At 46.0% G+C, this 123,083-nt stretch overlaps 1 protein-coding gene across 1 annotated transcript; it reads left to right on the plus strand.

Annotated features, from left to right (window-relative positions):
* The first annotated feature begins 24,635 nt into the window (after positions 1-24,635).
* On the plus strand, positions 24,636-106,449 carry LOC309356215 (heparan sulfate glucosamine 3-O-sulfotransferase 6-like). The gene is made up of 2 exons (XM_081887467.1): positions 24,636-25,408; positions 104,347-106,449. The coding sequence occupies exons 1-2, from the start codon at positions 24,873-24,875 to the stop codon at positions 104,963-104,965; spliced, it is 1,155 nt and encodes a 384-aa protein (XP_081743593.1). The 5' UTR covers positions 24,636-24,872; the 3' UTR covers positions 104,966-106,449.
* Positions 106,450-123,083: the final 16,634 nt, after the last annotated feature.

Raw genomic sequence — 123,083 nt, forward strand, 5'->3', positions numbered from 1 at the left:
AACCAGTTTTCATCACGGTGCTAGTTGAATTCTCTAAACTAATTTGAATCAGCCTGTCAGATCTAGGTCTGAAAGTTTGGAGTCTCCAGACACTATGAGTCCTGCAAACCATCTCCATAATCTCTTTACTCCTGCCACCAAATATTTGAGCCCAGGTTGAGGGAGATAATGTGCAAGGCAAGAGCCCCTATGAAGGATGCGGAGGCTGTCCGATGAGGAAGGGGAAAGGCGCTCACTGGCAGACTGAACTTTTAATGGCACCCAGCCAGTTAAAAAATCCCCCCTCCACCCAAAATGCCTCTTTAGCTTTGATCTCACTGCTTTGGAATGCTTCTCAATGGGCTGGAAAGTTTAAGAGTCAGATAATAACCCCTTAATGCCGTCTCCTCGACATATCCCCCAGTCACAGGCCGACTGATCAAAACCACACAACCCAGCTCCCGACTTAATCCATCCTTTCCGCAGACAGAGATGGCTCGTCTTGAACTTGGAGGCAGAGGTGAGGCATCCCTGCATAGCAGATGGCCGAGAGGGTTTTGAATTAGTGGTGAGGAAGGTCAAAGAGGCGCAGACCTCACAAGGGCTGAGAAATCAGGGTCTTGCTGAACGCAAGCAGGCAAGGAAAACCTCTGGGTGCATTTGTCGTGTTCGGAGCCCTTTCTAAAAAGTCAGAGAGAACAGAAGTGTATAAAATTGTGCCAGGCATAGAGGAAGTGGATAAAGTAAAGTTTTTCTCCCTCTCTCATAACACTAGAACTTGTGAACACGAAGATGAAAGCCGGAAGATTCAGGAGAGACAAAAGAAATGACTTTTTCATGCAGCGTACAGTTAAATTGGGACGCGGGTGGCGCAGTGGGTTAAACCACAGAGCCTAGGACTTGCTGATCAGAAGGTCAGTGGTTTGAATCCCCGCGACATGGTGAGCTCCCATTGCTCGGTCCCTGCTCCTGCCAACCTAGCAGTTCGAAAGCACGTCAAAGTACCGCTCCGGCGGGAAGGTAAACGTCGTTTCCGTGCACTGCTGTGGTTCGCCAGAAGCGGCTTAGTCATGCTGGCCACATGACCCAGAAGCTGTACGCCGGCTCCTTTGGTCGATAAAGCGAGATGAGTGCTGCAACCCCAGAGTCGGCCACAACTGGACCTAATGGTCAGGGGTCCCTTTACCTTTACCTTTACCTTTACAGTTAAATTATGAAGCTTGTTCCCTCAGGGGGCAGCGATGGCCACCAACTTGGAAGGCTTTAAAAGAGGATTGGACAAATTCATGGACAGGAGGGCTATTGTGCTCAGGTTCTGCTTGCAAGATTCCCTCAGGCACCTGGTTGGCCATTGAGAGAACAGGAGTCTGGACTAGATGAGCCACTGGCCTCGTCCAAATGCTTTCTTAGGTTCCACCAACATTCCTCAGACAAAAATAGGGACATTTCTCACTCCCTGCCAACTGACCCTCCTCAATGCTCCATTTTTGTCACCCATCCGTTCCCCCTGCTTAGGTCATTCTAAGCCTGGCCTGGAGACACCATAGAGGACTGAACCCGGGAGTTCTTGCATGCAAGCAGGTACTCTACCCCTGAGGTGCAGCCAGCATGGTGTGGTGGTTAAGAGCTGTGGATTCATAATCTGGTGAAACAGGTTCGCTTCCCCGCTCCTCCACATGCAGCTGCTGGGTGACCTTGGGCCAGTCACTCTTCTCTGAAGTCTCTCAGCCCCACTCACCTCACAGAGTGTTTGTTGTGGGGGAGGAGGGGAAAGGAGATTGTTAGCCACTTTGAGACTCCTTAAAGTAAAGGTAAAGGGACCCCTGACCATTAGGTCCAGTTGTGGCTGACTCTGGGGTTGCGGTGCTCATCTTGCTTTATTGGCTGAGGGAGCCGGCGTACAGCTTCCGGGTCATGTGGGGTAGAGATAAAGCGGGATATCAAATCTAAACTCCTCCTCCTCCTCTTCTTCTTCTCCATGAAAGGAGGAACCTCTGGGCCATGTCCCTGGCACATATGAGAAAGCCGCTGCCTGCATTCATCTGTGTTCCAAAAAAACAGATGTTAATGGCTGTTTCGCAGGTGAATCACTCAGTTAATGCCTATAAAGTAACAGCACAGGGATGCCCTCTGGGTGTGTGGGTAAGGGAGGGGTGAAAGAAGTGGGGGGGGAGAGGAAGAACCTTAAACATTCTGTACTTTATTAACTCCGGCACTCTTGCTATTGATGGCCATCCAGACAAGTGCCGGCAATCTCTCTCCTCCCCCACCCCCCGCCACATCCCTTTTCTGCATCCAACACCTGCCCTTGATCGGCGCAAAAGACAGAGCAGCCCCAGGGCTCAAGGAACCAAAATGTACTCTGCTCCCTCTCGTAGCTGGAAAGGGTCCAAGGCTCTTTCTCATGATTAATTTAGCATGTGCATCTCCTGGGATGGGAGCCATGAAACATCCTTCACTCTCTCTTTTTTGTTGTTTATTAAAAAAAATTAAATTAAAACAGGTACATGATCAACCCCTAAAGCGGTACACTGTTGCACACATGTGGAGCGTCCCTGCCCAGGGATTGCTTGGCAAGAGGTTGGCAGTCAATTTAGGGGAGAGGGAAGAAAAACTTGGAATATCACGTACGGTTCTGGCTACTTAACTCAAAACGCTTTGGGATGGCTTCGAAGGAGGAAGAGGCAGATTCATGGAGGAGGAGGCTCTCAGAAGTTGCTGGCCATGATGGGAACCCATTACTGGGAAATACTGGTGGACAGAGTCCTGTTGTTCAGTTCCTACTTCCAGGTTTCCCAGTGGCAGCTGTTTGGCCTCTGGGAGAACAGGATTCTGGACTCAGTGGGCCACTGGCCTGATTCAGCAGCTCTTTGTATGTTCTTTTTTTAAAAAAAAAGAGAGAGAGAGATTGTAGAACTGGTAAAGTTACAGAAAAGGCCATTGTTAGTTAAACCTTGGAGTGTATGGATCAGGGCCTCAGCACTGGTCTCCATGAGATATTGCAGGCCCTGGTCCTGAACATTCAGGCCGTTGAAAATAAAGTCTCTGCCCATTTTCATTAGGGGAGCCTCACACCTGGAGCGGGGTCCAAATAAGGCCCTCCAATCCTCTTAACTGGCCCTTGGGGTTTTCTTCAGGCCACACCCCCTCTGCCCAGGCCATGCTCCTCACTTGCTCACGCTTCCCTCCTTCCTCAGGTGTTTTGGGCCTGGCTAGAATGTGCCCTTGAATCCTGAATCTTCCAGCATTCAGCTTCACAGGATGTCTATGGGTTCTAGCATTATGGGTGAGGGAGAAAAAGCTTTCTCTATCCACTTTCTCCATTTCTCAGAGATGGGTGTTTGCACTAGAAGAAGTCACCGTGAGCATGGGGGCCGCCCACCTTGTCCAGCTGCATCAGTTACATGCCTTAGTGGGCATCCCAGTCTTGAGAAGCTAATTCCCAGCTGCCAGGGAATCGTTTTGCCAATAATTCCAACTGCTCTGATTTAAGACCTTGCCACGAAGTATTCAACGATTCAGGGAAATTAGGATTTTTATCTAATTGCATTCATTACCTGCTTCATTATGTGTTCATTACCTGTTCTTAATGGGCCTTGTTTCCCCCCACCCCCCACAACCACTCCATCGGTTGCAAAGTTGCATGAAGTGCATTTATTTATTTGTTTCTCCAAAGCCGAGAGTAGAATAGATGCAATCATTCATTCAGCCTTTTAAAGCTGGGCGGAAACTAACTTGAGAGCCCAACTTCCAGCAATGAAGCAAAGTGTTCCATTGACTGCTAGTCCATGCTAAAAAGGTTAGGTTCTCCTCAAAGATGAGCTGATTTTCACAAGCTGCATAAATTGCCTGCATCAACTGGAGCTGAAACCCAGCAAAACAGAGCTAAGTGGTTCCCTTATCCAGGTAACTGATTATACAGCCTGCTCTAGATCAGGTGGCCCTCCCCCTGAAGGACCAGGTCTGATGCCAGGAGGTACTCCTGGCTACAGCACAGTGACTTGAGATACAACAGCCTGCAGTGGCAAGGAGTGTCTATATAGTGCCAAAGTAAGGCCATTTCTAAATCGGGGTATACTTGTCCTGCAATCATGACATTGTAATCTTAGGCTGAGACTACTGCAGTGTGCTCTACATTGGGCTGCCCTTGAAGGCTGTCGGAAATTGTATCTAGTGTGGAACGTTGCTGCCCAGATAATAATGGGCACATCTGCACACTTTAATTATACAGTGGTACCTTGGGTTACAGACGCTTCAGGTTACAGACGCTTCAGGTTACAGACTCTGCTAACCCAGAAATAGTATCTCGGGTTAAGAACTTTGCTTCAGAATGAGAACAGAAATCATGCGGCGGTGGCAGCGGGAGGCCCATGAAGTGGTACCTCAGGTTAAGAACAGTTTCAGGTTAAGAGCGGACCTCCAGAATGAATTAAGTTCTTAACCCGAGGTACCACTGTAATACTGATTTTCCGGGCGCTACCCTGGCTGCATGTACTGTTGGGTCCAATTCAAGGTTGCAGTATGAGCGTTAAAGCCAAGGACCCAGCTACAGTGGCGTAGCTAGCCTCTCGGGCCACCCATGGGGTGGGGCAAGCCAGGGCAGGGTATGCTGCATGGAGCCAGAGCCTGCATGGAGTCCGCTCTGCCCCCCACCTCCCCCTCAGTTGCCACCCAAAAAGGCAATGTGGGGCTCACACCCGCTTCCCACCTCCCTCTCAGCTACAGGGCAGACGGAAGAGAGCCCCATGCCACCTTTCTGGGTGATGCCTGCAGATGCCTGAACCACCATGTCTCTTCCAGGAGAGACATGTGGCTCGGGAGCGCTGCAGGCACTGTGGTAAGTGCCGCCTCCGCAGTAAGTTGCTGCCCAGTATGCCTCACCCCCTGCCCCCTGGCTACGTCAGTACCCAGCTCTTTGTCAAAATGCCTGCTGCATGCCACCCTGATCTCCAAGCAGTGTGAGATTCCAGCTGCTTGCCTAGAGGTTGGTTTCTTTTGAATGAGGGGCAGCGTAGACTGTGGTGTCTTTATGATATATGGTTTCTTTACACATATATATAAGCTGATCTTGCAATGGAGGGGTTCACAGCATTAACACCCAAAGAGGGTCTTGCTTCCCCATAGCCACAGTCTTGGATTCAAGCAGAAATCAGGCATGGTTATGCCTCTCCCAGCTGCCCAGTTTCCAACTTCAAGCGCACAGCATCCGACATCTGGCCTTTGTCTTTCTAACTACCAGCAAGGTGAGGGAGGGGACCCCACCCATTTGCTGTCTGGCACAGAGCCACTTCCTTTGTTTCCTTAATAGCCCATACTTAGAGGGCCATTACCTCACCAGGAAGCTAGCCTGGCTATGCCAGGAACTGGATTCCTGCGAGATCCAGGAATTAGAATGGGGCTCAGGCATACAGCCTACCTCCATCCATACTCATAACATGCCTCTCTCTGTGTTGTCCTTTTCAGGCTTTGGGGTCAACGGTTTCTGCTGATCAATCCTGTCCTCTCTGGTATTTGGAGTATATTAATAACCACTGTTTTGTCTTATGCTGTTGCTCTATTGCTTCTTTTTATATTTTTTTGTATTACTGTGCGTTCCTGGAAACTTTCCTGGGATTATTTGTTATGTTGAAGGCTGTTCTACAAATTGGAGGAATTGAAGTATTTGCATGTGTTTGCATAACTTTATCTCTTTTCTGCATAACTCTGCATTCTCACAGTTTTGAACAGCCAACAATTTGGATGGCTTTAAAAGAGGATTAGATAAATTCAAGGTGGATAACACTATCAATGGCTACAACAGCAATGGCTATGTTTATGCCTCCGCAGTTGAAATGCAATATCCTTCTATTTATTAGTTGCTGAATAGCAGATTATAGGTCCAATTCAGCCCTCATTTCCAAGTTATTTGCAAAGAGATATTGTTATTTGCAAATAGCAATATTTCACTATATTTCCAGAAGCGGAAAGTGAAAGCTTAAATATATTGCAGAAATTTGCAGTTAGGGAAACGTTGAGAAAATGGAATAAACTGGCATTTGAATGCAACCTAATTTTTGCAATGCAGTTCTTTTGACCCAAAGTGCATACAAAGATGCCTGAGGTAGTGCAAATGACCCGCCAAACGACATTCCGCTAGTGAAAATTGCTTGCATGTTGCAGGCAACATCATGTACAATGATGTGTGTACAAAAGCTGGGTGTGATTTTTTTGTGCAAACGTTTTTAAAGAAAAAATGGCAAAGGAAAAGGAAAGTACTCTCCTTGCGCAGGGCTGAACAGAAGTCCCTTCATGTGGTCTTAACAGGCCAAAGGAGAGAGGGTTTCTCACTTCCCCGAGACCCGGAGACAAAGCTTCTGTTGACACAACTGAAAACGATCTTGGGCCCATTGAGTGGAAAGGGTTGTGACTGGATTCAAACACAAATCCCGGGGATTTGGCTAAGCCTGTAAGTGGCAAAGGGAGCTGCAATTTTCTTAGCGTGGCAAAAGGGCAGAGGAGCCTGCCAACGTTAATGTTTAATCCTTTCACTATTCCATCCTTCCCACCACGCAAGCCCAATGACAACAAGCCTTCTTTCTTATTTCATCCCCCCCTCCCACCCCGCCCGGCCTTGCAAAATAACCCAATAAATCAATAATAAACTGACATTTGGAACTCTGCCTTCTAACTGGCACCAGAAAGTGCTTTGAACTCTTGTCTTTCCCCCCACTTTTAACTTGGAAGGACAATCTTTGGAAGTGTGTGTGTGTGTGAGTCTGAATGTCAGGCTCAGGGCCAACGTTTAGATTGCGTGAACCCAGAGTCGGGCCACCCTCCACACCCTCCCTTCCAGTTGCATCTCCTTGCCTGGTGGATAGTCTCCCAGTGAGCAAATCAAAACCATCTTCCACAACGAATTAATACAAGGTGCTGAGTTGTTGGGTAAAGGCTGGAAAATGAGGCTCTTAAATACAGGTTTTGGCTAGGAGTTCAAGACGTGTGAAAGACAAGCATTGTCTTTCTACACACTTTCCCTTGCTTTGGCATTAGCAGAAATAGCTGAGAGTTTGAACATTTTCATCTGGTGCAGAGAGGTGAAACATCTCAATGTGCATTTTATTAACTTTTTTTTTGTATTGTTGCCGTGCTCTTTTTTATATAAATAAATAAAATAAGTAAAAGTAACAAGCAGCAAAATGGAAACTAGTAATTAAGCCCCCCCACCTCAAAATAGGAACTGACTGAGGAGAACCAAGAATGCCACAACCCTGCAAGGGAACAGGAAGGAATTAATTAAAGGGGCAGAAGTGTTATGAAGGAAGCTATTAGTTAAAGGTACCATAGCCTCCCTGCTTTGCCAGTCCACACAGGGCAGTCTTCTTGGGAGTGACGAAGTGGGCACTGGCCCATAAATGCTGATGCCACCATACCTTTAAGGTGTTGCTTCACCCTGTTAGTCTGTAAAAATGGCAACAAATAAAGCTACTCCTTTACAAATCATTTTAATACAGTGGTACCTCATGTTAAGTACTTAATTCGTTCCGGAGGTCCGTTCTTAACCTGAAACTGTTCTTAACCTGAAGCACCACTTTAGCTAATGGGGCCTGCTGCTGCTGCCGCCGTGCCGCCGGAGCCCGATTTCTGTTCTCATCCTGAAGCAAAGTTCTTAACCTGAAGCATTATTTCTGGGTTAGCGGAGTCTGTAACCTGAAGCGTATGTAACCTGAAGTGTATGTAACCCGAGGTACCACTGTATCAGCATCCCTAATGTTCACATCCCTAAATGCTTGTCAGAAAGAAATATTCCATAGAATCATAGAATTGGAAAGTTGGAAAGGACCCAAAGAGTCTTCTCGTCCAACGCCCTGCAATGCAGGAATCTCAGCTAAAGCATCCAATAAATATTATCTACTAATTAAGCTTATTAGTCCCGTCCCTTTTTTTTTTTTGCAAAAGCAGCTCAAAGCCACTTACAACAATAATTAAATAACATATACATTAAAACCAGCATAAAACAGAACAGATAAAAATCTAAAGCACATTTGTATTGTTATGAGGCAGGGTGAAAACACCTCACCCACTGAAAGAGGCCACAGATAATTAAATGCCAATAACCTGGTGGAAAAGAAATGTTTTGCCTGGCGCCTAAAGATATGTAATGGTGGCACCAGGTGAAGCTCCCTGGCAAGAGCATTCTGCAGGTGGGGAGCCACCTGTTCTCATGTTGGTACCCTCTGGACCTCCCAAGGACAGGGTGCGTGGAGAAGAGCCTCTGATACTGATCACAAGGTCTGGGTCAATTTATACCGGGAGAGGAGGTCCAGACTCCCCACTATTTATTGCCATATGTATTTCAGACTCAACTCTTCTGTTTTCAAGAACCCCATTTTCAGGTTCTAAACGTGGATTCACAGCTGTCCTTGTGACTTTTACTTTGCTTCTCTGATGTGTGACAAATCCAGGGGTTCAGAGGTGCGCAATTGCATGCCAAAATCCCTTTACAACTTCCAGGAATCAGATTTGGGTCTTTCTCGCCCTTGTAGTCTTCATATAGGATCCTTCTGCAGCTATTTTTCATTTATTCTTTGCAGAAGAGGGGAAATGGATTTGGATTCTTCTCAGATTCCCCTCTGCGTTAATAGCATTTTCCATAGCGATTAAGCAAGGAGGTAAACCCGAGAGCAACCCCCCCAAAAAAATCCTGAAAAATGCTTTCCCCCCTGCTAATGTTCCTTGCTGATGTTGATTTATTCCTCGCCACGGGGCACAAAGTCTTTGTATAAAATAATGGAGTGTGTTTTACAGAGCCATTATTTTCTGGTTTTACCAATGGCCCAACAGCAGATGGTGTCTTTCAAAGACATCGTTTAAAAACATGACTGCTGGTGTTGAGAACTGGTTTCTTTCCATAGCCTCTCGGGACTTTCTAGTCTGTAAACCCATTGCATTTGTTGCAATCCAGGGCCTGCTCTACCATTAGGTAAATGCTGACAGGGAAAAGGGTGTTGAGCTGTTTCTCTGGCAGGAGATGCTGTGGGGAAGGGAGAAGCCAGAAGCCAGAGCTGAGTGTGCCACCTGCTGTGCCCTGCACCCCTTCACGGGCAATGGAGGATGTTCTCCTGTTACTAGGAATGAAGGAATAAGATTCAGCTGCCACCCTGGTCAGCTTCTGGACCATCAGTGGTAGAGCATCTGCTTCCTATGCAGAATGTCCTTGTTATGTATTCAGTGGTCTGTGTTTGCCTGAGCTTGAGTCTGGACTAAGGATTCTGAGCCCCTGTGTTCTGTTTCGATACATGATATCCAATCACAGAACACTTCAGGATTTGGGCCTCTGCCATTGGCCCTTAAACTCTGAGTTATAATTCGCAGCTTGGAAGATTAGACAGCCAATCACGTTGGGAGTGGGTGTGGCCCAGACCTTCAGAAATGTATATAAGCAGTTGCTTTGCCCGTTGTCTAGTTCTGTTAGTTCAATAAAAGTTATTGCTGTTATCACTGTGTTTTCCTCATGGGAACCCTTCAGCCCCAATCTGGTCTCTACACACACACACACACACACACACACACGCCTCTACTCCAGGGCTCAGTCTCACACTTCAGGCCAGCCCCAACCCAACCTGGGACAATCAGAGGCTGGCTGACATAGATCCATGCCCTGAATCAATTTGGGGGCCAGCCCTAATCTTTAAATGCATAAGAACATAGGAAGAGCCTGGTGGATCAGGCCAGTGACCCATCCAGTCCAGCCTCCTGTTCTCACAGCGGCCATTCATTTACTCCACAAGCAGGATTCGAACACAAGAGCCCTCTCCCCTCCTGCAGTTCCCAGCAGCTGCTATTCAGAAGGATTGCTGCCTCCAACTGCGGAGGCAGAGCCGAGACATCATGGCTAGTAGCCCTCTCATCCATGAATATATCTAATCCTCTCATCAGACCTTTGGCTCTTAGTTATCTGTGGGATGTTGTAATCCCGTCTTTTCTTTTCTTTTTAAGTCTTGTCTTTTCCGTTTTTCTCTGCTTTTTCTTTTATGCTGTTTTTAAGGCACATGCTTATTTATATATTGTATTGAGTTACTTTGGGTAAAAAACAAACAAACACTATAGCAAATGGGGCGCTCATTCTGCCTTCATCCACCCCCCCCCCCATTGCCTGCCTTCTTACTTCCATCCAGTCCAAGGGGCCGCCCTTCTTAGTCTCAGTGTAGCCCCTTGTAGAATATGGCAGGGCGGGGGATGGAGGCCAAGCTAGAATTTGTTGCCTCTGACCCTCCGTTCTGTTTGGGCTTCCTGCATTCCACCCCACCAGTCCCGTGGGGCACATTCATAGAGGATAGGGCACCCAGCCACAGTGCCTGTGTTGTACTCCCAACGGTCAGTTGCCAGGTGCTGGGGATTGCTGTGGCACTCAGGTTTAGAGGAGAGGAGAGCACTCTTGTGCTCAGGTCCTGTTTGTGGGCTTCCCCTTGTGGCATCTGGTTGTCCCGGACACTGAGGTCCAGCACCGAGGCCCTTCTGGAGGTTCCCTCACTGCGAGAAGTGAGGTTACAGGCAGAGGGCCTTCTCGGTAGTGGCGCCTGCCCTGTTGAAGGCCCTCCCAGCAGATGTCAAGGCAATAAACAACTATTTTACTTTTAAAAGACAACTGTTTAGGGAAGTTTTTAATGTCTGGTGCTGTATTGTTTTTAATATTCGGTTGGAAGCTGCCCAGAGTGGCTGGGGAAACCCAGCCAGATGGGCGGGGTATAAATAAATTATTATTATTATTATTATTATTATTATTATTATTATTATTATTATTACTGGCTACTGTGAGAATAGGATGCTGGACTGGATGGGCCACTGGCCTGATGCAGCAGCTATGTCCTCCTGATACTCTTATGTGATGAAATTGTAGCACAGGGTAAGTTTTGCTAACCATTATGGAGAGGGGGATCTCAACATGGGTGGGGTGGGTTTGCCCTGCCTACCACAGTCTGGTATTATCTTGCCTGGTGGCAAGGGAACAAAGGGACACACTTCCCAGTCTTTGGGGTTTCTGGCTTCCTGCTACCTCCTGGATCCAGCTTTCCATTATTCCACCCAGGCCTCATCCTTCCCACCCACCGAGGCAGCTTTGCAAAGGCATCAGCTTTAACAAAAAAGTGCATGTCTGTTTGCATCTGGAAGTCCAACTCTTTCTCCCCCCCACCCGCTTTTATTAGTTTTTGTGGTTCGGCAATATTTCACCCAGCAAGACAGTCTGGCTACATTTTATTGCTCAGATTTCTTTGGGAAGGATGCTTTCTCAGCGGGAAACCCAACCTCCTCGCCTTGCAAGTGCCGTTATCAAGAGCTGGAGTCGCTCCCTGAGGGTTTCCATCCACGCATGCGCACTCCTGGTCATGCACACACACAGAGAGAGATTCTGTGGCTGCTTGGAAATGGATGTCAGTGGATCTGAAAAGCGGGACTTCTCAGAAGACAGCATCTTGTGCAAATGGGCCCGGGGCCAAAGATTTGTGGAGCCCGGAGATCTGTGCCCACACCACGTCCCCCAAAATGCTGATGTGCCAGCAGGAGAAGACTTGCCTCCATCATGGGCTGAGAGAGATCCAGCTGTTCAGCCTCACTCCCTTGCTTCAGAGTGGACATCAATGGCAGCTGCTGCCTAGTGGGCAGAGACCAAAGGACAAGAGGTTACTTGATGGAAGTGTATGAAATTGTGCATGGCACAGGGGAGGCAGAGAAAAGTTCTTCTCCCTCTCTCATAACACTAGAATTTGTATACATCCATGTTGGAAGATTTGGGACAGATAAAAAGAAGTATTTCTTCCCATAGCGAATGATTAAACTCTATCCCGCAGGAGGCAGTGGTGGCCCCCAAGATAGCTGGGTTTAAAAGAGGATTGGACATATTCGTGGAGGAGGAGAAGGCTATCAGTGCCTCCTGGATGTAATGGCCATGTTCCACAGTTGGAGGCAGCAATGCTTCTGAATACCAGTTGATGGGAAGTGTAGTTTCCCACAGGCATCTGGGAACAAGATGCTAGACTAGATGGGCCATTGGCCTGATCCAGTAGGCTCTTCTGATGTTCCTATGTCAACATCAGTTGAGAATTATGCGGGCAGGAAATGCTGCCCGAATAATCCTGGCACCATAGGAAGCTGCCATATACTGACTCCAACTATTGGTCCATTGAGCTCAGTATGGTCCACACACAGACTAGCAATGACTGTTTCTCCCAGCCGTAACTAAGGATGCCAGGAACTGAACCTGGGCCCTTCTGCTACAGCATGCTCTCTCAAGGGAGGAAGTTCCATAGACTTCGGGCTACTGCTGAGAAAGTCTTGTCTCTCTTGCCTGCCAACCTGCTCTGCTGGGTCTTGGGACTCACAGGGGAAGATGAATCAAGAAACAAGTCCACCAAAAGATCAAAGCAAATCAGGACCCTGGTCAACTCCCTGTGAGTCCTGCTGGCAAAGGTTTGGAAGATGTTGTCTCAGCCAATGCCTTCTTCTCCTTGGATTTTAATGGCATTGCAGGACCGTAGGAGGGTTTCTATCCTGGCCACCTGATGGCTACATTTTTATTGCTTCTCAATTACAATCACTCATCAAGTTTGGCTTCTTAATGATTTCCATAAAGCCACCAGAACAGCCACCTTCTCTTCATGCCCAGATATTTCTCAAGGTGCTGAGAAATATCAGACTCTTCTCAACTGCCTCAATCCTGTGGGGCTAAGGGTAATTGGGAAGATGCAAGGCAAGAGCGGTGCTTCGTACAGATATGGTGTGACCACACTCCTCTGTGCATGACTGCTTTTCTCTGACTTACTCATTTCTCTTAGCACACCATTAAGGGAATGAGAGACATGTACCCTGAGAAATCAGCGAATTGAGGAAAGGTTGCTGAAAACTCAAAGCAGCCATGCACGGAGGAGTATGCCCACTTCATCTCTGCATGAATCACCGCTCTCACCTTCCCTCAACGTCTGGTAGTCTGGAAATGTCTGTCCATCCTGACCAGAAACCTTTCACACCCCAACGCAACCACAGCAGCTGATGTTTCTTCTATGAGAGACAGTTTAATCCACTTTCTCTGTCTTTGCGGTAAAAACCCTGCCTGTTAATATGGATCAAAGAGAAAGAACTCACATCCCAGAAACAGGTTTGAGCTCTCTGATTATTTCGTTTTACTTCTCACCACGTTCCTTTATAAAGCCATTTGTGATCTGACTCTGACAGAAAGACCCACGAAATCCACAGGCGAGCATGGATGGCAGTTCTGCCCGTGAGGTTACAAAAGACTTCTCAGCATGGAAACTCTTGTTTGCACTTGCTCCAAACACATCTGTCTCCGGAGGGCCAACGTCTTCCAGACTTCGCTGCTCCCTGAAGGGGGATTTCTCTGCTTTTATTTAAGAGACAAGATTTAAGTTCCCATCATCCACGATGTTTTGGGAATTCCAAGAGAGCATTGGTTTGACACAGAGCATTTTCAACAGAAATAAAATGGAAACAACAGCCATCAGTTTGGATGCTTTGAAAAATGGCAAGTCAAATTCATGGAAGAGAAGGCTTTCAGCAACTACTAGCTAATGATACCTTGACAGTCAGAGACATTAATATTGGGGCTTGCAGGTTGGGAGAGTGCTGTTGCACACATAGTGGGGCATGGCTGGAAGAGAAAGTGGAGTCTGGAAGCTTCGTGCAGGAAGCTGATGAAGGTTGAAAGGGAAGGGATAGGACATCATTCCAGCCTGAGGGCCACATTCCCTTCTGGGCAACCTTCCATGGGCTACAGGCCAGTGGTGGGCAGGGCTGGAGACAAAAGTGGGTGGGGCAACAAAGGCAGTTTTTCCTATGCACAGCAGTCTACTTTCTTCATGTAGCCCTTTTGCCAGGAGTGAGCCAACAGTAAATTACACCGTGCAAGTGCAAAAATAATACCTCCTTAATCTCCTCTCCAGGTCCGTCCCCCCCAAGCAATCGGAGACCTTGTCTGTGTGCAACTAATCTCTCCTCTACCCTTTTCAGGCCTCTTCTGGTTCTGGCAGACTAGAGGGGAGGGAGCAGCAGGAGGGAGAGACACTTGTGCCTCTTCAGCAGCCAGACTCATCTCTGTCTCTTGGCTTCCCTCCTCCCTTCTCTCCTGCTTCAGCCACTGCCTCTGATTCTGGGCTTCTCTCTACCACAGACTGTCCCAGCTCACTAAGCCCTTTTACCTCTTCTTCAGCTTCTGACACCTCCTCCTTTCAGTCTTCTCCCTCTGAACACGCATCATTGTCCACCACCAGTACCCAGGCAGCCGAGCCTTCTTCCCTTGGGGGTTCCCTGGCTCATTTCTCCCACCATGCCTCTGCATCCAACCAGTCCAGGACACCTCTCTATTGTACATCCAGGATAGCAAGAGGCATGGTCAGGGTTTGTGGGCACATCCCAGGCAAAAACACTCAAGGATGGTACGAACCAAGGTCAGGAAGCCCTGGAAGAGTCCTCGGGGCCTGGCAAAGAGGTCCAGATAACTGCATTTTAGATTATCTCATCACTTATCAGCCTGCCAGGAGGAGCATCTTGTAATTACTGATCATATGGGGAAAAAATTTAAGCTGGAAAGTGAGATTCCCCTCACCACAAATAAAACAAAGCAAAATAGGAACTGAGAGCAAGTGCGGTGTAGTGGTTAGAGTGCTCACCTACGGCCAGGTAAGATGCAAGTTCAGTTCACTTCTCCCATCAGCCATGAAGCTCACTGGGAGGCCTATGGCCAGTCACTATCTCCCGGGCTAGCCTACCTCACAGGGTTGTTGTGGAGACAGAATGGGAAAGAGTGAGGCTCTGTCAGCCAGCCTCAGGATGGTGGGAGTGGGCAGCATTCTCCCACCCACCCACACTACCCCTCCCCACACAATGCAACAGGTCTGTCCTTTTCACCATAGGCAATCTGTGTGGGTCTCTGGGATATCTCAGTTGATAGAGCAGGGTTATGGGTTTGAGCCCCATGTTAGTCAAAATATTCCTACATTGCAGGGGCTAGACTAGATTATACTCAACGAATCTATGATTCTGCTTGGACTCTCAGCATCATCAAAACACCCTCTGGATGCAGCAAAGATTGCTAATCGAATAAGGTGGTCTCCGTCCATTTCATTGATTAGGGGAGAGCTCTGGAGCCCATCTCTTTCATCCGCCACGTCAATGTGCAAGCCATATTTCCCCTTCTCACCTAATTGGATTGTTTGGAAAGAGCTGTTTGCCAATCAGCGGGAGAGCAGGGAGCTTCTTTGATCATAAAGTGCTTCTTTCCCTTGGGACCCCGACTCCTCTTTGCTCGACATAGAAAACATGACTTAAAAAAAACAACCACCCCAGAAAATCAAATGCTCCAGTGTGTCACCTCATCAGGCTGCAACTCGCTAAGGGAGTCTGCTCTGAAGGTGAATCCAGCACAGGAGCCACAGGGAGAGGCATGCGCTGGCTGGCTGGCTTTCATCTTCTTTATTGATTTCTAGTGGGCAAACATTAGGGAAGAAACAAACACTGAATTGTGGAAATCAGGGTACGGCATGGGACAACAGAGCTGAAGGTCTCCCCACCCACACCAGTTCCACTTCAGAACAAACCATGCCTCACCTGAGACCCAGGACTGGAACTAGGGATGCTCAGGAAGGACCCAAGGGTGCTGTGCCTGAGAATGGCTAAACCTGTCAATTTCAGTTTCATAGAATCATATAGTTGTAGAGTTGGAAGGGATCTTAAGGGTCATCTAGTCCAACCCCTTGCAATGCAGGAATCTTTTGCCCAACATGGGGCTTGAACCCACAGCCCTGAGATTAAGAGTCTCGTGCTCCACCAGCCGAGCTGATAGGTAGGTTTCTCTTCATTTCCCCTTTCCCCCCAGTCTTAAGGTCGGTTTTCCACATCACTGCATCAGTTTGTGATTTCCTTTTTAAATCATGGAAATTCATCTGTGTTTTAGTGGGAAAGGCTGTAGCTCAGTGAGTAGAGTATCTGCCTTGCATGCAGAAGTTCCCAGGTTCAATCCCTGATGTCACCAGGTAAGGCTGAGAGACCCTACTTTTCTGAAACCCTGGAGAGCTGCTGCCAGTCAGTATAGACAATACTGAGCTAGATGAGCCAATGGTCTGACTCAGTTAAGGCCTGATACATTCATTTTTGCTACGTAGTTCCATGAAACAAATGCATTTCTGCATGCTATTTTTCACTCATACGAACAGTTTTATCCACACACCCCAGCTTCTGCACTTCTGCACGCATCACTTGGCTGGAGAAATACACTGCAAAATTTGGAGAAATCTGTGAATTTTGAAGGGTGCCTGTCTTTCGCTTTGCAAAACACTGTTTCAGAAAGTGTGAATTAGGTAGATTCCTCTCTAAATGTGAACTGAACTGAATTTCTCCCCATTCACCAGATGCAAACTTTGGTAAATGTAGCACACAAGGTTCTCAGCACCTCTGCAGTTCCCAGCAATCCTCTTCAGGATTATGAGTAGATCATTGTCTTCATCTCTGATTAGTATTGTAAACATCACAGCTTCTGCTGGGGATTGGTGTGGTTGTTTAAGGTAGGATTTGGAGCTCTCAGGATCTGCAGACTAACATCCTTTCCCTAATATTCCTTTTCTTCTCCCCAAGGCCTTTGGATAACAAGCAAAGTGAGCTGGGAACTTCATCTAGTCCTAATGCAGTAGCTCCTATGTCTTCCCATTGAAAACCTCCTGTGTACTTTTTTTGCATTGTTAAGTCCCTCAGCAAATCCCAGCAGCTAACTGGGTGTGTGTTCAAGCAAGCTTCTACTTGCCCACTGGGGGGAGCCGTTTCCCCCATCTTTTCCCAGGACTGGGAAATGCAAGAGCTGTAAAAATGCCCTTTGGACGGATTGCCCAACGCACCGTTCCATATTTCTCAATCCTTGCTAATAATAATAATATCTCCACTTGGGTTTTATAATCTGCATTCCCAACCCAACGGACTCGCAAAGTGGCTAACGGCATGTAAAATCATGCCATAAAATCAACACTGTCAATTAAACTAATGGAACAACAAGCCGAAGCATGAAGTTGCTGGAAAAGAAAGGAGAAGTCTGCCTCCAGTGAGTAGCCGGAAGACTTAAGCGCTCTCTTAAAAAAGTCCTGATGCAACTGGTCAGGTGGACTGGGAATTCAGGGGTGGGCAGGGCAAAGTAGTGCTGTAACTAGTAAGGCCTCATCTCAACTCTTCCCTGCCCAGGAACCAGGAACAGAGCAAGTTCAGAATGGCTGTAGAGCAGGCGTTCCCAAACTAGGCCACATCTTCCAACATTTCTTAGATGCAAATAGGGACATTCTCTTCCACATCAGGAGGGTTCTCCCATGTTTGATCTCCCCGTGCACATAGTTGTCATTTACACATCTACATCTGTCACCTTGAGCCAACTGCAACCTCCCTGCCTAACCTACTGTTGCACAAAGCACACACACTTGTGCACCTGCTTGGTCACCTGCTGCCCAGTGTCACCTGCTTCCCTTTCCCTCTTGTAGGATTTGGTTTCTAAAAGCGCTTTGCTGAGTCAGGCCGTATGCATAGAGACTGGCTGCCTTGCCTCGCTAGGCCTTTTTGGGTGACAGAATGTTTATTCCTTTAATAACTGCAGTTTGCTAAGAGTGCTGGGAAGTGTAGTTCTGTGAGAGGTATACCACAGTTCCCAGGATTCTCTGGGAGAAGCCATGAGCTTTAAACATGCTTTAAATGTAGGGTGTGTGCACACCCTCAAAGAGTATGATGTTGAGCATCTTCAAAGTATGAGATGGAAGCTGTCCAAGAACCACTTGGAAATGAAGCGGCCAAACAATCTGGGATCCAACTGCGTGAGGAATGGTATTAAAACACTTAAAAAAAAAAAAGGACTTGGCAAAAAAAAGGACTGAAGACATGAAGCATGGACAGTAGTGATTGATTTTTCAGAAACAGAATTCCTGAAGTCCCCTTTTGAGGTTGCAGTTAACTGCATGGAACTTTTAGGCCCCTTGTTCCTGTTTCTGATCCATCTCTGCCACAGACTCAATATTCAGGGAAGTTTTTAATGTGTGACATTTTAGTGAATTTTTGGTCTTTGTTGGAAGCTGCCCAGAGTGGCTGTGGAAACCCAGCCAGATGGGCGGGGTACAAATAATAAATATATTATTATTATTATTATTATTATTATTATTATTATTATTATTATTATTATTATTATGTGTCCTTGGACAAGTCACTTTCTCTTATTAAGATGGAGACATGCCAAAGGTGAAGAGTTGTATCCAGCTAAATCCTACCAGATTAAATTCATGGGAATGAATGGGCCAGCTTTTGTCATGTTCATTGATTTCAGTGGGTCTCTTCTAAGCATAGCCAGCAAGCACTGAAGAAAACCGCGAGAGCAAAACAACCAGCTGACTTCAAAGTGCTTTACCGAAAAGTGAGACTGTTGTTGCCCCCTCCCCCCACATCCGCTCCATCTCTGGTCTCCATATTTGAAAGCACACTAGAATCTTTGCTCCCTTGCCATCTGCTGATAATGTCCGCTGCAGATCCTTTTACAGAGCTGTGGATTTGGAGCTGAGCAGCAAAACATAACCCTCCACCTACCATTAGGCAGAGTGAAGCAGTTGCTTCAGGCAGCAGATCAGGGTGGGGAGAGAGATGAACGGCTAGATGTTCCGTTCTGGTTGCCTCGCCTCAAAACAGAGACTATTGTAGAGTTGGGAAAGGTTCAGAAAATGGCAGCCAAAATGATCAAGGCAACTTCCCTATGTGAAAAGGCTGCAGCGTTTAGGACTTTTTTCAGTTTAGAGAAAAGGTGAGTGAGAAGGAAGTTTATATAAAATTATGCCTGGCATGGAGAAAGTAGAAAAAGTTTTTCTGCCTCTCACCACTAGAACTCGTGGGCATCCAATAAAACCAAATGTTAGAGGATTCGGGGCAGAGAAAAGAGCATCTGTCTTCATGTGGCACTTAGTTGAAGGATGGAACTTGCAGCCAAAAGAGACAGGGATGGCCACCCACTTGGCTTTGAAAGAGGATTAGATAAATTCGTGAAGGAGGAGAGGTCTATCGGCAACTACTAGCCAGGATGGCTCTGCTCTGCCTTCATGGTCAGAGGCAGGAGTGCTTCTGAATCCCAGCTGCTCAGAAGTGCAGGAGGGGAGAGCGCTTTTGTGCCTGTGGGATTCCTTCAGGTATCTGGTAGGCCACTGTGAGAACAGGATGCTGGACCAGATGTGCCATTGGTCTGATCCAGCAGCCAGGCTCTTCTTACTTTCTGAAGATGTGTAAAGATGGAGCTGTGTGTGCCATATGGCCTCGCGTATCTACACCCCTAAGCTAGCCTGCTCCCCTAAGGTATGGTGAATATACTGCCCCATTGCTGAGTGTTGTGGTAAGAACAAAGTGCCCCAATGGGTGGCTCATGTTATGTTATGGTTTTGTACTTAATTCGTTCCTGTTCTTAACCTGAAACTGTTCTTAACCAGAAGCACCACTTTAGCTAATGGTGCCTCCTGCTGCTGCCGTGCTGCCACAGCACGATTTCTGTTCTCATCCTGAAGCAAAGTTCTTAACCCAAGGTACTATTTCTGGGTTAGCAGAGTCTGTAACCTGAAGCATATGTAACCCGAGGTACCACTGTACAAGCAATGAGAGCAGGCACCTTCTCCTCCTCCTCCTCCTCCTCCTCCTTCTCCTTGAGCAGCCAAATGTTTTGGAACATCCCCGTCCTCCACATGCATAGACAAGATTCCTCTGAATGCCAGAACTGGAGACTAACAGCAGACAACCATCACTCTCATATTTTGCTCCTGAGTGGTCAGAGTGCTGGGCTGGAAGGAACGTTTTCCAAACTGGCTCAGCAAGTCATCTGTTTTGGAATTGTTGCATAACATCAGAAGAGCCTGCTGGATCAGGTCCATCATCTTGTTCCCCTGATACCCATGGCAAGCCTGCAAGCAGGACCTGTGTGCAGCAACAACTCCCCCCTCTTGTGATTCTAGTGACTGGTATGCAGAAGCCCCCTGCCTCCAACTGAGGAGGGAGCATGGATCCACTTGCTGCGTGGTGACAAAGACGCTCCCTTCCTCCCCCCCAAAGCCATACATCTTCTTCCCTCTATGCTATCACTTGGGAGATTCAGAAGTCCTAATTATATTCAAAACAGATAATTATATTAATGGGCTAATTAACGCTTTTGCTGATTGTAGCTATAAAAAAGGATGGCACAAAATGGGGATTTGGTGCTGGGAAGCAGATGTACAGAAGCAAACAGATGCATTTCAATGAAGACGAGAGTGGACGGTGCTTTTGTAGAATACTGTTGCGCTCATGTCCAGCTTGAAGGCTTTCCAGAAGAGGCATCTATCTGGTTGGCTCCTGGGAGAACATTCCTGGATGTTGGACTAGATAGCCTTTGGTCTGATCCAGCAGGGCTCCTCTAGGATCTTTCTCAGACACAGAGACTTTCCGGACACAGTCCAGTGGGAACGTCTCCTGCACAAACCACAGCCGTGATCTTGGTGTTGGACTTGTCCATGGGAATCTTCTACTGGATTTTACTCTCTATACTCCACAGGGTTACATTTCTAGTTTTGTGAAAGATAGAAATGGCTCCATGCTTCCATTCCTATGACCGGTGGGTTGTTTGGGACAGCCTTTATTGGCTCAGTACCCTTCAGAAAAGGGAGTCCTGGAGACTCCTTGTGAAACACCAAGGTGTTTCAGATACGCAGCAGCAAGTGTACACCCTGCCAGTCCCACAACAATGTCAGCTGGATCCAGCTCCAACATTCCTGAGAGACCACCTCCTTCCCTACAGACCATCCCTGGTGTTAAAATCAGCTGAAGGAGACCCCTGGTTAGCTCCACCTCCCACAGAAGTTTGGAAAACCCAAGAGCATTCTCCCCTCCTATGATTTCCAGCAACTGGTATTTAGAACTGCAATATACTCAGAGTCGAGTGTTGATTTCATGCTCTTTATTCAGCTCATAGTAGTGAGGAGGAATGGAAGTTCCCCCAAAATGTCTGCTTTATATACATTATTTACACAATGGGCCTCACGTGATTGGGTAATTCCGGGATTCTCTTGTAGGCCAATCAGGTTGCGGATTCACTTTCACCTGGAGTTGGATTGGGTGGCTCCTGTGGACCAATCAGACTGCTGCATTCTGAATTCTATTTTTCTAGGACCAATTAGACTGCTGCAATTTGGATCCTATTCAACTCAGTACATAACAAGAACATAGCCATTGTGGCTAGCATTCTCCATGAATTGGTCCAGTCATCTTTTAAACCATCCAGGTTGGTAGCCATCACTGTTTCCTGCAAGAGTGAGTTCCATAGTTCAACTATATGCCGCATGCAGGACTTTATTCCCTTTGCTCTGAATATTCCAACATGCAGCTTCATTGAATGTGGACGACTTCTAGCAACATGAGGGAGAAAGAACTTTTCTCTAGCCACTGTCTCCAGTCTTATGCACCATTTTAAAAAGCTTCTATCATGTTGCTTGTTACTTGCCTTTTCTCTAAGCTAAGAAGTCCCAGATGCTGCAACCTTTGCTCACAGGGTGGAACATTTGAGACTTGCGAAAGAACATTTTTCTGACAGAATGTGTTCTTCCCCAGCAACTAACATTCTCCAGCTGAATACCCCCCCCCCAAAAAAAAAAATTGCTCCAGGTCACCAGGCCTTTCCTTTAAACTCATTTTTAAATTGATGGTTGATAATGGAACTACACGCATTCAATCTATATAATGCATGTATTTGTGTGTCTATGCGCACCTACACAAAAACTCCTGTACCTCTTTAATTAAAGCTGACATTTGTGAGGGCTAATTGTTAATTGCCCAGCATGTGGCTATCATCAAACTAATTGCTGTTTATTTATGACATGTTTCCCATCTTTGATTTAAAACTCGGCAGGGAAAAAGGCGGTCTTTTGTGGCAAATCACTTCCCATGAGGCAAGTGATTTGAAACAATAATTACAGTCCCCCAAAATGTGGAGGTTGTTGTTGTTGCTGGCGGTGGAAATCAGATGTGAAAATATTTGTTCATTGTATGTAGGCTGTAAAACATCCTCTCCCCCACCCCCTCTCAATTAACCTAGCAGTTCTTCTGCTCAAATCTTGTTTGATCTTCCTTTAATTCCAGTTTTGGGTGGGGGCAGGGAAGTCATAAAACTAGTAAAGACACATTTGTCTTTGATTTGTATCGTTTCCCATCCTGAAGGTTCAAGACAGATTGTAAATTACATATTTTGTAACATGTTAAAATGATCACCTTTGTCCTGTTCCTCTAGAAATAGAAAGCAACACACACATACACATACACATACACACATACACACACACAGAGAGAGAGAGAGAGAGAGAGAGAGAGAGAGAATGAGTTCCCCCTAGATTTTCAATGCGCTTTATGTTTACTTTCAGAGATCATGGGTCTTCGTGGCATTGTGACAGATCATTCTGGAGACCTGCTGTTCAGGTGTTCTGCAAGATGGAAATAATATGGCAGTAGTCTCACCTTGACAGATGACTCCAGCCACCTCCAACTGCCCCCAAACCTCAGAATTCACTTTGCAGTCCTCCGTGATAATAGAGAGCCATCTGGAGACTCCTAGACATACTAAAGGTCAGTAGGTGTTTAAATTTAAGAATGTAAGATGCACCTCCTGGATCAGGCCAATGGCCCATCTAGTCCAGCATCTTGTTCTCACAGTGGCCAACCAGATACACTAGTGGGAAACTTGCAAGCAAGAACTGAGCTGAACAGCACTCTACCCTCCTGTGGTTTCCAGCAACTTGTATTGAGAAGCATGACTGCCTCTGCCCATAGAGGCAGAGCATAGCCATTGTGGCTAGCAGCCACGGGTAGCCCTCTCCTCCATGAATTTGCCCAATCCTCTTTTAACGCCATCCAAGTGGGTGGCCATCACTGCCCTCTGCAGGACCAAGTTCCATAGCTGAACTATGTGCTGCCTGACACTGGAGCCATCTCCAGGGGACAGTGGGTGCTTTGGCACCCACAATAATATATTTGTGGGGCTGCACCCCCCCCAAGTCAACAGGCAACATTGAAGCCCTTCATTGTGGGCACCTACAATCTTTGGTGCGAGATGGCACCTATGCTGCCTGAAGAAGTCTTTAATTTCTAGCTGATGTGCCTAATACCAAAAGGCATCTAGATGGCCCTCCAAATGTTGCTGGACTACAACTCCCATCACCCACTGACCTTTGGCCATGGTGGCTGGGGTGGGGCTGTAGTCCGAAACATCCAGAGGGTTGAGGAAGACTGTACTGAGCTAGACTCCAGTTACAGATAGGTAGCCGTGTTGGTCTGCCATAGTCAAAACAAAAAAAAATTCCTTCCAGTAGCACCTTAAAGACCAACTAAGTTAGTTCTTGGTATGAGCTTTCGTGTGCATGCACACTTCTTCAGATACACATGTATCTGAAGAAGTGTGCATGCACACGAAAGCTCATACCAAGAACTAACTTAGTTGGTCTTTAAGGTGCTACTGGAAGGAATTTTTGTTTTGTTTTGACTGAGCTAGACTGTTGGTCTGTCTCAAGGCTGCAAAACCTGTGGTCCTTCAGATGTTGCTGGACTACAAATCCCATCATCCACTGACTTGGGCCATGCTGGGTAGGGTTGTCCAGCAATGTCTGGAGGGACCACACATCCACCCCCACCTCAACTGAGGAAGCAGCTAATTGCCATCAATCCTGAGCCTACGTCCAATTTCACTGAATGTCTAGTATCTGGGTCAAAGTAAGTGGGAAAGAGGGGAAAATGCCCTTCCATAACTGGGGGTGGTGGGGTGGGGTGGCGGGTCAGTGGTGCTTTGCTTTATTGGCTTTTATTACTCCATCCTTCTCCAACCCGATGCCCTCCAGATGTTGCTCCCGTCACCCCAGTTCCAGTCCAACCCCATCTTGTGGCACCCCTAGTTAAAGAAGGTCGAGTTGTCCTCTTTAGCACCCTTCACGTCTTATGGTGATGCATTTTGAAATAATTCAACCACACGAAAAATTTAAACAGTAAGTTCTTTCGCTGTGCTCTTTATCTGTTACAAATGTCGACGCTTCCGGACCACTCTCGGGGCTGCAAACCTGTATCTACTTGAGGGAAGGCGCCTCCATTGAAACCAACGAAGCCTGCCTGAGCTCGGGCTGAAACGCGCGTCTGCTTGGCGAGCTGACAAATTTGCAAAGTTTGAGAGGCCCGTTCCATACTTACTAGGAAGTAACCCCTCTTTAAAAATGGAATAAAAACCGGCGGTGTTTTATCCTGGCGCATGGAAACCCAGCCTCGCAGCAGCCGATCCTACGCGCGCGAGCAGTTACTCAAGCAGGCGCCCAGGATCGCCCAGGATCGCCCCTTTGGGGGTTCCCGGGGAGATGGCAGGCGCTCCTGACGCGCATCTCCGAGGGACTCTGGGCTAGTCCGTTTCCCGGCGCGGCGTCTTCCTCGGGAGCCGCGCGAAGTGAAAGTGACCAGCCCTTCGAGGGGGCGGTGCCAGCGGTGGGTGTGAAAGTGACCGGAGCCTGCTGAATGGTGCCGGGAGGGAGAGAGGCGGGGGAGGGCGCAGCTGACTCTCCTCGCGGAGTAGGGGGGGGGACCTCCTCCGTTTGGTGAGGAAGGAGACGGGGGGGGGGGAAAGAAGAATCGGGGACCTTCTGGACGAGGACAGGCGGGCGCAGGCTCCACTTGGGCTGAGACTGAGAGCGAGAAGAAGGAGCCGCGGGAGCCGCGGGAGGGGGGACCTTTCCCGGGGCGGCGGCGGCGGCTCCCCGAAGGAGCGATGTCCCCTCCGGGCCGCGCTCCTGCTCCTCCTGCTGCTGCTGTCGCTGCCGCGGGTGGCGGCGCCGTGGTCCCGCGTCCCCCGGGGCCGGCCCCCCATGGGATGTAGCCGCGGCGGGCTTCTCCGGGCGCACGTCGGGGGGCTGCTGGGTGCGCGCGCCCCTCCCCGCGCCCCGCTGCTGCTCACCATGCTGCTGCTCTTCAGCTACTTCTTCTACTGCCTCACCGGCTCCTGCGAGTCCCTCCGCCCGGGGGGAGCGGGCCTGATCCGACAAGCGCAGCCGCACGACGAAGGGAACCCCCCGCACAAGCTCCTCTTGTTGCTCCCGGGACTGGCCGGGGACGCAGCCGCCGCCGGGGAGGACGAGGAGTCGGCGGCCGGCGGGGTCAGGCTGGAAGAGAAGGACAACGACGGGGGGGACGGCCGGATCGGGAGCCCACCGGCCGGAGGAGGCTTGCCCGTGGCCAACGGCTTTGGGAGTAAAAAGTTTCCGCAGGCCATCATCGTGGGCGTCAAGAAAGGCGGCACCCGGGCGCTGCTGGAGTTCCTGCGCATCCACCCGGACGTCCGAGCCGTCGGGGCCGAGCCGCATTTCTTCGACAGGTGCTACGAGAAAGGGCTGCTTTGGTACAGGTAAGGCAGGTGCCTCCGTCTCCACCGAATCCTTTCCCACGGTTTTAGGGGTCATCCGACACGTGCGTGCACAATTCACACACGAGGGTGCCAACTTGAATAAAATATTGGGGGCCCCAGGTATGTCCCGCCCCATGTTTTATTTGGGGAGAGTGGCGAAGAAACCTCGGCCTCTAGGAGTTGGCTCCTATCGACACCCACACCAAGGGTGTCTCTCAGAGTCCCAGCACAGGCAGGCAGGCACATGTCCCTAAGCAGAGTCCTTTGCATTTCGTTTTTCTATCTATATATGAAGTCCTCTTTCCACTTTGCTACGACCAGATCAGAGTTTGTTCACAACTCTGGGGTGAGATGAAACAGACATTTTAAAGCAGCCCATTGTCTGAGGGGTGGAATAGATTGGCCTGAGTAACAGGATGGTCAGTTTCGCACCCTCTCAACCTCCCTCCTGAAATCAGAAAGCATGGAACCACAGAGTCAGGCCATCTAGCTCAGAACTGTCTGCACTGACTGGCAGCAGTTGACCATCGAGGGGCTCCAGGGAGGGAATGAACCGGAAGCTGTCCATCGCGGGTCAATCTTGAGTTCTGTCACTGAGCTACAGCCTCCCACCCAAAGGTCAGAAATGAATCTGAGCATGCTAGGCAGGCATCAACATTGGCACACTGGAAGCTGCCTTGCACTGAGTCAGACCGTTGGTCCACCTAGCTCAATGCTGCCCACACTGGCAGGCAGCGGTTCTCCAATGTTTCAGACTGAAGTTTTTTTCCTAGCCCTACGTGGAGAGTTTAAACCCATGACCTTCTGCAAGCAAACTAGATGCTCTACCACTGAGCTACAGGTCTTCCCTTTATCCATATTAAAAGCTCTATTATTTCAGAATAGTGCATCAGTGTATTAATTAACTCGAAGTAATAGTCCTATTTCTGAGCTGGAAATGGCTACTTGGGGTTGATATTTCCTCTTTGCCAATAAGAATCATGGCTTGAACGGACGGGGAATTTTGCCCCCAATTAACTAGATTGGAACACAAACTATTGATCTAACATTAGCCTTAAAAAAAAAAATCTGCTTAAATCTCTGAGATTTTGGGATGCGAGAGGCAGAAACTAAAAATAAATAAATATGGGATGTCCTTTTTTTGATCATTTGTTCCCCACCGTCACACAGAGCTTTCCCTGTTCAGCACACAAATTTATAAGTGGAAAGCAACCTCAAACAGACCCGAAGTGTTGTTTAACGATGGAGGTAAATTTTGGATCAACGTATTGGAGCTGGAAAACTGCTGGTACAATATGTATGTTAATCCAAATTAAAACACAGCTGTTGTCCCCTCCCTCTAGGAATTCCGATAAATCCTTTCCATATTAGGGCTGCCTTTCCCGGATGGTGTACTCATCAAAATATTTCCCAAATGTTTGGGTCGCCATTGTCTCCAGAGTTTCCTTAAAAGCGTCTTCTTGTTCTGCATAGTCAGTGCACACAGGCCACAAATTTAACAGCCAACTGCACACTCCAAATTACGTGAGCAAGCCTCTTGTTTTTTATACCGGATGAACTCTCCGGTCTTTCTCCCTTCATGTTACCATCTCCCCACCTTTGTGCCTCTTTTATGAAACTTTCCATTATGGGATAAGGTATGAAAGACACTCTTAACTTTCCAAGTGGAAGGCTGTCTTCGTTTGAAGTCAATGGCGGAGACTCTGCCTTTATGGACTTCAAAGGGGTCTAGATTTCACAAAGACCAAGGTAACAAAAGCTGACCGACTATTGAAAATGCTTTTTTTAAAAAAATCCCCAAAGCGATTTATCAGGGTTCAGGTGCTGCCCTTTCATGCAGGACTCCTGTGGGCTGGAAGGCAAATCACAAACTTTAAAACAAATGAGCTGGGGTTTTTTCAGTGTCCTTAGACCAGGGTACCTGCCCAGCTCCCAAATGTTCAAATGTCTCTTTTGAATACGATGCAGAAAGTTTCTGTACTAGCTGATATTTCCCCACTCAAACTGCAGTGAGACTGACATCACAAGCCCATCAATGTTCCCCAGCTGACACTCTTTCTTCACCCCTCCTTCCTTTCTTCTCCTTCCTTTCTTCTCTTTCCCCCACTTTAAATTTTAGCATCTTTTGGGACTTTTGAGCAAAGCCTCCAGTGGCAGCAACGGCACAGGAAACCACAGTTTAAGCTGAGTTTGGTGTCCCTCCTATCTTGAGAAAGACCATCACAATTAAGCAAATCTTCTAGATCTTTGTAGACCAGAGACTAACAAAGCATCTTTTTTGGGAGACACAAGGATAGGACCTCCATGCTAGAATGAGTCTGATTAAAGTGTCTCTAATTTTTCCCATCCTTCCTTTGCACCCTCACTTTGTATATCTCTCTGGGGATAATAGGGTTTCCCGCCCGCATTGCTTCCTCTTCACAGCCACTAAGATAGGCACAGAACCAGCCCATCGCCCTGTCAGAAAGTGAGTTGATGTGTGTAAAGGGGGCATCAGCTGCTTTTTGCATCCTCTGTGGTTAATGGCACTCTGACATGAGTCTCGCCAATGTACAATGGCCATGATCCACTTTAAAATCTTCTAGCACAAGTCCCATTGATAAGGATATCCCAAAAAAAATGGCATGCAAGAACGCATTAGTGGAATCACACAGTTCCTGCATCAAGTGGGCCATTTGCAAGAGGCTGCCAAGAGAAGTGACTTGTTTCTGTTGTTTGGTATCCATTTGATTCTTTTTTTGCCAGCTGAGCTCCTTTCCTGTTGGGGTCTTGATGGGATCCCGGAGTTCATCTGGCTTCTTGGCAGGCTTGTGCTTCAAGAAATACAGATTAAAAATAGAAAATTAAATGCTGGGAGTTCTGTGTGTATGTTGTTTAGCCTAGCTTTATTTATTTATTTATTTATGTATGTGTCCTGATCTATGTAGTCCATGGATGCTTGGAAGGGCAAGGTTACACAACAAAGCAGGTCTCTGCCCCAAAGAGTCTACAATCTAAAGGCCAGCAAAAGGGGGTGGGTGGAAACAGTATGAAGGGGCAGAGTTGGAAAGGGAAGCAAATGTGAGGCCATAAAGTTATGCTTCATTTTGGTTGGTGTGAGGGCTATGGGACTGCTACTCCTGCCAGGCTGTTGGGAAGAAGCAATAATGATGCAGAAGCAGTTATCCTTGGGTGCTGCCTCCTCTACTTTAGCTTTGGAGTAGATGGCGGAGACCCTAATCTTTTGGGAGCACCCGCTGCACAAACCCCAAGAAAAGGACAATTGCATGCCCTTTCCTTTCAACGGAACACTGGGAGGCAACAATCTCATTTGACTTTACAGAAGGCCCTTGCAAAAAACAACAACCCTGGGTAATTCTGGGTTGAAATGCAGGTTTAACTGTTTACAGCTTTTTAATGTGTGTGTGTGTGGGGGGGGGGTTGGTAATGGTAAATGTAAGGTTTTATTTTTTAAAAAGTGTCGCTTATTATTTTTATTTATTAAATTTCTATACCGCCCTATACCTGCAGATCACAACATAAAACACACAAGTCCATTTTGCTGGAGGTGCAAGATTTGCCTAAGTTACGCAGTCCTCATATTGTGTATTTGAAAGCAAGTTCCCTGGTACTCAATAGGTTGTGCCTCCTAGCAAACATGCAGCAGATCTTGCTGCAAGACATCTGGAGGGTGTGTAATGGAAAACTAACAAGATCTAAACTCTTCTCCTAAAAAAATTCTGACAACTAACCTATGTAAAAAACACACCAAAAAACTCCTTCCCCCCACACAGCACCCCCTGGTTTTGGTAAGCGTAACTATTATGTCATACTTGTGCATCTTATCAAGTGACATGAATGTGCATATGTTTTTCAAATTTATAGGAATTAATATAATTAGTGTCTGCATATGTTTGAACGGGTGCTCCAGTACACATAGGGGTGTGTATTACTGGTTTTCATTTCTTAGGTATGAACCCTCAGTCTTTTAAAATATTTTTTAAAAGAAGGATTGCAAAACTTGATCTTTTCTAGCACCTGAAAACGTTAGTACAAGCCAGGAGATGGGCATTTTTCAAAATCTGAGTTGGGTCCCTTATGCAATTAAATTGCGATGAGGTGGAATTGATCCGGGATATATAACACTCTAATAGCACAAATGAACTCTCCTTAGGCAGCCCAGCTCTGAGAATGTCTGACTACTGTTCATATGCTTAATATTAAACCTTCATCTCTTGGCCAGCTGGGTAAATGTCTGGAGCAGATTTATCTCTTCTTAGAAGTCAATTATTGTATCCGGTACATTATCTTAGAGGGGGCAGGGAATGGGGCAAAAAGCAAAGACTTTAAAATGGCTACCTTTTTAAGTGTCTGAACCCGTTTTCTTCCCAACCTGCCCAGTCTCCTCTGGAGCAAATCAGAGTAATGGAACTGATCCATGTAAAGGCAATTGTTGACTAAATCCCATGGGGAAACAAGAGGTCTCATTTAAATTAGCTGTTAACTCAATCCCATTATTCCCAATCAAATATGCAGCAGCTAGACCCCCAAATTTACTCTAAGTAAGCCCCACTCATTTCAGTGGGACTCATCGCTGCCAGTTAAGCATGTACGGCATGTAAGCCTTTAGCTGGTTCATGGCCAATATTTTTTTAATTGTACATATTCCTAAAACGAGGGTTTTAGTGTGATGACAGCTTACCCTAGCTCTTACAAATGGGTGGTGGTCTAATACCTTCTGCAGGAATTGTTATTTCGAACATCTGTGGCTTTGCTGAGAAACTCTAACTTGGAAGTCAATTGAACTATAGAGTTAAAGACACTTTAAGCACTACTCAGATTTTGCTTCTAAAAGTATCGTTGCAGTTTTCAAGGAAGTATAACTTGCATGCTTCTCTCTCTGTGTGTGTTCTTAATGGATGGAACAAAAATTTTTATGGTAATCTCTAATCTCACTCCTTAGATTTGTGCCTACCTGTAATGCTACAGGGACAAGTCTGATTAAAACAAAAACACAAATGACGAGGTAAATGTAATGGGCTTGGCTCATAATGATAATAGCATTTAATTAAAACCGCAGCATCATTTTAGTGCCTATGGGGCTATCCTAAGGTAAATGTTAAGAATGAGTATGAACCATTTGCTTGGCTTCTGGGTTGGTCTTATATTTTCATGGGCTATTGTCCATTGGGCCTAGCTGCACCTAGATCAATTAGACATGTAAGGTGGAGGTGGTGGTTGTGATGGAGCCAGCTGTGAACAGTTGCATTATTTTTGATGCAAAAGGCGGAGGGTTGAAAGGCAACAAACATTACCTGCTTTTAAGGCTCAAGTCCTGTGTGTTCTGGGTATATGCCCTTTTTGAAACCAGTGGTCTTAGGACTGAGTAAGCATGCATAGGACTGTGCTGAAAATCTGGCTGGTTTCATCAGGGAAAAGTTTAAGCAAAGACACACTCAAATCTCTGGTTGAAATTGCTGAAAACTTCAGTTGGACTGAAATGTGTAGAAAGCAACCCCTTTTAAAAAAAAAAGCAAAAATAGCCTTCCACATGATTATGCTTACTGAACTCCTGTTGTTTCACCCTTCTTCTTCCCCTCCTTTTTGGCAGAGAGAAAACAACATGTTTCTTAATTGGGGTGTATTTGAGATCACATATGATTGCAGGTGCTATTTAAATTTGGGGTGTGCGTGTGTATGTATTGGGTGAAAGAACAAAGGTTGAGCTCCTCTTTTTTTGCTCCTGGGAATCTTTCGCAGCAGTGTCAACATTTCTGAAATAGTTGACTAAGCCAAGAAACCCCAAACCGGTGCCAATAGCTTTTAATTGCCAACATCTTGGGGCCCCGAGGCACCTGTGGAATTGTTCATCATCTTAAGTACATTTTTGTTTCTTCAAAAAAGCGGGGAAATATGTCGAGCAACAAACTCCCTCTTTGCAATATAACCCTCTTTGTATTTTCTCATGCAGTGTTAATCCCAGTTGGAGTTTGGTGGCTCCGACTCTTAGATTTCTTATATCTTTGGCTTATGATTGGCACCTGGCATCCTTTCAAGCAGAAGTTATTTCAGTCGGTGAATATATAAAACCAACAAAAGCAAAATAGGAGCATCTCTTTTTTTTCTTCTACGGACATGTTTTTGATTCCCATTTCCCTGCCCTACCTCTACGGGAATTTGTCTCTTTGTTAAATAACAAAAGAAATGGGTGGTTTAGAAAGCCAGAAGTAAATCTTCAGGTTGTGAAACCCTTTAACTCTTTAATGTAGAGGCAGGGGAAGAAGGAAACTGGCTTTCAGGCAAAGGGCCATAGAGCATCTGCTTTGCATGCGGAAGGTTCCAGGCTCTCGAGATAGGGCGGGAAATGGCCCTTGTCTGAAATCCCAGAAAACAGCTGCCAGTCAGTGTAGACCATACTGAGCTTGGTGGACCAGTGCTTTGACTCCTCTATATAAAGCAGCATCAAGGAAGGACAGCAACTTGATGGAGAGCACATGGTTTGATTCATCCCTGGTATCTGCAGGCATGGCAGGGAATGTTGCCTGCCTGAAATCCTGCAGAGCTGGGACCAGTCCATGCATAGGCAATATTGAGCCAGATAGACTATAAGGCAGCCTCTCATGTTCTTTTCCTTTCAATGCGGTAACAGGAATAACATAACTTAAGATTTTTTTTACAAGAGAATTATTATTATTCTCTCATTTCAAACCGCAACTAAAGCAGTTAACGCAGCCCCAGTCACAACGCCCACAGCACATCACAGGGGAGAAAGGAAACTCAATTCTTTAGAATTGTTTTCCAGGGTGAAGATGTGTGTCTCTCCAGCAGCTTTGAAAAGATGGTGCCAGGAGCATCTCTGTGTGAAGAGAGTTTCTTGGGGCCATCACCAAGAAGGCACTCTCAAGAACCACCAGCTGTTTTGCAGTCCAAAACATCTGGAGGGCAGCAGGCTGGGTAAAGGCTGGTGTAGGTTATCAATAATTGCGTTTTAAAAGTGGGTGGGGGTATAGTCGTTTGCCACTTGTACCCAGTTGAACAGGATGAAGCATATCTATCTATCATCTATCTCTATCTATCTATCATCTATCTATCTATCTATCTATCATCTATCTATCTTCTATCTATCTATCATCTATCTATCTATCTATCTATCTATCTATCTATCTATCTATCTATCTATCATCTATCTATCTATCTATCATCTATCTATCTATCTATCTATCTATCTATCTATCTATCTATCCATCTATCTAAACTCACCTTCGACATAGGATTAAACTTGACCTTTGTGAAGTCTGATTTTTCTTTAACAAACATGCAAAGCACTGAGCTTTAGCCATTGGTTCATCTAGCTCTGTATAAAGAACCTCAGAAGAGCATGTTGGAGCAGACCATTGGCCCACCTAGTCCAGCATCCTCTATTCACAGCTGCCAACCAAAAAAGTGGCATCACTTTGCCACCCTTGATAATCGGAAGAGCTTTCTCTAGTCCCGAGCTGCCATTTGATAAGTGAAGCAGCAGTGCATTGTGGGACCGTGATAAGAGTCTTCAGCTGCCATGCCCTGAACTAATCAATGAATGCTTTGTCTCCTTTGGCAAGGGCAAGGGACTCCCACCCAGGGGTGTGAACACTTGGATATGGGCCAGTGCATAGATTTCTATAGATACCAAGTCTTGGTATGCGCCGTTGAAATCTCATCAGCATTTAAGTTTTGCTCTTTGTATGCCATTGTCTTATGGTTGCCAGGATGTTTCTTTAGCAAACATATTAGGGCAACATTGCAAGGAAAGAGAACCAACTATCTTTAAACACACAAAATATCCGCAGAGGCTAGCCTTGGAGGCAATTGATGGAGGCTTGCCTCTTCCACGATGAGCATGAAAACTTTTCCAAGGGTTACCTTTTCTCACTCTCTTTCGCTGATAAACACAAGATTGGCATTCCATAATTGTTTTTCTTTTGTTTGAGTTTGGTGGCCACTATCCTGGACATGTCCGTTTTATTTTAGAATCAACAAGTCCCATTTAAATCTGCTTGAGACCCCACTGTTTGAATGAATATCTATTCATCTTGCACAGTGACATCACCTGTAGCAAGGCCTTTGAAAATGGCCTCAGTGCCTGAACCACTCGTATGCTGAAGTCATCTTCAAATGTGCTTTTGCAGATCTCCCCATGACCTGCGATGAGGCAGGTGGCATTTGGGAAAGGGCCTTCTGTGCTGTAGTACACAATTTATGAGTTTCTCTCCCTAGATAGACTTACCTGGTGCTGACATTAGTGTTGGATTATTATTTAAAATCTGGTTTATTTGGGGTGGTTCATTGGCCCTGGCTCCACCTACTGCTGGTCTCCCTGCCTTCATCCCTACCATTTATCATCAAACCTTTATTGGCATCACTTACAAACATTCAGAATAAATAAGCCAATGCGATCTCATTGCCATTTCAACAGTACAGTCATTTGCCAAAGGGAAGAAGAGGCGAGCAATCTATTTCACCTCTGTGGAACTCCAGCAAGGGCAGGGTCCTGTAGTTTCTTTGGCGGCAGAAAATCAAATACAGGAACTTGGCTACTGTCTTGGTGAGCTCCTGGTCTCTCCCCTGTAATAAGAAGCGTATAACCTCTGTCTCTGGTTTCCATGTTGGGATACATAGGTGGTCTAAGAATTGTTGGCGGAGATCATATATTTTACTATTAAGGGCCATGTGAGCTAGAGTTTCCACCAGGTGGGCATCACATGGGCAGAACCTATCTCCTTCTGCCATACCCGCAAACCTACCCCAAAGGAGGTTAGAAGGATTACAATTGAACCTAACCAGTGAAAAAGAGGAGGAGGAGTTTGGATTTGATATCCTGCTTTATCACTACCCTAAGGAGTCTCAAAGCAGCTAACATTCTCCTTTCCCTTCTTCCCCCACAACAAACACTCTGTGAGGTGAGTGAGGCTGAGAGACTTCAGAGAAGTGTGACCAGCCCAAGGTCACCCAGCAGCTGCATGTGGAGGAGCAGGGAATCGAACCCGGTTCACCAGATTACAAGTCTACCACTCTTAACCACTACACCACACTGGCTCTCTTAGCCTTCTACCTACCATTCTTTCTACCTACCATTGGCCCTAGGATATGAAAAATATTAAATGCAGGGCATGCCTGATTTCAGAGATATAGAGGTTTGGTTGTGCTTGACACTTCTACGTGAAGAAGAACCATGTGTGGTCTAAACATCTGCATAATCCTTTCCCAGCAGAACATAGCCCATTGCAAACTATCTTCACACCTGTGTGTGTATTTATTTTGTTTCGCAGAATAACTGTTTCAATATGTGATGCATACTGATGTGACCCTTAAGTTGATTCTCTGCTGGTGAAGAAACGAACACGTTCTCTCTCGAAACTCTTTCTCCAGCTTTCCTGGTATATGAAATATCATAGTTTGCTTCTGTCCTTGGAGCCTTGGAGAACTTGTTTGTTTGTTTTGCAATTCCAAAGGAGGAGCGCGTTTTGCTTGTCTTTCCCTGCATGTCAGAGTTTGAACATCATTACTCTGCAGAATGTTTCCTCTGCTATCATAAGGCATAAACAAACAGCGGACAGGCCTTAACCTGTGCCATTTACCAGAAGCAGTTTCTCTCTCTAAAGCAAATCCAAAATTTGGATTTCTGTCTCAGGTGAAGCGTATGTAGGATTTCTGGGTAGGTCTGAAGAATTTTGTAAGATTTAGCAAAAAAAATACTTTTTTAAAATTAAGTGGTTATTTGCATACCAACTTCATAATGAAGTCAGGAGTGAGCAGTGATGTAGCCAAATGTGTGACTGCAGGTGGTGCCCATTTACTTAGGATACTGAAACCCAAAATGGACCAGCAAAATCTCTCCAAACTGAGCACACCGGCAGGAAAGTAGCAGATGAGAATTAATGTAACTGCAAAGTGTCACACACTCAGAAAAATGAACCCTAACTTTTAGGGATGGGGGAGAAATTAAATTCAGTTTGCATTTTATGTTTAACCTACCTGATTCACACTTTCCAAAGCAATACTTAAACTGACACACAGCCATCCTTTGAAATTTGCACTTCTCCGAATTTTGCAATTCAGTTCACTGGCAAAGTCATGTGTACAAAAATGCATATACTAGTGTAAAGTGTGCATGCAAACTGCATATAATAGGGAAAATGATGCACAAAGTGTGCTATATTCAGGAAAATTGGTTTGCAAACATGTGTATATTAGACAAAAATGCACTGAAAAATGGGTATATTGGGAGAAATTTGTGTTAAAATGTCGACGAATTTGCAAACTGATGTGGAAATGTGGCGAATGTAACACTGGGAAAGTGAGAAAATGAAATTGACAGATCCACCCATCCCTATTCTGCATATTCACCAACAGTATCAGGTATGACTGGGAAAAAGATATCGGGATTGTAGTAGTTGGCTCTCCCAAAAAGTCAATTCTTTGTGCAGTGAGAGGGATGAGGGGGAAAGCAACAAAACCATTAAGGCAGGGAGTTATAAATAAAACATGGTGTTGTTGTGGGGGTTTTTTAACAAAAAACCCCCACCCTGATGGGAGTTGTAGTCTAAAACATCTGGAGGGCATCTGGTTGGCAAAGGCTAATCTATTGTGTAGTCGAGTTTGGAATCCCATGTGCGTTACTAGTGGCTCTGACTCAAAAAGGATATCTCAGAGCTAAGGGAGAAAGTGCAGAAAAGGGCAACATAAATGATTAATGGGCTGGAACACCTTCTGATGAGGGAAGGCTCAGCTAGCCTTGCCAAAGTTGGTGCGCCACCAGATGCTGCTGAACTACATCTCCCACAATCCCTGGCCGCTGGCCATGCTGGCTGGGGCTGATGGGAGCTGTAGTCCAGCAGCATCTGGAAGACACCAGGGTTTTAGTTTTGGGGCAGGGATGGGAACATAACAGGGGTTTTTATAAATGTATGCTATGAGTGGATCATGTGCATAGAGAAAGCACTTTCTTCATCATGGCATTGCCCAGTTCAGTTCTCCCTGCTAAAGAACATAAGAACCTGCTTGACACCAACTCAGATCATTGGTTCATCTAGCTCAGTATTGTCTGCACTGGCTGGCAGTTGCTTTCCAAGATTTCAGGCAGGAGTCTCTCCCAGCCCTACCTGGAGATGGCAGGGATCGAACCTGGGACCTTCTGCATGCAAGGGTGATGCTGTACCACTGAGCTACGGCATTTCCCCAAAGGAAGCACACATAGGGAAACTTGTGAAGCGCAGCCACAGGGTGGCATTGATTCCCACTTGTGTTAGAATATGAATTTGTATCTCAATGGCTCTGGGTCATGATAGTGTGTTAGAACCTCCATGTGCCTTGCACACCAGCAGGAACTGGTATTCAGTGTACCTCTGAATACCAGTTCCTGCTGGTGTGCAATGCAGAAGAGTTGCTCAGTGTTTTTATGCCCTGCCTGTTTATCACTTCCTTGGAACCATCTCAATGGCTACTGTTGGAAGCAGGATATGATCCAGCAGGGCTCTTTCCAGAGGCTCTCTGGGGCCGATCAGCAAATCCCCTCCCCTCCCCCCCGTCAATCAAGGTGCACAGTTGCCCTCAACTTGAACAGAATTGACTATAAAGTGTTTTATTTGTTGCATTTATATCTCACCTTCCCCCCCAGTCAAGATGGTGTCTGTGGTTCTCCCCCTCTGCCGTTAATCCCTACCACAACCCTGTGAGGTAGGCTAGGCTGAGAGGTCATGACTGGCCCAAGGTGACCCAGCGCGCTTCATAACTGAGTGGGGATTACTGCCACAGAGTAATCACAGAGCCAGAGCATAGCCACAGTAGGCTAGTAGCCGGGGGGGGGAGGAGCCAGGATTTTTGTTGGGGGGAAAAACGGGCCTTTTGTTATGGGGGCAGAACCAATGTGATTGGTCAGTTAGTTAAGTATTTCTATTGTCTTAGACCCCCTTGGCTATGACCATGCAAGTAGCCATTGATAGTCTTCTCTTCCATGAATTTGTCTAGTCCAGGAGTCAGCAAACTTTTTCAGCAGGGGGCCGGTCCACTGTCCCTCAGACCTTGTGGGGGGCTGGACTATATTTTGGAGGTGGGAAATGAACGAATTCCTATGCCCCACAAATAATCCAGAGATGCATTTTAAATAAAAGGACACATTCTACTCATGTAAAAACACACTGATTCCCGGACCATCCACGGGCCAGATTGAGAAGGCAATTGGGCCAGATCCAGCCCCCGGGCCTTAGTCTGCTTACCCATGGTCTAGTCTTCTTTTGAAGCCATCCAAGTGGGTGGCCTTCACTTCCTCCTGTGGGAGTGAGTTCCAGAGTTGAATTAGACATTGCATGAAGAAGTGCTTTCTCTTATGGAAGTCCATGAGTTGTAGTGTTATGGGAAAGGGGGGGGGAGATGACTTCTGTCTATCCACTTCTCCAGGTTTCTGAAAAGCCAGTATGGAGCCAGTGTGGTGTAGTGGTTAAAAGCGGTGGACTCATAATCTGGTGAACTGGGTTCACGTCTCCGCTCCTCCACATGCAGCTGCTGGGTGACCTTGGGCTAGTCACACTTCTCTGAAGTCTCTCAGCCCCACTCACCTCACAGTGTGTGTGTTGTGGGGGAGGAAGGGAAAGGAGAATGTTAGCCGCTTTGAGACTCCTTCGGGTAGTGATAAAGCGGGATATCAAATCCAAACTCTTTCTTTCTCTTTCTTTCTTTCTGGGTCCATTTTCTCAGTGGGCTGATTGATTTCCCTATGGGTGTGAAAGGATCTGGTCCTCTTGGCTGCGAGGACAGCACAATTGTCCAAACCCTGAAAGGTAGAAGAGGTACCTATTCATGTTCTGCTGCTTGGCTGATTCCTCTTCCCCCATCATCGCTTTCCCTCAAAACCTGGCAGCTTTATAAGTTAAGAGATGTCAGGAGAGCAAGAGTCGCCGTTAATGGTGTCAGCTGCAGGCAAATGGGAAGCTCTTCCTGAAACATTTGTTCCAAGCCTGCTCTCGCTCTCTCTCTCTCTCTCTCTCTCTGTGTGTGTGTGTGTGCATGCATGCATGTGCGTTTAAATCATTATTTTTAAATAATAATTATGCCACATTTGCTCGGAGAAGGAAGTGGGCGACTTGGCGGAAGTTGGGCTGGGCCAGGGAGGCAGAAAAAGTTAATTGGAGAGGCGGCTTAAAAGCTTATGACTGACCTTTTGTCAAATGGGGAGGTGGGGGAGAGGGGGAGAGAACTTTTTTTCCAGTGTATTAAGCCTGGGTGGGGATTGAGAAGTTGGCTAATGAAAGGCTTGGTTTAATACCAGGATTTAAGCTCCTAAATGGCTTTTGAAAGCACTCTGGGAGTCTGTTTCTGCGTGGAGAGCCCATCAGCAGTAGGTTGCGGTTGTCTGTTTCTTCCCCACCCACCTCCATTTCTGCCCCCCCCCAAACTGGAGGCCTCTCTCCAAATTTGAAACCAATTCGTTAAAGCCATCTTTGAAAGCCAGGTCACACTGGGGAGCCATCTCGTGTTCTCTTTCTATCTCCTCCTTCTCAAAGAATTTTAGAGACCCGATGGAAAGCGTAGCCATTTGCTTTTTTGAGCTAAATATGAGAGTTTGAGCTAAAAGAAATCAGAATGGCCTCACTGGATGAGAGAATGTGCCCACCTGCCTAGAGTTAGGAAGGCCATGTCTGCATTGCTCCAAAAGCGGACACAGGTTTGCATGAAATCTGCAGCTGGAAAACCAGCTGTTTATACTCGACTGCTTCTTTATTGCCGCCTAATGTTCTTTCGCTCAGCTTTGGATACAAAATGTTTGGATATAATGAATGTTTATGTAATTGGGATTTTTAATGGGAGGTATGCCCCAATAACTTGGAGGTGGGGGGGACATTTAAAATTCCCTCGAAAATGCTTATATTGGACCCACGTCCATGCTAATTTTAGAGTTCAACTCCAAGACAAACTGAACCCTGCATTTCTGTCAAAACGGTTTCAACAGCGAGGGACGAGGGGGTTGGCGTGTGTCAAAAAATTGTGGCCTTTATCGGAAAAGCTTTAGGGGCAGCCCTTAAACTTTCCCTGGCATCCCCCCTCCCCCAAAAAGAGCTGCAACTGTTCTACCAGAGCAAATTGATTACAAGCAAGAGGAGAATTACGTTAATATACTTGCTTGTCACTTGGGCCGTATTAGTAATCTCTTCTCATTAATCTGCGGAGAATACGGAGGTGACCTTGTTAAGCATCCTTGCAGATGGGGGAAGTCTGACCCGGCTGCTATTGATTTACTACCGTGAGACCCATAAATGCCCTCTTGGCGCACCCTGCATTCCAGCCGCAGCAGGAGCATCTACAGCTATTTTGGGGGAAGAGTCAGGTCCTGACATGCCCCACTTTGTGCTTGATGTGTGCAATTCAGACATCCCTTTTTGCACTTGCAGACTTTTTCTGCAACATTCAAACAGAGAAAAGAAAGTCCTTCCTCATGCAGAGCAAAGATCAACTGTGGAACTCTCTTCCACAGGAGGCAGTGATGGTCATCAAATTAGTGGGGTTTTTTAAAACTATCAAAATAAGTTTATTGTACTAGCCAAAGGCCACAACAATTCCATGCAATAACAATCAATTTAAAATATGACAACTGCAAATAAAAACAGTGAACATATAATGCAATGTATGCAATAACAAGGATGCCTCTGTGTCTACATTGAGTTTTAATTTCGTGCTCTGCCCCTTACAGTTTACAGCTATTTTATCCAGCTCCTGCTTCCTTTTCTTTTCTTTTTCGCCTCCAGAGCAAAAGGGCCCACCTTATGTGTCACTGAAGCCTCTCACTTGGGGAGAACCTGCTATTCTGTACAAACAGGGGGTTCAGAAAGCTCCTCCTTGAATCTGCACATAGGGGGACAAGATAACATATAATGTGAAATACCTTCCACCTGGCCTTGCCAACAAATGCACAGTCTGCAACTGTTTTTAAAGAGGAGTGTAAAATTCATGGAGAAGGCTTTCCACAAGGTCAGCCGGCCCATGAGGCAGACAGAAGCAGCCGCCTTGGGTGGCAGAATCCCATGGGGCTGCACTCTGGTGTGTGTTGGGGTCGTGCGGCAGCAGCTTCCAATGATATATTGGTAAGCGAGACTTGCAGGGGGCAGTGGCAGCAGTGGCACCATCCTGTATCTCCTTGGGCGGTGAAATGGGGCGGGCCATCCCTGGCTATCTATCCATGGCTACTAGCTATGATGGCTATGTTCTGCCTCCATAGTCAGAGGCAGTAATGTGTCTGAATACCAATTGGTGGAAACCACAGGGAGGAAGGGTACTCTTGTGTTTAGGTTCTGCTTGAGGGTATCTTACAGGCATCTGGTTGGCCACTTTGAGAACAGGGTGCTGGGCCAGATGAACCACTGGTCTGATCCAGCAGGCTTTTCTTGTGTTTAACAATAGGCCCTGATGAGTGATATACTTGCTTCTCACTGGGCCAATACTTGGCACTTGGGAGAGAGGGGATGGTTGAAAGCCAGCATGTACCCTCTTCCCTCCATGGATCACCACCATCTTCTGAAGCTGTCTGATGCCAAGTCAAACTCTGTATGGTCTACACTGCCTGGCTGCGGATTTCCAGGGTTTCAGACAGGTAGTCTTTTCCCAGCCCTAACTGGAAGTGCTGGGGATTGATCCCAGGAACCTCTGTATGCTGTGCAGTTGCCCTACATAGCCTAAAAATAAAGTAAGATTCTAGTCCTCATGATTCTGAATAAGGGCAGAACTAAGTGACTGTTGGGGGACGCGGGTGGTGCTGTGGGTAAAACCTCAGTGCCTAGGGCTTGCCAATCGCATCGTCAGCAGTTCGAATCCCCGCAGAGGGGTGAGCTCCCGTCTTTCGGTCCCAGCTCCTGCCCACCTAGCAGTTCGAAAGCAACCTTAAGTGCAAGTAGATAAATAGGTACCGCTTTATAGCAGGAAGGTAAACGGCGTTTCCGTGTGCTGCACTGGTGCTGGCTCGCCAGAGCAGCTTCGTCACGCTGGCCACGTGACCCGGAAGTGTCTCCGGACAGCGCTGGCCCACGGCCTCTTAAGTGAGATGGGCGCACAACCCTAGAGTCGGACACGACTGGCCTGTACGGGCAGGGGTACCTTTACCTTTAAGTGACTGTAGAACACAGCAAGCTGTCTTCCACCAGCTCAGGCCACTGGTGTGTTTAACTCACTTCTGATTATACTGACAATTCAGTATTGACTACTCTGACCTTCTGCATGCATAGCAGCTGCTCTATACCACTGAGCTACAGCCCTTGCCTGGCATATAAAATGATGGCAAACCTGCTTTTGAGTTCCAGTTACAGATAGGTAGCCGTGTTGGTCTGCCATAGTCAAAACAAAAAAAATTCCTTCCAGTAGCACCTTAAAGACCAACTAAGTCAGTTCTTGGTATGAGCTTTCGTGTGCATGCACACTTCTTCAGATACACTGTATCTGAAGAAGTGTGCATGCACACGAAAGCTCATACCAAGAATTGACTTAGTTGGTCTTTAAGGTGCTACTGGAAGGAATTTTTTTTGTTCTGCTTTTGAGTGTGAGGAGGTTTCTTTGGGAGCCCATCTCCCTTCCTTTCCCACTATGAAGCCTTACAGTCTAACTCTCTATTACCTCCCTCCCCAAAATGGAAATGTCTGGGGGAATGAAGGCGCCTGGGAGGGCTGGATTTAAAGCCACGGCCAAATGCTTGGCCGCTGAGCTCTTTTTGCAAGCTGAATTAGCCGTTCGTGCTGAGAACACAGCGCCCCTTCCAGCAAACTGCCAACGTTTGGGCTTTGAGCTAGAAGATGCTCCTGGGAAGTAGGAAAACAAGGAGAAAGCAGAACCCCCTTTCCCAATCAGGTGCTTTCCAGATGTTTTTTGGACTGTGGTGCCCATCAAGCCCAGCCAGCTGTGGTCTACAACATCTGGTGGGCAAGACTCAAGTCTAGAGATCCTGATTTGTATCCAGACCCAGAGTTTTGAGTGATGGATGCAGAAAACTGGCATGGCTTCTTGTTCCATTAATTCCCAGTGGGATTTTCCCACAATGTGGCTTGGCTGGCTTTAAAAGAGGATTGGACAAATTCATGGAGGAAGAGAAGGCTATCAATGGCTCTAGCCATGACAGCTATGATCTACCTCCACAGCAATGCTTCTGAATTGCTGGGAACCACGGGAGGGAAGAGAGTCCTCTTCTTCTCAGTGAGTTGCTTGTGAGTTTCCCAATGGGACATCTGTTTGGCCCCTGTGACAACAGGATGCTGGACTAGATGGGTCGTGATCCAGCAGGCCTCTCCTTATGTGATGCAGGTTCCTCCCTTCTTTCCTACTGAGGAGAACTCCCTGAATGTGTGGGATCCAACTAGTCAATTCTGTGTGGCTCTCAGCCACCCTTGGTGATGCCCCACCCTTGGTGATGCTCCTCCAAGCTCCTTGCCAGCCTCAGTCCTCAGCCAAGTCACTTCTTATTTTGCAAGAGAGGAAGGGGAATAATATCTGCCGGATGGATCTGTAAGCATCCCCGTCTCATTGCCAAAGGGGACCCTTCTGCATTTAATTTGCACTGTAATTCTGAGTGACAAGTTGTCTTGGGTGACGTCCTGACAGAGTGAACATCGATAGCCCTGGAAATGAAATGAACCCCCCAATTACCGTCTCTCAAGGAGAAGGGTGGGGCCAGCCATCGGGGGATATGATGAGGGCTCAATAAACGGCATTGATCCGAGCGTTGACGAGGCGTTCTCTGGGGTGTGTCAGCGTACGAACCCCCTCATTACTTACACTTGTCAATAGATCCTGGCTCAGATGCAGGAATTGGCAACCCATTGACTCCCATGCCAATAGCACCACTGAGCTTCCTCTTCCTCTTTCTCTGTGTGGCTGGCTTCACAAGAAATGGCAAACTCCACAGTTATCGAGAGACAAGCAAGCCTTTTTGCCTCCAAGAGACCTCCTACCTCTTCCTGAAGTGACAGCTCCTCCCTGGTTCAGATTTCTACTAAACTCCATCATTTGGCTTCCCCTGAAATCTCCTGGTGCTTTGTCAGACGAAAGCACTAGAGCATCACAGTTTGTTTGTTTTTTTAAAAATAATATTTATTAAAATTTTAAAGGTTACAAAATTAGAAAAGAGAAGACACCAAATTAAACAAAAACAAAACAATACATCACAATAAGAAAAAACAGAAAAAACAGAAAAATAAAAACAATTAAAAAACACATGAAACCTTCCCATAACTTATCTTTCTTTTGCTTGTTTCCTTGACCTCCTCACACCTCCCTTTTTTGTATTCTAGTTCGGTTAGCTATTTCAGCAAATCCTTCCCATCTTTTCCAATTTTTGTCCTGTAATTTATCTTAATATCAATGTAACTTTACTTTCCCTCCTTTCACCAATTAACAGTCTGTTTTTTTCCTAAACCTTTGTAACATTTCTGCTAAAATCACATAAATTCATTCCAACATCATTCTAGCATTTATTAATTTTACAATGTTTCTGTAAATAGTCTTTAAATTTCCTCCAATTTTCCTCCACCGACTCTTCTCCCTGGTCTCGGATTCTGCCAGTCATTTCCGCCAGTTCCATGTAGTCTATCAACTTCATCTGCCATTCTTCCCGGGTGGGTAGATCTTGTGTCTTCCAGTGCTTTGCAATAAGTATTCTTGCTGCTGTTGTAGCATACATAAAGAAAGTTCTATCCTTCTTTGGCACCAATTGGCTGACCATGCCCAGGAGAAAGGCCTCTGGTTTCTTCAGAAAGGTATATTTAAATACCTTTTTCATTTCATTATAGATCATCTCCCAGAAAGCCTTAATCCTTGGGCATGTCCACCAAAGGTGAAAGAATGTACCTTCAGTCTCTTTGCATTTCCATAGAGCATCACAGTTTGAGCAATCAAGGAACTGTGGAGTTGGAAGGGGCCCAAGGGTCATCTAGTCCAATGCCAACTTGTGATAGGTCAGTTCCAAGGATCAATGTTTTAAATGCCAACTTTCACTGCCATGCTGGATGGGGCTGATGGGCGTAGTTTGATGACTTTAAAAGAGGATGGGATAAATTCATGAGGCTTTCAGTGACTACTAGCCAGGATGGCTCTGTTTTGTGTCCACTGAGAGAAGCAATATGCCTCCGAATAATAGTTGATGGGAATCGCAGGTAGGCAGAGGGCACTTGTGCTGAGGTCCTGCTTGTGGGTTTTCCATGGGGGTATCTGCTTGGCCACTGTGAGAATAGGATGGTGGACTAGACAGGCCACTGGACTGATCCAAAAGCCAGGCTCTTCTTACAGTCAGACATTATTGCATTCTGAAACATGGCCATGCTGGCTGTGGCTGATGGGAGCTGGAGGGCACCAGGTTGGCAAAGGGCAGGGCTTTTTTCCAGCCGGAACTCCCTGGAGCTCAGTTCTGGCACCTCTCAAGTGGGCGCCATTTCCATTATAAGGGAAGAAGGGAGGCGTTTGTATTGAGTTCCGGCACCTCTTTTTCTTGAAAAATAAGACGCAAAGGGTAGATGATTTGGTCACCAAAGCCTAGCGCAGCTTGTGCTCTCTGCAAGTCATTGGGGTTGATGAGCACATCCACCAACCATTTCTCTCAGTGCAAAATGGAGAGGGCTAAATTTGGCATGTTGACAGGTTGGTGGGCCGATCAAAGGAGAGGCATTTTCTGCATGTTGGGGTTATGCAAGCTGTTGACATCCCAATCCCCGGAGGGCGGCGTGTGAGTTGGTTACAGCTCAGCGAGAGGGAGGGAGGGAGGGAGGGAGGGAGGGAGGGAGGGAGGGAGAGGGAGTGCAGCTGGTTTGGTTCTTGTGAACACCTTGGGGAACAATCAAGTAGGGACCTATCCCGGCTGCACCTCTTGTGCAAGTGTGCCAATGCGGCGAGATTGCCCACTGGCCTGACCCAACATTGGGCTTTTGATCTTGAACCAAGCAGGGAAAGAGAAGCATAGCAGAGGCGGAGGCTGGTGGAGCTGCTCCCCTCCATTAAAGACCTGGGACAGAGAAATTACGAAGCCAGTTCGCTGTTCCGTATTATTATTAGATTTATTACCCACCCCTCAACAGATGGTCCCAGGTTACAGCAATATAAAATGCAGCATTAAAAACACTTTACAACATATGTAGCCTCTTTGCTCTGCTTTTGTGACATTGGAGATACAGTGGTACCTCGGGTTACATACGCTTCAGGTTACAGACTCTGCTAACCCAGAAATAGTGCTTCAGGTTAAGAACTTTGCTTCAGGATGAGAACAGAAATCGTGTTCCGGCGGCGTGGCAGCAGCAGGAGGCCCCATTAGCTAAAGTGGTGCTTCAGGTTAAGAGCAGTTTCAGGTTAAGTACGGACCTCCGGAACAAATTAAGTACTTAACTCGAGGTACCAATGTATCTGTCTGTCTGTCTATCTATCTATCTATCTATCTATCTATCTATCTATCTATCTGTCTTTCTGTCTGTCTCTCTATCATCTATCTATCTATCATCTATCTATCTATCTATCTATCTATCTAATCTATCTATCATCTATCTATTTTCCAAGGTTGCATACAAAACACATATTTAAAGCAGATTTCAAGCACTTCTACCTGCTTCTCCAAAGAATTATGGGCAGCGCTACAATTCCCAGCACCCCTAACAAACTACAGTTCCCAGAATTCTTTTCTAGGGGGAAACGGTCTCTAAATGTATGGTGTGTATGCAGCTTAGGAATGCAGAGGTGAGTCCTTGGTCAAGATCGGTGACTCCAGCTTGCATTCTCCCCCCCCCCCCCATTTCCTGGCCTCCTCTGTATCATTTTCTTCCCCTTCCTTGTCTCTCTCCAGCCCCATAATGAGAGACACCTGAAGCACATTAGCCTGTGATGGAGATGGAGGGTTTTGTGTGTGTGTGTGTTCTTTTCAGAGCCAACCTGGAGTGTGCAAGCAAGCTCCCATTTCCAGAGTTGTCTTCCTAGCAGAAAGGGAACTTGCCCTTGTGAGCTCCAAGCGGTGTCAGGGAAGGAGAACCCGGCCGAAGCATTTCAAAGGCCTCCGATAGGCGATTCCGCCCCAACGAGAAGCGATGATGATTTATGGTGTGATTAAAAGGTCACAGGAGGAGAAAGGGGGAGTGAGAATGGTATAACATTGGTATCTAAAGTTCTTGGCGTTGAACCGGTGGGGTGGGGGGAGGTGACCTGCAAAAGGGCCCAACAGGGACCAAGGCAGGTAGATGGCTCTGACAGAGCTCCCTGCCTCTCTTGCCCCCGGTCCAGCATCTGGCAACACTTGTCCTGAAACTTAAGACTCTGCTGATGAGGCCCCATTAAATGTAACCAGCAACCCAGCCCTGTCAGGAGACTTCCTCAGCTGCCTGTTGTCTTTTCGGAATATCCTGCAGAAGGTAGAAAGATCAGCCCAGTCGGTTCAAGTAACTGGTGAAAAGCTACTGGCTACGGTTTACTGTGGGCCTGGCAAATACAAGACCAGGTAGCACCAGGAGGACTAGCTACTTAGCTTCAGCATGTGAATTTCTGGAGGTGTATGCACACACACGGACAGAATGCATCCTTGAATTCTGATCCTGCCTTTTGCTTTCTGGGATGGAGGACAGAGAAAGGGTGTGTGAGTGTGTGCAAAAAAATAATAATCCTACTGTACAACGGTAAGATTTACATTCCTGGCTCTGCCTTCTTTTGCTCCTGGCTCTGCGCACCACTGGGAGGCGGCCCTTGAAAGGCTGTCCAGATGGGAATGTAGCCCTGTTGTATTCATTGCAAAATAATTCCTATCAAAACACACATTTTGATTGGGACATTTGTTTTCTCAAAATATGTACAATGGACGCTCGGGTTGCGAACATGATCCATGCAGGATGCACATTCGCAACCCGCAGTGTTCGCAACACATGTCTGCGCATGCACAGGTTGTGATTCGGTGCTTCTGCGCATGCGCAAAACGCAATTTCGCGTTTCTGCGCATGCATGACTGTCAAAACCCGGAAGCAACCAGTTCCGGTACTTCCGGGTTTTGGCAGTCCGCAACCCGAACAAACGCAACCTGAAGCGGACGCAACATGAGGTATGACTCTATTTGGATACACTTAAATGGCCCATGGTAAGAACATGAGAACATAAGAAGAGCCTGCTGGATGCATCAGGCCCATAGCTGTCCACTTTTCCCACGAGGAATCCTATTCGGAATAAGGGAATTTCCCTTTAAAAAGGGAAACGTTGACAGCTATGATCAGCCAGTGGCCCATCTAGTCCAGCATCCTCATCTCACAGTGGCTAACCAGATGCCCGTGGGAAACCTGCAAGCAGAACCTGAGCACAAGAGCAACCGCTATGCTCCAACATTCCTCAGATGAAAAGAGGGACATTTCTCACTCCCTACAACTGACCCTCCTCAAGCCCCCAATTTTAGTGCCCCCTGTACAGCAGTTCCTATCAGAAGAAGGGCGAGTGCCTGAAAAAAAACTACCCTGAATCCCAATTGTAGTTTATTTTACTCTTGGTAGATTTACAAAAAGGAAAACACACACCAATAAATACATTTTAGAAAGGGGCAAGATGCACCAATTTTTATTTTTTTAAAAAAATCAGGGCTCCTTGCTTTCTGCTCTGCTCCCACTTTCTTCCTGCCCAGGGTGGTCCTGCCTTCTGTCTGCCCCTCGAAGGTGGTGTGTGACACATGGGATTGGGCCACAGCGGCAGCAGCCTCCCTCCCCTCTTCTCTAGCAGGAGGCTGGCATCAACCACAGAGAGGCAACAGGATGCTCCCTCACAGCCACCACTGCAGCTCAGGACAAGCACCGGCTCAACCTCCCCGAGGCAGCACTGCCAGGGGAAATAGGGAAATGCCAGGATCAGAAGCCAGGACGGCAATTCCGGGACTGTCGCTGGGAAATCAGGACACTTGGAGGATACGGTACTCTCCCCTGTTGTGGTTTCCAGAAACTGGTATTCAGAAGCATTGCTGCCTCCAACTGTAGAGGCCATTGCGACTAGTAGCTATTGATAGCCTTATCATCCCTGAATTTGCCTAATATAAAAGCCTAGGAAGATATTCAGAGAATTGCCAAATCCAGTGGGTAGCAAAGCTATGATCTGGACATTGGCCCGAGAGGTGCTGATCAGGCCTTTTCGCATAAGAATTGGCAGGCCCGGATCCATCAAGCATCGCCGGTCTGAGTTCCAGAAGCATTTTTAAACCTTTCCCATGCAGTCAAGCATGTGTGTTATTTGGTGTGGGTGTGTGTATTTTATTTCTTTTTAAATGGGTCCCTGTAAAGCACAAAACTTCCCCTTCAGTTGTGGAAAGGGAGGAAAGATAGGGGGGGTTGAGCAGAAGATCCAAAACCACAGTGAGGCATCAGGGAGGGAACGGCCAACCTTGGGATTTTTATTTGATCGTGAAGCAGGAAGTCAAAGCATTTGATGGCTCCAAAGTCTGCAGACCTGTAGCCACCCTGAAAGTTAATGTGGTTGGATTTCACAAGCCAAGTGGGATGTGGGGCGGCCTCATAGCTGGGCTAGGCAAAACCAGCTTAGACGAAGAAGAGGAGCTCCCATGAACTTTCACCTGTTTTTAAGAGTGGAAACTTCTGCACGGCTCAAAAACATTCCTTCTGGTTTCCAAGAAATTTGGGTGTCCCGTGGAAAAAGCCAAGCGTCAGAGTAAGCTCCTTCAGGGAGCGAAAACTTTAGTCTGTTCTTGGGGAATGTGTGAGTGCAGGAAATGAGAATGACTTCCTTTTAAAAAGCCATGGATTCTATCCCAGATTTTCCCTAACCTGGTGTCCTTCAGAGGTTTTTTGGATCCATTCACTTTTGGAATTGAGAGAGCCAAAATGGGCAGATCCTTCCATTTTTAATCTTGATAGCAACAAGGTTAATTAGGTAAAAAGGTGGACCAGCAGGCCCATTTTTATCACCATATTGAAACCTGAAAACATAACATATGAACCCTCTCTGTTGTATTTCTTATTGAAACATAGTCCTTACAGTGGTACCTCAGGTTAGGTACTTAATTCATTCCGGAGGTCCGTACTTAACCTGAAACTGTTCTTAACCTGCAGCACCACTTTAGCTAATGCCACCGCGCCGCCGGAACACGCGCCGCCGGAACACGATTTCTGTTCTTATCCTGAAGCAAAGTTCTTAACCTGAAGCACTATTTCTGGGTTAGCGGAGTCTGTAACCTGAAGCGTATGTAACCCGAGGTACCACTGTATTTCTATACAGTCATACCTTGGATCCCAAATGCCTTAGTACTCGGACGTTTTGGCTCCTGAATGCTGCAAACCCAGAAGTGATTGTTCCAGTTTGCAAACATTCTTTGGAACCCGAATGCCCTATGGGGCATCCGTGGCTTCTGACTGGCTGCAGGAGCTTCCTGCAGCCAATCAGAAGCTATGCTTTGTTTTCCGAACATTTTGGAAGTCGAACGGACTTCCAGAACAGATTCCGTTTGACTTCCAAGAAAGACTGTGCTTGAATCAGCATGTATACCTTGGCATATGCAAATAAGTGCCTTTGGTTTTGCCACTGCTTAAGTGGCCAAACCAGAAGGGAGAGTAGAGGAAGAAATTGGGGGGCGGGGAGTGAACCCTGCAACTGGATCCCAGATGTCACCTCTTCCAGACTTCTTTTTGTGCCATGTTTCTAGGCACAGGTTGTGCTTTAAAGCTCCATGTCTGAGCGCTTTCCTCCACTTCCCCACAAAAACCTGTTCTGTACTGCTGAATTGGAGGAAACAGCAATCCATGGGAAACCAGAACTGCCATTTGTTCCAATTTAGCGCTAAAGAGCCAGTTTTCCTGGGAAAGCAGAAGAGGGTGGGGAAGTACTCAGACACTGAGCTTTAGATCTTAGACCTGTGCCTAGAAAGCATGGGGCAAAAGGTAATTGTGGATGAGCCCAGAATTCATCGGTGGAAGAATTCATGAGTGGGAAAGGGGGGGGGGGGTTCTGTCCAGTTCCAAGGATTAGGCTGGGCAGCCTCATATTTTCTCAAGGGCCTCCAAATGCTCTCAGCATCCCCATCCTGATGGGATTCATTTTCTGAAGTTTGAACCAGCAGCTTGAAAAAGCTGCCCATTTAATTCTAGCCCCCCCTCCACCATCAAGTCTCCATTCAAGAATATGAGTTCCTAGGGAATTGCAGATGGAGACGTTTTCTGTGTTTGCTGGTAACAAATGTAAACTGTGGCCACTTAGAAATTTTCAGGAGCTGTTTCTGATTAATTTCTTTTGCTTTTGACAGTTTCCGTCCAGCATCTCTTGTTCTTTGAGAAGGAAAGAGAGATGTGGCTTGCTTTCCCCTTCCTTCCTCCCCTCCCTCCCTCTATATTTTGGATAATGTTTCTAGGTTTGCAGTAAGGCTAAAATAATCCATCTTGCTTATTATTATTATTTTTTTAAAAGAGGCAAAAGGAATCTTGAGTGAATAATAAGTTCCACTGACCCAAGAATATCCGATTGCCATTGAGGACTGCAAGGGAATTTTTCAAATGGCTGCCTGATGAAGCTGTCAGGGCTGTCAGGGAGCAGAGCGTTCCAGCCCAAACCATTTTCTGCTGTAACTCTTTTTAAAAACTATAATAAAAAGCAAAAGCCGAAAAGCTATAAAAGCAGAAAACTGGAGAGGAAGAGATACGGAGGGCTGAGGTGCCCAGAGAGATGCTGAGAAGTCTGATCATCCAAAACCTGGTTTGGCTTTCCTTTAGATTCTGTGGGCCAGCCCTTCTCAACTTAGTGCCCTCCAGATGTTCCAAACTACAACTCCCATCAGTCCCCCCCCAGCCAGCACAGGTGTACTGCCTGACCCATCTGGAGGGCACCAGGTTGGGGGAGCCTGCTTTAGATGCTTTTTTTCTGAGCCACATTCACGCCATACATTGAAAGGACTATGAGACCGCTTAAATACTCACAGCTTCCCCCAAAGAATTCTGGGAGCTGCAGTTTCTTAAGGGCAGACACCCAGAGCTGCAGTTCCCAGAGTTCCCTGGGAAGAGGGTTTGACTGCTAAGCATTCTGGGAATTGTAGCTCTGGGAGCAGTGCAAGATTAAACCCTGTGGAGGCCCCCTAGGCTGTCAAAATTTCAGGGCGGGGGGCCCTCACAAATTATCTCCTAAAACTAAGAAAGCTTGATTGCAATTTTCTTTCAAGATCAAATCAATATTATTTTGATCCATTGTCACGAGGCCCCTAAAAGGCCTGGAGCGGGCCATAGTCCAATGCCTACTCTGCCTATTTAGTAATCTGGCACTGCCTGGGAGGGGTCATTTCGCCTGATTCAGCAGCCAGGCTCTTCTGATGTCTTGTTGCTGGGAATCCTGCGTGGAAGAGTGACACTGTGCTCCTGTTGCATTTGCAGGCTTCCCACTGGGGCATCTGGTTTCCACTAGGATGCTGAGCTAGATGGCCCACTGGCCTGATCCAGCAGAGCTTCTTCTTACTAAAGCGATAGCCGTTATCTATAAATGTGCATCTATGCACAAGCGGATTCGCATATGCAACCCTGTGCCCTCTTTTCTTTCTTCTCGGTGATTCATTTCCTCTTTTGCAGCAAAGTGTATGATGTCAGAAGTCGCACTGCCTGCTGTAGCCCTCTAACAAATGCTTTGAGTGTAAATGTATAAATAGATTAACTTCTTATTTTTCTTTTTTGCAAAGGTGCTCTAAGCAAGGTTGTCTCTTTACACAGAACATGCATACCTCTGTTGGACGTCTTAAAGTATTCAAGTATTCAAGCTGCTTTTGCCTCACTTTCCTTGAGCCACAGAGAGGGAGAGAGGATGAAGCTTTGCAACGCAGCCTTGGTCGCTGATACTTTCCCTCCACCTCTCCTGGGCTCTTGATTTTTCACCAGGCATTCATTGGCCATGTAGCTTTGACCTTATTGGAAATAAGGGCCTGCTTAGCCATAGGCCTAGAACCTATTGCATTTTCAGAAGGAAAGCTGGGGTTCTAAAGTGACAGAACTCTGGATCAGATCCTTGCCTCTTACATTTGCATATGCAAGGAATTCACACCTTCTTTGTCACTGTCTCCTCCAAAGGTCTCCTGACCCAAGAACGTTATTCTGAACAGCTTAGACTTCGAGTTTGCTTCCAGTTGTGAGGTGGGGACAGGAGGGGGGGAGGAACTCCACCATATGTGAATAATGGACAAATCATGGAACTCAATATATAGGGCGAACTTCACATCTGCATTTTTTGCTTTTCTCATGTCTTTCTGAGTCTGCGCAATGGAGTCTGAAACTGCTTTCGATTAGAAAAAGATGCTCTAATATTTTTTCTGGAACCCTTTGCACAAGCGGTTCCCAGGGCCTGACAATGAACAGTGGATTTCTCTTCCTGCAGAAATGGTTTGGGCCTCACTGAAATAATTTCGTTTGGCTGTGCCTATAAACCAAGCCAAGTGGAAACGCCGGGATTTCAGATGCTTGACTCCAAAGCCGAGGGATCTAGTGTCCCCTTAATGGCTGATCCCTTGGAACTGGTACCTCCTGGAATAGGGAGAGAGAGGCTGGCAGTGGACAGGGCGGGAAAAGGGCAAGGGAGACGTCTGTGCTTTGAGCCCACACTATTTAAACCAGCCTTCCCCAACATGGTGCCCTTTGGACGTTTTGGACTACTGGCTGGGGCCGATGGGAGTTGTCATCCAAAATAACTGGAGGGGAACCAGGTTGGGGGAGACTGGTTTAAAATGAGAGGGTTTTAGCAAATGGGATGGGTGAGCATGAGCTTCCAAGGCAACCCTCTTTCATCACCAGGAAAGACGAGCCACATACATTTAATACACTAAACCACTAAGAGAAACAGCAGAACGGATGAGCTTAGGAGCACGGAGGCACGGATGATGATGGGCTGCGTTCAGGAATAGCATCTGCCCCTGTTCCTTCTAATTAGGGTTTTGTGTCTCTCATTGTCTCCCCTGCCTGAAAGCTCCCCTCTCCCTTCGCCTCTCTTCCTGACTCCAGCTCAAGCTCCTCTGCAGCTTCACTCCATGCCATCTCCCTGCTATCTCCCCTTATTTCACACAGGACCCATTACCTCCTCTGTTCAGACTCCTGACATGGCTCTGCCATTAGGCAAAGTGATACAGCAGCCTCAGGCAGCAGATGCAGGGGTCAGCCACAGTCCCACTGCTGCCACCTTTTCACCTGAATCCTGTAAACTGGTGGGCCACAAGTTTCATTCAGGTTGCCCATGGCATGTCTGTGGATTTGTTCTCGGAGACAGGAAACGGCACATCTGTCGCAGTAAATATTCATATAGAATTGTATTTTTGTTGCATCTTTCATTTTTTATACCATGTTACCGTTTGCATTCTACAGAATTCAGGTTGTAATACAATAAAATAAAACATAAGAAATAAAGGAAGCCATAAAAATCCAATTAAAAGGTAAAGGTAAAGGACCCCTGGATGGCTAAGTCCAGTCAAAGGCGACTATGGGGTTGTGGCGCTCATCTTGCTTTAGGCCGAGGGAGCTGGCATTTGTCCACAGACAGCTTTCCAGGTCATGTGGCCAGCAGGACTAAACCACTTCTGGCACAACGGAACACCGTGATGGAAACCAGAGTGCACGAAAGACCATTTACCTTCCTGTCACAGCGGTACCTATTTATCTACTTGCACTGGCATGCTTTCGAACTGCTAGGTTGGCAGGAGCTGGGACAGAACAACAGGAGCTTGCCCCATTGTGCGGATTCAAACCGCCAACCTTCTGATTGGCAAGCCCAAGAGGCTCAGTGGTTTAGACCACAGTGCCACCCGCATCCCAATTAAAAACCACCCAGCATCTAGCACAGTGCATTGCAATGGCTACAATGGGCAGGAGAATCATTAAGTGGTTCACCAAGACCCTCAGCAATTTTCAAGTGGTCTGGAGAGCGGGGGGAGTTTGAGAACCAGTGCCCTAAACTAGTTTTCTTTGCACCTTCTAAGCTAGCCTGGTGCTCTCAGTTGCTGTGGAGAATGTTGTCCCATCACCAATGTGGAAATACGATTTCATCTATCTTCACCCTTAGCATGTAGTGGGAACTAGGGGTGAGAGAAATAATCAGTTCCCCAAAACATGCATGCAGACCCTTCAAAATCTGTACTTCTCCAAATTGTGGAGCAGTTTTCCAACCAAAGAGGATGCCCAAGCATGCACAGATTAGTGAAAATAACTTATAAAAATTCACTGTGTTGGTGGAAGATGGCTTGCAATTTTGGGTGTATTAAGTGGCATTGTAGAAAATCACGTATATTAGTGCACACTGGTGAGTTTTCACAATGACTTTTAAAATCATCAGCATCACCAGGCATCACAAACCGATGGAAAGCATTTCAACCGCACTGGAAAAACGAGAAACCAAAATGGACAGATTTGCCCGTCCCTCGCCAGAACCGGCTGTGTTGTGTTGTGCATGCCGACAGTCCTCTGGGGTGTAATTTCCCACTTTTCTGATGTGGGGGCTGGTTTCTGCAACTCTCCTTCTGTTGCTAATTTGAGTGGCTGAGATTTGGCAGCAGAGAGCAGGGTTGTTGTTCGGGGTTGTGCATCCAAGATTGCAGGCCCCTCGAGTGCTGTTCATCCCCCCGCAGAGCTGTCATTACGCTTGTTCCTAGGAAAGCCTTTGACCACCACTGGAGAGCCCTTGCCAGGAGGGGAGAGCTGCAGAAGGGCAACGGGTTGCAGCTGAGCTGAGATCATATCCCACCTCCACCCCCCTCTCTCTTTGCCTGGCTTAAAATAAAATAAGTAAGGTGAATGGAAGGCAGCAGGAAAAGCATCTTGGGATTTATGCAGAATATGGACCATTCTGTGCAAGAGATGTGGGGTGTTAGGCACTAGTTTCTTTTGGACTCTGTGTAAGTATTTTTGCAGCATTTTCATGACATAAGGGCATAATAAGAACCTTCTGGATCAGGCCAATGGACCATCTATTCCAGCATTCTGTCCTATCAGTGGCCAACCAGGTGTCCCAAAGGTGAAACCTGAAAGCAGGATCTGAGCACAAGAGCCCTCTCCTCTCCTGCAGTTTCCAGCAAGTGGTATTCAGAAGCATCGCTGCCTCCAGTTGCAGAGGCAGAACAAAACCATCATAGCTAATAGCCATCAATAGTGGTCTCCTCCATGAATTGGTCCAACCGTCTTTTAAACCACCCAGGTTGGTGGTCATCACTGCTTCCTTCAAGAGTGAGTCCCATCGTTTAACTATGTGCTGCATGAATAAGGACTTTCTTTTATCTGCCCTGAATCCCACATTCAGCTTCAATAGAGTTCTAGTACTATGGGAGACAGAGAAAGACTTTCACCTGTCTGCTTTCTCCAGGCAAAGCACATCTTTATAAACTTGCCTCTTATTTTCTCTAAACTACAAAGTTCAAAACATTGCAGCGCTTCCCCAGAGGGGAACCACTCCATCTCCTTAATAATTTTGGTTGTTCTTGTCTGAACTATCACCACCATCCAACTACCAGGCCAAACATTTTTCCTTCAGGGTTTATTTTTTAAAGATTTAACCTGCACTTCACATTACCAAAGAAAATCTGGTAAGTACAAAAACAGCCCATAATAGCAGGGGCTGGGACCACTGTAGCTGCCCTTTCGGGTGCTCCCAAAGCCACAGTCCTCACCTGCCCAGCTCTGGCCCTCTTGGAGTGTTGCTATCTGAGGGATGCAAGAGCATGTATAGCTACTAGCCTGCTGTACAAAGGTAACATTTACATTTCTTGTTTTCTCCACTTTTGCTGCTGACCATGCCCTCTACTGGTATGTGGCCCCTGGAAGGCTGTTCAGAAGGGAATGTGGCCCTCAGACTTAAAGCAGGGTCCCTGTGGCAGGGACTGGCCCAAGGGCGCCTAGTGGGGATTTGAACCCTGGTCTCCCAGGTCCTAGTCTGATGCTCTTTCCACTACACTACACTGGCTGCCGCCACCACCCCTTATGTCCATTTGCTGCTCACCTGAGCACAATCTGGCCATTTCCCTCCCTGCAGCCCTCCAGACCAAAAGGCATGATCTAGCGTTATTGTAGTTTATCGCCGTAATAAATTGACATTATAGCACCATAGCTCTCTTTTGTTCAAAACAGCCAGAAAAGTGTTTTTGCGATAATTAAAAAGATTGATTTCTTGAAAAGAAATAAATAGGGGGTCATAAAATGGCACTCACCCTTGGGGGCTGTAGCGAACACGTATGGAGAATCAAAGGGCTCCATGCCTACGGGGGGTATGGGATGTGCAGAAAGAAAATTTGCACCAGTTCCCATGATAGTTTGGAGAGCTGGTTGCAATTCCACTTGGGCCTTGAAATGGAAGAGCAGGGGTTGGGAAGGGGCCATTTCCCCAGATCAGGAAGGCTGGCCCTTGATAGCAGCAAGAGACGCCCCCTTGCCTGGGAACATTGGAAGAAGCATGATGCCAAAGCGAGCTTTTCCTCTCCCCACCTGGAAATGCCAGAGATTATTTTTTTAAAAAAAATATTTATACTTTTCAGATATATACATTTCACTGATTTTACAGTCATTTTGACATTTTAAAACTTGACTTCCTTTCCTCTCTTTCTGTGGTTCCTTCTGTTTATTTTTACTATCTTCTGCACATCCAAATTAACTTAACTTGCTCCTTTATTTATCTTCTTTTGGAAATGCCAGAGATGAAGGATGAGTGGATCTGCCCATTTTAGTTTTCTCATTTTTCTGTTCTTAACCTCAGTTCTCCATATTTCTGCATCACATTTTTAATAATAATAATAATAATAATAATAATAATAATAATAATAATAATAATAATAATATAATTATAGAATTGTAGAAGGTACCATGAGGGTCACCTAGTCCAACCCCATGCAATGCAGAAATATTTTGCCCAACGTGGGTCTCGAACCCACGACCCTGAGATTAAGGGTCTCTTGAGCTCACTTGGCAATTTAGTGCCCATTTCCCTTAATAGAAGAACATTCGAAGAACCCTGATGGATCTGGGCAAAGGCCTACCTAGTCCAGCATCCTGTTCTCACAGTGGCCAACCTGATTCAAGCATGACAGCACTCTGCCTTCCTGTGGTTTCCAGCAACTGGAGTTTACTGCCTTCGACTGTGGAGGCAGAGCCTCCTCCTTCTCCACCATTATCGTTTTTTTAAAAAAGCCATCCAAATTGATGCCCTCACTGACTCCTGCGGGAGTGAGTTCCATAGTTGAACTATGCATAGTTTCAGTTAGAGAGGCTTATTCCTACTTAGAGATGCTGGGGATTGAACCTGAGATCTTTTGCATGCAAAGCAGCTGCTCTACTACTGAGCTTTGCTGCATATCCAGACATAGATACCAAACCTTCTGTGGATATTTGGCAGCAGTCTGAATTTTCAGACTCTTAAGCCTTTACATTTGCTTGCTTTTTGACTTGGTGGTTCCTGGCTGGGATGAATGCAGGACCGGCCCACCCATGAGGCAAGGTTGAGGGGTCAGGATCCCAAGTCTGTGGGTGTGTTGCTGCTGCTGCCGCCGCCACCGCCTCCTAAGCAAGATGCAACCCATTGCCTGGCTTTTCCTGCATCGAATCTCCAGCATCCCATCCTCCCTCTCCACAAATGCACACGCCTCTCAAACGGGGGCTTGTTCTGAGATTTCAGTCCTGCTTTGAAGACAGCTGTAACTCAGTTGCGGAGCTTTTGAGCTAAGCTGCTTCAAGCCATGCATGGAATGATCTGGTTCAGTTGAACACAGAGGCTATCAGCCACAATGGCTATGGGTCTGTCTCCACAGTCAAAGGCAATAATGCTTCTCAATAGCACATTGCTGGAAAATGCAGCAGTGGAGAGCTCTTGTGCCTGAGTCCTGCTTGAAGGCTTCCCATGGAGACATCTGGTTGGCTGCTGTGAGAACAAGATGCAAGACTAGATGAGCAATTTGTTCAAAAAATCTCAGGACCATACCTGAATGTAGATCTCATAATTGCTGGGTAAGCTGAATGTGAATTAAGCCCATCTTGTGGCAGTGAGTTCCCTAGTCTATGTGCTGTGTGAAGAAGTACCTCCTTTGGTTTCTTCCCAAAAGTTCCAGCTTGCAGCTTCATGGAATGGCCCCATTAGGTTGCGGCATTATTGGAGAGCGTTATGTGCATGAAGTGATGTGGCCTTACCCAGAGAGAGTGCCACATATTAAAATCTCTGTGTGGTCTCCCTGCTTCCAGCGATGGCAGCCTGGTGTTTGGTGATTGCTGGGCATGGAGTGCTTGCACCACAAAAATGTTTGCTTGGCCTTCCTCCCCTCCTCCCCCCCCCTTTTTCCTTTTGGAGAAAGTCTGTTCTAATTCAAGATCTTTATTCTGGTGACCACCATTTTGCCATTGAACGTACCAACGGCAGGCTATTCCCTGCTCCTTTTTCTCTTGGCTCAGCTGCCTGTCTGGAGAGCTGTTTCTCCTGGCCCTGTTCTCCTGAGCCCATCCCAGAACTGGTAACCCAAAGCTGGGCCCAAACCACAAACATCATCCCAAAATCACCAACTGTAATTTACTCCCAGAGCGTGTGTGATTTTCTTTCCTGCCAGACTTGCAAGGCAGAGCAGAGCTGACACATGGAAGCATTTTGCTGCTGATAAATTTAGGACGAGGAACAACACTCTCCGGAGCAGTTCAGAGGGGCTAAGGCGGGGAAAGTGACCCGTTTATCTCACCAGGGAGCAGGAGACATTGATTTGAAAAAGAGCTGCACTTCCTGGGATTGACCAGGTTACCTTTTCAGTTTATATTTGGCAACAGATGAAGCAGTTAATGTTTGCAAGGGGAGTGTGGGGTTGGAGAACTCTTGCAATCGGGTTGCTTTTGAATCGCAATGAGCTTAACCTTTTGCAATTTGCTCACTAGGGATCACTCTGTCCCTAATTGCAGTGTGAAATTTCCCCTTCCCCCCCTTGCCAAATTTTTTTATATATAATTTTTTATTAGTTTTTTTTAACATATCATTTTCAACAGTAATTAAACATACTTTTACATATTATTCAAATTTTTGACTTGCATCAATCCTGTCTGAAAATTTTCTAATCTAATCTCTCAGTATGCATTTCTTATCTTTCCTATTACATTTCAAACTCATAACCAATATCTCTTTTTCTACTTCGTAACACTTCGTATATTTCTCCTTACAAAACTTCTTGTAGTCCTACTAGCGTAATTTGTTGATTACAGTTGCTCTTCAAATAATTCATATACTTCTTACAATCTTCTGTAAATCTCTGGTCCCACAGGTTTCAAATCCTTCCTGTCATTTCGTCCAATTCTGCATAGTCCATTAATTTCGTCTGCCATTCTTCTTTCGTCGGAATTTCTTCTTGTTTCCATCCCCCCTTGCTAAATTGATTCCCCCAACCTCCCATCACCTATGCTGGTTTTCAGCGTTCACCATCAGTTAGAATATTAGGAACATTCCATGCCTACCCTGGGAGGACAACAGGTCTGGCACAGAAAGTGATGGTCTTTTTTCAGGACAACATAGATAAAAGATAGCATCCCCCGCCCCCAGGTTCAAACCTGCAGGCTGGCTTTGCAAGAGCCAGGTGCCAGTGTTCAAGAGTTAAGATTCCTACATTGCAAGGGGTTGAACTGGATGATCCTTTTGAGTCCCTTCCAACTTTACAGTTCTACGATTCTGTGATTCTGCCATGGTGGTCTCAGCAAAGATGTGGCAGTTTGCAACTTCCTACTGAATAAAAATGAGGTTTAGGTTGTGATTTCTACAAGGGATGGAAACTAGGGCTTGGGGAGAGATTTGCATTTAAATGTGAACCTGATTTTTGCTGAACTTGTGCCAAAAAAAACAACCAGGCAAAGTCATGTCAAAGTGACATTTTGGTCCACCATCTTGATTCAAAATGGCGGCTGGCAGCCAAACACCGATGGCTGCCAAACCCAATTCAGGAACCCTCATGCCAAGTTTGGCAACAATATCTCGAGAGGGAGCCAAACCTATGGAGACCAGATGAAGAGATAGACAAACTACTTTCCAAAACATATAGTAGCTATAATATAATGTAATATCATTAATATAATACACACACAAACACAAATATCCCTCTTCTTTCTAAAAAGACTGCTAAAATTGGCGTCTGGAAATGGAAACGAAAGCAAAGTAGGTGTTCTAGACTTGTCCATTTGGCCAGAAAATGCTGAGACTCATCAAGTGTTATTTGGTCTGGGCGTCACAGTGGAGCGGATGTGGAAAGCCAGCAACAACTTTATTTTCTGGCAGGATTCTGGACTCTTGAGTTCCTGCACCTTCGCCAGGCTGTAACTTCTGAGGATGTAGCCTCTGTCCAAAATTCGCGATACAACATAGGATAACTCAGGGCCAAGTTCTGTAAAGCTTTGAACTCCTCCCCCCTCGTATATATAAATATTATTGTATCCAGTTCTGAGTCTGGGGTGTGAACTAATGTGTTTTCCAGATTGTTGCAGGGAACAGGGAGAAATGGTTAAACTTATAGTAGGCTCAGGGATTAAAAAATATATATCCTCTGCCTTCTCCTTGAGTTCTTTTTTTGCTTGGCTGCAAAGCTTTGTTGAAGTGCAATGCTTCTGGCTCTCCTAGAGGAAAGGGTGTGTGGTGTAGAAATCTCTTGTCCTTTCGTGGGGTTGGAGTGGCGCCCACTCATGGCTTCTCCCAAAGAATCCTGGGAATTGTAGTTTGCTATGGCTGCTGTGAGTTGCTAGATCTTATTCCCCCTTGTAAAGCCACAGTTCCCAGAGTTCCCTGAGAAAAGGGGTTGCTGGTTGAGCTACTCTGTCTATGTTTTGCAGTAGGCTGACCTAATTCAACAGTTTCAAACGCATTTGTGGATTAGAACACAGTTCCCAATTGAATTATGCACTTTTCTAGATTTTACTATGCAGTTTTGGTCTATACAAAACTACATACAGTGGCACCTTGGTTCTCAAACTTAATCCGTTCTGGGAGTCTGTTCGACTCACAGAATCCTTCATAAACCAAGACACAGCTTCTGATTGGCTGCAGGAGCTTCCTGCACTCAAGCGGAAGCCGCGTCGGACATTCGGCTTCCGAAAAATGTACGCAAACCGGAACACTTACTTCTGGGTTTGCGGCATTCGGGAGCCAATTTGTTTGGCAGCTAAGCCGTTCAGGAACCAAGGTTTGACTGTACTGTGCTGCAAATATGCCTGCAAAATGCATACTTTAACACGCACACCTATACACACACACACACACACACACACACACAACATATGCAATTTGGGGAAAACACATTCAAAAATGTGCAGAGAATTTGAATGAGGACTTTTTGTGTGTTCAGACAATTTCTCAAAAACAGGACAGAACTGTGTTTCCTGTCATTGAAACTGAAACGGGACAGAATTCGGCAAGTTTCCTCTTTGGTTCAGAGCTTCAGCCTTTCACCCAATGGCTCTGGTGCTGGCAACTGGTTTTGAATTATCTGCACCGGCTGAAGGGTCCCTCCCAGGTGGGTTGTGGCCTTTTCACAGCTGATCTGCCCCCTCTTTAAAATTCCTTAAACAGCTGCTCAGCACAAAAGCGTTGATTCCCCACCGCGGTTGCAAGGGAACAGATGTTGCTTCCGCCATCCCCGGGAGTGCTGGTCGCAGTCAAAAGCTTCCGCGGTGGAAGGCCCTTGGGTTTTGAATCCTAATGTACATTGTTTGCATGACTGCTCCGGAAACCGAAATAAGCACCTGCACAGGGAGGAAAGGATAGGGATCCTCTCCTCCCCCCCATCCCCAATTCAATAAAGAAAAGTGAGCATTAGAGGCAACTTGTGTTCCACTCCCCTGTCTTTTTCTAAAGCAGATTGTTAAAACAGCTAAAATATGCATACAGGGGAAGGAATATTATAGTGATAATCCTGTGCTTCATTTAAGGAACTCGGGGAGCATAGTGCAGGGTTTAACCATTACAACCTCATTACAACCCTGCAAGGTAGCTTAGACAGAGCAGCTAAAATGCACATTTTTGTATGCAATTTATACACATTTTTGCAACGCATATTTGCTCTAATATATTTCACTCGATTTTGCTGTACAATTCTCCAGCCAAGAACAAAAATGCATACAATAGGGTAAAGTGTGCACATAAATCCATATATTAGTGAAAAATAACATACATTATACTAGAGAAAATTGTTTTGGAGAAATATGTGTGTGTTGCTTAAATCTGCTTACAAAAATGTGTCTATTAAGAGAAATTTGCACTAAGACCCTGGTGAATTTTCACAATAGCTTTTTGAAAACAGAAATCCAGGGTGCTGCAAAAATGAGAAATGGAGAGAAAGCATAATGAAGAGATTCTCCCAGCCCCGAGTGCAGGCAGTGGGGCAACTGAGTGCTTTGCCTTCAGACTTCACAGCCAAGCATTAGCTTGGATGCTGATCTCAGTTTCTTCTTGTGGGGGCTGATGAAAGGCACATGGTGGCTTCTCTCATCTGCCTCGAATTAGGGGCTTGCCTTGTGGTGTGGGGCTGGGGCCCCCTTTTCTCTTTTCCAAAGTGGGCTTTCTGGCCACTTGGTGGAGAGGAGATTAGTTTGGAACAGAAGTGCTAAGTGGCTTAAAAGGCATCTGTAGCAAGCCTTCACTTAAGCTGTCATCAGTTTCTTAATACGCTCCACTTCTAAGGCCCCAAAATTTGCACCGACTCACACTTTTCCTACTTCAAGGTTTCATCTAGAGGAGTCTGATGGACTGGAAGGTCTGGCGTCTTTCTGCTTTCCAAAATGCCTGCAGTCCTGAGTGCCTCCGCTCATGTAAAGAATGCCATTTCCCCCCCCTCCTTTTTTAGTAGAGCGTAAAAGCACACGCCCTGTCCCAACAGCTCAGAAAAGAACCCTTCAGTACAAGATAAAAATAAAAGGAAGCACTTGTTTACACTGCCTCTAGTTAAAACTATGGATTCCACAACTGCAAGGGGTGGTGATCAGCACCAGTTTGAAGGGCTTTAAAAGAGGATTAGATAAATTCATGGAGATGGAGGAGGCTAGTGATGGCTGCTACCCAGGATGGCTGTCCTCTGCCTCCATGGTCAGAGGCAATAATGCTTCTGATGCCTTTAGACTGTAACTCCTGTCTGACCCCACCAGCATGGCTCTGGGCACTGAGGCTGATGGGAGTTGTAGTTCAAAACCTGGCTGTGCTGGCTACACAGCCGGCCTCCTGATGAGGCAGGGTGAAGCACCCGCCTCAGGTGGCGGGAGCGCAAGAGCAGGCGTCCCATCCACACCCACCACTGCTGTTGCCTTGTGGAATGCTCTTGCTGTGTTCGGTGAAAGGGGACAGTGTTCTGGCAGGTGGCGGGAAAAGGGGGAAAGCAGGGGCACATTCCCATTTCGCCTCAGGTGGTGAAATGGGATGGGCTGCCCCTGGCTGGCTGAGGCTGATGGGAGTTGTAGCCCAAACCATCTGGGAGGCAGCAGTTTGCAGGCTGTATGTGAAGGTCTTATGTGTGTGTGAGTGATTTGGTAGCACCCGAGACAGTAGCACAACTTGAAGCTAAGAGGGCGTAGATGAGACCTCCAGGACACACACACACCCATTTAAATTGCTTAGAGCTTTCTGAAGACTGTATAAAATGGATAATGAAATGCATAAATCCTAAATATTTCCTTTAATGAATCAGGTGCTGGGAGGAGAGGAGTCGCGACAGTTCAAGGGAGTTTTCGGATGCCTCATAGCAGCAGAAGTCATCCGCCTTGATGACTAAATTTGCATGCTACAAATTATCCAGTCAGCTCAATTAATTATCCCAGTTGGACCTGAGCCACTCTCCTTCATTGGATGCCTGTCATGCTGGCGAGAAGCTCAGTGGGAAGCTTAAAAGCAGGAGGAAGACTTGGGATAGCTTTTCAGAGACCTCGCTTTGCCCTGATCTTTTGCCACTGAGCCATTAAGCAATTCTTGTAAATAGCTATTATTCCAGCAGTTTGGCAGTGGGGGGTGGGGACACACACACACACATACAAGAAATAAAGCTGAAAGCAGTTTGGATTCTTATCTGTTCTGAAATGTCCTGGAGGGACAATCAGCAGCAGTTTACCCAGGTGTGGTCTGACATCCAGAGTAATATTTAGGTTTCAAACAAGTTTGGCAGAATTTAATAAGGTTAGAAGAGCCCCGCTGGATCAGGCCTGTGGCTCATTTTAGCCCAGCATCCTGTTCTGACCATGGCCAACCGGATGTCTGTAGGAAACCTACAAGCAGGATTCGAACATAAGAGCTACTCTCCCCTCCTGTGGTTTCCAGCAACCAGTAATCAGAAACATTGCTGTCTGACTAGAGAGGCAAATCCTCACAATTCACACTTCCAGAACAAGACACAAAGCAAAAATATTTTGAAATCCAAATTTTGTGGTGTAGTTCTCCAGTCAAATAATTCAAAGGGGAGGTGTTTCCATTTGGAGAAGGTGTGCATAAGCATGCATATAATGGTGAAAATAACATACAAAAATACATTCTCTTAGGGGACGTTGCTTGCAAAAAAAAAAAAAAAGAGGTCGCAAACTAATGCAGATTTGTGCCATGTTTCAGACTGCAGATTGGTTTGGAAAGTTCCCACTGAAGGTCAATTCACAGTGAAATACTAGAGCTCAACTTAGGTCCAGGGTACCTCAGGGATCACCTGAACTCTTTTATCCCAGCTCGATCACTGAGATCATCCGCAGGAGCATCATTAGTCGTTCTCTGCATTGGCAAGGCTCGTTTGACAACAACATGAAATGAAGCCTTGAGTGTCATCAGCTCTGTCTTGTGGAATACTCTGCCAACACAGATTCAGCAGGTGCCTCCTTCTGTTTCAGTTTCTAAAAGCATGCTGAAAACTTTTCCATCAGGCTTATGCAGGCCATTAAGAATACATCTTTCTGCAATAGTTGGCTGATTTCTGATTTCAGCTTTTAAAATATAGAATCATAGAACACAGAATCACAGAACTCTAGAGTTGGAAGGGACCACGAGGGACATCTAGTCCAACCCCCTGCAATGCAGGAATCTTTTGCCCAATGTGGGGCTTTCATTATATGGTTTTATGCACAATTATTGGAAACTGCTTTGCTGTTTTCTTTATGAATTAGTGGCATAGAAATATTTTTATAAATAAAGAAAATTTTTAAAATGCAAGCTGGGCAAATTTCTCCCCTCTCACTGTTGGGCAACTTTAAGAAAAAACAATTCAGGCTACGAACTTTTCTTTGTAAGACTGTGCTAGAGGCAATGGCTGCCTGGGAGAAGCATCCACTCGTTTGCTTGCTTGCTTGCTTGCTTGCGATTTCCCTTTGAGAGAGAGCAAGGGAGCCAGGCCCGCCATGCACCCTTTTAATTGCGTGCAATGGAGGTTGACAGTGGGGGTGTCTGAAAAGTCTTTAAAGAGGAGAGCCGGGCCTTTAATTCCCGAATATATCATCTCCACACGGCTGCGCCTTCATCTGCAAGCTGTTTGGCGCTGCTCGACATCGTCATTGATGGCAAGGGTCACTGGGCGATCACAGCCTTCGCTTGACCCGGGTCACAGGCATGACACCTGTCACTGAGCTGCCCCCCTTTCTTCCCTCTTCCCCCAACCCTCCGCCGCCCAGTGGCAATACAGACCTGTGAATCAAAGGGACTCCAGGGAGTGAATATCAATAAAAGGATTTCTAATTGCTGCTTTTCCAGACACAGTTCATGCTGGGGGCTGGGGAGGGTTTTGGTCCATCTCATTCTTCCTGCTTTCTCCCGCTGCTGCTGTTGCCGCCTCCTCCTCTCTCTTGCTCAGCTCTCCGTAAACATGCTCATTCTTTTCAGGATTTGGGGCTTGGAAATCAGCCCTTGGAAGAAGTTCTTATTTTGAAAAAGACAGGAGCATTGGGAGGAGAGCATATCACCCTCTTCGGTTAAAAAGAATCTGCTGGTTGTTAGCAAAAATAGAGGATGATTTCTGCAGAAATAAACCGCAGCACATCGCAGCCCCCACCCCACCCTGCCACACACAGCATGGAAATGAGAATGTTAGGATTTGTGCTCATAAATGGAAAACCAAATCAGGACTGAAACAATAAAGTCCTCTGCAGAGTCAAAATAATCTAAGTTGCATTATAGGGTGGCAGTCTTCCTTAACTGGCCAGCTCCAGATGTCTTTGGATTCTACCAACCCAACCAGCATGCCCAATGGTCAAGGATGATGGGAGTCACAGTCCAACAAAATTTGGAGAGACACAGGATCCAGACCCCGGCCCTAAGCCAGGAGTAGCCAATGTGGTACCTTCCAGGTGTGGTTGGAGCTCCCATCAGCTCCAACCAGCATGACCAGTGGTCAGGGGTGATAAGAGTTGTGAGTCCAATGGCAGATGGACTAGCGCTGATCTACAGGGATGGAGAGACTTCACAGGAGTTTTTTCTCCAAACCTGTGGTGGTTGGGTGAAACTGGGGTGGCAAAGCACATGGGCCAATTTTAAGGAAGGAGAGATTTCTCATTAACCTTTGGGTAGGGTGACCATTTAGGTATTATCAAATCAGAGGAAGTGGATCGTCAAAAAGAGGGCAAAAGAGAGCACAGATTTGCATAAGATTTGTGCATGCAAATCTACATGTACAAATTTATTTATTATTGTTGTTTGGATTTTTTCACCAATGAAGTCCCAAGGCAGGTTTAATGGAAAAATAAATTTTCACATTCTTCTTTTGTGAGGATGACTGAAAGCATGATTTTAAAATTATTAAAAGCCATTTATATACTACAGTGGTACTCAGGTTACATACGCTTCAGGTTACAGACTCTGCTAACCCAGAAATAGTGCTTCAGGTTAAGAACTTTGCTTCAGGATGAGAACAGAAATCGTGCTCCGGCGGCACGGCAGTAGCAGGAAGCCCCATTAGCTCAAGTGGTGCTTCAGGTTAAGAACAGTTTCAGGTTAAGAACGGACCTCCGGAATGAATTAAGTACTTAACCCAAGGTACCACTGTACTTAATATTTCAAAAATCTAACCCTAACCCTAACCATTCAAATTTAAGCAAACACCCCAGAATTACAGAAGCCATTCCTTGCTTCTGATTGGATCCTGGAATGTCGCACTTTTTGGTCCGGCACTTTGGCACGAGTCAGCTAGTTCGTGCCAGAGTACCAGACCAAAAGTTGTTCGGTTTTTTTGTCTTGCTCTAATGCAAAACAGCTGGCTCCCAAAAGAGCTCAGGACCAAAAAAAACTACCGTCCCAATCGGGAGCACCCAGATGTTGGAGGGTATCATGCAATGTACAGTCTAAAACAAACAACGTATTATTAAAACATAGAAATTCAACCTTAAACCAGCAAAAAAAGCAATATAAAAACACCTGCTTCATTTGGATGGAAAACAGAGAGAAGCAGAGTGCCTATTTTGTAAAATTTGTATTCATTGCTCTGCCCAGGGTTGCTTCAGGCCCTGCCCACCACTAGGATGAAGTCCCCTGGAAAGCTGCTTGGAAGGGAATGCAGCCACCAGGCTGAAAATGGTTCACCATCCCTGGTTTGCATGGACTGGGGATGGCAGGGGTTGAACCCTAGACCCTCATTTATGGCAGTAGCAGCCTGAACTGTATCTGAGCCAATGGTTTCTCCTTCCCCTGGCCTCAGTCGGGCTGTGCATTGCCCTGATGCTGCTTGTAGGAGAAGCTCACAACTGATTCTCCAATGTGTTTGCTAAAACGGCCTCTGCCCATAATGATCTCGTGGAATCAAAGTCTGGCTTTGGGGGCCTAGAAAGCAAAACATTCTAATTCCTCCCCCAGGAGCCGAGCATTGCTCTTTATCGACTCCTCGCCAGCGTCTCCGGGGGCAGAAGCCAAGACTCACTCCACCCTCTGGGAACTTTCTCGTTTTCACAAGCAGAGATTAAAAGAGAGCGTGCGGGGATTCCAGCGCTTAGGTCTGTGGCACTTGGGAAGCAACAGCAAAAGCAAATCAATAGGTTCGATCGGAGGTTTTTAAATTTTGCATGTACATGTGCGCAAAGCATTTGGTTCAACGTGGAGGGGTTTGTATCGGTCAGTTTGTGAGACTATGCCCTCGGCTCAGCTAAGAGAAATTTCCAGAAGAGCTGGACCAAATTTGAAAAGCTGGGGTTTTTATGGTCTTCTGACATTTTGGAACCATTTCCAACACTGATGGCTTGGATTGGAATGGACCAATTCATGGTGGAGAAGACTATCAATAGCTACTAGCCAGGATTGCTATGCTCTGCCTCTACATTTGGAGGCAGCAATGCTTCTGAATACCAGTTGCTGGAAATCATAAGATATTTATTTATTTATTTATTTATTTATTTATTTATTTATTTATTTATTCATTCATTCATTCATTCATTCATACCCCGCCCAACTGGCTGGGTTCTCCCAGCCATTCTGGGCAGCTTCCAACAAAATATTAAAATACAGTAATGCACCGAACATTAAAAGATTCCCTAAACAGGGCTGCCTTCAGATATCTTCTAAAAGTCTGGTGGTTGTTCTTCTCTTTGACATCTGGTGGGAGGGCATTCCACAGGGAGGGCGCCACTACCAAGAAGGCCCTCTGCCTGGTTCCCTGTAACTTGGCTTCTCACATTGAGGAAACTGCCAGAAGGCCCTCGGAGCTGGACCTCAGTGTCTGGGCAGAACGATGGGGGTGGAGACGTTCCTTCAGGTATACTGGGCCGAGGCCGTTTAGGGCTTTAAAGGTCAGCACCAACACTTTGAATTGTGCTCGGAAACGTACTGGGAGCCAATGTAGGTCTTTCAAGACCGGTGTTATGTGGTCTCGGCGGCCACTCCCAGTCACCAGTCTGGCTGCCGCACTCTGGATTAGTTGTAGTTTCCGGGTCCTGCTTGTGGGTTTCCCATTGGGGCATCTGGTTGGCCACTGCTAGAACAGGATGCTGGACAAGATGGGCCATTAGCCTGACCCTGCAGACTCTCCTTGATTCCTACTTTCCTGTTGTTGTTGTTTAGCTGTTTAGTCGTGTCCGACTCTTCATCACCCCATGGACCAGAGCATGCCAGGCACTTCTGTCGTCCACTGCCTCCCGCAGTTTGCTCAAACTCATGCTGGTAGCTTCGAGAACACTGTCCAACCATCTCGTCCTCTGTCGTCCCCTTCTCCTTGTGCCCTCCATCTTTCCCAACATCAGGGTCTTTTCCAGGGAGTCTTCTCTTCTCATGAGGTGACCAAAGTACTGGAGCCTCAGCTTCAGGAGCTGTCCTTCCAGTGAGCACTCAGGGCTGATTTCCTTAAGAATGGATAGGTTTGATCTTCTTGCAGTCCATGGGACTCTCAAGAGTCTCCTCCAGCACCATAATTCAAAAGCATCAATTCTTTGGCGATTCTTCCCTACTTTCCTAGGGAATAATAAAAACCAGAATCTCAGGGGAATTGCTTGAGGGATTGCACCCAAATTTGTCACCACCACCAAAGCATCTCCCAATGGCTCAAGTTGTCCAAGAGCAGTCCATCTCTCTCTCTTCAGTGTTTGCCGTGACGCCGATTAACTTTTCCGTCTCACATGGGGCTGTTGCTACTTGACATTCAGGAGCTCAAGCCTCTTGTTATCTGAAGTTAATAACCAGGTCACTGAATCAAACTATTTAATTTAAGAGCAACTCCAGCTGGAAATAATGTTGGCTCTGAGTCAGGATTCGGAGAGTTCTGTCACTCCAAATCCCTCCAGATCTTTAAAGTAAATAGCTGGGAGAGAAAGAGAATCTCCCCCTCTCCCCCCCCCAGCCTGCTTGAGTGTTCACAGTTGTGATTAGACACTTCCAGGTTGTGACCTCCAGTAGTGATCGTTGACTTGTGTGTACTTTACAGCTCAGATTGTTTAAACTTCATTCACTTTGATTAGCACTGAAGCAAAGAGTGATTGAAGCAATGTCTGCTGCTTGGGCGATGCCCACTAATGCAACCCCCCCTTTATGCACACACGCACACAGCATGTCGCTTTCAGAGGGGGCATCAAGGGGCTCACACGGCACCGATTAGGATAAATTTTGAAAAGGTCACTAGCGTTTTCAGCCCAAAGCTCTCCAAAGAGATGCTGAATTGTTTGGTAGAGATGGTGGTCCAATGAGTCTGGTTCCTTGTTGTTTTTGTGTGTGTGACTCTTGTTCCGTTGACCAGCGGATGGGGCCAGAGTTTCTTTTGCCCTCGCTTCTGCAGTCCCAAGCAAAACAAGGAGATGGAGTCAAGGGCTCTTTCTGGGTGGGGATGGCAACTCCCTATAGCTGCTCCGTCTCTGGCCAATGAATGAGCCAGGCTAGTTTCCCCCTTGCCATTATATTGCCAATATATATATTGCTGGGAGTCAGGGAGTGGAGTCTCTCAGTGGCCACTTGATATCATCCTATTTCTGCATTAATCTGCAGATTTGTTTTTTTAAAAAACCACACAAAAATTGTGCATGGGTTAGATATGCATTTTCTCTCAAAATATGCTTTTCTAAGCATATTTTTCACTACGGCGATTGAATTCATCAAGCATCCATTCTTCTTAATATTTCTGGTGATCCTGCAAACTCAGCTTGTGGTTCTACATCCAGACATTCTCACTCGCTCTTTCTTCTTCTCTTCTCTCTTGTGTTTGGTTAGTGGTTTTCGGAAACTTTACTTCTCAAATTAGGATCTGTTTTAAATTTACCAAGGGAATCGAAATGGACCTTGTAACTTAGGTCAAAGAGGAGGAATCGAAATCCAAATTTCAAAACCTGGAAAAGAAATCCAGTGTTTAAATATTGGCCAGGAATCTGGATACAGCTTATTGTGGAGATTTTCATTTGTAGAGAAATGCTGATTGGGTCTGCAGTCACTGGACCGTGATTCTGCTTTTGTATAGAGCATCTCCTCCTCTTTCTTGCATGAGAGAAAGGGCTGGTGCTTTGAAAGGTTCTTCCTCTGGCTCACAGCATGGACAAGAGATGTCAGAGGGCACCATATTCCATTTTTCACTGTATTTGCTGCATGAAGCCCTGTTTCTTTTCTGCTGCAGTCTTCTGCCAATAAATACATTGTCTGTCTTGCTGTCCACTGGCAAAATTACACAACTTATTTAATTATCATATTAATCACATTATTCCATGCAATTGTTTTTCAATGCAAAGTGAAATGCAATGCAAGTTGGGGTGGAAGCTTATTCAGTTGCATATCATTTCCAGGCTGAAAGCAATGATGGTGACACTTGTCAATCATATTAACTGGATTTATTTCCATTCTGAGCATGGAGTGAGTAAGTGGGCACTGGCAATTTCTGCTCCCGGTTCTGTCTTCGTAGGGATTCTGACACCTCTAATGTGGACCCCACTGTATTTCCTTACTTCTTCAAGTGGCAGGAAGTTTCAGAGGCAACTACTACAGGGTACATTTCGTTGGAAGGAAGGAGCACTATGATGGCTCTGCTCTGCTCCCACAGTTGGAGGCAGAAATGAATGGCAGTTTCTGGAGGGGAGAGGGCTCTTGTGATCAGGGCCTGCTTGTCGGCTTCCATTCGGAGCATCCGGTTGATCACTGTGAGAACAGGATGCTGGACTAGGGCCGGATCTAGACACATTTTTAAAAAAATGTTTCAGGAAAACACGTTGTAAGCCTCGTAAAGGGAAATTACGTTGGCAAAGACGAATTCCACAGCACCATCTGGTGTCACAGTGTTATAACACATTTAAAATGCTTTTTCTTTAGTAATGTAACTGAGTCCTAAATGGGGCATGGATCTGATCCAGCAGGGATCTACCAGAGATAAAAAGATGTCATGTTTATTTTTGTTACTTCTGCTAATTCACAAATGTATGGTGCGGAAGCTGCAAAACACTGACATTGGCCTCCTTTACTGGCTCCCAAACTGTCTCTCTCCAGACTCCCAGAGGATTGGGAGCGCCGCAGTTTACCGTAGCTAGTAGCCACCAGCCATTAAGGTTCATTTAAGCGAGCATCTTCTGTCCATTAAAACATCATCTTTAGCTATTAGCTAAACCAAAGGCTGGGAAAGCTGGGGAGGTTTATCGCTTCACATTATGCTACATAATAGCTTTTCTATTATGCTATTTAATTACTGTACAGTCAGGTTTAACTTCGCTAGAAGTTCCCGATCCTGATCGTAAGTCTAAGAAATAAAACAAAGCCCTTTGCTAGCCTGGTGAGGGTCTCCCAAGACTTGCCAACCTTTTTTGGGCCTTGGATTTATGGTGAGTTTCTGGAGATACTTTCTTGTCTAAAACTCTGGAGAGCTGCTGCCAATCAGTGTGGACAATACTGAAGGCTGGGCTTCTGAAGGGAAGGTCCATAACTCAGTGTTGGAATGTCAGCCTTGCATTCAGTGAGCTACATCCCAGACATGTAAAATAAGAGGTTTCTGCACAGACACATGTCCATCCTCTCCTTTGTGGAAAGGCCTTGCCTCAGTGGTAGAACATCTGCCTTGCATGCAGAACGTCCCAGGTTCAATCCGCAGTGGCATCTCCAGGTAGGGTTGGAAAGGACTCCTGCCTGAAGCCCTGGAGAGTGGCTGCCAGTCAGTGTGGACAATACTGAGCTACCGTATTTTTCGCTCTATAAGACACACCAGTTTTTAGGGGAGGAAAACAAGAAAAAAAATATTCTGAAGTGAGAACAGCAAGAGGGATCTGGCTTCTGGGATAGCCTCTTGCTGTCCTGGCTTATGTGGTAGCTGCACGCAGCCTCTCCCGGGCAGCGGGATGAAGGGTCCCCCTGTCCAGAAGAGGCTACGGGCGGCTAAGGCAGAAGCCAGGACAGTGCACAGCCCCTTCCGGGCAGTGGGAGGAAGGCTCCCTCAAGAGCCGCGCTCCCTTTAAAGAGCTGCATGGAGCATGTGTGCGGTTCTTGGGGGCTTTCCCCCAAGGTGGGAGAAGGGCAGCCCTTCTCCCTCCTCAGGAAAAGCCCCCAAGATCTGCACACATGCTCCACGCGGCTCTTTAAAGGAGTGCTGAGCAGAGCCTCCTGCCTGCATTCGCTCCATAAGACGCACACACATTTCCCCTTATTTTTAAGGAGGGGAAAAGTGCATCTTATAGAGCGAAAAATACGGTATATGCACCAATCATCCATCTCTGTATAAGGTGGAATCCCACAATCACACCCAAGAGCTGAATGGTGAGAAAAAGGCTTGGTAGACGCGCTCAAAAGGACTTCCGCATTTGCCAGGGCTTCCAGATGCTTCCGTCTCAGCATTCAAAGGGCGTTCTGGGGCTGAGCCCCCACTGACATTCAGCTCTCAAACTCACTGTTGTTTTGCTCGCCTGCCGGTCTTGGAGCAGGAAGGGGAGGGCACGAGGGGCGCAGTCCTCACTTGCCTCCGGGGTGTTTCTCTCCCACCCCCACCCCACCCCGATCTCTCTCCCTTGTATCAAACTCTAATTAGGTATAAAGGGCAAAGGATGGGGTTGGCAGAGGAGAGGGCGAGGGGTGCTAATAAATTATTCTCCTTCTTGTTAATTGTCATGTCTCAAAACTGGGAGGTTGTGCAGCCAAGAGAAGGAAGAGGCATTCGTGCCAAGGACGGACGGGCCGTATCATAAGCTCACGCTGGCCTCCATTAGCATGTATGGGGTCCGGCCTCTCAAAGCCAATTAGCTCATAGACCAAGCTTGATTGGAAACCCACCGGCTTCATTGGCACGTTGGAATCGTTGAAAGAATAACAAACTCAGAGCGTGGGGGGGGGATCTCAATAAAGACGCCAGTGGGGGACTCGTTTCCGTAGCTGCTTTTGTGAGAAGAGGGGTGGGGAAATGGCTCGAGCCTTATGGAGGCGGGGGGGGGAGGGGAGAGAGAGAGAGAGGCAAGTACCGTATTTTTTGCTCTATAAGACTCACTTTTTCCCTCCTAAAAGGTAAGGGGAAATGTGTGTGCATCATATGGAGCGAATGCAGGCTGCGCAGCTATCCCAGAAGCCAGAACAGCAAGAGGGATTGCTGCTTTCACTGCGCAGCGATCCCTCTTGCTGTTCTGGCTCCTGAGATTCAGAATTTTTTTCTTCTTCTTTTCCTCCTCCAAAAACTAGGTGTGTCTTGTGGTCTGGTGCATCTTATAGAGCAAAAAATACGGGAGGGAGGGAGCAGTGGCGTAGCGTGGGTTGTCAGCACCCGGGGCAAGGCAAGTAATTTGCACCCCCTAACCCGTGGATTTGCGCCCCCTAACCCTAACCCCCAGATGTTGCGCCCGGTGCGGCCGGCCCCCCCTGCACCCCCCACGCTACGCCACTGGGAGGGAGGGAAATCCTATGGCTGAAACTTTGAGCCGCCTGCTTGGCTCAAAGCGTCTGGTGTGTTCCAACCTATGGACCACTCCACCATCAAATCTTCCATTCCTCAGCCTGCCCACCTGTTGCTGAAACCATCCACAGTCTCCCAGGCAGATCACTCAGACATCATTCTCCAATGGAGGGGCAGGCCTGCGGGCCACATCCCCCTGTGTCTGGCATTCTAGGGCGAAAGAGCTTGAGGAGGGGGGGTGGACCATTTGGGGTGTGGCCAAAGAAGAGGGTTGTTGCCTGGGGAGGAGGCGTGGTCTGTGGAAAGTCCCTAGGGGCCAGATATAGAGGCTTGGGGGGCATTTTTGTTCCCCCAGACCTGAGCTTTCTCTTCCCTGTTGTAGAACAAGGGTGGGCTGTGGTTGTGAAGGCTGCTGTTCTTCTGAAGGTGGTCCTGGTTTTTTGCTGCACAAATGGACCTCTCGTGGATAGCTAGGCACATTAGAGAGACAGCATAGGGTAGGTGTCTGAATGTTGGGCTTGGAATGGCGAGACCCACATTCCCACTGGGCCACGATGCTCAGAGCCCCCCCCCCCCCATCACAAATTAACCTACCATACAGGGTTGTTGTAAGGATAAAGGAGGAGAGGGGTCCTGTCCTCCTCAGAGTGTCAAGCCCTGCCACCTTCCTGCCAGAACCAATCTGGATTCAGATGAGGCCTGCTCTGAAAAGTCAATCAGCTGTTATGGGGAACGGAAGGGGCCAAGGGAGGATTCAGCCCATCCTCCTGCTGCCCAGGGGTGTCAGGACAATCCCATTGGAAATGAATATAGGAGCAGCGATTGCCCAAATTTGCATGTTCGCCTGAGGTCAGGAAGGAGGTGGTGGAAGCAAGTAAGTATCAGCTGTCGCTGGGCTTTTCTTTTTCTTTTCTCCAGTCTATGAACCTGGCATAAATCACTGGGTTGTTTTCTGTGTCATTTTTGACATTTCCCTTCCGTTGAAATGTGTTGGAGTTAATTATGTAATTGGCAACATAATTAATTACGTTAGTTTCGGCCATAGTGGATGGCGAGACAAATAATGTAGGTTTGAGCAGACGCCAAAACTGCTGTGGTAATGGAAACAGCACCGATTGTGATGAAAAATGGAGCAATGGATCCAAACTACAAGAAAGAAGATTCCACCTAAACATTAGGAAGAACTTCCTGACAGTAAGAGCTGTTCGACAGTGGAATTTGCTGCCAAGGAGTGTGGTGGAGTCTCCTTCTTTGGAGGTCTTTAAGCAGAGGCTTGACAACCATATGTCAGGAGTGCTCTGATGGTGTTTCCTGCTTGGCAGGGGGTTGGACTCCATGGCCCTTGTGGTCTCTTCCAACTCTTCTATGATTCTATGAAAACACAGAGCGGGAGGGAGAAACTGCTGCCTGCAGTGGCAGAGTTTGCCACTCGAGATGAGCCATGGCAGGGCGCAAGGAGCCTGTGTGGTGTCTGCCTCCCCCTCAGCTACTGGCACGGTGCCCACATGCGCCCAAGCCACCATGTCACTCCCAGGAGAGACAGGTGGCTCAGGTGCGCTGCAAGCCCCCCGTGGTAAGTGCCGCCCCCTCAGCTGCCCTCGCCATCCCCCAGCTATGCTAGTGGCTGCCTGCTTACATCCCTAACTGCTCCCTCTCTGAAAGCACTTGTTACTACTGCTGGGCGGATAGAATCATGGAACTGTAGAGTTGGAAGGGATCCCAAGGGTCATCTAGCCCAACCCCACAATACAGGAATCAGAGGGCTGTGTGTGTGTGTGTGTGTGTGTGTGTGTGTAGACAGTCAAGAGACTGTATGCATTAGCTGAATAAAGCCCTCACGACAGTGGCGTAGCGTGGGTTGTCAGCACCCGGGGCAAGGCAAGTAATTTGCACCCCCTAACCCATGGATTTGCGCCCCCTAACCCATGGATTTGCGCCCCCTAACCCTAACCCCCAGATGTTGCGCCCGGTGCGGCCGGCCCCCCCTGCACCCCCCACGCTACCACTGCTCACCTAGGTTAGTCACATGGAATGCCTGCCTGCATCCCTTGCTGACTTGGGGTGCCAAGGTCTCCTACCATCCCTCCCTGCAAAGAAACCCACTGATAAGACCACCCTCAAACTTCCTGCTGCCTACGAGGCATGGTTCCAGCGCTGGAGAAATGCAACAGCCACATTCCCAGCAGGAAAGGCATTTGCAAATCCCCACCTCAGCCCATGAATGGCGACGCCTTCCTTGCGCAATAAAACTGCTGTCTGGAAAAGGCCATTTTAGCCCCAGTTGAGCCACTCTGGAGAGCTCTGTTTCCCCTTTCGACAAAGGCCTCCTTGTTCCTCCCTGATTTTATTCTCTCTCTCTCTTTTAAGAAAGAAATGGCAGATAGGCCTGCATATTGCAATTGATATGCAGATCTGGGAGGTTCTGCGTTTCCAGGCTGAGGGGATAAATCTACACGCATCTCCTCACTCTCCGCTCCCCTTTCTACTCCCGTCCCCCGCATTTTTATTTTTTTTGTCATGGATCTCGCCTGCTTTACATTTTTATACAAAAAAGGTTCTGTCCCCTTTAATCTGCGTTCTGGGGGCAGCCTGTCACGCTGCCTTTTCAAAAGGGGGTTGCGTCCGGACTTCATTGAGAATGTCACCCTTGCCGACCGTGTGAATTAACAGGGGTGGAGCAGGGGTGGGACAGAGGCTGAAACAGACACAGAAGTTAATCTACCTTTCCTTTAGTTGGCGTCCCCCCCACCCCCACCAAAAAAAAAAAAAAAGTTCTGCAAAGTTATCCAAGTCTTACGGGTGGTGCTTCATAGCCCAGAAGGCTTCTATCAACCAAATCACAGTATTTTGCTTTTAATTTGCCTTGGCTTTCTTCAGTGCGTGAGTGTGTGTATTCCCATGTCTCCTCATAATTCAAGACAGGTGGGAGTAGCAAGACATTTCTTGTGAATATTCCCCAATGGGAAAGAATATACTGTGTCTCCTTGATGGTAAGTCACTTGCTCTGGCCCTTAGCATAATAGAATTTTAAATTTGGAAGGGACCCAAGGCTCATCTAGTCCAACCCCCTGCAATGCAGAAATAACAGTTAAAGAATTCCTGACAGATGGCCATCCAGCCTCTGTTTAAAAATCTCCATTGAAGAAGAGTCCACTACCTTTCTGAGGGGTTCTGTTCCACTGTCAAACAGGCAGTGATTTAATCCTTGATTTCATCTAACCTCAAAGGGGACAGGAGATGCTTTTCGGGCCATATCTGGCATTCTCTGTCCAGCAGAGCAAGGGCTCTTGTGCTAGTGGGTGGTTGCGTTTTCATGTTGCATAGCACACCATAGGAATCCAATGCAACAGTTGTGCTCGTGGGAGTCTGTTTCACCTCAGATGGCTCAATCTGTCACAAAGTTACGAGCAACCTGCTTATGCGTTCTCTTGCGTGACAATGTTCCACTGGCACAAAATATTTAGCCAGAGGAAGAACAACACCTCTAAAGGACTTTAAGGTCCCCACCCACACTATACATTCAACTTCAAACTGTTATGGGTCCCCCTTTCCCCCAAAATAATAATCCTGGGAGCTGTGGTTTGTTAAAGGTGCTGAGAATTGTTAGATGACCTCCATTCTCTCTTACAAAGCTAAAGTTTCCAGACTTCCCTGGGAAGAGGGATTGAATGTTAAACCACTCTGTATATTGTAGCTCTGCATACCCTCCAACATTTATCTGATGAAAATAGGGATGACCCATTCCATAAGGATAATTTTACTATTTATACACCACACATCTTACTGGGTTGCCCCAGCCACTCTGCATCTTCCAAAATATGTAAAAACATAATAAAACATTAAACATTTAAAAAAACATTCCCTATACAGGATTGCCTTTAAACAGCTCAGGGGTCAGATAACTCCATACCCTCCAACATTTCACCAATGAAAATAGGGACCTCCTAAGGAAAAGCGAAGGGATGCGGGTTACGCTGTGGGTTAAACCACAGAGCCTAGGACTTGCCGATCAGAAGGTCAGCGGTTCGAATCCCCACGACAGGCTGAGCTCCCGTTGCTCAGTCCCAGATCCTGCCAACTAGCAGTTTGAAAGCACGTCAAAGTGCAAGTAGATAAATAGGTACCACTCCGGCGGGAAGGTAAACGGCGTTTCCGTGCGCTGCTCTGGTTCGCCAGAAGCGGCTTAGTCATGCTAGCCACATGACCCAGAAGCTGTATGCCGGCTCCCTCGGCCAATAAAGCGAGATGAGCACTCACGACTGGACCTAATGGTCAGGGGTCCCTTTACTCTTTACCTTTTAAGGAAAAGCAGGACATTCCGGGATCAAATAAGAAACCGGGATGGCTTCTCTAAATCAGGGATGTCCCTGGAAAATAGGGACACTGGGAGGGTCTGGCTCTGTGGGAGGAATAGGGGTCTCCCGGCAACTCTCAGCACCCTTTAACAAACTATAGTTCCCAGGATTATTTGTTATTCTTTGGCCAACTGGGGAAGCAGCTTGACAAACAAATATATTTTAGCCATTTGTTACATTTCTATCCCACCCTTTGAATGTGCTTATGGCTGCATACGTCATTCTTGCTCTCCATCACAACAACCCTGAGAGGTAAGCTAGTCTAAGGGAGAGGGACTCCGAGGACAGTCTAGGCTTGTGAACCTGGCGCTCCCTAGTTCCTTGTCTAGACACCACGTGGTCTGTTTCCCCCCAAATATGGATTATATTAACCATTCCAGCAATTTAGGAACATAGGAAGCTGCCTTATAATTAGTCAGACCCCTTGTCCATCCAGTTCAGTGTTGTCTACACTAACTGGCAGCTGCTCTCCAGAGTTTTGGAGAAGGGGTGTTCCCAGCCGTACTTGGAGACACCAGCCGATTGAACCCAGGAGCTTCAGCATGCAAAACAGATCCTCTGCCACTGAGCTACAACTCGTCCCCTATTTTGCTCAGGGGAAATACTTCTATATGACAGGTCAGCCAGTCTGTTGGACCTCCTGGGAAGGCATTAAAGTTCACTTTGCTCTTTTAATAACAAAGTAGCTGGTGGGGGGCGTGGATCAGTCACAGCCTCCATGGCCTATGGCTAGCTAGTTTTGGGTGGTTTTTTAAGCACCGGGGCTCAATGCTACTTGCAACCCAGCCTTTTTAGAGCTTGAAACACTTTGGGATTGGCTATTATAACTCTGCAATGGCTAGGAATGCAATATTTATTTTCCCCAGTTCCTCCGTCTCCAGGTAGTTCAAGGTGTGTGTGGTGCTAATTCACATTAGGCTTTCTTTCGGGCACCTGAGAGAACCCTGGGGGGAAAAGAAGTTTGTAAAGGAGTCCTGGGAGTGGCGAGGGCCTGATTTATGAGAAGAGATTAATAGTGGGAAATACGTTCCGCTTACCTAAGCGGTAATTCATTAGGAAGGATCAGGAGCTGGTGTGTGGAGGGTGCGGGGGGTGAGCATGTTAAATGTCTGGAAATATTTGAAGGATATAAACGTTGACGTTGGTGAGAAGAATTATGGGAGCGATAAAAGGGGGCTTAACTGGGGCAAAATTAAGAGGAAATTCAGGCGTATATACACACACATGCACATCATGACACCAGTGCTGTTAATCTTCCAAAAAGATGCTGGAAATTATTGTCAGCTGAAGCCTTCAGACCAATAGACTGGGCCACATTACTGGCTGTTTTAATTCCACTCATCTTTCCCTCTACATTACAAAATCTGGGGCATCTGACTTTGTTCCTTGGGGTTGTCCAAAGCAAAATCTGGCAAATCCAAACTCATCCACAGGATACACTTGAGGCCCATTATATACTTTTAAAGCACATGACTTCTCCTAAAGAATAATGAGAACTGCAGTCCATTAAGGGTGCTGGGAATATGTAGCGCTGTGAGAGTAAATGACTGTTCCTGGAATTCTTTTGGGGGACCCATGTACAGTGGTACCTCAGGTTAAGTACTTAATTCATTCCAGAGGTCCGTACTTAACCTGAAACTGTTCTTAACCTGAAGCACCACCTTAGCTAATGGGGCCTCCTGCTGCCGCCGCGCCACCGGAGCCCGATTTCTGTTCTCATCCTGAAGCAAAGTTCTTAACCTGAAGCACTATTTCTGGGTTAGCGGAGTCTGTAACCTGAAGCGTATGTAACCTGAAGCGTATGTAACCCGCGGTACCACTGCTCTTCAAATGTGATTGAAATGTATGGTTTGAATGTGTCCTTAGTCTTTGTTGGGATGAATGTGTTGTTGATGCCACAGATGCACAGCGGGGGGACGGGGGGACTAATGCATATCTAGGCTGCATCAAAAGATGTACAGACCAAGGCTGGTTCTAAACAGCTATTTAAAACTCGGGGGGGGGGGGCAGTTATAAACGTTCACAATGGAAATTATCATCATCATAAATTTTATTTATATCATGGACTTTGGATTTCAGCTCTACAGCGTCATCTGGTGTCACATTGTTATAATGCATTTATAACATTATAAATCCACTAATGTAGCTGAGTCCCAAGTACTACTATATTCTGCCTTGGTCAGAACCCACCTGAAGTCCTGTGTCTACTTCTGTGCACCATAGCTTAAGAAGGATATTGACAAACTGGGACATGTGCAGAGGAGGGCGACCAAGAGGATCAAGGGTCTGGAAACCAAGCCTTATGAGGAATGGTTGAGGGAGTTGGGTATGTTTAGCCTGGAGAAGAGGAGATTGAGAGAAGATATGAGAACCATCTTCAAAGATCTGAAGGGTTGCCACATGGACGATGAAGCAAGCTTGTTTTCTGCTGCTGCAGAGGATGCAACCCAAACAGATGGATTCAAATGACAATAAAGGATATTCTGACCAAATATTAGGAAGAACTTTCTGAGGGTAGGAGCTGTTCAACAGTAGAACAGACTCCCTCAGAAGGTGGTGGACTCTCTTTCATTAGATGTTCTTAAACTGAGTTTGGAGGGCCATCTGTCAGAGATTCTTTAACTGTGATTCCTGGGTTGTAGGGGATTGGACTAGATTGGACCCTCGTACCTACTGGACCGCCTCTCCTGGTATGTCCCACGGAGGACCTTACGGTCTTCAAACAAAAACATCTTGGAGGTCCCAGGCCAGAGGGAGGTTAGGCTGGCCTCAACCAGAGCCAGGGCTTTTCAGCTGTGGCCCCGATCTGGTGGAACGCTCTGTCACAAGAGACTAGGGCCCTGCGGGACCTGATATCTTTCCGCAGGGCCTGCAAGACAGAGCTGTTCCACCAGGCCTTTGACCAAGGCACAGTCTGACCCCCCCCCCCTCCTTTGGTAATCCTCACAGAACTCTAGCCCAATGGTTGCCATTAATCTGATTTTGAATTGATTTTAAAATGAATTGATTTTCGAATGCTGTGTTACTTCTATTGTTGTTAGCCGCTCTGAGCCCAGCTTCGGCTGGGGAGGGCGGGATATAAATAAAATTTTATTATTTATTATTATTATGAAACTCAGGATCCCTCCCAACTCTACAATTCTATTATTCTTAGGGTGCTTTTCAGTGGAGTTCCTAGGGGAAAGCAAGAGTTCTGGTGCAAGAAATTATGCCTCCTGAGGTGCAGCCACTTCAACCAACCCGCATCCCTTCTCTTTATGGTGGTGGCTGTCCAACCCCCATTCCACTTTCTTATTTTCTGGGCTTCTGCTGCAGTGCCAGCAAAGTCCTCTGCCTCCTCCCTCCCTGTCTAGCTCTGGGAAGGGCCAAAGTCCCTTCTTAAAGCAAAGCATTCTGGGTGGGGTGGCCTGAGCCAATGGCATGATTTGCTTGGTGGCCATGATGTCTAAAATAATGGGTGTGGGTATGTGGAGATGTTAAAGTTTCAGTAGCATTTAAACTTTGTTTCCTTATTGTAAGCCTCCTTTTTAGCCAACACAGCAAACCATGATGGTGTGCCGCAGGCACCCAGTTCGTTTGGCTCCATTGTAGATTTCTGGCTCATCAGAGTTTAAGCATAATGTCTTGTCCATGATCCTCAATGATCAATTGTTCCTCCTGTAATGGGGGCGGGGGGACTTAAGGTGTGCTTTGCCCCCAGGCAGATTCCATTATTTCATCTCAGTCGGTTCATTTGGATAGGGACAGGGGAGGCCTGTTTATCTTCCATAATTGAGCATCTTCCTGGAGAGCCATTAGGTGTCATTACAAACAGCCCTCGTGCATCCTAGCTCTAATGAGGGAGCCTGATGTGAAATCAATCCTGCCTCGTAATGAACCTGGACCTCTGGCCTCTCCAGAACTATAGCCACCGATGTTTCGGGAGAGAATAAAATTAGGTGCCCTCTCACGTTCTTTGCCAAACCTGCCCCTCCGGGCTGGTGGCATCAGATGGAAGCTTGACAAGGCTGCTTGCCCAAATGCATCTGTCCAACTATTGAGAAGAGATGGCTGGATTTGAATGAGACCTTGCCCAGAGAGCCTTGAGGAATACCAGGTTCCTCAGGTTTCCACAGGATTATATTTTCAGTTCAAAATGGCAGAACTGACATGTTTCTATGTTTGTTCTGCAGTTCTAAAGATTCAGTCCTTCAGAGGGGCAGCACCTACTCTTTGGAACTCACTGCCCCTTTTTTTTTTTGAAATTAATTTTTATTCAAATTTCCAATAACCAATCCATTTATAATTAAACATCCAATTTAACTTATACATTCTTTTTGACTTCCATCAGCCTATCTGACAATTTTCATATTTATCACAACATCTCACATTTCATACATTTATGTTGCACTTTAACAATCCCTATTTTATCTTCTCTTTTAAGCGACATTCCAGTTTATTTTTTCACAGAGCTTCTTGAAATCCAACAAGCGTTATTTCCTGATCACACACAGTTTTCATATACTCTGTAAATTTGTTCCAGTCCTCGGTGAATCTCTGATCGCGTTGGTTTCGAATTTTCCCAGTTAATTTGTCCATTTCTGTGTACTCCATCAGTTTCATTCTCCATTCTTCCTGTTTCCACCTTTGGGCCAATAAAATTCTGGCTGCTGTTACTGCATATCTAAATAACTTCACATCTTTCTTTTCAACATCTCTCCCTACTATACCAAGTAAAAATGCTTCTGGTTTCTTTACAAAAGTATATCTCAACATTTTTTTCATCTCATTATAAATCATTTCCCAAAAGCATTTCACTTTCTTACATTCCCACCACATGTGATAGAATGTCCCTTCTTTCTCTTGACACTTCCAACATTTATTACTAACTTTAAACATCTTTCCAAGTTTCACAGGAGTTATATACCATCTGTATATCATTTTCATGACATTTTCCTTTATCGTAGTACATGCGGTGAATTTCATTCCCTCTCTCCAAAGTTTAATCCACTCCTCTAATTGTATATTATAACCAAAATCTTTGGCCCATTGAATCATAACCGTTTTTACTTCTTCATCTTTTGTGTGCCATTCAAGTAACAATTTATACATTTTTGACAATATTTTTACATCACAATTCAAGATTTCTTGATGAAACCTCGATTTTTCCCCTAAAAAACCTTTTTCTCGCATCTCTTTTTTAAACATTTCATTCAATTGGAAATATTGCAACCAAACATTCACCTTATCTTTAACCTCTTCATATGGTTTCAGATTCCACTTATCGGAACTCACTGCCCATTGATAGACAGCAGCCTTTGCTGTACTGTTTTTGGTGCCTGCTACAAACTCAGCAAGCTCCATGGTTGTCCGCAAAGTAGCGTGGCTTCTGCCATTTTGCACTTGTTACACACCCAGAGAGACATGCGTTGTGGCTTCACAGCCCATGTGCAGAGCCATCCAATATGGTGGGGTCCTTAATATCAAGCAGTTATGGGTGGGGACACTTTTAATCAAAAGCAGGATTGCAGAATTGTTGTTTGTGTTTTGCTTGCCCATTTGACTTCTTTGTGCACAATTCTCCTGTTAAAAAGCCCAGATTTTGGTTTGAGTATGCACCGCTTCCCATCGAAAAATAGAGACCTGAGTAGTATGATGAATCTTAAGCTTGGCCACTGACTTAATAGCTACAAGATTTACTTGCCTCTGTTATTCACACTGAGAGGGAGAAACTATAGGTCTCTGCTAGTACTGCCCCATTCGCAAATGGAGAAGCAGATCTACATATATCCACAATTTGGGGGTGGGAATTGGCTAGCTTGCTTGCACTGAGGGCTTGTGCTTTGTGAGCATGGATCCAACCAGTTTTCTACTTGTCCCCTGCTCTCTAGGCAAGAGGTTCAAGTGGTTTTGCCTTTGCCCCACTGCTTTCCCCTAGAAAGCCCACTCTTTGACGCTAAATCATAGAAAGCATCAATCAGGAGATAACCTAATTGACATTTGCTCCAATTCAGCACTAAGCAGTGAGTTTTCCAGGGGAAAGTGATGGGTCAACTGGAACTGCAGATGTACCTTGAGTGAGGCAAGGCATGTACAGCAGAAAGGAGGTTAGGATCTGCATTGGGGAACATCTGTTGGGTCGCCAATCTTTTTTTGCACCTGTGGACACATGGTGGTGTGGGAACCATGCACACATCACAACCACCCACAAATTGTACCCACACGCACTTCTTCTCCCTCCCACCCCAGCAGTTAGGCATGGGAAAAGTCATATATTGTCTACAATTTAAGGAGTCTTTCCAGCGTAATTTCAGTAGGGGAGCAGGACCCTGCAGGTGCCCAGACAGGAACCTTTGCAGGCACACAAGAGCTCATGGACAGCACGTTGGCAACCCACCATATAAACTTCTTTATTTGTTGTGAGTGAGAAGACAGTTCTGCAGTTGATCGTAATGGGAACTTTACTGTCTAATCGATTTGTACAACCTTTGTCTCAGCTGATACAAAGAAGGTTCTTCATCCTTTCCTCCCCTCCATCTCTTTTTTTTCTTGAAATCTAACATAGCTCCTTCATTTCAGTTGCTTGCCACCCTTTCTACCTGCAGGCAACGCTTAGCATTCCAAAGACATTCTCTTAAGGTCAATACAAATTAACGGGAAATTTAATTAAAGTTCCCAGTGCTTTTGCTTAAAGTGGTGTGTAATGGGTATCTTCTATCTGGCCTTCCCGCTACAGCACCCCGCCCACCCCCCACACCACCCCGGAAAAAGAACTTAACTCGAGCTCGAAGGGGGTTATCAATAATGAACAGAGGTAATTTCAGAGGGAGAATTAGAGACTTAATGAAAATGTGGGAAACGTGAAATTATCTTGCAAGTTGCCGGAACGAGTGGATGGGGAAATGAAGCACTGCGGCATTTCAGCTGAGACTTGCCTTGAGAATGCTGTTCAGGCAGCGAAGAACAGCTGCTTTCGTTGCTCTGATGTGCATGGCTGTCATACTTGGGCCACCTTCACTCCATATGTTTAAAGAATCCTGGGAGCTGTAGTTTGTTGAGAGTGCCAAGGGCTGTTAGGAGACCTCCTGTTTCCCTCCCAGAACTCCAATCCCCAGAATTCCCTGGGAACAGAGACTGATCGTTCAGCCACTCTGGAAATTCTCCTAACAACCCTCAGCACACTTTACAAAATATAGTTCCTGGGATTTTTTGTGGGGGAATGCCATGACTATTTAAAGGGGTATGGTACTGCTTTAAATGGGGCCTAAATCTGCTAGGAGGCTGAACAGGGAACCTCAAACTTGAGTAAAACCTATAGGTACGTTCCCAATAGCGCTTGCTTCAACAAGTATTTCCCATAATACTTCTGCCGTGTGGCTTGTTCACCATAGGAGCCAACTCCTAGGGGCCAGTGCCACTTTGCACTCCCCCCAATAAAATACTGAGCGGACTGGGCCCCCACAAAGTTGATGGGCATTGCCATTCAAATGGTATGCATGTGCTGCATCATGTGATCGATTATGCAGAGCGGGGCTTACATGACAACCCCCCCGCCGCCCAACATTTTATTCAAGTTGGCACCCCTGTTGTCTACCATATGCAGGTGTAAGTTTTTGGCACAGGCTCAGCGGTTCCAACTTCATAGCCTCATTTTGGAGGTGCTACAGGCCATTGCATTGCCACATACAGTTCTCTCGATTTGCACACCATTAGATGCATATGGACTCCTGGTGATGCCGCTTCCTGCAGTTTGTTTAACTGAATACGTAGGAGCATAAGAAGCTTCCTTCAGAGTGCCTTCCATCAGCTTTGGCTGGTGTCCAGCTGTGCCCTTATCTGGACAGGGATAGTCTAACTTCTGTTGTCTATGGAGCCAGTGTGGTGTAGTGGTTAAGAGCAGTAGACTTGTAATCTGGTGAACCAGGTTCACGTCTCCGCTCCTCCACATGCAGCTGCTGGGTGACCTTGGGCTAGTCACACTCCTTTGAAGTTTCTCAGCCCCACTCACCTCACAGTGTGTTTGTTGTGGGGGAGGAAGGGAAAGGAGAATGTTAGCTGCTTTGAGACTCCTTAGGGTAGTGAAAAAGCGGGATATCAAATCCAAACTACTCTTCTTCTTCTTCTCCTCCTCCTCCTCCTCCTCTCTGGTAAACTCTAAATTAGATTACAGTCATACCTTGGATCTTGAACTTAATGCATTCAGGGAGTCCATTTGGCTCCTGGAACCGTTCGAAAACCAAGGCGCAGCTTCTGATTGCCTGCAGGAGCTTCCTGCACTCAATTGGAAGCCGCGGAAACCATGTAGGAAGTTCAGCTTCTGAAAAACGTTCGCAAACCAGAACACCTACTTCTGGGTTTGCAGCACTCAGGAGCTGATTTCTTCGGCTACTAAGCCATTCAAGATCCAAGGTACGACTGTACTGCAATGTGTTATATGCAGGGCTGCCTCTGAAGACGGTTCAGAATCTTTGGGTGGTACAGAATTAGGCAGCCCAGTTGCTCATTGTGCCAAGAAAGTTTGAGTATATTACAATGCCAGGCGAAAACGTTATTCTTCAACCAGGTCTTTGGCTTATTATATTCTACCGCCTTTTAAATGTGGTTGTGGAAGGGGGTCGTTGCTTTGTTGTTTCTGTGTTAACTATTTATTTGTGCTTTTAACTTGCATTTTTAACTGGTGAACCACCCTGAGATCTTTTGATGAGGGCAGAATATAAATCTAACACCCTCATCTTCATCCAGTTCATGATTGTCTGCACTGATTGACAGTGGTTCTGTAGGATTTCAGGCAGAAATCTTTTCCCTGCCCTACCTGGAGATGTCAGGGGTTGAAACTGGGGGCTTGCACATGCAAAACGAATGCTCTGCTACTGAGCTACATCCTGTCCCCTAAAGTCTGTTGATTTTAAGGTGTCCAGTGTGAATTTGGCTTATTCAGATGCTACTGCCCAGTTTTACTGCACAGCACAGGAAGAGGCTGGCTGCACTGTATTGCTTCTGCTATTGCTGAAGATAACATGGAACAGAGACCTGTGAGATATAACTGAGTGCTGCTGGGCCGGGGGAGAAAGAGATTTGCAGAGAGGTGTTTCAAGCTCTTCTGACCACCCATGTTCATTCACTATTCTGGTAGTTCCTGGTCTTTATAAACAGAAGTTGGTCTCCAGTGGGCGACTTCTGTTGCTGAAGGAATTTAGTCTTCCAGCCAAGGTGTTACATTATATATGCAAAGTAGTTTTTTTCCTTGTGTGGGGAATTCTTAAAATCAGTTTGTAATCGGCCCACAGCATCAAAAAAAAGCGAGCGAGCGAGCTGCTTTTCCACAGCTACATTGGAAGAGGCAATTCCGAAAGCAAGGAGGGTTTCCCAGCTTGTTAGTGCATCTTGCGAGTTTCCCTCCTGAGTTTATTCGAAGCAAGAAATGTTATGGCGTATAAAATAAATCTGAAGTGGCGTGTTTTATTATTGAAAGAAAAAGGGAAAGAAGTCTGGGCAGAATATTACATTCCTCCACTTTTTGAGCTGAATGAATGCGCTCGTGTGTTTTCGAGATAGGCTGGAAGGATTTACTGGCCTGGTTTAATGCAGTCCTTTCCAGTATCTCAAATGACATCACAGCCTGGGGGTTTTTCCCCCTGCCCCCACTTGATAATGAACATTTTATTGCACGTTAAGCAGAATGATTGATTTAGTTCCTAAGCTTGTGTTTGCTGAGTGATATTTTTTTAACATTTGGAAGGAACACATGGAAAGAATCATTTTCCTATACTACTAAAAAAAATTTCAATGAGAAACTCAGAAAAACATTTGGAAAGGACATAAATTATTCCATAAATCGGCACACAGTAGCTGTGTGTAATATTATATCTAAAACTCTCTGCTTGGTCGGTAGAGTAGGGCAAAACTGTGGAGTTGAGGGGCCTGTGGTTGTTCCCGTAGGCTAAGGGTGGGCAGCCTTTTCCAGCCCAATGTCTCATGGCCAACTTTTGGGGGGCCACATGCTGGGGGTGAGCAGGGCCAGAGGCAAAAGTGGGCAGGGCAACAGACGCGACTCACTTTTGTACATTGTACATTCTGTCCATGCCAAAGTCAGAGGTTTCGAACACAGATATCTCTCCACCTGGGCAAGCGTGAAAGGTTGTTGTTTAGTTAATTCAATTTACACCCTGCCCTTCCTCACAAATGAGCCCAGGGCAGTCAACGACAAGCAATAAAACAGTAAAAACAGATTTAAAGCATCTTAAAAACAATTCCAATACAGCTGCGGAGTGGGCAAGATCTCTGTTTAAAAGTCTTCTTGAAAGAGGAAGGTCTTTGGCAGGCAGTGGAAAGACATAAGAGAAGGTGGCTGTCTAAGATTTAACAGGAGGGGATTCCAAAGGGTAGCAGCCACAGTTCTTACATTGTGCAGAACAGACCTCCTAATGACACAGTATTTGCAGGACGTGCCTATGCGATAATTTTCGCATTTTACATCTTTCACATGACGTAAAGGTCACTTCTGAAAATCTAGAGGAAGTTTGGCCCTCATTTACATCTTAATTGCTTCCAGGAAGAAGAAGAAAACTCTTTGCAACCCTGTTGGTTTGGAAAGTCAGGAGAGTTTTGCTCTGTAATTTTCCCACCGTTTTCATGGATCATGTTATTTGGAGGAAAAATGGGGTAATATTTCAGTGAATAGGGTTTCCCCCCGGGGGAATCCTGGAGGAACAGAAGGATGGCAACATGTCCAGTCAGGGCCGATGTTGTGTCAAGCCACAGATGTGAATGAAATTTAGTATGGGATGGCAGTATATCAAGCCAAAAGCTACACATTTCTATAATGCAACAGGTAAAGCCATGCAAAAGGGATGTTAGAAACCAGGACAGAACCACATTCACATCATGCATTTAAAACACCATGACACCATGGGTTCTTCCCACCTCCAAATAATTAATTCTCCTCCCAGAGCTATGATTCCCAGAGTTGCTTAACGATCAGTCCTTCGTCACAGGGAGTTATGGAAATTGTAGCTCTTTGTGGGGAAAAGGAAGGCAAGTAAAAGAGTGAAATGAGCGCCCATAATGCTGAGAGCTGCTAGGAGACCTCCATTGCCCTTCTAGAACTACAGTTCCCAGAGTGGTTTAACAATCAAAACCTCTTTCCAGAGAACTCTGGGAATTGCAACTCTGGGAAGGGGAATGAGGGTCTCCTAGCAACTCTCAGCACCTCAACAAACTTCAGATCCCAGGATTCTCTGGAGGAACCAATGAGTGTTTAATGTGGTTTAAATGTATGGTGTGAATGTAACCTCTGTGTCACCATCTATGCCCCCCCCCACCTGCTTTCCTAACTCTCTATATTAGCTCTACAACTAATGTCAAACATGGCAAATGACAAAATTGTCATTCAAGGCAACTAGATAATCCATTTAAAGGCAAAGAATGAACCTTCTAAACCAGGAAAGAAGGAAACATTACTGACCCTACGTGCCAAAGGGATAAGGTGGGAAAGAAGCATAAACCCTAATAAATCTTTGCTGGGCAATGTTGAGCCTGTTGCCTGGGCAGCCACCTCTGTTCTCTGTGTGGGCAAGAGGCAAGATCAAAGGAGTTCAGAAGCAAAATTATTTTCTTCTGGCTGACTCATTCACTGGATGGCTCCTAAATTTCTCACCGCTTGTGATTTCCTTGCTGGTTCCAAAACTGTTACTCACAGCACAAAACCCTCACTCACCTCTAGCCTTTTGAAAGCTGTGCTGCCTGTTCACATCTGCAGTTCAACTTGTTCTTGAATAAGGCTGCAACTTTAAAGTCCATTCAAAGGACACCCCCCCCCCAAATATTTCTGAGCACTGTAGTTTGTTAAGAGTTACTGGGAATTGTAGGTCTGTAAAGGATCCGGCCACATGACCCGGAAGCTGTACGCCAGCTCCCTCGGCCAATAAAGCGAGATGAGTGCCGCAACCCCAGAGTCGGTCACGACTGGACCTAATGATCAGGGGTCCCTTTATCTTTACCTTTAAAGGATAAACTACAGTGCCCAGAATTCTTTGAGGGGGGATTTGCTTTCAGTGGGGTTTATGGGTATTGCGTGTATCAACCTATAAGGGCTCACCCGAATTTCCACTTGACCTGCCGCTATCCCACTGTTTACCACTAAATTGGAGCAAACATCCATCAGGTTTCCTCCGAAATGACGTTTGCTGTGATTCAGTACTAAAGAGCACGTTTTCTGGGGGAGAGCAGGGGGCAAAGGCAAAACTTCTTGGACCTGTGGTTAGAAAGCAGAAGTGTGGATGAGCCCTAAGATGACCTACAAGAATCAAAAAGCATTTTTAATTGAAAGGGATTTTGATGATGATGATGGTGATGAAAGAGATGAGGAGGAGGAGAATTTGTATACCATCCTATAGTCGCAGGTCTCAGGGTGGCTCACAAGATAAAGTCACAATATAAAAACACAACATACATAATAGAAATAAAAACAAGAACAACCCTATAATTGCCCCCTCCCCAAAGCATTTTAATGTCAATCAGCCAAAGTTCTGGCTAAAGAGGAACATTTTCAACTGGCGCCTAAAGGTGTATATTGAAGGCACCAGCCAAACCTCCCTGGGGAGAGCATTTCACAAACAGAAAGCCACTACAGAAAATGCCTTGTATTGCCACCCTCCAGACCTCTCATGGAAGCACACAATTTGTGAAGCACACAAATAAGGGTCTCAGAAGGTGATATTTAATAATATTAAAGAGAAGAAAGCAGTCATAGCAAAGGCCACTCCCACACCATGTATTTAAAGCAATATAATACCACTTTAAAAAGTCATGGCTTCCCCCAAAGACTTCTAGGAAGTATAGTTTGTTAATAGTGCCGAGAGTTCTTAGGAAATCCCTATCCCCCTTGCAAAGCTACAGTTTTCAGAGTGGTTTATCATAGAATTGTAGAGTTGGAAGGGTCCCCGAGGATCATCTAGTCCAGTGATGGCCCAACTTGGCCCTCCAGCCTTTTCCTCCACATTCATTCACCGGAGGGCCTAAATCAGGCATAGGCAAACTCGGCCCTCCAGATGTTTTTGGGACTACAATTCCCATCATCCCTGACCACTGGTCCTGTTTGCTAGGGATGATGGGAGTTGTAGTCCCAAAACAGCTGGAGGGCCAAGTTTGGCCCTCATTGATCTAGTCCAACCCCCTGAAATGCAGGAATCTCAAGTATCACAGGGAACTCTGGGTGAAATCTCCATCCATCACAGGCTGTAAGATGCCAGGGAGTGGGTGGGAGCAGTAGTCTAAAATCCCTGGAGAGCTGCAGGTTGGCTGTTCTAGGTCAGCTTTTGTGCTAATCGTGTAAGGCAGTTCTTAACTCCTTCTGCTAACGGGGAAATATTTAAGTATTGCAAAGCGGATGTTCCCAGAGAACAGGCTGAGAAAGGCCATCGGTGCTTGGCTGGGCTGCAACGAGATGTTGCCGCCCCCATTCGGATTTATGGCGTGCATCTCCCATTGCTTTGTACATCAAAGAAGTCTGCATATTGTACAGGCCGACATAATGAGACAGATTGGCTCCAGATCAAACTGCTGTGTGTGTGTGTTTTTTTTACAAGTCATTATGATTATCCCATATTGCTTCTCAGGAAGAAGAAAAAGTAGTGATTAGCAGAGGCCTCCTGGGCAGCTGTTTAGCTCCGTTTCCTCTTCCTTGGCTTTGACCCAACAAAGCAACAGCTCCCCTGGCACAGGGGGAGGGGGATTCTGTGGGGCCAAGAGGTGCCAAAGACCACCTATGGGGTAAGGTGGGGTGGGGCCATGGCAGAAGACAAACAATGCTTGCATTCAGCGTTGGGCTCCCGATTTCCCAAGGCAGTTGGTAAGCTGAAGCAAGAGTCAGAGGAGAGCAAGGAGGATCCTACAAAGGGGTGAAAAATGTATCACCTAGAGTTGCCAGTGAATTATCTATCTACCTATTGCATCTCCATCCCACCTTTTCCTCCAAGGTGCCTGAGGTGGTTTACATAGTTCTCCCCATGCTCATTTAATCCCTACAACAACCCTGTGAGGTAGGTTAAGTGGAGAGGCAGTGACTGGCCTAAGATCACCCAGTGAGCTTCATGGCCGAGTGAGGATTTGAACCCAGGTCTCCCATATCCTAGTCTGACACTCTGACCATTATGCCAAAGTGGAAGGTGCTGTAAGACCCATTTTTTCACAACCTCAGAGTTGGACTACTGTAACACGCTTCATGTGGGGCTGCCCTCAAGGTTGGCTCAGAAGGTGCAGCTGGTGCAGAATGGGGTATCTAAGTTGCTCAGTAGGACCTTCTATCACACCAGCAACTGTGTCATTCACAGTGGTATCTCAGGTTACATATGCTTCAGGTTACATACGCTTCAGGTTACAGACCCCACTAACCCAGAAATAGTGCTTCAGGTTAAGAACTTTGCTTCAGGATAAGAACAGAAATCGTGCTCCGGTGGCACGGCAGCAGCAGGAGACCCCATTACCTAAAGAGACCCCATTACCCTATTAGCTTCAGGTTAAGAACAGGCCTCCGGAATGAATTAAGTACTTAACCTGAGGTACCACTGTATTATGATGCCTTTACTGATGACCATTTTGTGAAGGTTTTTTTTTTTCTCTATTCGTTTTTATTAAGTTTTTGATAACACAGAAAGATAAAAGCTTTTTTTACATCCAAGTACATATCGTAGCTCTTCCCTATTTGGACCTCCCTCAACTTTCCCGACAATCTTCCGCAATTTCTATCATATCTACACATTTCTTAATTTCAACATTACCATTAGGTCTTACAGTAATATCTTTATTTGTTCTCACGTAATGCTCCTCACTCTTTTACAAAGCTTCTTTTAGGCACACTAACGTTGTATGTTCCTCACATACTGTTTCCAAATAATCGGTAAATTTCCCCCAGTCCTCCAAAAATTTCTGATCTTTTTGATATCTTATTTTGCCTGTTAATTTGTCTAGTTCTACATAATCCGTAAGCTTTGCCCTCCACTCTTCCAAGGTCGGGACCTCTTTTCCCTTCCAATTCTGGGCCACCAGCACCCTTGCCGCCGTGGTGGCGTATTGGAAAAATTTACAGTCTTTCCTTGTTATAACTTTTCTTGTTATTCCTAATAGGAAAGTTTCGGGTTTCTTATCGAAGTTATATCTTAGTATTTTCTTCAGTTCGCTATATATTATCCCCCAAAACTCCCTTATTTTACTGCACTCCCACCACATATGCATGAATGTACCCTCCTTCTCTCCACACCTCCAGCATTTATTACTAATTTTGTACATTCTGGCTAATCTCACTGGCGTCAGATACCATCTGTACACCATCTTCATTAGGTTCTCTTTTAGGGAGACGCAAGCTGTAAATTTTATGTTTTCATTCCATATTTTATACCACTCGTCTATTTCTATATTATGTCCCAAGTCTCTGGCCCATTGGATCATCGTATCTTTCACCCCCTCATCCATCGTGTGCCAGTCTAACAGAATTTTATACATTTTTGAGATCACCTTGTGTTTGTTGTTCACTATTTCTGTTTGAAATTCCGAGTCTCTTTCTCTATATCCTTTTTCCTTTACATCCTTCTTAAACATTTCATTTATTTGTAGGTAATGTAGCCAATCGTAAACCTGTCCTTTTATTTGTTCGTAGGGTTTTATCCTCCATTTTCCCCCTTCCTTCACCACTAGTTCTCCATATGTCGCCCAATTGTCTCTCATGTTAACTTTTTTAACTGCTAACACCTCCAATGGGGATAGCCAATGTGGCACTCCTACCTCCAAGATGTTTTTATATCTATCCCATACTTCCAGCAACGCTCTCCGGAAAATATGGTTTTCAAACGACTTATAACCCTTTTTCTTCTCTTTCCATAGATGGGCATGCCATCCTGCTCTATTATCGAAACCTTCTAAATCTAACAATTTTGTGTTTTTGAGGTTGATCCATTCTTTCAGCCAACAGAGGCATGATGCCTCGTAGTACATCCTAAGGTCTGGCAGGGCAAACCCCCCCCTCTCCTTCGCATCTATCAATAATTTATGTTTAATTCTAGGTTTTTTCCCCTGCCAGACGTAGCGTGCGATCATCCTCTGCCATTCTTTGAAGGTCGTCGTTCCTTTTAATATCGGTAACATTTGAAATAGAAATAGCATTTTAGGTAGTATCGACATCTTGATTAGTGCAATTCTACCCCAGAAGGAAAGTTTTAGTTTGTTCCATACTATCAAATCTTTCTTAATTTTATTCCATGTCGGTATATAATTATTCTGATACAGGTCAATATTTTTTGTAGTCAGCCAAATTCCTAAATACTTCACTTTTTTGACAATTTCAATTCCTGTTTGTTGCTGTAATTCTTCCATCGCTGATTTCTCCATATTTTTGACCATAATTTTTGTTTTCTTCCTATTTATTATAAATCCCGCCACTTCTCCAAATTTCTCCATTTCTTCTAGTATTTCTGTTGCTGATTCCAACGGATCTTCTGCCGTCAACACTAAATCGTCCGCAAAGGCTCTAACTTTGTGCTGATCTTTTCCTACCGTCACCCCTTTTATTCTTTCCTTTTTCCTTATTGAATCCAATAGCACCTCCAGAACCATGATGAATATCAATGGAGACAGTGGGCAACCTTGTCTGGTACCTTTAGAAATTTTTATCTCTTCTGATATCACACTATTTACTATCAGTTTGGCTCTTTGTTCCGTGTATATCGCCTTTATTCCATTCAGAAAATCGTTACCCATATCTCTCTGTTCTATATTTCTCACTAAGAAGTCCCAAGATACATTATCAAATGCTTTTTCCGCATCCACGAACATTAACATTGCCTGTTTCTCATTCCTGGCAGACAGATATTCCACAATGTTTACGATGTTTCTTACATTGTCTCTCATCTGTCTGCCAGGTAGAAAGCCTGCCTGGTCCTCATTTATGATCTCTTGTAAAACCTTCTTCAGCCTTCCCGCCAATATCCCTGCAAAGATTTTATAATCCGTGTTCAATAGGGAGATTGGCCTGAAGTTTTTAACTTGCGTCAGGTCTGCATCAGCTTTTGGGATGAATGTTATGAATGCTTCTCTCCACGTCTCTGGGATTTCTTTCTTCTTCAGAATCATATTCATCACTTCTTTCATTGGTTGTATCAAAGTTGTCTCCAGTTCTTTATAATATCTTGCTGTAAATCCGTCTGGTCCCGGGGCTTTCCCATTTTTCAATTTTTTTATTACTTCTTTTATCTCGTCTATTCCTATTGGGGTGTTCAACCTTTCTCTTGCCTCTGAAGAAATATTCTGTATCTCTTTCTCCCTTAAATACCTTTCTATTTTCCTTATGTTGTTTTTTTCTTTCCTTCTATACAATTGTTTGTAAAAATCCAGAAATCCTTTCCTAATCCCTTTTGGATTTGTTATCTCCTCTCCACCCACTTCTATTTTATTTATTGTAGTTCGCTCTTTCCTTTCCTTAGTCTGCCATGCCAGCCACTTTCCTGCTTTGTTCGCAAATTCAAATTTCCTTTGCCTTAGTCTTTTGATGTTCCATTCAATTTCTTTGTTTATCATCATTTCAAACTCCTTTTGCAGCACCTTAATAGTTTGTTTGATTCTGGCATTATTCGGCTTTTTTATCAATTTCTGTTCATTTTCCATAATTTGTCTTAGAATTTCCTTCTTTTCTCTTTCTCTATTTTTTCTTTTAATCGAATTCTGTTGGATGAAATACCCCCTCATCACCGCCTTGCCTGCATCCCAGACAACACTCCTCTTCGTTCCTTTATCCCAATTGTCTTCAAAAAATTCTTTCAATTTCTTTCTAGCCTCGTGTATTATTTTTTGGTCGTCTAGTAAGTAATCGTTCATTTTCCACCTGAACGATCTTTCTTCCAGACCTTTAATTTCTAATTCCAGAGGGCTGTGGTCTGAGATAACTCTTGGTTGGATTTCTACCTGGGATATTCTTGGCGTCAACTCGTTTGAGATCCAAATTTGATCAATTCTGGACAGTGATTCATTAGGGTCGGAGTAAAAAGTAAATTCTTTTCTCAGTGGGTGTCTTAGCCTCCAGATGTCTGTTAGATTACAGCTCTTTACCATATCGAAGAAAGATTTGGGTAGCTTCCCTTCTTTTGTGTTGCTATTTCTTAATCTATCCATTTCCAAGGAAACCACCCCGTTCATATCTCCCATCAGAACTATCTTTTGGTCTGCGAATTCTAATAGCTTGTCTTCCAATTTTTTGTAGAATTCTGATTTGTTTTCGTTTGGTGCATAGATCCCAACCAGCATTATTTTTTGGCCTTGCCAATTAATCTGTATTGCCATTATTCTACCATCGTCATCTTTAAATATTTGTTGGGCTTCAATTTTGCTTTTGACGTACATTACCACTCCTCTCTTTTTCTTTTTATCTGAGGATATAAATTCGTTACCTAGTCTTTTATTAATCAAAATCTTTCTGTGACTCCTTGCGATATGTGTCTCTTGCAGACAAATTATATCTAAGTTTTTCTTCTTTAAAAGTTGTTCCACCTTGTTGCGTTTTTTCTTTTCATTCAAGCCATTCACGTTCCAATTCCAAATTTTTAAAGCCATATTGTTTTAGTTGGGTGTGTTTAGATTCCTTCCTCCTCTTCTTCTTCCTCTTCCTCTCTCGCCTCCTCTTCCTCCTGTTCCTCGTCTCTCTGGCCGCTTTTCCTTTTTATCTCCTCTCCTCCTGATGCTCCCTTGACTTCTTCGTCTTCTTCTGCCATCAGTTCTTTGTATTTTCTTTGGAATTTGCTTATCTCTTGCGGGCTGGTCAGTCTATGTCTTTTGCTCTTATAAAAAAAGGAGATCCCCTCCGGGAATTCCCATTTGAATTCTATATTATTCATTTTGTGAAGGTTTTAGGCAATCTGGACATTTCTGAATGATGTGCAAATTCTGGAGCACGCACACACCACTCTAAAACTTGATAATAAACTGAGATTTGGATATGATATCCCTATTTTGAAAATGCGTATGTGTTCTGTTTGGTTTTTAAAGCTGTTGGTCATGTTCATGAATTTACATACTAACGTTTCTATTTGTGTATTTTATTTTATTTTTCCTTTTTTAAATAAATAAGCAAATAAGTCCCTGGCTACTGGTCCATTTCCGGGAATAATTCAAAGTGCTGGTTGTGATCTATAAGGCCCTATATAGATTGGGCTAAGACTACCTGAAATATCTTATCTTCCTCTATGAACCTGCCTGGGTGCTGAGACCCTCGAGTGAGCGCCATCTCTCAGTTCCCATCAACATCAGAAGCATAGTTGGTGGTGACATGAGAGAGAGCCTTTTCTGTGGCTGCACCCAGAGTGTGGGATTCACTCCCAGGAGGGGTTAGACTGGCTCCCCCTCTTATCCTTCCAGCTGCAAGCTAAGACCTTCCTGTTCTGAAAGGCTTATGCGTGGGGAAGATGCAGATGATGCTGGCCACTGCGTTTTAATTGCTGCTTCCAAATGTATTTTGCTGTATTTTAGTTATTGTTTTTAACTAGTTTGCTTTTATTACTTTGTGGTTTATAATGTGTTTTTAAATGTTGGAAGCCACCTGGAATCCCACCTTCCAGGAATCAGTGGCTTGGAGCTGGCACTGGGCCCATCTTAGTCAGCATTGTGCCAGCCCTGATCACACTTATATTCTAGAGCCCCTATTTATTCAAGGGCTCTATCCTCCATCCTTCAATCCCTTGGGGTCTCAAACTGAAGGCAGCTAAGAATAAGGTGTCAAGGAACAAACTAGGTCTTAGCAGAAGGCGTAGAGGAGAGAATTAATAAAGGAATTAGAGCTCGGCCTGGCTTTCTGTGGGGTGTTTTTGTTTCTTTGCTCTCAGCTCTGTGCCACTGGCAGCCTCAAGACCAGCCCTCGCTGGCCCCTTAACAGCCAGCATTGATTAAGCACTTAACACGGAGTGATTTACCCATCCATCATTAAGACAGGTGCTCTATAGTTGTGAAAATGCCTGGCTGGAGAAAAGAGCCCTTAACAGTTACACTTACAACTTGCATTTCGCTAAATGAAGAACAAAAGCCATTGAACGCTCAGTAAATATTTATTGGCGTAACAATAAAGTGATGATTGGAGAGTCTTTTGGGTGAAGGAGAAATGGGCTTGGCTGAGCTCAGATGCGATCCAGCCGAGAGCAAACACAGGAGGAATCTGAAGAGGGCCTCTAGCATTTAAAGGAGTCATATTTGTCTGTGTAGCATAATACTATAAGAACAGCTCTGCTGGATCAGGCCAGTGGCCCATCTAGTCCAGCATCTTGTTCTTACAGTGGCCAACCAGATGCCCATGAGAACCTGGCAAGTAGGACCTGAGCACAAGAGCACAGCAATTTCCAGCAACTGGTATTCAGAAACAATTACTGTTTCCAACAGTGGAAGAAGAGCATAGTCATTGTGGCTGGTAGCCATCGATAGCCCTCTCCATGAATTTGCCCAGTCCTCTTTGAAAGCAATCCAAGCTGGTGACCATCATAGCCTCCTGGGGGAGCGAGTTCCATAGTTTAACTCTGCAATGTGTGAAGAAGGACTTTCTTTGATCAGTCCTGAATCTGTCTCGAAGATGCTCAGATGAAACTGGAACAAGCTTTGATTTTAACCAGCGATCAATAAGCCCCCTTGGTGGACTTCCCTTTCTTTTTGTACATTATTCTTTCCAAAAAGCACTGGTGTCCTTGAGATGTTCACTCTTGATCTGGGCTTCTGGTGGAATAGCTCATGTTATTATACCACTGGGTTATGATAGCTAACAAAATCCATGTCTATGTACAGTGGTAATACAGTCAAACTAGAGCCGGTCCCTACCGTTAGGCAGAGTGAGGCTGCTTCCTCAGGTGGCAGATGCATTGGGGTGGCAGTCATGGGACCCAGGCAGAGCTGTGTGTATTCCTTCCTACTCTCCCTTATGCTAGCCTGTCGGAAGACCCTGTCTAAACTGCTGGCCCGTTCAGCTTCAGTACATGGAATGGAGGGGTATCTTCTACCAACTTTAGCTGGTACACCAGCTGCTACCATTCCTGGACCTGTTTCGCTGAACACAGCGGCTCATTCATGTCCTGGCTCCCAGTTGCTGAAGAACAAAGACCTGAAGAAGGATTCTTTCCAAAGGCTTTAATGCTTAGATCACTGCAGTGCAGATGCAAATTGCTGGCTTAAGGCACCCCAGGCAATGCACACGGTTAATCCCAAATTCAGCTGCAACAAAGGCAGGTGCTCCAACTGCCAAAGTTTTAGACGTTGATCCGACACTGTCACACCCCTTGGCATCCTATATATAGGAATGAGCCAGGCTCATTTTCGGGCAGTAAGCATTTCTAAAATCTCTCGCTATGCCTAGTAGGCTCTCTTCTCTTTTGGTTCCTCCTAGGTGATGGAGAATGTGTCTCTGCCTCCTGAGATGGTGGCTGGGATGGGTGAACCTTTTCCCTTGAGGTAGGCAGACCTACTCCCAGCAACAAGATGGGCAGTGCAATGAGCACCGTAGGAGTGTCAGATGGAGAGGGCTGGGGATGGAGAGGGAGGCAGGACATGTGGCTCTTATTCTGGGAACAGATGAGACAAGAGAGCTGGTTGAGGGAAGCCTCACCCCCAGTCCTTGCTTAGCCGCCCAGGTTCTCGGCCAATCCGCAATCTGTATCGTCCTGACTCAGACAGCCCATGACAATTCGCTCATTGCGTCAAGACTCAATTACTGTAACATGCTTTATGTGGGGCTGTCTAATGATGATGATTGCATCTCATGATTTCGGTTTCTCCTTTTTCAAATCTTTATGTTCAATTTGCTACTTTTTCACATCAATTTGTGTGTGTTTTCTCATGAAATTTTGTCAGCATCTTCAGTGCAGATTTCCTGCGTGAGTGTTTTTCCAAAGCATGGAAGCGAACACAATCATTTGCTGTTAATGTCTGCAAGTGGCTGGTGCTGGCAGAGTCACAAGACTCCTTTGGAAAAGCTAGCAACACCGAACTGAATAATATTGGTATATCTTATTATGTGGCTGCAGCTCTGCCTCTCCTGTCCCTCCAGCCCCCTCTTCTCCCTCTGCCTCTCCTGTCCCTCCAGCCCCACCCACAGGCACCCTCAAAATCAGAGAATATTTAGGGGTTCGCAGGGGAAAGAGAAGAAGTTGTGCGAGTGGAACTCTGTGCAGCCCTGGATACAAATAAATAAATAGCAGTACTGTATTACAGGAAAGGAGAAGCGTATTGTCTGAATGTGAATATCCTCCAGAAGTTTTTTTTTTCCCAAACAGGAAAGCTTTCTGACACATTTCACATATGTACATGCTAAACTTATTCCTTCTCACACACTCCTCCCTCCCCCAGATCTTTCCTAATTTCTGACATCTGATTGTCATTAAAATAATTGACATGCAACTGAACTGTTTGGTATTCCTTTTCCAGTGGGGGAAGGGGAACTTGGCTCCACTCCCGAAAGTCTCGTTGAAATGGGTTCATGGCCGTCCCCACCCCTCAGAAATGTCCTGTGACCAAAGCCCGGATCTGAAAGAACGCAGAGCGTTAATGTTTGACATGTGGAAGCCGTGGGCGTGGGATGTGGTGGGGGACGGCGAGGAAGAGAGCAGGAGCATGACTGATTTTTATTTTTATTTTAAGGCTCTGACCGTGTATGGAAAAGAGTATAATCTGCAAATATTAGTTGCAAGGGGAAGATTCCCCTTCAATATGGCTCCAGGGTTTTGGGCTGGTTAGGAACTGTGAATGTTTGATGAAATATTTTAATACACTAAATCCTTCCTGTCATTTGTCCACCATCTCCAGCTATTGGCAGAACTGCTGTGATGTCATGGTGTGTTCATGGATGTTCTGCTCACTTCCTGCATTGACAAAATTCGGACAAGTCATTCAGATCCTTTCAGGGAAATAGTCTTATTTTTCCATATATATATATATATACGTCGCCTAGACACCCCAACTTTTACACGGGAAGACACCCGAGGACACCAAAACCTGCATTCCTGTACCCGTGAAAATCTACGAAAGCAAATATATATATATATATATATATATATATATATATATATATATATATATATATATATATATACAGTGTGTGTATGTATGTATATATATATTGCACAGAGTCTTCAGATGGGAGAAAGCTTTGCACTGCTGATATATAGCAAGGGGGGGTTAAAAAAAATAATTAATCAAGGTGGCATCCACAGTTCTCCGCCTCCCCATGTTATCCTCATAACAACCCTTTGAGGTAGGTTAGGTTGAGAGTGAGTGATCAGCCCACGGTCACCTGGAGAGCTTCATGGCTAAGTGGGGATTTGAACCCTAGTTCAACACTCTAACCACAACATCAGCTCTCTAATCTGAATCTGAAGGGAAGAGGGTCCAGAAGCTGAAAGGTAGGGAATGATGTGAATGAACAGTTGGTCGATAATGGCAAGACAGAAGTAGAGGCATTGAGGTCAAAGAGGAACAATGGAATAGGAAGAGCCCAGGAAAAAACTACCGCTGAACCGAGGTACATGGGAAGGAACACAAGCAGCTTCTTCTTCTTGGTCCAAGTAGCTCAGTATTGTCTACACTGCAGCAGCTCTCCAGGATTTCAGGCAGGGGGCATTGCCAGCCCTACCTGGAGGTGCTATTGGGTATTGAACCTGTGACCTTCTGCATGCAAGGCAGGAGCTTTGCCGCCGAGTTACGACCCTCCAACTTTGCACCAGCCACCACACTTTGCTCCCTGTTGCTCGTCCCATGTTTTCTGCACTCCAGTCAGGGAGGCGCCAACATCTTGGGAAGGCTTTTAAGTGGGTCTCGTTTTCCTGAGGACGAGGCTGGCAGATAAGTCATGAAGTGACAGGAGAACAAACTGGTGTTTGGAGGCGCCGTGGAACGGAAGAACAATGGTCCCTTTTTTAAAACCTGCGCCGTGCCAGAAACCTCAGCCAGTTAGCAAGAGCTGTCAGTGTTTGCTGACTGCCCAGTCTTGGAAGGGCAATTTGATTTGGTAGCTTGAGGACACGGCATTGTATCTCCTTGTGACCTGGCTCTTCAAACCGTGCCCAATTTGGAGTGCCCGCTCCCCTCTGCGTCTATGAAGTGTTATCTTTGCAGCTCCCAAGAGTATTACTCACTTCAAGGCTGCGGCTGAAACCCAGAGAGCTTGTTTTCAAGTTTATCAAGAATGCCCAACAGGTCATCGCAGCTTTCAAGCATGAATGCAGGTCTTGTTTTTTTGTTTGTAAAAGAGCCCCAGGTGGCAAGCCACACACAAACACAGGAGAGGGTTCTGTCCTTACAGCACCAAAAGGGAATACACACACAACAAAGACTCCAAGTCCTCTTTGTTGTTATGCTGCAACAGACTCACAACAGCTGGGGAAAGTTAATTGTTCCATAGCAGTAATGCATGCTCTGCTAACTCCTGATTAGGCTACTGCAATGCAGTGTATCTGGTGTGAGGTGGGGAAGAAAAACCGAATTCTGTTCACATTTAATTTCTTTTTTTTTTTTCTGAAACAATACAAAAAATGAAACACAGTTCCCCTGCGAAATCTGCCCATCTCTGAATTTTGCAATTCAGTTCTTCCATGCATATATCAGCAGGAAAGGAACATTAAAGTAAATATATTGGAGACAGTAACATCCAAAAATGCATTATATTAGGGGGAATTCAAAATAAAATAACAGAAAAATTTCCTGCTGACTATATATATATATATGTATCCACAAATCGATGTGGAAATCTGTAGAACTTGAACAGATGATTCAACAAATAAGAAAACTGAGTGGACAGATTCTCTCATATTCATATATGTGCAATTTAAAAAAAAAAAAAAGATCTGGCTTTAAAATGGTGTTATTATTTGTTTTTCAGAATATATATTGTTCTGAAAATTTTAAAAAGTAAATTAAAAGCTCCTTGTTACAGCCTTGGTGCAATGCCAGTATATTGGTAAAGCCACAGTCCCCTCATAATACAACAGTCACTGCAGTGTGAAAGGAATGTTAGAAAACAGGATGGAAGCACTTGCATTATAATCAGGAAAACCAAAGCGGTATGGAATTCACAGGTGGAGAATATTTATATTTTTATATGTCTTTATTATTTGTAAAGAGAACCTTTACATGAGTAAATACTTGATTATCCTGTCGGATCTGTGCTATATGTTTGTACTTTTGTCCTTCCAGGCTGCAGTGCTTTATGCTTTATATTTTTAATTTTTGGTTTTCTTAGGCTTGCATTTTTTGTGTCTGTGGACAAATCAATGATACACATAATTTTTTAAAAAAAGAAAAAGAAAACCAATGCTATCTTAGTTGTATCTGATTGCACCCATAGAGAGTTGGTGGAGGTCTGAAGGATGTAGAATTATCGAGGCAGGATCCTTACCAGTGCCTTTTTATTTCCCCAGAAACTTGATGCCCCGCACCTTGGAGGGACAGATCACCATGGAGAAGACGCCGAGCTACTTTGTGACCAAGGAAGCCCCCCGGCGCATTTACAACATGTCCAGGGACACCAAGCTGATTGTGGTCGTGCGCAACCCGGTGACGCGGGCCATTTCAGACTACACTCAGACCCTTTCCAAGAACCCCACCATCCCTAGCTTCCAAGCCTTGGCCTTCAAGAACGTCAGCACGGGCCTCATCGACACCACCTGGAGTGCCGTGCGGATCGGCATTTATGCCAAACACTTGGACAGCTGGCTGCGGTATTTCCCCCTGTCCAAGTTCCTCTTTGTCAGTGGGGAGAGGCTGGTGAGCGACCCAGCCGGGGAGATGGCCCGCGTCCAAGACTTTCTGGGGATCAAAAGGGTGGTGACGGACAAGCACTTCTACTTCAACGAGACTAAGGGCTTCCCTTGCTTGAAGAAGCCCGAAGGGAGCAGCCGACCCCGGTGCCTAGGGAAATCCAAAGGGAGGCCGCACCCCAAAATCGACCCGCAGGTCATCCGCCGCCTGCAGGAGTTCTACAGACCCTTTAACATGAAATTTTACCAGATGACAGGGCAGGACTTTGGCTGGGACTGATGGAGAGACCCCTTCACGTGACAGGGGGAAAGTTGAACTTGCAAGAGGGTGGAATGGCCCTATTCCCAGCAGCCTGTTGAATGCTGCAGGCCCCTCCCACACACAGTCGTAGGGCAAGGGACATCTGAAATGGGTCTCGGGTCGGGGGGGGCGTCTCCTTTTCTTTATAATTTATATCACCTCTTGCCAGTAAGGAAGAAATGTACGCTTACCAAGTAGAGAGAAAGTATTTAAGTTTTGTTTTTGTTTCGTTTTTTTAACCACCATCAGCAACAGAAGAGATCAAGTCCAGGAAACCCAGATCTGACAAAATATTCTGCTGAATAAACCTGGCTAATATAGACAAGGCATGGAAGTTTTTGAAGGAGTGTGAGTGAACGAGAATGCGAGCAAGGGAGGAAGAACGCAGAACACAGCCTTGACTAATGGCACAGCCCACTATGTTCTTCTCCACACATCCTTTGGGATGAATCCAACTTTAGTCCTGCTCAGGGTCAGCCTTTTGATATTGATGGACATAACTAATGTTGAGCCACTGATTTCAATTGATGTGCTCTGGGCAGAACTAAGGCCACATTCAAACCATACATTTAAAGCACTAGGGTCCCATAAACAGGCATAGCTCCCTCTCCAAAAGAATTCTGGGAGCTGTAATTTGTTAAAGGAGCTGGGAGTGATTAGGAGAACCCTGTTTTCCCCCAGAACTAGTTTAAGAATCAGTCCCTCTCCCTGAGGAACACTGGGAATTGTAATTCTCTGAGTGGAATAAGAGTCTCCTAACGGCTCTCCCAGTTCATCCACCTGGGAGACGATCAGTGTTCTCCAAGTGGCATGTGAGAAGAGCCTCCTTTTGTGCTAATAATGTTCTAAGATGGGGAGCAAGCAGGCCAGCACTTTCTGGCCCACTTGACCACTGCAACAAGTGGATATCATAAGATGCACAACTACACACAAAGTTGCCCCACACATGCCCAGAATCTGCATCTATGATCAAAGAACACTGAGCAAGGAAGTGGTAGGTTCATAAAAGGCTCAGTGGTGGACTCTGAAGTCACTTCCACACCATATATTTTAAGCATTGTTATACCACTTTGAACAGTCATAGAATTGCGGGAACTGCAGGTTGTCAAGGGCACTGAAAGTTGTTCAGGGACCCCTATTCCTGTCACAGAGCTACAGTTTCCAGAAGGGTTCAACAATCAGTCCTTCCCTAGGAACTCTTGGAATTGAAGCCCTGTAAAGGGAATAGGGGGTCTCCTAACAACTTTTAAGCATTGTGGGTGTTCATTTCACTCTTGCTTTGCAGGGTGGGGAGGTCTACATCGTAGGATAACATCCCCATGCAAACCTTTTAGAGAAGAGGCCTGTTGTTCTCTGTTTACAACAGATCTGGCAAACGCTAACCCATTTTTTTATGGCCCCTGAAAACATTTCTGTGAGAAATATGAACTAATAAAAGGGAAAATGCAAAAGCTCTGAATAGACTCCAAATGTTTAAGATCTCTTTTCTTCTTACGTGTCAGGCACTGTCCTGCATGCGCTGTGCAAACTCACGGATCAAGATGGATGCTTCTAGGAACAGGATCGAAAGGCAATACCCGAGACAAATAATTCCCTGGAGGGAAATCTAGAGAGGGTTATATGAGCCTTAAGTGCCTGTAACAGGAGACTTAACAAGTCTTTGTTTTCTCAAACTATTTAGCCCTCCAGCAATTTAGTACAGGTGTTGCTTAAGGACTCTTCAGCCTTCTTTGAGGACTGCACACAGTCACAAGCCCTCTTCAGACAGCTAGTTAATCTGTTGACTGAAAAAGCAGAGAGCCATACTGACATGAATCAAATGGATGTCCAATTGGAGCCTCTACAACATGCCTAGTTTTCTGCTCAAGGGGGGGGGCTTGCAAGTTTTATGCATACCCTCCAACATTTCTCCAATGAAACTAGGGTTGTCTTATTCAATAATAATAATAATAATAATAATAATAATAATAATAATAATAGGTTCCTCCAACCACTCTGGGCGGCTTCCAATATACCGTATATAAAAACATAATGAAACATTAAACATTTTTAAAGCTTGTATATACAAGGCTGCCTTCAGATGTCTTCTAAAGGTTGTATCTCCTTGGCTTGGGGATTGCATAACTGCATACCCTCCAACATTTCCCCGATGAAAATAGGGGCATCCTAAGAAAAAGTGGAACGTTCCAGGATCAAATCAGAAATTGGGGTGGCTTCTGTAAATCTGGGACTGTCCCTGGAAAATAGGAACACTTGGAAGGTCTACTTTGTGTGCATGAACACCAAAAATAATACAGTGACATCAACAGGCAGGGAATTCCAAAGTGTAGGTGCCACCACGCTAAAGTACTGATTTCTTACAAGTGCAGAATGAGTATTATAAGTGCCTGTTCTGCAGAACAAAGTGATCAAGCGGGCACATGCAGGGTAGAGCAATCCTCGAGTGATATGGGGCAGCCACATAGGCCACCATAGGAAAAGGCCCCTTTGCCACAATGAGCCCCCCTGCCTCGATGGAAGCGCTGTGCCAGGTGCCCTGCCAGGGGTTGGATGTCAAAGCCGAGGGGACTCCGTTGTCACTTTTTGCTAACGCCCCCCCCCCAGTGATGGACTGCCCCCTGCTTGTTTAGGTTTTGTTTCCAGCCATGACATTCGACCAAATTATTCTCCGGCAAGGGCTTTAAAGATTCCCAAGAGTCCGTGAATGCCGGGAAGTTCCGATAGTGATCCTATTTCTCAGCTGAGTGCCTGCATTCAGGCCGAGGCCCATTGATATGCAAAGCGCCCAAAGGGTCCCAGCTCTGAAAGATGGTTTGTGTCTCTGCCTTGTGAAAAAGGGGAGTTTGGGGCTCAAGGGTCTTTTTTCCTTCCCCCTCCCCAGCTCGACAAAGGGAAAGGCCTGAATCTCCAAAGCCACACAATGCCTTATAGAGTGGAGCTTTTCAAGCATCTGACGTGACCCCAAAACGCATTGAAAGCGAGCATTTGCCTTGCAGACTCATTAAGAGCTCTCAATGGGCTCTTGGCAGAGGCCAGGGCTGAGGCTGGCCGCCCGGATTAAGACTTTTGAAGTGTTACACGAACCCCCTGCTTAAACTAATTGCTGCCCCACCGCTCAGGGGGTCAAGTATTTGCATTCATGGCATTGAACAGGCACCACTTGTGGGGTTGACCAGGTGAAACCGCTACTTCATTAGACGGGGACAATAAAAACAACCCCTCGTGGGGGGGAGGAAGAGGGAAAAGGTAGCTGAAAGGGGAAATGGTCAGATCTTTCCAGAGGATCCCCGCTGCATTCAGAAAAAGCCCTCTTGTTACTGCTGCGAGCTCGCTGGAGTTAAGAGTTGCAAAATGGAGCAAGCCATTTTTAAGTGGGGGACGGGACGGGCGCTTTTGTGGAAGATCTGTCAAGCTATTTGGTAAATCGCCCGCTGGGCCTGTTTCAAAGGCAATGTGTTTTTAATGGTTTGCCATCTATCCAGATCATTGTGACTGTTAGCCTGGGTTCTAATCTCCAAACAGCCAGGAGTGAGGACTGTGTTCCGCAGGAGGGCAATGTGGCACAGAACCCAGCCTCCTAAGAAGCGCAGTTTTCAAGGATGTGGAGTGTGTGTGCGTCGTTTTTGTTTGTTTAAAAACAAGTTCCTAGTCCCTATGGATGCAAATGCAAGGCTGCAGGGCAACTCCTGCTGAATCTCAGGTGCCAGAGTGAGACTGGTTAGATAAGGTTCCCCAAGGTCAGAGGGAGGGGCTTCAGTGTGCTCCTCCCCATGACTGACAGAAGCAGCATAAATTATGCAAAACAGTAAAAATGAGACCCCATTATACAACATAAGAATAATTGTGCAATTGACTTGATTTGCATAATGCACCACCCAGTTCAGCTCTTGATCTTACAGACTTTGGGTTGCTTGAAGGCAGAAGGGACTGTGGAGAGCTGGCATACTGGAAACAGTACAAGGCTTTCTGGAGCTTGAATTCGCACAAGCCGAACCAGACATTTCATCTCAGCCTAGCATACCTCATCCTAACATATGTCACAGGACTGCTGAGAGAATGAAAGGGGGGAACTTGCCCTGCATTCCGTCCTAATGAATGGTAGGATTAAAACAGCATTCTTCAACCTGGGGTCCTCCAGATATTATCGGACTACAACTCCCATCATCCCTGACCACTGGCCATGCTACCTGGGGCTGATGGGAGTTGCAGTCCAAGAACATTTATGGGGCACTAGGTTCCCTAGCCCTAGTATAGATTGCATGCAGAGCCCAGAGAGAAAAGAAACTGATAATACAGAACTGGATAAACTGTACAAAAACAGTCAGCGGTTTTCCTTTATTTGCAAGCCTTTTTCATAGCAGGGAGACATGCAACTACTCTTGCAGGGAGGGGAACTCCCTCAGAACTACCCAGCCAATCAGAACAAGTTACCTCAGCAAGAATCATGAAATTCTGACTGGTTGCTAGGCAACACCTCTAGTACCCTGTTGACTATCTGACTATCAACAAAATTAGACCTAGGTACTAAGGGACGCGGGTGGCGCTGTGGGTTAAAGCATCAGCGCCTAGGGCTTGCCGATCGAAAGGTCGGCGGTTCGAATCCCCGCGGCGGGGTGTGCTCCCGCTGCTCGGTCCCAGCGCCTGCCAACCTAGCAGTTCGAAAGCACCCCCGGGTGCAAGTAGATAAATAGGGACCGCTTTCTAGCGGGAAGGTAAACGGCGTTTCCGTGTGCAGCTCTGGCTCGCCAGAGCAGCGATGTCACGCTGGCCACGTGACCCGGAAGTGTCTTCGGACAGCGCTGGCCCCTGGCCTCTTGAGTGAGATGGGCGCACAACCCCAGAGTCTGGCAAGACTGGCCCGAACGGGCAGGGGTACCTTTACCTTTTACTAACTGAATGATTCTTGCTGTTGTACTTCCAGCATATATAGTTTCTTATTCCTTGGGCCTCGTTGTCTATTCCAGTCCTTGACAATATAGTGAACAGTTTATTTCAGCCCAAGATGTCAAAGGCTTTTTCTAGATCAGTTAACCCTAGTTGTGATCCTTCTTAATTTCTAGATATATATTGGTCCCTATTTGGATTACAAGCATGGCTTCCCTGGATCCTCCTTGCCTCCTAAATCCAAATTGTATCTCAGTTGTTCTTCAAATTTCATCCCAACCTTTCTCTGCATAATCTTTTGCTGGTATTTTGGAAGCACAGGTTAATAACTCTGAGGCTCTTTGCATTTGCCTTCTGCCTGTAAGAACAGTTATAGTGGTCCAAATTGACTGGCATGTTTTGCTACTCTCTGATTAATTTAAACAGATGTTCCTTGAAACCATCTCCTGCAACATTCGTGAGTTCAACTAGGAAATTATTTGTTGTTGCTGTTGTTGTTATTCCTTCTCATGCTCCATTTAGTCTAAGGCCACTTCCAGGCTCATTATTTTGTGAGGATGATTCGGGAGAAAGTTTTTCTCCTGTCTATAACTTCCTCTGAACGCTATTTCCATATTTCTGCAGTCTTTTAATCTTCTGTCAACAAGATCTGTTGCTCACTTCCGACAGTTCCATTCCTCTCACCACTTAACATTTGTTCACAATCTGATAAACCTTAAGAACAAGGGAGCTACCTTATAAGAATGTAAGAAGAACCTGCTGGATCAGACCAGTGGCCACCCTTTCCTCATGTTGGCTGACCAGATGCCTTTGGGAAACCTGCAAGTAGAACATGAGCACAAGAGCCCTCTCCCCTCCTATGGCTTCCAGCAGCTGGTAGTCAAAAGCATTTCTGCCTCCAGCTGTGGAGGTAGAGCATAGCCATCATAGCTAGTAGCCATTGATAGTCTCCTCCTCCTCCAAGAATTTGTCTAATCGTATTTTAAAGACATCTAGGTGGATTGCCTTCACTGCCTCCTGTGGCAGTGAGTTCCAGAGTTTAACTCAGTGCTGAGTGAAGAAGTACCTTCTTTTATCTTTCCAGAAGTGATAGCTCAGCTGGCAGCGCATGAGACTCTTAATCTCCAGATTGTGGCTCTGAGCCCCACATTAGGCAAAAGATTTCTGAACTGCAGGGGGTTGGACTAGATGACCCTCAGGGTCCCTTCCGACTCTATGGTTCTATGAAAAATCTTCCAACATTCAGCCCACGAGTTTAGTGGCATGAGAGAGGGAGAAAACTTTTCTCCATCCACTTTCTCCATGCTATGTATAATTTTATAAACTTCTATCATGTCACATCTTACCAAAGTGTTGGTGTTGACCTTTAAAGCCCTAAACGGCCTCGGCCCAGTATACCTAAAGGAGCGTCTCCACCCCCATTGTTCTGCCTGGATGCTGAGGTCCAGCTCCGAGGGCCTTCTGGCAGTTCCCTCATTGCGAGAAGCAAAGCTACAGGGAACCAGGCAGAGGGCCTTCTCAGAAGTGGCGCCCACCCTGTGGAACGCCCTTCCATCAGATGTCAAAGAGATAAACAACTGCCTGACTTTCAGAAGACATCTGAAGGCAGCCCTTTTTTTCAGGGAAGTTTTTAATGTGTGACATTTTAGTGTATTTTTGGTCTTTGTCGAAAGCCGCCCAAGATGGCTGGGGAAACCCAGCCAGATGGGTGGGGTAGAAATAATAAATTATTATTTAAATATAAATTATTATTATTATAAATTATTATTCTGCAACCTTTATTCGTAGGGGAGTTGTCCCCACTCCCTTGATCATAACGCTTGCCCTTTTCTGAAACTTTTCCAATATCTTTTTTGAGGCAGCATAACCACAACTGTGTGCAGTACTCCCAATGCAGTCACAACACAGATGTGCAACTGGTGATGTGCATTGGGAGGCATCTGGCTCTGACAACTCAAGGGAAGATGCCTGGGAGGGTTTGGGCTCTGGCCCTACAGGCTTTGGTGGTCTGGGAGCTTCCCCTGAGGACTCCTGTCCAATGGTCTCCCTGCCTTTGGCAGCCAGCTCTGAGCAATGAACCTAATCCCACTCCCCACCTGGTGCTTCTGCAGCCTCCCACTTGGTCTCCCCATTACTGCTAGATTCAGGGGTCACGAGAGCTAGGGCATCAGAGAACTTGAATCCGCTTCAGTTGCACATGCCTGAGATCCCAGTATGCGACTGAATCCCTCCCACAAAATACAAACGGCCTGGAATCACCCAGAGCCATTACATTTTCCTGCCTGATACAAAGAAGGCACACCCATTCACATAAGCCAGTCGGCAGCTGGATCTTCCACACAGGTGACAGGACAGCACCCCTCACTGCAGCTGAAGGCCATAGGCTAGCTCAGGGGGTTCAGAGCTTGGAAATCCGGGACACATAGCATTGTCTTCCAAACACCTCGCTGCGGCTCCCTCACCTTCCAACACCTGCTGTCTGGGGAAAGGGCATAGATCAGTGGCAGAGCATGCATGCAGAAGGTCCCAGGTTCAATCCCCAGCAGACCCAAGTAGAGCCCCTGCCAGTCAGCATAGGCAATACTGATCTGGATAGTCCAATTGTCTGACTTAAGAGAAGGCAGCTTTCTAAGCTCCTGCATAATATTGCCCTTATTGAGAAGTACTTAGAATCTAGTCTTATTGAGAAGACTAGAATCTTACTTAATGTTTAGGAAAGGGACATAGTAATAGAGCATTTGCCTTGTGTGATGAAGGCCCTAGGTTCCAGCATCTCCAACTGGGGCTGGGAGTGTCCCCTGCCAGAAACCCTAGAGAGCTGCTGCCAGTCAGTGTAGACAGTATTGAACAAGTTGGATCAGTCATCTGACTCTGTACAAGGCAGCTTCCTAAATTCCTATTAAAATACTTGTGAATGTTTTCAGCTTGATCGCCGGGAAGGAGCTGCAAATCACCCCTCTGCCGGCAACACCCTCTGCTTGAGACAAAAAAAGGCACAGAGGCATTGTCAAGAAATAAACAATGAAGGAAGGAAGGGTCACTCACTCTCCACGATTGCCCCAGCTTCTTTTCCCCAAAGCTCTTGGAGTTTTCTGTTGGGATTCCCACTATTTAAACATTTGGGGCTAAAGTGTCAGCTATATTCACCCTTTCTGGCAGGGTCAGCAAGCGATCATGTGACCTTGTCACTCACCCATCGTTGATTCCATCTCGCCGGCTTTCTCGTCATGTGACCCTGTCAAGTGTGTGGACAGAGGGCAGCGTTCGCTGTCAAGAGAGATTAACTTGCACAGAGAAAGTTGCCCATATGGAGATGAGTGTTTGGAATATACAGTCGCTGGGCTTCTTGACTTCTGCTCAAGCCAGTTTCCTTCAGTGGCGACAGAGGTGGGTGGGAGAATTGCAGGGGAAATGCATTCATTTTCTTAGATGGGTAGCCTACCCTACACCCAAGACAGGAGGTGGGCAGCAATATTTAGATCTGGTTCATCTCTTTATCTCTTAAACATAGAATGGTGTGGAAAGAAGCATCCTAGTGATTGTAGTGATTGCCAGTCCCTCCAGCAGCTACAGGAAGCATGGCCTTGAGATTCCCTGGTTTCACTTCAACCTTGGTACTTTGGGCAAGGAAAGAGTGCCTAGCAGCAATTATAGCCTTCTCCATCCTTCATTTGTCCAGTCCTCTTTTGAAACTTTATGAGGAATGGGTGAGGGAGTTGGGGATGTTTAACCTGGAGAAGAGAAGACGGAGAGGTAATATGATAGCCATCTTCAAATATCTGAAAGGCTGTAACATGGGAAAGGGAGCAAGCTTGTTGTCAGCTGCTTCAGAGGATATGACCTGAAGCAATGGATTCAAACCAAAACATTAGGAATAACTTTATGAAGGTAACAGCTGTTCAGCAGTGGAATAGACTCCCTTGGAAGGTGGTGGACTCTTCTTCACTGGAAGTTCTTAAACTGAGTTTGGATGGCCATCTGTCAGGGATTCTTTAGCTGTGATTCTTGCATTGAAGGAGATTGGACTAGATGACCCTTTGAGTCCCTTCCAACTCTACAATTCTATGATTCTAACTTGTTGGTCCTCATTATACCTTGAGGAAGCCCCTTTGACCCAGAGGAGTCCATCACAGAAGCCTCTGAATAACTTAGCTCATCTGGGTCCTGGATATGCAGGCACATGGAGACCAAGATTAATTTTCAGAACATCCTTTTAGGAACATAAGTGTTTGGCTGCTGAATCACACCAGACACCCAACTTAGCCAAGCATCCGATTCCCAGTGTGGTCAGCTATGGGAAGCCCACAAGCAGGATGTGAGCACAACAGCACTTCCCGCCCCAGTTATGATTCCCAGCAGCTTACCAAGCAAAGTCATTTTCCATTCAGTTAAACATGGATTTACTTTCCTACTACTGTTCTGGCCCAAGCTGCCTTTCATCAGGGTTTGTTTGTTTACTGACACAGGGAGAATGGGCACATTCTTTTGTTCTTGTGATGGTTATGTAAAGAGAATGATATCTCATTAGAGCCTGTTTTCCTTCTCTTGGCTACCTTCAACTCTGTAATCCCCACCCACCCCACACCTGAGAATGCTCACATTGAATCAATTCCACTCTATTCAAGCAAGTCTTCTCCAACCTGGTGCCCTCCAGATGTTTTGGATGGCAACACCCAATCATCCCCATTCAGCACCCAGCTGGGGTTGGTGGAGGTCATAATCCAAAATTTATGGTGGACATCAAGTTGGGGGAGGTTGATTTTGGCAAACGTGGCCTCCCCACTTTGCTGCAAATTTGAGTTTCTCTGACTATTCTTACTTGTTCTTCCTTGCATACTTGGCTACTTGTCAAACCAGCCACCAACCTGCCCCCAGACATCCAGACATCACAGCAAATATGTTGTGATGTGTGGTCTAATGTAGCAGTGGGAAGAAGTTAGATTGGGATCACTTGGGAGACCTCCAACTGATTTGCAGCAGATCAGAAAGGGTTCTCACTCCCAATTGTTTAACAGCAACAAGGCCTTCTAAATTAGGCAGCTGGAATGAGGAAAGATTGGAGGAAGGGAATTAAGTGGGGGATGGGATAGGGGGAAACAATTATCTGGTACTGGAAAAGAATCCAGAGCCTCAGTCCTTCATTTTAAGAGCATGCTGTGTCTGCTCCACTACTATTTTGGTCCTGGTTTCAGTTAGTGGATTTTGGGATTATGGGGTTAAAAATAAATAAAGCAGAGCGCCGCAAGCATAATAACTGCCCATTCATGGTCTAATGGGTCAACCATTGCTCAGGAAGCTACTATTCATTCATTCATTCAATTTATATCCCTTCATCTTGAAGTAAAAACAATAACAACAGCTAGAAAAACCATTCAAGAAACAGTTGAAAACATTATCTTAATCAGTGATTTCATGGTTACCAGGGATGGTTTCTTTTAGCCATCACATGCCTGGGTAAGCAGGAATGTTTTCAAATTCCTCCTGAAAGTTCATATTGATGGAGACAGACACACCTCACTAAGAAGGGCATTCCACACATGGGGAACCACCATGGAAAAGGCCCTAGTGGGTCAATACCAATGGAAAAGCCCCCAGTAGTGGCAAAACCACTTTCCATATTCAGAGTAAGGCAGTATTAGGGAACTGAATCTTGGTTTGAGAGCAGGCTTTTACCTGTTGCGATCGCACACAGATGCTTGTAGGTAAGACAATAATAACATTGTTTATTGTTTACACCAACCTGGTGCCCTCCAACTGTTTTGGAACAGAACAGCCATGCTCGAATCAGTCCTATCATCATTCACCCATGCTGTCTTGGACTGATGGGAATTGTAGTCCAAAACATCTAGAGGGTACCAGATTGGCAAAGGCTATGTCTCTATGGCCACGCTAGCTGGGGCAGTTGGGAGTTGTTGTCTAAAACATCTGGAGGGTACCATGTTGGTGAAGTCTGGCCTAGGCAGATCCAGATGAGCTGAGTGAGGGCTCTTGGGGTGCCTTTTTTCATACCTCTTTATTAACGATTCAGGTAGAAGTTGGCATAATAAGAGTATACAGTCTGTACATTCCCAAAAGTAGGAGGAGGAAAAAATGGTTTCAATTTTGGCACTGGTGCTTCTTCCCATCCATCAAAAATATTCAAGGAATTTAAGGCAGACCTCAAGCCAGAGAGAACCAGGATGGGGAGGGGAAAGAGAGAGAGAGAAAGAGAGAGAGAGAGAGAGAGAGAGAGAGAGAGAGAGAGAGAGAGAGAGGAGGAGTTACAAACCCGCCAAGTTCAGCAGCTTGTCTGCTGGTTTGAATTGCTGTGTAATCCTCTGACATAGAATAAACTCGTGCCATATTAAAAAAAAAAATGCCCAGGCCTCGGGAGAAGAGAGTAACTATAGCCACATGTCTGTGGGCTGTTTCCAAACCTTGTCAAGTTGAAATATGTGAAGTAAGTCCATTTAACCACTATCAAATGGTGCCATCTTAGATGAGTGTATAAAGAAGAGAACTGAACTGGAAAACGAAAACAAACTGCGCGTTCTAGGGCTCAAATAAGTTCAGGCACTTTGCCTTAATGTCTGCCTAATTACTACACAAGCTGGTTTGTGTGTGTGTGTGTGTGTGTGTGTGTGTGTGTGTGTGTGTGTGTGTAATGGAAATCCAGCTTTCTAATGGAGCCAAGATCATGTTTTGGTAATTTGACTTCCTCCCCCCCACCTCCTGCATTTCCATTCTCATTCTTCAAATGCATTGATGATTTGACATTATTTGCCCAGCAAAACAATGGTGGCTAATATATTCCTCTGTAGTCCACCCATAGACCATCTGCTCCAAAGATCTGAAATTTCACTGAGGCTGCGGGGGGCTTGGTGGGATGGGACAGGCTCTGTCCTGGTCAGGCACACAGAGCTTGGCATTGTTCTGCTCCCTCTTTTCTGCTTGATGGGAAGTTCAAAGCTGCCCCCCTGAAAGCTTTGCCCCTTTCCTGTCATTATTACAGGAGGCCTGCCGTGTCTTTGTCAAAAATCTGTTTATCGACATTTTTTAAAAAATTTGTTCTTATGCATGACCTGAACTCTTCCTTGAAAGGCTCAAGGAACAACAGCAGCAACAACAACAAAAATCCTTATAACATGAGGGAAATGTTTGAATGGTCGGGTAGGTGCTGATTGGAGGGCCAGATGCATTTCTCCCTCTGCTGTTAAATGGTCACCTCACCTCAAAAAGGATGTTGTAGAACTGGGGGGGGGGAATCCCCCACTCTCATACCACTAGAAGTCATGGGCCTCCAATGATGCTGAATGTTGGAAAAGAAAGGGCTTCACACATATTTTTTGAAGGTGACTCGGAAACTACAACTAATCCAGAATGTGGCAGCCAGACTGGTGACTGGGAGTGGCCGCCGAGACCATATTACACCGGTCCTGAAAGACCTAGATTGGCTCTCAGTATGTTTCTGAGCACAATTCAAAGTGTTGGTGCTGACCTATAAAGCCCTAAACAGCCTCCGCCCAGTGTACCTGAAGGAGTGTCTCCACCCCCATCGTTCTGCCCGGACACTGAGGTCCAGCTCCGAGGGCCTTCTGGCAGTTTCCTCACTGTGAGGTTACAGGGAACCAGGCAGAGGGTCTTCTCGGTAGTGGCACCCACCCTGTGGAATGCCCTCCCATCAGATGTCAAGGAAATAAACAACTATCTGACTTTTAGAAGACATCTGAAGGCAGCCCTGTTTAGGCAAGTTTTTAGTGTTTGAAGTTTTATTCGTCCAGAGTGGCTGGGGAAACCCAGCCAGATGGGCAGGGTAATAATAATAATAATAATAATAATAATAATAATAATAATAATATGGAACTTATTCCCACAGGAGGCGCAGATGGCCCCAAACTTGGATAGCCTCAAATTCATGAAGGAAAATGAGGCTACCAATGGCTTCTAGCCTCGATGGCTATGCTTTCCCTCTATGGTCAGAGGCAGCAATGCTTCTGACTACCAGTTTCTGGAAGCCACAGGAGGAGAGAGTGCTCTTGCACTCAGGTCCTGCTTGGGGGTTTCTCATTGGAACATCTGGTTGGCCACTGTGAAACAGGAAGCTGAGCAAGATGGGCCACTGGCCTGATCCAGCTACTGGGAATCACACGTTGCTGGGAATCACATGTAGGGAGATTATGGTTGCACAGCCAGGTCCTGCTTATGGTCTTCTGATTGGTTAGCTTATGTGCAAACAGACTGGCTCAGCAAGATGGACATTTGGCAGCCTGATTCAGCAACCAGGTTCTTCTTGCGTTCTTATCTTTCCCAAAGGTATCATGTGTCTGAACCTTGAGGTTGCACATAACAAAATGATACCTAGTTAATCAGTTGCTGGGAATCACAAATGGGAAGAGCACTGCTGCTGCTCTCATGTCCTGCTTGAAGGTATCTGGTTGGCCACTGTGAGAACAGGAAGCTGAGCTAGATGGCCTTCGATCTGATCCTGTAGGGCTCTTCTTATGATGCTCCCAGCCCTACCTGGAGAGAGTACTTGGAACCCTTGCTTGCATATCAGATGTTCTGTCATTGAAATGAAGTAAAGGGAGCTTCCAGAAATGGAATGGAATTAAAGGTGAGAAAATGGAGAAGGGGAAGTATGACATGAGTTGGGAAACAATAGGAAAACTTTCACACGATGCAGACTCAGGCAAATTCTATTTTCATGGACCTAACTCCTGCCATAACTGTGCACCCACTGGCTGCCCACCACGGTCCAAGGTGTATATGGAATGTAAAAAGTTGAAGACAACAAGCTCCTCACCAAATGTAGCTTTATGTAAACCTAAAGGGCAGCCCATTCATCGCACTTGGGAGGAAGGAACACAAAGCCAGCATCTTACTGTGTACAGTTGTCATGCTGCATGAACTGAGCATGTCTGTTCAATTAACAAAGCAGCCTTGGAATTCCTTCTTTGATTAGATACAGAGACATGTGGCTGAGCAGAACGTGCCAATTTATCTTGACTTTTTAAAAAGAAACAGGCCTCTTCTATCGAAAGAGTGGGATGGAGGAGACGCAAACAGGGGCTTGAGTCCTCTTCCCGAAACACAGCTTTGTGCAAAAGGAGTTCTGCCTCTGTTCATTTTTCGCCTTGCAATCGCAGAACAAAAGGTTGAAACTGGATAGGGATAACCTAAAACTCTTAACTTACATTTCCCACAGAGTAGAAAAGCAACCAGTAGCGGTTGAAAAAAAATGTTTCCCCGTTTCCATCTCTCTTTAATTTTTCTAATTGACTGTGTTTTGCCTCAGTAATGTAAACACTTAGCCAAACCTGACTGGTTGCATAGCATGCTATCCTATTCACTGTGTGATCCCAGACTGGCTGGATCATCTGACCAGCTTTCTTGTTCCTGAATTAAAAGAGCAATAACCAAGGAGGGCAGGGCAGATTAGGGATGCCTGAGTGTCTGGAGTGTCTGGATTACAAAGTGGATTTAGCTGATCCCTGCATGCATATGGATCAGGATGTGGCCTGCATTTCCATCAGCAGTATTGCCTAATTCTATGAGGTGGTCTGGGGGCTGACTTTGACACAGACACAGAGGTGGGCTCAGTTGCCCACTATATATAACCGTTCACACATGCTCTCAATTCAGAAAATGTGGGTCACTGAGCACAAGGCATGTGCTCTGCCACTGAGCTGCAGCCCTTCATAGAAGCTGCCTTATAGATAGCAGCTCTCCAAGGTTTCAAATGGGGGACATTTCCAGTCCTACCTGGAGATGTCAAAGATTGAAGCTGGGACCTCCTGCATGCAAAGCAGATGCTCTTCCCCAAGCTCATTGGCCCTTCCCCAAGCTCATTGCTGAACACTGAATCAATCAATCAATCAATCAATCAGTCTAGTAGTTGGGGACAAGGTTCCATAGAAGACAGCTGAGGTTACATCACCCACTTGCTCTTCTAAGGTGCAGCTGCTGAACAGTGTTGGTGGACATAGTGGTGCATAGCATGGAGAGAGTGGACAGAGGGAAGTTTTTCTCCCTCTCTCCTAACACGAAAACTTATGGACTTGAAGATTCAGGACAGATAAAAGAAATGCTTCGCGCAGCACATAAACGATGGAACTTGCTCCTACTCGGCCACCTACTTGAAAGGTTTAGAAAGAGAATGAGACAAATTCATGGAGGAGAAGGCTATTAATGGCTGCTAGCGAGGATGACTTTACTCTGTTTCCATGGTTGGAGGCAGCAATGCTTCTGAATTCCAGTTGCTGGAAACCACAGGTGAGGCTGCTGTTGTGCTCAGGCCTTGCATGTGAGCTCTTCATTAGGGCATCTGGTTGGCCACTATTTAAACAGGATACTGAACTAGTGGGTCATTGTTCTGATCCAGCAATACTCTTCTGATGTTCTTGGACTCTCTCCTGAATTAACTCTCAGAGGAGGATAGGGAGGAAAGGAGACAAGCGGTGTCAGCAACTTGAACTTTGGATGGATGGTTCAGATTTGAAACCCTCTTCCAGGAGTCCAGGAGTCCCACTCCTGCAACAGAGCCACTCCCTAAGACTTCCAAAGCCACCTGGCACACACAGACCGCCATGGGAGAGATAGAGAGAGAACAGCCGGTGTGCTCTGCGAAGGAACTACGCTTGAAAGTCAAGAAGGAGGAAATCATTTGTCTCACTCTTTTTCTGCCGTGAATGGAAAAAATTCTGGGACCACAAAACCTCAACACTGCTGCCTTTTCTGTGCTTCCCGACATACTGGGGACAGATGCTGAGGAGGAAGAAAGGCCCAGGAACAAAGCAGAAGGATTTGCAATGATGTTCTGGTTAAGAGGGTGGAAAGAAAAAAAATGGGATGGGGGGGAGGAGGCCTCCAGAACAGGCGGCCTTTAATTAAGGACCTTGGAATCCATTCCCAGCTGGTTAACATTGCTGCCCCCATATTGCAATGGTTTAGGAGTAATGCTTTGCTGAAGTAATTCTTCTTCCCTTTCATCATGTGCTCCCCCTTTCTTTATTTCTCTCTCTCTCTCTCTCTCACACACACACACACACACACACACACACACACACACCAATCTTTCTGCCCTGGGGTATCAGGGAGGCCTGCATCCAAGTTCCTCACGATATCTGGTTTATCTCCAGGTTGCAATAACACTTACAAATGGTGCTCTTCTGGGAATTCAGGTCAAGAGCTCTGCCACCCTTGCTGGGATAGTCAGAGGATGCTTCTTGAGCCAGACACTGCCCCTCATGTCTTAACATATCAGGGTTTAGTGAACAACAGTAAAATGGCATTGGAAATAATACCAGCAGTAATTCAATGGACTGCATGATGAATTTACACAGACGCAAAGAGCTGCTGGCTTAATAAAGGCCTGGAAATCCATAGCGAGGATGTCTCTGCTGAATCTCCCCTGGAAGAATGTTCCGCAGCACGGGACTGGTGGCACTCAGCACCTAAATCCTAATGGAGGCAATAAGGCCTTTGTAACATGAGGGACAGGGTGGTGTAGTGGTTAGAGAGTCAGACTGGGACCTGGGAGACCAGAGTCCAAATCCCTACTCAGTCAGTCATTGCCTCTCAGCTTAACCCACCTCACAGGGTGGCTGTAGTGATTAAATGAGCAGGGACCGTATCATGTATGCCACCTTGAACCCCTTGGAGAAAAAGGTGAGATATAGATAAAACATGAGAGACAGCTAGCAGTTCTCTTCCGGTATATGTGTGTTTGTGTTTGATATATAGATCAATTTCTCTCTCTCTCTCTCTCTCTCTCTCTCTCTCTCTCTCTCTCTCTCTCTCTCTCTGTGACACACACACGTATATATATTTTCTTATAGCTTACTCTAGTCCCAAGAGGTTTTCAAAGTGGCTTGCAAAATATTTGCATAATACTGTTCAAAAAATAACACTATTCAAAAAACATTTTGTACAAATAATCACAACTAATCACATGACACCCAGTTTGCTTTGTTTCCCATTGACCCTTCTCTCACGCCTTTGTAATTTGGTGAGCATATTGGGTGGGATGGTTGAACAAACCATGGCTAAGGAAGGGTGATGGCTTTGTGTTACATAGTTAAAAGAAGCCAAGGATCATCAGTCAATAACAAACCATGATTTCAGATTGTGGGCTCTTGATAGTAAAGAAAGTAAAGTTAAGCTGCTGGGCCAGTTTCACACATAATGCTAAGCCATGATTTAATGAATCATAGTTTAATGAGCCACAGTTTAGTGTTATGTGTGAACCAGGGCATTGAATTCAATGAACTCAACAGAGGAATAAAAGCCCCCAAGACAGCAAACATGTAGAAGAATCATAACAGTCCTTGCATGTGTTATACGTATTCTTCTCTAAAAAGTGGTCTCCACTATTAAAAGTGTTTGGGTGATTTGCCATTGTTGAGGAATTGCCCCCTCCAAACTTGACTCTGTCTCCGTTCCCCCACCCCTTCCACTCGTACCCTTGAAGTACAAAGCCCAAATACTGCTTCTGGCCAAATATGCAACCCAGACCCAGATTGGAGAACAACTAGTGGATTTTACTAGATTAAAACCAACACGTTTTCTTAATTGCTACCAGACACTCAAAGGGCAACTTATTTGCTCTGCACTGGAAGCAAGGGAAGCTTCCTTTCTTCTTCATACAGAGGGAGCTGGTGTGATTTGTTTATAGCTGATCGGCCATCTTGTAAGGATTTGCTACATTTGCTGTTGGCCAAGGGCAGGGAACAGTATCAGTGATACTACCCATAGGTCTGTAGCCAGGATTTTGGGGGGAGGCAAGCTTCATGTTAGGGGGATAAAACTTCAGTTAGATGAGTATTTCTATTGATACATTTGATCGGGGGGGGCAGCTGCCCCCCGTCCCCCCTTGGCTATACCCGTGATACTACTCACCCCTTAACACCTTGAAACATGGCTAGGTCTCCTCTTACCACCCTGCAAGAAGGGAAGCTGAAAAGGGCTGAGAAATCAGACCAAGGCAAACCTGGGAGACAGCATCTCGTTAGCAAGGAGTGAAACTGCTAAATTCTTTGTTTGGTTCTAGTTTCTGTTCAAGCTGTGACCAAGAACTGCTCTGGTTCAGCAAGGGTTCGTCAAGCAATGCAACACAGCCTGGAATTTTTTTGGTTTGGGTTCCCACCAGAGAGGAGCAATTAGAGTAGCAATTTGTTACAACAAAGCATCAAGCATAACCGCAAATGAATATGGTGAAGTATGCATGAAATAAATT

Source organism: Podarcis melisellensis (assembly GCF_964234715.1).
Source record: "Podarcis melisellensis genome assembly, chromosome: 14".
Lineage (NCBI taxonomy): Eukaryota > Metazoa > Chordata > Lepidosauria > Squamata > Lacertidae > Podarcis > Podarcis melisellensis.

Coding starts and splice junctions, on each gene's coding strand:
- LOC309356215 (XM_081887467.1), top strand. CDS start 24,873: ATGGGATGTAGCCGCGGCGGGCTTCTCCGGGCGCACGTCGGGGGGCTG. Junction 25,409..104,346: donor AAAGGGCTGCTTTGGTACAG/GTAAGGCAGGTG, acceptor TTATTTCCCCAG/AAACTTGATGCCCCGCACCT.